The sequence below is a fragment of the Anolis sagrei genome, chromosome X (genome assembly GCF_037176765.1).
Source record: "Anolis sagrei isolate rAnoSag1 chromosome X, rAnoSag1.mat, whole genome shotgun sequence".
NCBI lineage: Eukaryota > Metazoa > Chordata > Lepidosauria > Squamata > Dactyloidae > Anolis > Anolis sagrei.
Genome location: NC_090034.1, coordinates 11,966,580 through 12,110,758, shown reverse-complemented (window position 1 = coordinate 12,110,758; position 144,179 = coordinate 11,966,580). Strand labels below are relative to the sequence as shown.

Below are 144,179 nucleotides of genomic sequence, written 5' to 3'. Positions count from 1 at the left end.
TAACCCTGTATATCTATCTATATGGATAAAGAGATATATCTAAATCTATACATGTATGTATATTTATATCTATGTGTATGTATAGAAATTAAAACAATATCAAACGATAAAACAATACACCAAAAACACAAGAAAACAGGGGTGGGCCAATGTAATGGGTACAGGTTAAAAGTGCTGATGTGACAGGTGGTGGATATGGATAGATATCTAGTATGTATACAATATCTGTATATAGATAGGTCTGTATATGGATATTTGTGTAGGGATAGATAGATATATATATTTATCAATATATCTATCTATAAATAGACATATAAAGATAGTGATGTTTATCTATAGATAGATAGATTGATATCTTTAGACAGGTAGATAGATATGCATATCTATATCTTTATATAGATAAATATGTATCTATATCTGTTTATGGATAGACTAGCTGTCCCCTGCTACGCGTTGCTATGGCCCAGTCTCTATATGTGTGTTTTGTGTGTGTATATATTTGTGTATATACGTGTGTTTGCATATATAAATGTGGTTTTGCGCATGCATTGTAATGTATTTTTTGGCTATTTAAGTCTCTTCTGCTGTGTTTTTCAGTGTTTTTATGAGTGATGGTTACTCTTTGGCCTGATAGATGTATTGTGTCCAAATTTTGTGTCAATTCGTCCGGTGGTTTTTGATTTATGTTAATCCCACAAATGAACATTACATTTTTATTTATATAGATATGTATATCAATAAATATGTGTGTTTATATTTGGATAGATCTGTATGTCTATTTGGATAGATCTGTATGTCTATTTTTATATTGATAGATATCCATAAATATCTATATATAGATATTATTATTATTTATACCCTGCTTTTTCTCTCTAAGAAACAGACTCAAAGCAGCTTACAGTAATCTATATATGATACATAAATGTGTGTTTGTATGGAGATATATATATATATATATATACACACACACATACACACACACACATACCTATATTTGTATAACATAGATAGATATGTGTATATCTCTATATAGGCATTAATATATATTTGTATACAGATATAGGTAGATATGTAATTATATATTTTGAGTGATTAGCACACAGAACTTAACTGAGTAAGTAGAAAGTTCCAGATACTGCCTTCTCCAGTTGCTCAAATTAAAAATGCATTGTCTCCAAGGGTGCATCTACACTGGAGAATGAATACAGTTTGACACCACTTGAACTGTCATGGCACTAATGTGATAGAATCCTGGCAGTTGTAGTTTTCCCTGCCAAAGAGTGCTAAATTTGATTAATTCTACAGTGTAAATGCACCCCCATATCTTGCCCCTACTTCCTCTGATAACAACAACAACAACAACAACAACAACAACAACAACAATAATGCCTTTTTGTCAATATGAAGTGCTGAAAAACAATGTTTGCCGTATTGACAAAAATGTCATTCTCTCCAGTTCAAGCTCCACGACTTGGGTCTAAATATCTTACATTTGGGAAAACATTTCTTATGCGTCTCCAACCATTTCTTGTCCATATCCATGTAGGTTTTGTAAGATTTACTTGGCTTACCATTAACAACAGCGATGGTTTATATTTCTTATTACTTATTACTTTGTTTTTATCCAGTCTTCCTCCAATATAAGGACTCAGGGCATTTGGAAACCATTTGCAGAATGACAGGATTTCCCCCCTTAAGAAGCCAGTTCTTTCTTGCAGGTCTTCCTTTAAGTCTGTGAAGTGGTCTGATGGTTGCAAAGCATGTGAAGAAAACGTATTGAGTAGTAGGCGAGAGAGTACTGAACTGTGTGGGCTGTGTAGAGGGGAGAGGTGATGCGAGAAAAAACTCTGGATAAAAATTGTTCATAGTGTCCTAGATTCTGAGGGGCCTTATGCAACTCGTGCAACCCTACAATAATCTGAATTAAGGTATCTGGAACTGCCAGGAAGGTTAAGAACCCTGGTTCCCAACGTGGGGCTCATGCACATGGGGTGGGGGTGGGGACCATTTGATTTTCAAGGGGGACAATTTGAGAATGAGTTCTTAATCATGTTTTTTGCATTCCTTATGGTTCTAGGGGCCTCATCTACTGCCTATAAATATGTATTGTAACATACACATTTTAAAAATTAAAATCCGAATGTCCAGGGCAGTCGGCTGGTGTTAGTGGAGCAGGGGAAAGAGAGGAGTGGAAAGAGCATAGAGCAGTGGTTCTCAACCTGGGGTCCCCAGATGTTTTTGGTTTACAACTCCTAGAAATCCAAGTCAGCTGTTAGGATTTCTGGGAGTTGAAGGCCAAAAAACATCTGGGGACCCCAGGTTGGGAACCACTGGCATAGAGTAAACTAGAGAGTCCATGAGCCCAGAAAAGGAAAGCCACTTTCATTCCACTCCTCTCAATATTCTTTTAACATGACATGCTATACAAAATAGATTAAAATGTATTTTTGTTCTGCGTATGAATGCAGCAAGACATCTGTGGAAAAATCCACAATTATTACGCCCATAAGTAAGTCCATATTTTTGTATGGACACAAGAAATAAAAAAGATGGATCAACCACAAGAAAATGTTTTTTTTATTTATTTATCGTGTCATCCGCAACCAGAACATTGTATTACATTTCTAACAGAACAAAACAAACAGATAAAAAAACCCCACAAATTTTGCAGACTTGGTAGCTGATTAAATGTCCTTTGACCAGTATCTGGCCACTTGGAATGCCTCTGGTGTTGCTGCAAGAAGGTCCTCCATCGTGCATGTGGCAGGACTCAGGTTGCATTGCAGCAGGTGGTCTGTAGTTTGCTCTTCTCCACACTCGTATGTCGTGGATTCCACTTTGTAGCCCCATTTCTTAAGATTGGCTCTGCATCTCGTGGTGCCAGAGCGCAGTCTGTTCAGCACCTTCCAAGTCGCCCAGTCTTCTGTGTGCCCAGGGGGGAGTCTCTCATCTGGTATCACCCACGGATTGAGGTGCTGGGTTTGAGCCTGCCACTTTTGAACTCTCGCTTGCTGAGGTGTTCCAGTGAGTGTCTCTGTAGATCTAAGAAAACTATTTCTTGATATAAGTCGTTGACGTGCTGGCTGATACCCAAACAAGGGATGAGCTGGAGATGCCTCTGCCTTGGTCCTTTCACTATTGGCTGCAACTTCCCGGCGGATGTCAGGTGGTGCGATACCGGCTAAGCAGTGTAATTTCTCCAGTGGTGTAGGGCGCAGACACCCTGTGATAATACGGCATGTCTCATTAAGAGCCACATTAAAGAAAATGTTGATCATCAGGTATCAGGATATTATTCTCGCGTCTTCTCACCAAAGACGCGCAATGAAGTTGGACACTTGAATGACCCTGAATTCAATGCACATTAATTCATTCATTTGTTTATTTTTCTCTTTCATGGAAACTATGTTTTTTTGGAAGCTGGTTTAGATCACGTTCGTGGCCTTTTAGGCTCCCTCAGTGTGAATAAATAGGAGTACACGTTAATAAGAATTATATGTCACGGTGAGAGTGGGGGGCATCAGTATTTTATAGAGGCTTAGTGGGGGCAGGGCCAAAAAAAAGTTTGGAGCCCCTGGTTTAGAGCAACTTTCTGATTGAGTCAGAGTTCAGAGGCTGTGGTTTTCTTGGCTTCCAAAAACAATGACTAAGGCGGAGTGTTAAGCACTGCAAAAAGCTTGTGTCAAGGCACAAGGGACATGATGACATTGATTTTTACGATCAACTGAATGTTCTTAAAAGAGGGGAGTGTTGCATAATTTAAGTCAGGAAATCTATAACTTTGGCCTGCTGCAGAGGACACTGACATTTTAAAACAACTAGGGAACAAGTGCAGTACATTCTTGATAGTGAATACAGTATAATCTGGAAATGGTTCTTTGTTTTCAGAGACTGGCAGCATATTCCTGTGGTTAACCAGTTTTTCAGGATAAATGTGGTTTCTGGGCAAAAGGGAAGGGAAATTCCTCCTCCTGGTCAGTATCCTGGTGGGATCTGTATGGAGGCTATGGAAATGTGATGCCCAGGAGAATGAATGCAGTTTGGCAGCACTTGAACTTCCATGGCTCAGAGAAGAGGCTTTTCTATGAATGCATTTGAGGTTGTTCTTGTTTTATTTTTTGAAGAGAACAATCTATTCTCTCATTCTTCCACTTGCACATGCCCCACTTCTGCAACCTTTCCTCATAGGTTTTGTTTTCCGTACCTCTTCTCTGATCTTGCTCCAGTTTGCCCATATCCTTCTTCAAAAACAGGAAGCAATACTCCATATAAGGCCCGACCGATGCAGAAAGCAGTGGGACTATTATTTATCTCGACTTGGAAAGTATACCTCTGTTAATGCAAGTCAAAATGGCATTCACTGTCATAGCTGCTGCATCACACTGCTGGCGCAGTGTCAGCTTACAATCAATAACCCTGAGGTCGTCTTTGCATGTGGTTATTGCTGAGCCATGTATCTCCCATCCCACATTAGATTATTGTGGCCTAAATGTAGAATTGTGCATTTGTCTCCTACAGAAATTAATTTTAGTCATTTCAGTTCTGTAATTTATCTCTGTCCTTTTGATTTCTCCTCTTATCTTTGTTGGTCCCTATTCCATCACAATTGATGGGGACACTCGATTACTTTGATTATTTTAACCATTTTAAGTGATTTTAATTGACTTGTACCTTGTGTTATTTTAAATTGTGTTGTTTTTGAGGGTTGTAAGCCGCTTTTCATCTCGATCAAGAGAAAAAAAAGCTGGAATAATAATAATAATAATAGGAGACAGGACCTTCTTGGCCTCTGTCCCCAGGCAATGGAATTCCCTTCCACAAAGGCTTGGTTGGGCCCCTCTTTGTTTTCTTTCTGACAGCAAAGACATTCTTACTTCCTGAAGTGTTTGATTGGCAGCTGCAGAAATTATTTAATTGGTGTTTATTTGCCGCAGCATTGTTATGTTGTGTTCATGTTTTAACTGTTTAAATTAGAGCTTTCCAAACCATGTTTTGCAACATGTTAAAGTACTGACTGTGGTCATAGATGTGTCACATGAACATAATGAGAGACTTCTGAGTATATGTGAAATAAGCAATAAATCACATATCCTAACTGAATTACTGTGTCGCGAAATGATGCACGTTAAATTGATGTTTTTAAGACAGCTGTTTATTCTATTGCTTTTGAGCCTCTGGGTGATTTATAGATCTAATGATATTTATAGGTATTGTATTTATAGATCTATATTTGGTGTGGAGTCCCCAGTGGTGCAGTGGGTTAAACCCCTGTGCTGGCAGGACTGAAGACCGGCAGGTCACAGGTTCGAATCTGGAGAGAGCGCGGATGAGCTCTCTCTATCAGCTCCAGCTCCTCATGCGGAGACATGAGAGAAGCCTCCCACAAGGATGGTAAAACATCAAAACATCCGAGCGTCCCCTGGGCAACATCCTTGCAGACGGCCAATTCTCTCACACCAGAAGTGACTTGCAGTTTCTCAAGTCACTTCTGACACGACCAAAAAAACCCCCAAAACAAATTATATTTGGTCTTGTTGTGAGCCATCTTAGATCCCATATCAGGAAGGCCACAAAATTCCCATCCCACAGAGGAGGGAGGTTGGAGAATAGGAAGTGAAAGGTATGGAGTATGTGGGTCCTTTGGGGCTTTTGCTGGAGCTTAGAAAGAAAAGAAGGCTTTCCTTGATAGCAAAAGATTTTCACCATCTTCTTTTTGTTGCTTTGATTCTCTTGCTCCCACTCTTCTCAGCATGGTCAGAATGGTGACATTTGTGGGTCTTGCCTCAGGTTGTGAGGGCGACAACATGTTTGGCAAAGCAGGCAAGGCTCCGACTATCGTTGCCCTTGTTTCCTTTGCCATACTTGTTGTGCTTTAGCAGGCTAGGAAACTAGATGGTTGTTATGCAAAGCCCCCCATCCGATTTGGCAAACAAAGAACGTATCCCAGTTTGGGGCACACAAGTTCCTGCCCCTTTGTCCTTGGGGTTAGCACAGGCTTTGACCTGTTTTGAATGAGGATACTGATGGTGAGGAGGAACACATGTCATGGGAATCCCATTTGAGTTTTGCTGCTGTCCTTTCCTTGCAACCCTGAACCAGTGACTCTGAGTATCTCTCTGTTTCAGCACAGACAGTTCCCACGAGTTGGAGGGTTTTTCTGAACAGTGCAAGCCCTGTTGCAGAGCTATAGGGTGCCTCTGTTCTGAAGCGGAAAGCCCCTAGGCCTGAAAAATCAGGCAGGATATCTCAAGAGCACCAGGCTTCAATCAAAGCAGAACATTGGTTCTATCGTGCTGGCTATTTCTGCACTTGCCTCCTTCAGCAAATGCTTTCTATAGGGCCTGTCTTTGAAGGAACCCCTCTACCTTTCCTTAATGTCTCTAATCAAGTATTAATATGTATGAAGGCATTTAATATTCCCCCCTGTGGGTACATGTTGTGACTGATACCATATAGTAATAAGTTGATGGTAGAGACCACCAGAGCTTGGAATTGTTTTTAATTCAAAAAGAAATATTGATTTTACTATTTTACATAATTATATTTTACTACGCCCAGTGTGGAACACATCTCACCATGCTAAATCAGTAGATGTGGCTCTTAATGAGACATGCCGCATTATCACGGGATGTCTGCGCCCTACACCACTGGAGAAATTACACTGTTTAGCTGGTATTGCACCACCTGACATCCACTGGGAAGTAGCAACCAATAGTGAAAGGACCAAGGCAGTGACATCTCCAGCTCATCCCCTGTTTGGGTATCAGCCAGCACGTCAACGACTTAAATCAAGAAATAGTTTTCTAAGATCTACAGAGACACTCGCTGGAACACCTCAGCAAGCAAGAGTCCAAAAGTGGCAGGCTCAAACCCAGAACCTCAATCAATGGCTGATACCAAATGAAAGACTCCCCCCTGGGTGACTTGGAAGGCGCTGAACAGACTGCGCTCTGGCACCACAAGATGCAGAGCCAACCTCAAGAAATGGGGCTACAAAGTGGAATCCACGACATGCGAGTGTGGAGAAGAGCAAACCACTGACCATCTGCTGCAATGCAACCTGAGCCCTGCTACATGCACAATGGAGGACCTTCTTGCAGCAACACCAGAGGCACTCCAAGGGGCCAGAGACTGGTCAAAGGACATTTAATCAACTACCAAGCTTGCAAACTTTGTGTTTTGTTTGTTTGTTAAAAATGCAATGCAACTGTTTGGTCTGCCGCTGACACGATAAATAAATACTACACCATTGTTTATAATGGGATCTGCAAAGGGTCTTAGAACTGAACTTCAGCGGATACCAAGGGCCCATTGTATTTTAAGCCGAACTTTCCAAGCTTTATCCTGAGAGGCAGCCCTTCTCATGCTGTTGGATTGCAGCTCCCAACATTCTTCATCATTGGCTGTGGTGGGTAGGGGCTGCTGGTTGATCTAGTTTTACAATATTATATGAATCTCAGACATGCTTTATCATTATTTCTAATCAGGAATAACACAGTTTTAAGTGTTTGAAAATATTTACTTTTCCAACAGTGGTTGCCTTTGAATAAACATCTTTTAAAAACACAACTTTGAGTCTGAGTGGGGCTTGGAACTCAAGGGCAGGTTCCTTTAGTCTCGGTTTGCTGTCTTGGTTGTGCCAGTTCTCCTCTTTCGTTGGGTTCTCTGTTTGGGAACGTAACAATCAAAGCAAGAGTAGTATTTTGATCTGATCCTGAGGTGTACTTCCTCTGAAATTGGAGGTTTATATTTAGGTACAGGATTGATGGGGGCTTGGAACTGATTTATTTATTTATTTATTTATCATGTCTAGAGCAACCAGATATTTGTATTACATTTTTAACAAAACAAACAAACAAACAGACAAAACATGAAGTTTGCAAGCTTGGTAGTTGATTAAATGTCCTTTGACCAGTATCTGGCCACTTGGAGTGCCTCTGGTGTTGCCGCAAGGAGGTCCTCCAGTGTGCATATGGCAGGGCTCAGGTTGCATTACAGCAGGTGGTCAATGGTTTGCTCTTCTCCGCACTCACATGTCGTGGATTCCACTTTGTAGTCCCATTTCTTAAGATTGGCTCCGCATCTCGTGGTGCCAGAGCGCAGTCTGTTCAGCGCCTTTCAAGTCACCCATTGGGGAGTCTCTCATTTGGTATCAGCCATTTATTGAGGTTCTGGGTTTGAGCCTGCCACTTTTGGACTCTCGCTTGCTGAGGTTCCAGCAAGTGTCTCTGTAGATCTTAGAAAACTATTTCTTGATTTAAGTCGTTGACGTGCTGGCTGATATCCAAACAGGGGATGAGCTGGAGATGTCACTGCCTTGGTCCTTTCACTATTGGCTGATACTTCCTGGCGGATGTCAGGTGGTGCAATACTGGCTTGACAGTGTAGTTTCTCCAGTGGTGTAGGGCACAGACACCCCTTGATAATGGAACTGATACAAGGAGGTTTAGGAGAGCATAGAGCTTGGAAAGACTTGAAGGGGAGACTGACTTCTCAGAGACATAAATTGTAGGCGATTCTGGGAGTTGTGATATAACCAGTGATTTCTTTTTCTCCCAGTCAGTGGAGAGAAACAGTTGGTTTTGGAAACAGTCCTTTCACAGGCCACATCTTAGGGCTGCAAACATCTCAAGATACACAAGGGAAGGTGAAGAGAAAGCCGCCCTAAAATCATGATGCTTATTAGGACCCACCCATGTTTGTCACAGTTGTTACGTTTCTATTCTACACCACTGCTGTCCCCGTTGGCGTTTGACACATTTTCCCTGCCTGGTCAAGGCTGACTCATAATTGTGGGCCTCTCCTTTGTGCAACCGGTGCTCCCAGTTTGTTTCCTACTGAAGAATAAAAAGCCAAGTTGCTGCAGTAGATTTAGGAGCAAAAGGATGCTGTTGGGGTTTTTGGGGAGGGTTATCTCCAGCACACCTCATTTGGGTGCTACCGTGTCACGCGGCAGGGTTGGAGAACCTTAGATCTGCAAGCTGTTATGGACTACAGTTCCCATAAACTATCCCCATGTTCCTGGGGGCTTCTTAAAGTGATGGCCAAGGCAAAGATTCCTCTATGTTACAGGTCAGCAGCAGGCCAATTTTACAGGTTTCGGGACCAGTTTTTCTGGCGTGTTGGAGGGAAGCAGAATCATGTCCTGCAAGTGATTGTGTCATTTCCAGCTGGTACAATTTCACACCATCTGGGTCATGCCTTTGTCTCTGAATTGGCCTTTAAATCCCTAGAAAGGTGACCAAATGTCTTGCCTTTATTTCCTTTTTCTGCTCTTTCAGAAAAGGCCACGGATGGATCGCTCCAGAGTGAAGACTGGACCTTGAACATGGAAATATGTGACATCATCAATGAGACAGAAGAAGGGTAGGTGCCTGCATCTGTTTGTAATGCTGTAAGGTCCCAGGTTTCAATCCCTCCACCGCCAAATGGATGAGGACTCTACCTGAAGACCTAGGGAAGCATTGCTGCTTACATAGACCAAGGCTCTAAGCGTTTCTCAACCTGGTGGTAGAGACCCCTGGGGGGGGGGGGGTCGCGAGCAGAGGCGGCCCTAGGTAATTTTCAATGGTAAGCAGACAGGATTTTGCCCCCCCCCCCAACCAATCACTGATATATTTTTTCTGTTTGTCGTCGGAGTTCTGTGTGCCATATTTGGTTCAATCCCATCATTGGTGGAGTTCCGAATGCTCTTTGATTGTAGGTGAACTATACATCCCAGTAACTACAACTCACATATGTCAAGGTCTGTTTTCCCCCAAGAGCGCCCCTGGGCAAAATCAACTATACTGCAAATGCTTACTTTGCGTAATGGGTTGAGCCGCCCCTGGTCGTGAGGGGGTGTCAGAGGGGTCGCCAAAGACCATCAGAAAACGCAGTATTTTCTGTTGATCATGGGGGTTCTGTGTGGGAAGTTTGGCCCAATTCTATCATTGGTGGGGGTTTGCAATGCTCTTTGATTGTAGGTGAACTATGAATCCCAGAAACTACAACTCCCAAATGTCATGGTCTATTGTCCCCAAACTCCACCAGTGTTCACATTTGTGCATACTGAGGATTCGTGCCAAGTTTGGTCCAGATCCATCATTGTTTGAGTCTACAGTGCTCTCTGGATATAGGTGAACTACAACTCCAAAACACAAGATCAATGCCCACCAAAGCCTCCGAGTATTTTCTGTTGGTTCTGTGTGCTAAATTTGGTTCAATTCCATCATTGGTGGAGTTCAGAATGATCTTTGATTGTAGATGAACTATAAATCCCAGCAACAACAACTCCCAAATGGCAAAAATCAATCCCCTCCCGACCCCAACAGTATTCAAATTTGGGCGAATTGAGTATTTGCGCCAAATTTGGTCCAGTGAATGAAAATATATCCTGTATATCAGATATTTACATTATGATACATAACAGTAGTAAAATTACAATTAGCAACTAAAACAATTTTATGGTTGGGGAGTCACCACAACATGAGGAACTATATTCGGGGGTCACGGCATTAGAAAGGTTGAGAAACACTACTCTAACTCAATAGAAAGCGAATTTCTCTTTCCTTAAACCAGATGTGGGCAAAATTCAGCCCTAGAGACTCCAAGAGAAAGCAGGAGTATAAACTAATCAATAATTGTCGAGGCTATCAAATTTTAATGAACTGGAGTTGAATCCTGCTCTTTCCCAGCATGAGTTTTAATGCATTGTTTACTAATAGACGTGTAGCTAAGTCCAACATTTTGTTTCTCTGGCCTTCCTTCACCATCTTCCAAAATGCTGACACAGCAAAAAAGCTTTTAGCTAGATAGTGGATGAGGATGAAAGAGGGAATTCCTTTGTCGGAGGCTTTGTTAACCGGAATGTTTTTACTCCTCTCTCCACTTTATTCTCACTACTTTCTGTAGCCCGAAGGATGCCATCAGAGCGCTTAAGAAGAGGCTGAATGGAAACAAAAACTACAGAGAAGTGATGCTAGCTTTAACGGTAAGAAGAGGTGGAAAAAACCAAAAACAACTCTGATTGGGAAGTCCTGATCTCCTAACATGCCAACCTACCAATGAATCTGATGTTGCGAAAGAGCAATCTGTCGTAATTAAGAAAGGGAAAATCCATCCATTTCTTCAATATGGTCCCTTTCACAGGAATAAGTCTATATCATCCAACTCCACATAGATATGATCATTCTTTTTTTTAAGTGCGTGGAAACGTATGTAAATTTTTCTCCGCGAGTGTCTACCAAAAACATTTTTGTATGAAAGAATCCCTAGTGCATGGGTCCCCAAACTAAGGGCTGTGGGTGTGTGGTGGAAGCAATGTTTACGTTAACGGCAGGTGTGCAGTGAGAGCGCATGAGTGATGGTGTGGCAGCAGTGGCAACAAGTGCGTGTGTGTGGGATGGCTGATGCACACACGGTGCCCGCATGCACACAGAATTAAAGTCTACCTCCCAACAGTGAACTGGCCCTCCTCTTTAAAAGTTTGGGGGCCCCTGCCCTAGTGCATGCACTCTGGTATGCCAATTTTAAGTTGAGATATCCATCACAAAATTCAGAGAGGTAAAATGAATGGTCTGATCAACATGTGTTGTAGAAGCCTTTCATGGCTGGAATCACTGGGTTGCTGTGAGTTTTGGGGCTGTATGGCTGTGTTCCAGAAGCATTCTCTCCTGATGTTTCACCCACATGTGTGGCAGGCATCCTCCAAGATTGTGAGGTCTGCTGGAAACTAGGCAAGTGAGGTTTATATATCTGTGGAATGTCCAGGGTGGGAGAAAGAACTCTTGTCTGTTGGAGGCAAGTGTGAATGCTGCAATTGGCCACCTTGATTTGCATTGAATGGCCTTGAACCTTCAAAGCATGGGTGCTTCCTGCCTGGGAGAATCCTTGGTTGGGAGGTGTTATCTGGCCATGATTGATTCTTGTCTGGAATTCCCCTGTTGTTTGAGTGTTGCTCTTTATTTACTGTCCTGATTGTGGAGTTTTTTTTAATACTGGAAACCAGATTTTGTTCATTTTCATGGTTTCCTCCTTTCTGTTGAAATTGTCCACATGCTTGTGGATTTCAGTGGCTTCTCTGTGTAGTCTGACATGGTGTTTGTCAGTGTGGTCCAGCATTTCTGTTTTCTCCAATAATATGCTGTGTCTAAGTTGGTTCATCAGGTTCTCTGCTATGGCTGACTTCTCTGGTTGAGAAGGAACACTCAAACAACAGATGAATTCCAGACAGGAATCAATCATGGCCAGCTAACATCTCCTAACAAAGTATTCCTCCAGGCAGGAATCAGTCAGTCTTTGAAGCTTCAAGGTCATTCAATGCAAATCAAGGTGGCCAGTTGCAACATTCACACCTGACTCAAGCATAAAAGGGTTCTTTCTCCCACTCTGGACATTCCACAGATATATAAACCCTATTTTCCTAGTTTCCAACAGACCGCACAACCTCTGAGGATGCCTACCATAGATGTGTGTGAAATGTCAGGAGAGAATGCTTCTGGAATATGGCCAGATAGCCCAGAAAACTCACAGCAATCCGGTCTGATCAACATATTATAGAGACTTAGGCAGGATAGGGTTGAACTGGATAACTTTTGGGATCCCTTCTAACTTTGTGATGCTGTGCATCACAAAAATCAGAAAAATAAACATATGTTCCGATCAACATACTAGGGAGGGGAAATTCAGAATTATACTGTATGCCTACATGGTAGAATAGGGTTGGCGTATAGGATTTTTGAGGTGCTATGATTCTTTGATAGGTGACTTAAAGGAGGGCTGACTCCTTCACTATGCGATACAGAATATTGCCCCCAAGAGACTTGTATTTGTATCTGTGCCTGCCATTTGTGACACAGTTCTTCCCTTGCCCAGGTCCTGGAGACCTGCGTGAAGAACTGCGGCCACCGCTTCCACGTCCTCGTCGCCAGCCGTGACTTTATCGATGGCGTCCTTGTCAAAATCATCTCCCCCAAGAACAACCCTCCGACCATCGTCCAGGACAAAGTGCTCGCGCTCATTCAGGTCTGCGGAACCATTCTTATTTTTAATTATGTCTTTTCCAAGAGAAGGATGCTTTTTGAGGTCTGTTCTACCCAGACTGCCCAAGTTATGTGAGCTTTCAATCTGATTAATGCCCTGCTGTTAGAATGGCCAACGGTTGAGTATCTACCTGTATTATAATCACATTATTATTATTATTACTAGCCATCCACTGCCAGGCGTTGCTGTGACCCAGTCTGGTGATCTGGAAAATAAAGGAATGACAAAGTGTTGGTTTCTAATATATGTTATTTTTTATGCTTGTGGGTAAACAGTATTTCTTGTTGTTTCTTTGTCAGTGTTGATGGGCAGATTGTCTGGTTTGCCTACTCTGGAACATGCAACATATCATTGTCCTTCTTTAGGTGTCCCTTTCAAATCTATGATACTATATCTCGCTGTGTGTGAATCATATTAATGGCTGGTTGGCTCTTTGTTGGGAGGGCTTTATTACGTTTTGTTGTCCTGGTGAAGGGAGTTGGACTGCATGGCCTTGAGTATTTTATGTTGGTCATGGGGGTTCTGTGTGGGAAGTTTGCCCCAGTTCTGTCATTGGTGGGGTTCAGAACGCTCTTTGATTGTAGGTGAACTATAAATCCTAGTAACTACAACTCCCAAATGTCAAGATCTATCTCCCCCCCCCCCCCCCAACTCCATCTGTGAATACATGGAGTATTCGTGCCAAGTTTGGTCTAGATCCTTCATTGTTTGAGTCCACAATGCTCTCTGGATGTAGGTGAACTACAGCTCCCAAACTCAAGGTCAATGCCCACCAAACCCTTGTGTTTTCTGTTGGTCATGGGAGTCCTGTGTGCCAAATTTGGTTCAGTTCTATTATTGGTGGGGTTCAGAGTGCTCTTTGATTGTAGGTGTACTATAAATCCCAGCAACTACAACTCCCAAATGACAAAATCTTTTTTTTTTTTAGTGAAGGACATACATTGGGTTAAGCGTCTTGTGTCCAAATTTGGTGTCAATTCGTCCAGTGGTTTTTGAGTTCTGTTAATCCCAAAAGCGAACATTACATTTTTATTTATAGAGATGATGATATAACAAGAACATGGGTATAATACAAGTGGATAGAGCAGGCATGGGCAAACTTTGGCCCTCCAGGTGTTTTGGACTACAACTCCCACAATTCCTAACAGCCTATGCGGCTGTTAGGAATTGTGGGAGTTGAAGCCCAAAACACCTGGAAGGCCAAAGTTTGCCCATGCCTGATATGAACAGTGGTGCAGGATCCAACCTCCACTGCTAAATGAAACATCTCAGCACTATGCATAATGGCCATCGTGTGGGAGGAAAGCTTAGTTGTGAAACCCCTGTTTTGTTTCTGTGTGCCAGGCTTGGGCCGACGCGTTCAGGAGCAGCCCCGACTTGACTGGAGTCGTTCACATCTACGAAGAGCTCAAAAGGAAAGGAGTGGAGTTTCCCATGGCAGATCTCGACGCTTTGTCTCCCATCCACACACCGCAGAGAGTAAGGACCTCATCCTTTGAAAGTTTAAAAATCCACATCTCACTATCACTATCGTTGGATAAATTGGATTTTTTGAATGGGATGTTTAACTTTATGAACATCCTATTAACCCTCAAAGTTTTTTTGTTTCTCTTTGGTCATATTCTTGGTTGGAACTGCAGTCTTACCCTTGTGAAATGTAAAGCCTGATAGTTCTCCATGTGGAGTTCTCCTAAACCAGTGTTTCTCAACCTGGGGGTCGGGACCCCTGTGGAGGTCGCGAGGGGGTGTCAGAGGGGTCGCCAAAGACCATTAGAAAACAGTATTTTCTGTTGGTCATGGGGGTTCTGTGTGGAAAGTTTGGCCCAATTCTATCGTTGGTGGGGTTCAGAATGCTATTTCATTGTGGGTGAACTATAAATCCCAATAACTACAACTCCCAAATGGCAAGGTCTATTTTCTCCAAACTCTACCAGTGTTCACATTTGGGAATATTGAGTATTTGTGCCAAGTTTGATCCAGATCCACCATTGCTTGAGTCCACAGTGTTCTCTGGATGTAGGTGAACTACAACTCCAAAAACTCAAGGTCAATGTCCATCAGACCTTCCCAGTATTTTCTCTTGGTCATGGGAATTCTGTGTGCCATGTTTGATTCAATTCCATCATTGATGGAGTTCAGAAGGCTCTTTGATTTAAGGTGAACTATAAATCCCAGCAACTTCAGCGTTACCAAATGACAAAATTGATCACCCCCAATTCCACCAGTATTCAAATTTTGGGTGTATCAGGTATTTGTGCTAAATTTGGTCCAGTGAATGAAAATACGCCCTGCATATTTACATTATGACTCTTAACAGTAGCAAAATTACAGTTATGAAGTAGCAACGAAAATAACGTTATGGTTGGGGGTCTCCACAACATGAGGACCTGTACTAAGGGGTTGCGGCATTAGGAAGGTTGAGAACCAAGTCATCAGAAAATGCGTTTACTTTATAACTTTGTCTCTTTAGAGGTGCCGTATATACTCGAGTATAAGCTGGCCTGCATATAAGCCGAGGCACCTAATTTTATCACAAATAATGGGGAAAACATGTTGACTCGAGTATAAACTGAGGGTGGGAAATGCAGCAACTATGGACACATTTCAATATAAAAATAGATACCAATAAAATTACATTAATTGAGGCATCAGTAGGTTTAATGTTTTGAATATTTACATACAACTGTAATTTAAGATAAGACTGTCTAACTCTGATTAAACCATAATTCTAACTTTCTTCAATGTAAATGTACTTACATATCCTTCCAATAATAGTAAAGAAAAGAAAATAATAAATGTAATAAAAATAATAACAGAGTAAATAACGGAAATGTAATAATACAATAATATTAGAGCAAAATAACAAATGTAGTAATAAAATAGGGTAAAATAATAAATGTAATAATAATAATAATAATGAGAGTAAAATAATGGAAATGTAATAATAACAGTAATAATGGAGTAAAATAATAAATGTAATTATAGCAATTATAATAGTAAAATAACAAATGTAATAAAATAGGGTAAAATAATAAATGTAATAATAATAATAAGAGTAAAATAACAAATGTAATAATAACAATGATAGAGTAAAATAATGGAAATGTAATAACAACAGGAATAATGAAATAAAATAATAAATATAATTATAAAAATAGAGTAAATAACTGAAATGTAATAATACAATAATATTAGAGCAAAATTACGAATGTAATAATAAAATAGGGTAAAATAATAAATGTAATAATAATAATAATGAGAGTAAAATAATGGAAATGTAATAATAATAATAATAGAGTAAAATAATGGAAATGTAATAATAGTAATAATGGAGTAAAATAATAAATGTAATAATAACAATTATAATAGTAAAATAACATCTGAAGTAATAAAATAGGGTAAAATAATAAATGTAATAATAATAATAAGAGTAAAATAACAAATGTAAAAATAACAGTCATAATGAAATAAAATAATAAATATAATTATAAAAATAGAGTAAAATAATAAATGTAATAATAATAATAGAGTACTATAATCAATGTAATAATATCAAGAATAAATAAAGGAAAATAATTATTTTCCTAGTTATTATTAACTAGAATATGTAGAGTAAAATAATAAATGTAATAAATATAATCAAATAAAATAATGTTAATGTAATAATATTAATAATAAATAGAGTAAAAAAATAAAAGTAATAATAATAACAGAGTAAAATAATAAATAACCTTGACTCGAGTATAAGCAGAGAAGGGCTTTTCTCATCCTCAAAAAATGACTGAAAACTTGATTTATACTCGTGTATATATGGTAGATTCTATAGGTTCTGTTTAATACCTCTATCCCTATTTAAATTGGACGGTGAAAGAGGACATCCCTATCTAGTGCGTTCCTGTATTTTGCATGGTTTAGTCAACTTGTGCTTCCAGTGTGTGGCTGTCCAAAAGGAATAGTAACTATGTCAAATGTCCATCTCTTTTTCTGATGGGCGTCCCCAGAGTGCTCTGCCTCATAATTTGTTCTTCATTTGTGTCCTTTTCCCCTCCTAGAGCGTTCCCGAGGTTGACCCAGCCACCAACATGAACCGGTCCCAATCCCATCAGAGGGTGGGCTCCGGTTCCTTCTCTCCCTCCCCGACCGCTTTCTCGGCGCCACAGGCTCCGGCTTTGAACATCGCCAGCCCAATCACTGCAAACACAGAGCAGGTACCTTGCCAGAGGGGCAGGACGAGGCCTCTTCCCCTCGTAGCTGGGAGGGAAAGCCCACGCGTGGCGCTAGAGTTCAACACAAACACTTTTCTCTCCTCTTTTCCTGCTTCTGCTGGAGATCGCACGGCTCCGCAGCGAGCTGGACGTGGTGCGTGGGAACGCGAAAGTCATGTCGGAGATGCTCACAGAAATGGTCCCCGGGCAGGAGGACTCGTCGGACCTTGAACTGCTGCAGGTCAGTTGGAATGTTGTCCTCCATCTTCTTTCCTTCTCTTTCGGCCTTGAATGCGTTTTCCATCTTTGTATTATTTTACAACCATGTAATGCACTTTAACTGCCGTGGCTCAATGTTATGGAATCCTGGGATTTGCAGTGTCCCCTCTTAACTTTCTCTTCTCCAAACTGAACGTCCCCAGCTTCTTACTGGATTACTGCAATGCACTCTACGTAGGGCTACCCTTAAAGACGGCTCGGAAATTACAATTTGTCCAACGGTCGGCAGCCAGATTAATAACCGGAGCAATTTACAGGGAGCGGTCAACCCCCCTGTTCAAGGAGCTCTGGTGGGGACGAGGGACAGGGCCTTCTCGGGGGTGACCCATCGGCTCTGGAACTCCCTCCCACTGGAGATTAGAACTGCTCCTTCTCTCCTGACTTTTAGAAAACAGGTGAAAACCTGGCTCTGGAAACTGGCATTTGACGAGTGAGTCAATAACTCATGGCTATATGGATGGATGGTGATGAACAACAATTTTATTGTGATGACTTGGCCATTGTAATTATATGATTGGATTTTTGGTATTTTAATGTGTTAGTGTATTACGGAATGTGATGTTTTTAAACGATTGCTTGTGATATTATTGACTCTAATTCCCTTTTTGATCTGCTGCATCACACTGTTGTCTCATGTTTAGTTTATTTATTTTATTTATTTACAATATTTATATACCACTTTTCTCACCCCTCAGGTTAGGGTCTTACTAAGGCACCTGGATCCTTTTCATTTCAAGCCAGGTGTCTGCTGTAGTTCAGCCTTTGATTATGCCTACACCAGGTCTCTCTGGGGATTCTGGGCCTACTAGTCATTCTGATGACACTGGAGATTCTGGGTGTGCAGTTCAGTAGAAGAGCCAGCAAGAGATTTTAAGCCCTGAAAATGAGGGTCTGTGTGTGAAGGCCACATTCCTGAAAGGTAGTTCACTAGGGAAGCAAGGTCAGACATAAATCGGAGTTCAGAGGATGAAAACGAAAGTCCAGGTGGACAGGCTAATGAGCAGTTAGATAGGAGATTTACGTTCCATACACATAGAGCTACTCAGGAGAGTTTACGAAGGTCAAAATGCTATTAGCCAAGAAATCCTTATTAGTTTCCCAGGGGCGAAGGCATGATTTTCTCTCTATATTAACTAGCCCAGCAGATGAGTCTGTCAGTCCAGGCAACATTGATGTTTGAGTATAGAGTAAAGTCAAGGGATTTCTAGTTTCATGTTCCACGTTTCCTTTTGTTCATGTCTCATGATTCCAAGTTTTGAGGACTGTTCCTGAATCCCATGTTTTGGATTTATTCTCCTTTTCTGTTCTTGGTTTTTGATGCTACTTGTGTACTATGATTTCTGTGGATTATTCCTGATACTTGGACTTCAGTTTTTTATACTTTTTTTCTGTGTCAGGAGAGACTTGAGAAACTGCAAGTCGCTTCTGGTGTGAAAGAATTGGCTTTCTGCAAGAACATTGCCCAGGGGACACCCAGATGTTTGATGCTTTACCATCCTTGTGGGAGGCTTCTCTCATGTCCCTGCATGGGGAGCTGGAGCTGACAGAGGGAGCTCAACCCGCTCTCCCTGGATTTGAACGGCTGACCTGTCGGTCAGCAGTCTTGCCAGCACAAAGGTTTAACCCATTGCACAACCGCAATGCTTTACTTCAGTAAACTGCTTTGCTCTTTTATCTTGGACTGGAGTGTGTGTTAAGTACAGAGGTGATTCCCAGACTTGGACTACAACAGTGCCACTCATCCATATCCTGTTTCATTTGCCTTTTTAGCTGCCGTATCACACTGTTGACTCATGTTCAGCTGGGGGTCCTAGATCCCTCTCAAAAAGTCTGTTTTCCACTGAGCTCTGTTCTTTGCATTCTCCCCAGGAGCTGAACCGGACTTGCCGAGCCATGCAGCAGCGGATTGTGGAACTGATCTCCCGCGTGTCCAATGAGGAAGTCACAGAAGAGCTACTCCATGTAAACGATGACTTGAACAATGTCTTCCTTCGATATGAGAGGTATGCCAGCCTTCTCTGCAAGTGCACATTTCCTCGGACTCCGATCATATGTCTGTTGCCTTCATTTCCCTACCAAACCTGGCTACTTAAATGTATCAATACATGTTTTAACAACAACATCAACAACAGTAATAATAACAATCCATATTTTAATAATAATAATAATAATAATAATAATAATAACAACTTTATTACCTGTCTCTTTAACTGCTTAGAACCAGGCATTGTGTCATTCCGATGTGGTTCTGCTCCAGAAGTGAATTGACACAGTTTCACCTTTTTGAATCCTGGGATTTTCAGGGGGGGGGGGGGGGGTGAGGCCATAGTGAGGACCCACCTTGGACTACAAGGCTCACCAAACTACCAAGCCAGGGATTGCTTAAGATGAAGCAGCGATCATTATCAAGGCCTGGCTAAATATGTTCCTTTCTACTTCTGACAGCTTTCATGATAAGGACTTGGAGGTTTTGGGTTATTATTATTATTATTATTATTATTTGTATCCTGCATTTTCTTTCATAAAAAGAACCCAGAGTGCATTAGAGTAGAGAGTACAGTTTCTAGCTGTGCTGAAAGGCACCTGACGGCCATAGTTGGTCTTTATATGATTTTGAATTGCCTTCTTTCACCTTCCACCTTTCTTGCTGAGTGCATGAAGACTCCTCTGTTTGCTCCTAGGTTTGAACGGTATCGGTTGGGGCGGTCTGCGCAGAATGCTAGCAACGGGGTAAGAAAATACGTTTTCATATGTGTATTTTTTGTTGATGATGTGTTTTTTGCTATGTCGTGACCCACCTTGGGACACCAGAAATAAAATAATAATGATAATAATAATAATAATAATAATAGTAGGCTGGAGGTTTAGCACAGCTGGTAAATCATCAGCAATTATAAGATCTATCAACCAAAATGTTGCAAGTTCGAAGCTCTGGTTTGGCGTGAGCTGCCAACTGTTAGCCTAGCTCATTGTTTACCTAACCAATTCGAAAACAGCTTTAGCTGTGATTAGAGAAATTAGGTACCGCTAAAAAGCAGGGGAGGTGTTTTACGACACTATAAAGAAAGAAGATCAGAAAATGCTGGGCAAACAAAAGGAAGGAAGAAGTCCTGATGGCTCTTTGTCATAGAGGATAGAGCAGCAGCACCCCCTGGACTCAAGCCCAGCCTTCCATGGTACCAAAAACAGCTGGACACTGAGTCGAAACAAACCACCCCCATCTGTTCTGTCTGTCTGTGTATTGTGTATACAAAAGCAGCACTGAATGTTTGCTGTGTATATGTACTGTGATCCTCCCTTCGGGGTGAGAAGGGCGGAATATAAAGTGTTGTTATTATTATTATTATTGTTATTAATAGTAGTAATAGTAGTAGTAATGTCTTGCCAGTTTCTGGCAAAACTGTGGAACTCACAGCCACTGGATAGAGTAACATTTCCACCATCCTTGCTATTTCAGGAAAGTAAAAAGTACAACACAAAACCCTGGAAAGCCATAGATGCCAGTATTGAGCCCAAGATCAGACCTCATAGAATGCAACTTCTTATAGTACCATAATACTAAAACTGACTAAAGGCCATTCAAATGTACATCAGTAAAGAGAATGCAGCATTTCACTCCTGATAGTGATACGGTTTGGGACCCGCCTACCTGCATGACTGCATTTCTGTGTATGAACCCACACGATCTCTTTGATCATCTGGAGAGGCCCTGCTTGTGCTCCCATCTGCTTCGCATGCACGATTGATGGGGATAAGGGAGAAGGCCTTCTCGGTGGTGCCCCCCCCCCGACTCTGGAACTTACTTCCCAAGGACATCAGTCAAGCCCCAACTCTGGCAACCTTTAGGAGGAGCCTGAAAACGTGGCTGTTCCAGTGTGCCTTCCCAGAATAAGGAAAATTCTCAGCAATATGCCCTCAGAATGCACTTTACTACTGGTTTCGGATTGGCTGTGTTCCCTCATCTCTCTTTGAAAACCCTATACCAGTTATATCCTACCTTGTTCATGCCCAGCATTTATTTTTTAATTTTTAAACTATTACATTTGGCCCGGCCATAGGTTTCTAAATTCTTGTGTGTTATTGTTTATTGATTATTGTTTATATGTGATTTATATTAATTGTATTGTATTTATTGTTTTTGTTTATTGCTTTTTTTTATTGATGTACTGTCGGGCTTGGCCTCATGTAAGCTGCTCCTCGTCACTTGGGAAGATGGTGGTGGGGTATAAATAAAGCTGTTATTATTATTATTATTATTATTATTATTATTATTATTATATCTTGGTTGCTGCTCAGAGGTCTGGAAAGCAATCCTTATGAGGGACGGTTTGGGGAGTTGGGTATGTTGAGATGGGCGGAGAGAAGACCAAGAGGTGACGTGGCAAATACCTATTTGGACCATGTTTTCTGCTGCTCCAGAAACTGCAACACAAATTACGTATAACAAAAGAAAGGGACCAGTTTGGCTTCCAGATCTTGTGCCAAACTTCTCTGCCTTGTGTGTGACCACTTTCTGTTGTCACGAATGACCCAATAGGTTCTCAGCGAGGTGACCGAAGACAACTTGATAGACCTGGGGCCCGGCTCTCCAGCAGTAGTCAGCCCCATGGTTGGGAACACAGCTCCTACTGCCACGCTTTCTTCCCAACTGGCTGGAATCGGTGAGTGACCATCGTGTACTTTAGACCAGCAGGTGTTTTGCAAATGGGGATGGCACAAAGTGGGTCCACAGGACAGGTTCTTGGGGCTCTTTTTTCTGAATGGGGAGTGGATAACCCTTTATTGCATCAGCTCCACTGGCTGCCAGTTGGTTTCTTTTCTTCCATATTTAAATTATAATTTCCAAGGTGTACGCATTACAACATAAGTAAAGATATACACCTAACTATTGGTATATAAAGCCACCAATTAAAAGTAGAAAATTTACACTTTCTAATAATTGTAAAACATATGTATCATATTTGAAAGAAAACTTCCCAACCTTACACCGAGATAATTTTACAATATTTTGTTCTATAAAAGCTCTTAACAAGCAATATGTGTGTATGTGTGTGTGTGTGTGTATGTAACATTTACATCAAATCTTCAAAAGTAACCTAATCTATATAAATAAAAATGTAATGTTTGTTTGTGGGATTAACAGAACTCAAAAACAACTGGGTGAATTGACACCAAATTTGGACACAAGTCACCTACTAGCCCAAGGAGTGATCATCACTCAAAAAAATTGATTTTGTCATTTGGGAGTTGTAGTTGCTGGGATTTATAGTTCACCTATAATCAAAGAGCATTCTGAACTCCACCAATGATGGAATTGAACTAAACATGGCACACAGGACTCTCATGACCAACAGAAAACACTAGAAAGGTCTTGGTGGGCATTGACCTTGAGCTTGGGAGTTGTAGTACAATGATGGATTTGGACCAAACTTGGCACGAATATTCCATATGCCCAACTAGGAATACAGATGGAGTTTTGGGGAAATAGACCTTGACATTTGGGAGTTGTAGTTACTGGGATTTACAGTTCACCTACAAACAGAGAGTATTCTGAACCCCATGAACTGTTTACCCACAAGCATAGAGAAAATACATATATTAGAAACCAACACTTTCTCATTACTTTATTTTTCTAGATCACCAGACTGGGCCACAGCAACGCGTGGCAGGGGACGGCTAGTTGTACAATATATATCATAATCTTGCTCTTCTTTCTGACAATGTATTTTTAATGTATTTTCGAAGGCTTTCATGGCCGGGATCACTGGGCTATTGTAGGTTTTTCCGGGCTATATGGCCATGTTCTGGAGGCAATTTTTCTCCTGACGTTTCGCCTGCATCTATGGCAAGTATCCTCACTACCTCTGAGGATGCTTGCTATAGATGCAGGCGAAACGTCAGGAGAAAAATTGCCTCCAGAACATGGCCATATAGCCCGGAAAAACCTACAACAACTCAATGTATTTTTAATCACTCCATGCTATTATGGACCATTCTTTAAATATTCTACCTACCGTATATACTTGAGTATAAGCTGACCCGAATATAAGCCAAGGCACCTAATTTTACCACAAAAAACTGAGAAAATGTATTGACGCGAGTATAAGCTGAGTGTGGAAATGCTGCAGCTAATGGTAAATTTCAAAATAAAAATAGGTAGCAATACAATTACATTGATTGAGGCATCAGTAGATTAAATGTTTTTGAATATTTACAAAAAAAGTGTAATTTAAGATAGACTGTCCAACTCTGATTAAATCATAATTATTTATTTATTTACTTCATTTGTATACTGCTCTCTCTCAGCCTGTAGGCGACTCAAAGCAGTTTACAGCCAAGTCAGTATACAAAGTGCACAACATTAGCATTTAAAACAGTAACCAAGGCAACTACATCAATATAACAATACATCAATACATCAATATAACATCAATACATCAATACATAATTCTAAACTTCTTCGATGTCAGTGTGTTTACGTATCCTTCCAATAATAATAAAGTGAGTAAAATAATAAATGTAATAATAATGATGATGATGATTATTATGATGATGATGACAATAATGTTTAAAAGTTTTTGTCGACCTTACATGACACGGTGCAACATAGGAAAATGCCGCTTTGAGTCTCCTTTTTTAGAGTTAAAAAACAGGGTAGTAGTAGTAGTAATAATAATAATAATAATAATAATAATAATAATAATCTAAAAATCAGAAGAGGATGGCAATCAACATTGAATTAAAATTCACAAGTTAGTATGAGAGAGGATGAGGTTGTCTCTCAGATGATGAAGAGAACACAAGTAGCAAATAGATCAGGAAAAGAAAGGAGATTAAAATCATTGCTTCCAGTTTACCAATCATGGGTTTTTCTTGGCCTTTATTTCTCACAGGCAGCTTTCTTTTTCCTCCCTCTGAGGCAGAGAGAGCCTGACTTGGCCAGGAATACCCAATAGGTTTTCCATGGCCAAAGGGGGATTTGAACCCTAGGCAGTGTGAATGGGCTTCACTTACTTTGTGCCATTTCCATCTTGATTCTATGTGTTTTTTACTGGTGGGTGGCTCCACGGCTTTTGTCATGTTCTCAAAGGTGCCTGAGACCCCTCCAGACCGAGAATGCCTTTCCCACCGTGTTCTTATTCCCCTTTTCCTGCGTCTTTGCAGATTTGGGCGCAAACAGTGTCAGCGGGACACTCAGCTCCCTCCCGCAGCCCAATCCCCGTGACGACTTCGACATGTTTGCACAGACGAGGGGTGGCGGCACCTTAGCGGATCAGCGCAAGACGTACGTATTGATTGATTGATTGATTGATTGAAAATATTTATATTCTTCCCTTCTCACTCCAAAGGGGACTCAAGGCGGGGCACATACACGGCAAACCTTCAATGCTGGGACACAAATTCACATATACATACATAAACATTAAAAAACATTTATCAAAATATTACAGTACACCATTTAAAACCTTCCTAGTCATCCACGTCAAATCTAATTGGCCTGGTAATCTTTCCTATTGTTCCTTTATTGCCTTGTCCCGAAAGTTTGGTCCCACAGCCAAGTTTCTATCATCCTTCTAAAGGACAGGAGGGAGGGGGCCAACCTGATCTCACCAGGAAGGGAGTTCCATAGCTGGGGAGCAATCACTGAGAAGGCTCTGTCTCTCGTCCCCACCAATTGTGCCTGTGACAGTGGCGGGATGGAAAGCAGGGCCTCTCTGGAGGATCTTAATCTCCGCGATGGTTCATAGAGGAAGATGTGTTCAGACAGGTAATTTGGGCCGGGGCTGTTTAGGTCTTTATAGGCCCAAGCCGCACTTTGAATTGTGCCCGGAAGCAAACTGGCAGCCGGTGGAGCTGGCGTAACATGAGAATTGTATGCTTCCTGTATGCCGCCCCAGTTATTAACCTGGCTGCCTCTCGTTGGACTATTTGAAGCTTAGAATCATAGAATCATAGAATCAAAGAGTTGGAAGAGACCTCATGGGCCATCCAGTCCAACCCCCTGCCAAGAAGCAGGAATATTGCATTCAAATCACCCCTGACAGATGGCCATCCAGCCTCTGTTTAAAAGCTTCCAAAGAAGGAGCCTCCACCACACTCCGGGGCAGAGAGTTCCACGGCTGAACGGCTCTCACAGTCAGGAAGTTCTTCCTCATGTTCAGATGGAATCTCCTCTCTTGTAGTTTGAAGCCATTATTCCGCGTCCTAGTCTCCAGGGAAGCAGAAAACAAGCTTGCTCCCTCCTCTCTGTGGCTTCCCCTCACATATTTATACATGGCTATCATATCCCCTCTCAGCCTTCTCTTCTTCAGGCTAAACATGCCCAGTTCCCTAAGCCGCTCCTCATAGGGCTTGTTCTCCAGACCTTTTATCATTTTAGTTGCTCTCCTCTGGACACATTCCAGCTTGTCAATATCTCTCTTGAATTGTGGTGCCCAGAATTGGACACAATATTCCAGGTGTGGTCTAACCAAAGCAGAATAGAGGGGTAGCATGACTTCCCTAGATCTAGACACTATGCTCCTATTGATGCAGGCCAAAATCCCATTGGCTTTTTTGCCGCCACATCACATTGTTGGCTCATGCTCACCTTCCTCCCCACGAGGACTCCAAGATCTTTTTCACACGTACTGCTCTCGAGCCAGGCACCCCCCATTCTGTATCTTTGCATTTCGTTTTTCCTGCCACAGTGGAGTATCTTGCATTTGTTACTGTTTCCCAAAGTGGAGTAGCTTCCGAGCAGTCTTCAAAGGCAGCTCCGCGTAGAGTGTGTTGCAGTAGTCTACCCTAGATGTAATGAGAGCATGGACCACCGTGGCTCTGTTTCAAAGGAGCTCGCTTTGGGGTACCAGATGCTCCGTGGCCTTCAAGTCCTTCACTTGCCAGGACAGCTGGTTGATCTCTTGCTGATGTCTGGTTTGACCCAGAATGCTGTTGAAGTCCAACTCCCAGCATTCTCCACCATTAGCTTTGCTGGGAATGGCAGTTCTGCAACTTTTTGGAAACTATCCTCTGCCTTCTTTTTTCCATTGCTGTCTCCAGTCAGTGACAGAGCAGGCAATTAGACCTGATGCTGAACAGATTTTCCTTGTTTAGTAAAGAGGAAGAGGAGAGGATAGTCTTCCTGTCTGCAAGAAGACTCATGGGTCTGATTAATCATCCTCAGCATCTGAACCCTCATTCCTCCTTAAAGCAATCCCTGTAAAGTGATGTTTTAGAAGTCTCTCCTAGCTAGGAGATGTTTGCAAATTTCCCAGCACACCTGTGTCAAACTCAAGGCCTTTGGGCTGAATCCATCCTTCTATGTCAGTATTTCTCAACCTTCCTAATGCCGCGACCCCTTAATACAGTTCCTCATGTTGTGGTGACACCCAACCATAACATTATTTTCATTGTTACTTCTTAACTGTAATTTTGCTACTGTAGTCATTTTTTTTTTTTTGTCGTGTGAGGAGCGACCTGAGAAACTGCAAGTCGCTTCTGGTGTGAGAAAATTGGCCGTCTGCAAGGACATTGCCCAGGGGACGCCCGGATTATTTGATGTTTTTATCATCCTTGTGGGAGGCTTCTCTTATGTCCCCGCATGAGGAGCTGGAGCTGATAGAGGGAGCTCATCCGCACTCTCCCCGGATTCGAACCTGCGACCTGTCGGTCTTCAGTCCTGCCGGCACAAGGGTTTAATCCACTCCACCACCAGGGGCTCCATATTGTAGTCATAATGTAAATATCTGATATGTGGGATGTTTAACCCTTTCAGTGACTCACATTTTTGTAATTAAAAATATTTACCGTATATACTCGAGTATAAACCGACCCGAATATAAGCCGTGGCACCTAATTTTACCCCAAAAAACTGGAAAAATTTATTTGCTCGAGTATAAGCTGAGGGTGAGAAATGTAGCTGCTACTGGTAATCATCAAGAGGTTAAATGTTTTTGAGTATTTAAACTGTAATTTAAGATAAGACTGCCCAACTTTTATTCAACCATTATTCTAACCTCCTTCAATGTAAATGTGCTTACCTATTACCTATAAAAGGTAAAGGTAGTCCCCTGACATTAAGTCCAGTCATGTCTGACTCTGGGTGTGGTGCTCATCTCCATTTCTAAGCCGAAGAGCCAGCGTTGTCCAAAGACACCTCCAAGGTCATGTGGCCAGCATGACTGCATAGAGCACCGTTACCTTCCCACCAGAGTGGTACCTATTGATCTACTCACATTTGCATGTTTTCGAACTGCTAGGTTGGCAGAAGCTAGGGCTGACAGCGGAAGCTCACGTCGCTCCCCGGAATCGAACCTGTGACCTTTTGATCAACAAGCTCAGCAGCTCAGTGCTTTAACCCACTGCGCCACCGGGGGCTCCATATTACTTATAATGATAGAATAAAATAATAAATGTAATAACATGTAAAAAAATAATAGAGTAAATAATGGAATTTTAATAATAATAGTAGTAATAATAAAGTAATGTAATAACAACAATAGAATAAAATAAGAAATGTATTAAAAGTAATAATACAGTAAATGTAATAATAATAGAGTAAAATAATAAATGTAATAAAAGTAATAATAGAGTAATGATAAAGTAACATAATGATAGAATAAAATAATATAGAATAAAATCGATAAAATAATGATGGAATAAAATAATAACATGTAATAACATGTAATAAAAATAATAAATAATGGAAAATTAATAATAGTAGTAATAATAATAAAGCAATGTAATAACAATAATAGAGTAAAATAATAAATGTAATAAAAATAATACTAATAGCAGAGTAAAATAATAAATAAGCTTGACTCGAGTATAAGCCGAGGGGAATTTTTTCAGCCTAAAAAGGGGCTGAAAAACTAGGCTTATACTTGAGTATATACAGTAGTTAATATTTAATATTTCTAACAGTTTCTGAAGTAGAACAACTATTTTCAAAGTAAGTATGGCACAGGGTTGTTGTGAGTTTTCCGGGATGTATGACCATGTTCCAGAAGCATTTTCTCCTGACGTTTTGCCTGCATCTATGGCAGGTATCCTCAAGAGTACTACACAATTAAACAGCAATAACACTTTCAAACCAGGAACATATTTTTTTTTGTCAAATGTTGTTCCATAGTGTAGTAGGCTACTGAATTGATGCACATAACATTAAAGGACTTCTGGCTTCTCCTGTGACCCCTGCTGTTGAACAGGGGTCCTCAAACTTTTTAAACAGAGGGCCAGGTCACAGTCCCTTAAACTGTTGGAGGGCTGGATTATACCCATATATACTCGAGTATAAGCCGACCCGAATATAAGCTGAGGCACCTGATTTTACCACAAAAAACTGGGAAAACTTATTGACTCGAGTATAAGCCGAGGATGGGAAATGCAGCAGCTATGGGTCAGTTTCAAAATAAAAATAAAAACTAATAAAATTACATTAATTGAGGCATCAGTAGGTTGACTGTTTATTAATATTTACATAAAACTGTAAGATAAGACTTTCCAACTCTGTCTAAACCATTATTCTAACCTTCTTCAATGTACATGTGTTTACATATCCAAATAATAATAGAGTAAAATAAATGTTGTAATAATAAAAATAAAGCTAACCTATAAATGTAATAATAATAATAATAATAATAATAATAATAATAATAATAGAGTAAAATAATAAATAACCTTGACTCGAGTATAAGCCGAGGGGAGCTTTTTCAGCCTAAAAAAAGGGCTGAAAAACTAGGTTTATACTCGAGTATATACAGTAATTTGAAAAAAAATGAATGAATTCCTATGCACACTGCACATATCTTATTAGTATTCCAAAAACACTTTAAAACAATACAATAATTAAAATGAAGAACAATTTTAACAAATATAAATGTGTTAGTATTTCAAAGGGGAGTGTGGGCCTACTTTTGGCTGATGAGATAGGATTGTTGTTGTTGTTGTTTTGTGCTTTCAAGTCGTTACAGACTTAGGTTGACCCTGAGCGAGGGCCGGGTAAATGACCTTGGAGGGCCACATCCGGCCCCCTGGGCCTTAGTTTGGTGACCCCTGCTGTTGAATCTTAACCATCCTCATTTTCTTTTTGTTTCAGGGTGACCTACGAAGACCCCAAGGCCGTCAAAGGGTTGGCGTCTGCCCTGGATGTCCGGAAACAGACTACGGCAGGGGTAGGTCGCTTCTCTACTCTCTTTCATTTTGAATGGAGGAAATCCAGTCTCTGGCCTTCCTGGCGGCACCGATAGGCTCTCTTACATACTATTCTACAGCTTTGAATTCCTGAAGGTTGGGAAGGCCTTGCAAAAGGTGGCACTGAATATTTCTTAAAAATGGTTTCAGGATCTACTCCTCAGTGGTGACTTCCAGAATGAACGGGAAGGCATTTAGTGGGGAAATTTCTGTATTATATCACTTTCTTGCACCGAGTCAGGCAGGGGGCAATCTTTCTTGAAAAGCAGGTATTTCCCCCTAGGACCCTTTCTCTCTTTTGGTTGAAGGTGGGATTTTTAGACCTGGAGCCTGGGCTGGATTTGAGACACAAAGATCCCTCTTGGTCTTATTCACTGAATATATAGAAGGACCTTTTTTTAGATCAAAAAATACACTCCTCACCTGCAGTTCCAGCCATGTTTACTTTCTGATAGCAGAAGTAATATGGAGTCCTTCCTTCCATTCTGCATTGTGTCCTCCTGGGGGTGCAAGGGAGCCATGGGATAGTCTTTGTGGACTTCCTAAGGAAGTTATGGGTCTGAACGTATCTGGCATTAAGAGAAGCAGAGCATGAGAAAAGGAGAGAAACCACTCGGAGACAAGGGCCAGGGTTTGGGGGATTACCATTCTTAGCATACCCCAGACCAGCATGACCAGTTGGGAGTTGCAGTCCAATTTCCAATGAAGGCAATAGAAGCTGGAGAGCAAGTGCATTGCTTCCATTGGATGAACATAAGTTTTGCTCTTTGCCTCCAAGCAAAGACAAGCTTTTCTGTATCCCTGCTAGAAAAGAGATGTGGCTTTGCAATGGGGCCAACTGGCATGACAACAAGTAGTCAGAAACAAGAATTTTCTTTGTTTCTGACTACTAAAAAAAGAAGGTAGAGGATCTTATTGTAGAGATATCAGTATCTATAGTGAAGTGTAGCTTAGCCAGTACCATATATGAGCTCATAATAATAATAATAATAATAAACTTTATCTATACCCCGCCATATCCCCAACGGGGACTCAGAGCGGCTTACATGGGGCCAAGCCCGAACAACAAACTACAAAATCATAGTAGGAAACAGGAGAGGAAATGTGTTGTCAAAGGTTTTCATGGCCAGAATCACTGAGTTGCTGTGAGTTTTCCAGGCTGTATGGCCATGTTCCAGAAGCATTCTCTCCTGACGTTTCACCCACATCTATGGCAGGCATCCTCAGAGATTATGAGGTTTAATGTGTTGTCGAAGGCTTTCATAGCTGGAATCACAGGGTTGCTGTGAGTTTTCCGGGCTGTATGTTCATGTTCCAGAATCATTCTCTCCTGATGTTTCACCCACATCTATAGCAGGCATCCTCAGACGTTGTGAGGTTTAATGTGTTGTCGAAGGCTTTCATAGCTGGAATCACCGGGTTACTGTGTTTTCCGGGCTGTAAGGTCATGTTCCAGAAGCATTCTCTCCTGACATTTTACCCACATCTATGGCAGGCATCCTCAGAGGTTGTGAGGCCTGTTGGAAACTAGGAAAGTGAGGTTTGAATATCCGTGGAATGTCCAGAGTGGGAGAAAGAACTCTTATATGCTGAAGGCAGGTGTAAATATTGCAGTTGGCCACCTTGATTCGTGTTTAATTTTATTTATTTATTTATTTACAGTATTTCTATACTGCTTTTCTCACCCCTAGGGGGACTCAAAGCGGTTAATGGCCTTGCAACTTCAAGGTCTGGCTGGTTGCTACCTGGGAGGATCTTTTGTTGGGAGGTTTTAGTTGGCCCTGATGGTTTCCTGTCTGGAATTCCCCTGCTTTTTTTAGTATTGCTCTTTATTTACTGTCCTGATTTTAGAGGGTTTTTTTCTAATACTGGTAGCCAGATTTTGTTCATTTTCATAGTTTCCTCATGGTTTATATATCTGTGGACATTCCACAGATAGATAAACCCCACTTGTCTAGTTTCCGACAGACCGTTCAACCTCTGAGGATGCCTGCCATGGATGTAGGTGAAACGTAAGGAGAGAATGCTTCTGGAACATGGCCATACAGCCCAGAATACTTGCAGAAAGCCAGAACCAGAAATGTCAAAAAGTTAGAAAAGTGGTTAGTGCAGAGGGGCGATGGCAGTGTGCTTAGAGCATTGTGTTTCTACTCAAAAAACGCTTCCAAGAAAAGAAATTTGCCCTCTCCTTTTGGGGCCAGGGAAAGGGAGCCTTTGAAGGGCTGCACTCAGCCTCAGGGTGTCCTTTGACTGATCTAAGCCTTGCTTCAGATCTAGAAATTGCTGCCCGGCTCCTTTTGTCAGCAGAGTCCTTATCAGCCCAGATCCAAAGGGCCCTGCCTGAGCCAACACAACGGGTCAAAGTGTAGGAAGAAGGCCACCTCCTTCTAAGACCTTGCCTCCCTGCAGAGATGCCCCCAGGAATTTGTGGCAGTATGTAAAGAGCAATACCCAGCAAGTTATTGGAGTAGTCTGTTTCCTCCTTGCTTAACTGTTTGTGACCATAATGCCGTTATTGTGCCGTTATTGGCGTATTCGAGGTTTAACAAATGCAAATAGGAAACAGATTTCCCAAGAAGAGCCATGGGTTTTCGTTGTAGGGTAAGGGCAAAAGCGCTCCACAAGCTTCCCTTGCATCTCGGTTTCAATGACAGGGATATAAGAAGCACTGAGCTGCTGAGCTTGTTGATCGAAAGGTCGCAGGTTCGATTCCGGGGAGCGGCGTGAGCTTCCGCTGTCAGCCCTAGCTTCTGCCAACCTAGCAGTTCGAAAACATGCAAATGTGAGTAGATCAATAGGTACTGCTCCGGCGGGAAGGTAACGGCGCTCCATGCAGTCATGCCGGCCACATGACCTTGGAGGTGTCTACGGACAACACTGGCTCTTCGGCTTAGAAACGGAGATGAGCACCACACCCCAGAGTCAGACATGACTGGACTTAATGTCAGGGGACTACCTTTACCTTTTTATGCCAGAGATGGTCACACAAAATTTCAGCCCATACCTGAGAATACTTTTAAATGCAGAATGATTCCCTAGGGAACATGACTTGGCTTGGCTTATGTTTGCACAACAGTGACGGTGCTCCAGATGTTGTTGGGTGGCATTTTCTATCAGCCTCAACCAACAAAGCCTATTGTGAAGGATGATGAGAAGTATGGTCTCTGATGGACCTCACATTGACCATCTGAAGACCTCTTTGTGAGACTATCAAGCCTTGCATTTTGGCTACAGCCTTCCATATACTTTCCTGGAAGGGAGCCCCACCGAACACAGTGAGATTTATCTCTGGACAGCTCACTTCAAAAGTGAATTGAGTTAAAGTCGATGTCCTTATGTGTATGTGTGTGTGTGTGTGTGTACATACACTCATACAGATATACAAATACATACATACACACACACACACATATATATATATATAAAATGATATTATAATTATATATTTTATATTACATGTAATATTAGTAGTAATACTATAATATAATGGTATAGTACAATGTAGTAATAATATAATACTAATATTGTGGTATGGTAATAATATAATATATTGTATTTACATATTACTTGTAAGCCGCTCTGAGAAGGCATATAAATGTTGTAAATAATTAAATAAATATACACGCATACACACACACACACACATACATACATATACATACACACACATACACATACTAGCTTGGGTACCCGACATTGCCCGGGTTCTTTGAAAAAGTCAATTTTTAATTATACCAAATGCATAAGATTGTGGGTGAACTACAACTCACATCATGGCAGGTCAAGCCCGAAAAACTCCATCAGTACTTAAAGTTTGTTATGTTTGGCAAGTTTGCTCTAGTTGCATCATTGGTGGGATTCAGTGTTCTGTCTGTCTGTAGGGTGAACTACAACTCTTAGTATGGCGAGTCAGTCCCCTCAATAGCCTCCAGTAGGTTGAGTTAGTCATGGGAGTTCTGTGTGCCAAGTTTGGTCCAGGTCCATCATCACTGGAGGTCACAGTTTCCCTGGTTCTGGGCGAACTAAAACTCCCAGAAAGTAAGGTCAGTTTTCCCCAAACCCCTCCAATAATCAAATTTCAGCATATCAGGTATGTGTGCCAAGTTTGGTTCAGATCCATCGGTGTTTGGGTTCACTACAACTCCCCCAAATCAAAGTGAATTTCACCCAAAGACCTTCAGTATTTTTTTGCTGGTCATGGGGGCTCTGTATGCCAAGTTTGGTCCAGGTCCATCATTGGTGGAGTTCAGAGTGCTCTTAGATTGCAGGTGAGCTATAAATCCCAAGACCTACAACTTCTCCCCAAACCTCTCTGGTATGTTCAGTCACTGATCAATTCCTCTCTTTGCTGTGTGCCATAAAAAAGAATAAGGTTAAGGGAGAGGCAGTGGGTGGGGTCATGCAAATTCCACACCAATGGAGAGAGTCAGAAACACTGAGATGTCTGTGGTGGAGGAAAAACAGAAAATCTAGGATGAAATTGTCCCCATAAGACAGCCTTTACTTGGGTGGTGGGCAGTCTGGTGTTTGTGGAGGACATTGGCAGGGCTCTTGGGCATGTTTACGGTGCTCACTATAACCTTCAATGTCACTGGAGGGAGGACCTTTGGTGTCTCCTGCGTAGTGGGAGCTATAGCTCAAATCAAATCATTTATTTCGGTCATTGACCAGCACAGGAAATGGGAGCTATAGCTGTTTGTGGAGCTTCTCTGTGTAAGCGGACACCCCGGCCACATACACACACACATATTTTCACGTTTATAGCAAATCTCAGGATGTTAAGCTACATGAAAGAGGTGAGTTGAGAGATCCTAGAGACTCAGACAAATGGATCTGCTCTGGGTTTCTTGGTGTGAGGAACCCCATTCCACTACAGCTTTGCACATGATACTTAGGCTTAGTTGCAGGATTGAAGTGGGAAAATGGAAGACGTCTACTTTGTCCCCCAGTAAAATATGGTTTTGACTCTGTCTCATTGTCGGCTGTCGCCGCGTTCTTTGCGTGTCCCCTCCTTCCTTATTCTTAATGGGACTTTCTGTTCTCAACACACAGAGGAGAGGTAAAGGTGGGAGCTCAGACATGGAGCCCATAGACAAGTGGCTAATGACCCAAGGAATGGTGAGGTGTCCTGTGACCCCCAAAAAACCCTCCCCGGTCCCCTGTTGTCCTCCCCTTCCGTCTCCTTTAAATAGCATATAACTGTCCTGTTTGTTTGACCTGTCACTCCAAAGACCCTCGCAATGAACAGTTCGAGGAGCTGGATCCCCCATCTTGGACCAGAAAGAGAGGAGAAAGTTGAGATTGGGAGAGATGGGGGGAATCTATAGATGTTCGAAAGTTGCTTTGTTCGTTTTCAAAACGAGGATGGATCCCTCCAGCTCCTTTGACTGTCCCATTGCTTTTAACATCTGCAGTATCGCCTCTTTTTCCCCTTCAGGGTAAACACAAGTTCTGCTCGTTTCCTAAAAATGGGTCAAAGTTGGATCCTGCCAGACTGGACAACCCAGACTCAGGCTCGAGAAGCTTGGATACGGAAGAACGTTAGGGTCGGGGAATCTTTTTTTTTTTTTGGACTCCGGCTTCCAGAAACCATTGGACACCCCGGCTGCGGGATTCTGGGAGTTGTAGTCCCAAAATATTTCCCCTGTTATTAATATTATTAGGACATGTAGTGGACGAAGAGGGACCTCAAAAGATAACAGGACTATCTTGAGCGTCCATTACAACACAGGAAAAACAATTCACCTCTAAATAGGACTGAATGTAATGTTGAATTGCCATGGCTTCTTCCTAAAGGATTTTGGGAGCTGTAGTTCTCCGAGAGCAGATTAAAATCATTAAACTATTTCACTCTTAAGACACACCACAGTTCTTAAGCTTCTTGTGGGATCAAAACAGACACGACCTTTAATTGGTTTTAAGGGTCCTCATGGTTTATTTTTAATACTGTTGATATTTAATTCTATTGTAATGTTTGTTTATTTTTTAGGCTTTTAATTGTATCCTATTGGTTTTATTGTGAACCGCTTTGTGTGTCTCATTAGAGAGAAAAAAGTGCAATATAAACAATAATAGGAGCACAGTGGGTTAAACTGCTGAGCTGCTGAACTTGCAAACCGAAAGGTTGCAGGTTCGAATCCGGAGAGCGGTGTGAGCTTCCACTGTTAGCCCCAGCTTTAGTGGGTGGCACAGTGGGTTAAACCGCTGAACTCTGAACTTTCAAACCAAAAGGTTGCAGGTTCGAATCCGGAGAGCGGTGTGAGCTTCCACTGTTAGCCCCAGCTTTAGTGGGTGGCACAGTGGGTTAAACCGCTGAGCTGCTGAACTTGCAAACGAAAGATTGCAGGTTCAAATCCAGAGAGCGGTGTGGGCTTCTGCTGTTAGCCCCAGCTTTAGTGAGTGACACAGTGGGTTAAACAGCTGAGCTGCTGAACTTGCTAACTGGAACGTCTCAGGTTCAAATCTGGGGAGCAGCGTGAGCTTCTGCTTTTAGTCCCAGCTTCAGCCAAACTAGCAGTTCAGAAACATGCAAATGTGAGTAGATCAATAGGTACCACTTCTTTGGGAAGGTAACGGCACTCCATGCAGTCCTGCCAGCCACATGACCTTGGAGGTGTCTAGGGACAATCCTGGCTCTTCGGCACCAACCTCCAGAGTCGGACACGACTGGACTTAATGTCAGGGGAAAACCTTTACCTAAACAACATCAACATCAACAATAATAATTATATAATAAATAACAACAACAACAAATCTAAAGTCCAATAATTCCACTTCAACAATGATTGTTTCCTAGAGCTCCTAAACTGCAGATCCCAAACTCTATCTCTCTTCCTCAACCACAGTTTTTGCTCTTGGCTTGTGTTTGTTCGTCTTGGAAAAAGGATACTGCTGCCGGCTATAACAGCGTCCGTTCGTCCATGCGTAGGAGACTGGCCAGGTTGACCTCCCTCCTCTGCCAGTTTTCTCCCTTCTCCTCCATTGTAGGCCACTCACTCTTGTCTGTTTCTTAATACATACATCTTTGGCGTCCGCTAGACCCCCAACTAATCCTTAATCTGGTTCCTGTCTGAACTAGCGGTAGCTCTTAACCGTGTCCATTAACAGAAGCAAACGCGCCAAAGGTGTCGCAAACGGCGCAGCTCAGAAGGGATGGGGATACAGGTTGTAATGGCACCAAATTTGGGGGTTTTCTACTTGTAAACAAAAAGGGAAACTAAGGGCCCTTCCACACAGCCCTATATCCCAGAATATCAAGGCAGAAAATCCCACAGTATCTGAGTGTGGACTCAGATATCCCAGTTCAAAGCAGATATTGTGGGATTTTCTGCCTTAATATTTTGGAATATAGGGCTGTGTGGAAGGATCCTAAGGGAGCATTGCACACTGTCCCTCAAAAACAAAGGCACTGCTTGAAACTTCACGAATAAGTGGCTGAAATTAGTAAGTCGAGGAAATCCACACTGTCTCTCTGAATTCTTATTTTTCATGCTTCTCTTTTCCTCAAAGTGATGCCATACTTCTCTAGGTCATGTTGAACTGCAAGTCACAGCTAGCAAAGCCTCAAATAAAGGATTTTGGGAGTTCTAGTCCATCAGTGATGGCGCAGCGGGTTATACCGCTGAGCTGCTGAACTTGCTAACCAAAAGGTTGGCAGTTCAAATCTGGGGAGTAGGGTGAGCTCCCACTGTTAGCCCCAGCTTCTGCCAACCTAGCAGTTCAAAAATATGCAAATGTGAGTAGATCAATAGGTAATGCTTTGGCGGGAAGGTAAGGGTACTCCATGCAGTCATGCCGGCCACATGATCTTGGAGGTGTCTACAGACGACGCTGGCTCTTCAGCTTAGACATGGAGATGAGCACCAACCTCCAGAGTCGGACACGACTAGACTTAATGTCAGGGAAAACCTTTACCTTTAGTCCATCAGCACCTTTAAAATTCTCACCTCACTCAATAGGGATGGCTCCAGTTTCAGGCTTTCGTACCACTACAGGCTTTCACTATAATTCTAATAGTTCTGCAGTTGAGTTAGAAACGTGGTTTATTTATTTATTCATTTGCTATACTTATATACCATCCGTCACAGCCCTCAGGTGACTCGAGGTGGTTCACAGTAGGTACCAAGACCATAAAATACAATTTAAAACATTGAAATAATATAAAACCATAGCAAAATCGATAACAAACGGGACCCATGGTTTGTGCTGAGCTCAGGACCCATGGTTTGTGCCAACTACGGTTTGGAGCGAGGTCTGAACTGACAAAACCACGTCTGCAGTTGTTGCTGTTCCAGCATTCTTTACTGCTATCAACTAAATCTGTTGGGTGTTCAGATAATAGTGTTTGCAAACATATATATTTATGGCAAACACCCTGTCATGTCTCCTTCCCAACCTGAAAGACTAACATAGCTTTGCTTTTCTAAATTGCAGAGCCCGTAAGGTGGAAGGAAGTACATATTGTACAAGGGAGGACAGAGAGAGACTGGGGAAAAAAACAAAACAAAACAGGGAGATCAAAAAAATTCAACAAACTTCTTTTAACATCATCTCGTTCCTCAAATTTTGAGAGAGATTTTGCTAGTTCTGGTAAAGCAGTGGTTCCCAACCTTTGGGCCTCCAGGTGTTTTGGACTTCAGCTCCCACAGTTCCTAAAAGCTGGTAAACTGGCTGGGATTTCTGGGAGTTGAAGTCCAAAATACCCAAAGCCCCAAAGGTTGGGAACGACCCTTCTAAAGTAAGCTCTTTTGGATGAAGTTTGTAATCTCCAACTTGTGGTATTTTTATTAAGGGGAAAAAGTTGAAATATTTAAAATTCTGCAGAAGGAGGATGGTTGCAGAAATGCAGACGTTCCCCTCTTCCCAATCTGGTTTGCCCTCAGATGTTTAAATGCTCCTTGGAATTTCTTTTGGGGGTTCAATGGCTAGGAAAAGCAGGGTGGCAGCACAATTGAATGGCAGGGAAAGGGGGCTGGCATGATACTCTATGCTCAGAAATGCATCCTATTAAGTACAGTGTTGCTCACACCCAGGTAAGTGTTTATAGGACTGAGCCTACCATTGGTGGACTAACAGGGGGCACCCTCCTGCCTTTAAATCAACCTTTTTTTGACCAGAGACCACTTGACCAGGGACCACTTTGACCAGGGACCACTCTCCAACATTAGTACCGAAAGCATTACGAATCAGTTTTTGGTCAACTGCAGATTTGGTTTGGGGTGTTGATTCAGAAATTTCATTGGATAGACCACATCAGCTCTAGTTTCTGATACAGAACATATAACACGGTCAGTGACAGGGAAGGAGTAGCAGGCGGTGTGAAAGGAACGGAAATAAATGAATTAGAATAAATAAAGAGGAAGGAGGCTTGCAGGCCAGATTTTCGTCCTCATGGCCCACTGGTGGTCCGCGGCCCACACATTAAGAATCACTGCTTTAAATTATGCTCTGCTTCCTTTCACACCGCCTGCTACTCCTTCCCCTCTCCTTTTGCACTCCTTTTATTTTTGTAAGGGAAGGGAAATGACAACATACACGGAAACCGCTTTGAACTGTGGTCAGTAGCTTTTGCAAACAGTGAACCAATGTGGCAGCATTTAGTGAAAGCAGAGGGACCTGTCAGCTCTGTTAAAGACACAGTTGGTTCCCATCTATCCATCTGTCCATCTGTTTCTGTTTTGTCCCATTGGGATGGGAGTGTAGCCCTAAACTCCCCAACTCTCTAAGGACTTGGGACTTCAGTGATTACTCCTCTCTTTTCCTCAGAGCCACCAGTGGCACAGTGGATTAAACCACTGAGCTGCTGAACTTGCTGACCAAAAGGTTGCCGAATTCAGGTAGTGGAGTGAGCTCCCACTGTTAGGCCCAGCTTCTGCCAACTTAGCAATTCGAAAACATTCAAATGTGAGTAGATCAATAGGTACCGCTCCGCGGGAAGGTAATGGCACTCCATCCAGTCATGCTGGCCACATGACCCTGGAGGTGTCTCTATGGACAACGCTGGCTCTTCGGCTTAGAAATGGAGATGAGCACTAACCTCCAGAGTCAGGCACGACTGGACTTAATGTCAGTGGAAAATCTTTACCTTTTTATGTACCTCCTTGTTGGTGCTTACATTTTGCCCCCAAAGTTCAAGCCTCGACTTCTAAAAAGATCCCACCAACAACAGCCACAATTGGAGCATCTGATAGTCTTGTTATTTCAATTTACAGGACATCTTATTGGTCTTGTGGAGCCCTTGGTAGCACAGTGGGTTAAACCTTGTGCTGGCAGGACTGCTGACCGAAGGGTCAACGGTTCAAATTTGTGAGATGGGGTGAACTCCTGTCCGTCAGCTCCAGCTTCTCATGTGGGGACATGAGAAAAGCCTCCTACAGGAGGGTAAAACATCCTGCCGTCCCTTGGGCAATGTCCTTGCAAATGGCCAATTCTCTCACACCAGAAGCGACTTGCAGATTCCCAAGTTGCTCCTGACACACACATACAAAAGTGATCTTGTGATGTCTTTAAGATGGGTTTAAGTCCTGAGTGCCTCCTAACTATAATAGACTCACGGAATCCACATAAAAGTGTTGATTTACAGAATTCCTACAGTTTGGAGTGTCTGATATGGTTTAAATATATTGGAGCTCTTTTCAGTGTTAGGAAGTTCTGAAGCAGAAGACAAGAACAGGGGCATACGGAACACAAAGCAGAGTTTGGGCTGTTTTGGGATATCATTTCCAGAATTGTTAGGGGGTTGGACTAGATAGCCTTTGTGATCCCATCCAATTCTTAATGTCTGGTGATTTGATGCACCCTCTGCCTCCAGATTGACTTGTAGGTTAGTCCCATTCCATCATCCTAAGCCATGCTTGGTGCTGCCTTCAAACCAGACCCAAGACTTGAAACCCTATCGTTCCCTTTCTTTAAAAGTGGTTCAGCTACAAAGCCGAGGCCACCGTTTTGTCGTGGTCATTCAGACATGTGCTTTCTTCCTCGAGGCATTGCTCCGATTCCACATATCCATCATTCCAGCCTTAAGAAGAACGGGATATCTTCAAAGAGAGACTCCTCCTTGATTTTTTGGGGGGCCCGGTCGGACCTCCTTTGGCGCGTGCCTCCAGCCATTTTCGCTCACGACTTCATTTCCATTGTCTTCAGCCATATTGGGTTCCCCATCCCTCGCTTCGCGTCGCTTTTACTTGTGTGCCTCGTTTGTGTTTTGTTGTATTTTTTTGTTGCAGTTTTTTTTTCCTATTCAGACGATGTAAACAACGCATCTCACACGGCATATGTGTTCTCCCTTCTCTCTCTCCCTCCTCCTTCCTTTTTATTTCGTGGCTTTCCCTTCTCATTTCCGTGGCCATTTCTCTGGCTGTGTGTTGGGTTTATTATTTTATGTTTTTGGCCTGCCTTGCTGTACCTCTTACTGCGCTTCCTAGATTCCAGTCGCGCAATCCTCTGTCATGGATGACATTGAGGAGTGGCTCAGTACCGACGTGGTAAGACTTCTCTTGGTTTGTTTGTTTATTTCTTTCCTGCATTATATACATATATATATGTGTGTGCATTTTATATTTCAAATATTATCTTTGCCATCAGAGGGAAATGAGAGACTTCCATATTTGTATAGAGAATTAATCTTTCCATTATGAATCTCAGTTCTAACCAATAATGGATAAATAGAGATTTCAGTTCAACCAGGGGATGTATCACGTGGGGTACTCCTCAAGTTGTACCACTTGAATGACGCTATTTACGGAAAAAAACCCGGTGGTGCAGCGGGTTAAACTGCTGAGCTGCTGACCGAAAGGTCAGAGGTTCGAATCCGAGGAGTGGGGTGAGCTCCTGCTGTTAGTTCCAGCTTCTGCCAACCTAGCAGTTCAAAAACATACCAATGTGAGTAGATCAGTAGGTACCGCTTCAGCGGGAAGGTAACGGCTCCACCTAAGCATTAGGATGAATGTATTGTCGAAGGCTTTCATGGCCAGAATCACAGGGTTGTTGTAAGTTATTCGGGCTGTATGGACATGTTCCAGAAGCATTCTCTCCTGATGTTTTACCTGAATCTATGGCAGGCATCTGGTAGCCAGATTTTGTTCATTTTCATGTTTTTTTTCATGGTTTTCAGTATTAAAAATTATTAAATCATAGCAGTAAACAAAGAACAACATTCAAAAAACAGGGGAACTCCAGACAAGAAACAATCAGGGATAGCTAATCACCTCTCAAAAAAGGATTCCCCCAGGCAGTAAGAAGCCACAACTTGAAACTGCCTCTTTAGTGGGAAGGTAACGGCGCTCCATGCAGTCATGCTGGCCACATGACCTTGGAGGTGTCTAAGGACAATGCCAGCTCTTCGGCTTAGAAATGGAGATGAGCACCACACCCCAGAGTCAGACATGACTGGACTTAATGTCAGGGGACAACCTTTACCTTTACCTAACAGCTCTCCATGCAGTCATGCTGGCTGCATGACCTAGAAGATGTCTATGGACAACGCTGGCTCTTTGACTTAGACATGGAGATGAGCACCACCTCCCAGAGTTGGATACGGCTAGACTTAATGTCAAGGGAAAAACCTTTACCTTTATAATGCCTGCCATTGGAAGGGGTTGGTTGAAATGTTCAGGGCTTTTAGTATATTTAGATCTCTTCCAAGAGTTGCAGGGCTGCTGTCGATATTTCTCATCTGGGTACAAGGAGTTACATCATGAGATAGGCTTCACAGGTTTAATTTGTTTAATGATCTGCAAGTTTGATTTTCTCGATTACATCAGATAAGATGCAAGCGCTTCCTTGACTGTAAAAAAAAAAGGATCAACACAAAATCAGTAATCCAGTTCGATGGAGGGAAGGCTCATGACAACATAGGCTTCAGGAGTTTTCTGTTGGGGTGCTTTGAGCTCTGTGGAAGGAGGAAGCCAAAGCTCACCGCTTTAATTCACCTATATAAGAGAAATGTATACGTGTGTACGAAAAGTCAGCCTCAAAGGCTTGTCTCCTTCCTCTCCCGGCGCTTCTTTTCCTGGCATGAACTGGGGACACATTGTGATCATAGGAGTCCTTCAACTACATACACAGAACCCCCAAAACTGGTGCCCTTGTGCTCAAGAAACAGGACAGTGTAGGCCCTGATAGTGTTGGGAATCAGAGCTGTTAGGCTCAAAATTATTTATTTATTATTTATTTATTTAGAGCTTTTATAACCCGGTCTTCTCGACCTCCGAGGAGGGACTCAGGCCGGCTAACAACAGAGAATCAATATACAAATAAACTAAAACATAATAACATCATAGTACATTAATACATCAAAACACATTAAAATACAGATCAAGAATTACATGAAGCCAATTCGTCAAGGTAAATCACAAATTCACCACCATCCGCGTTGTGTTCAACAGTTATTGATTCGATCATCAATCTGAGAATGCTAAGTTCCAGAGCCAAGATTTTACCATCTTTCTGAAAGTCAGGAGGGAGGGGGCAGATCTGATCTCTATCGGGAGAGAGTTCCACAGCCGAGGGGCCACCACCATGAAGGCCCTGTCTCTCGTCCCCACCAGACACGATTGCGAAGGTGGTGGGACCGAGAGCAGGGCCCCTCCAGAAGATCTTAACAACCTTGATGGTTCGTAGGGGAGAATCCGTTTGGACAGGTAAACTGGGCCGGAGTCGTTTAGGGCATGTCCCCCTGCTTAAGCCAGTATATGTCCGGGGCCAATCCTGGACATATACTGGCTTTGGACTGAGCATCCAACTGAGCATTTGGATGATCCAGAAGTGCATTGGGAGAAGGTTATATGGTCAGATAAAACCCAAGTAGAACTGATTAGCAGAAACACAATTCATCCTGTTCGGAGGAGAAAGAATGCGGGGTTGCATCCACAGAACACCATTCCTTGGGGTGATTCTGCCTTAAATATAGCAGAGAACTAGAAGTAAACTTGATAATTAGCAGAAACTCATGTGTGGTGAGCTAGGATAAGCTTCCATTCAACAGGATTGCAGAGACAGGATTGCGGAGACAGAACTTTAGGTTCAAAATATCTATTCAAGAAAGAAATACATTCTAGATAGAAAAGGTTTGCAGCTAACAAGCTTGCTAAAATTCATATTCTAAGGAAGATAAAAGGGTAAAAAGTCAAAATATCCGTGCAGTTACATTTTTCCTGGAAAGAGGCAAAATGCATCCTCACTGGAAGGAAGACAAAAGCAGAGAGAGTGGGCCAATAATGGAGAAAAAAACCAGATAAAAGGGTAAAAAGTCAAAATATCCATGCAGTTACTTTTTGCCTGGAGAGAGGCAAAATGCGTCCTCACTGGAAGGAAGACAAAGGCAGAGAGCTCCTGGAGCTCCTGGTACAGCCAATGGAGAAAAAAACCACATGGTCAAACCCAGGGCAGTAAAAATACCTTTAAAGGGGAAGTTATCTCATACCTCAAAGAGATTCCATTGCTACATCTTCAAAGGGGGAGAAGATAGTGGCAAGCAAGAAGAGTAAAGGCAAAGGCCACTTCTGGGATAAGCATGCATAGGAATGTGGGGAGAGGAATACTGCCCTCTAATCCTGTCTCTAGCTACTCATTGAGGACTGGAGACTTGATGACACAATAAATTTGTTCAGTCCAGGGATGAAACCCAATAGAGATGATGGCCACAGAAATCCAAGGTATCCCGCAGGCATCAGGCTGGCAAAGCCTTCCTATGATTCATGGAAGATGTATAGCTTCTATTGTTGGAAGCGACTCCACGCTGCAGTGTACTTGGAGATCCTTTGAACTGTGCGTTGATCTGTTCTTTCTCCTCTTCTCTTCCCTCCTTGCAGAAAGGCGACGAGCTGGAAGAAGGGGTGACGAGCGAAGGTAATGGCGGAGGCGCTGGGACAGAGGCCCCCGCTAATGGTCTGGCCAGGGACAAAGCACCTGCAGGGCTCTGTGTGTATTATGAGTTGGTTCTTCCAGAGCATGGGGCCCCGGGGGAAGGGGGTCTGGCCCTTGGAGGAGCCCCGTCATCCCTTGAGGAAGGAGGGCTACGTCCCGGTCTTCACAGCAGCAAACGGGGTGCTGTAGGGGCTGGAAGAGGTGTGAGGTTTAAGGACCACAGGCCTAAATTTGGACCACTTGAGGTCCCACAGGCAACCATGCTTGTAGAAGTCCCTAACTTTTTGGTGATAGTTGTGGACACCACAATCCAAGAAGAATATGTACGAAATGGATGTGGTCCAGAGAAGGGTCACCAAAATGGTCAGCCATGCTTGTGGGAGTCCCTACCTAACTTTGTGGTGCTAGCTGTGGACACCACAATCCAAGAAGGATATGGATGACACCAAAGGGGTCCAGAGAAGGGTCACCAAAATGGTCAGCCATGCTTGTGGGAGTCCCTACCTAACTTTGTGGTGCTAGCTGTGGACACCACAATCCAAGAAGGATATGGATGACACCAAAGGGGTCCAGAGAAGGGTCACCAAAATGGTCAGCCATGCTTGTGGGAGTCCTTTCTTAACTTTTTGGTGCTAGCTGTGGACACCACAATCCAAGAAGGATATGGATGAGACCAAAGGGGTCCAGAGAAGGGTCACCAAAATGGTCAGCCATGCTTGTGGGAGTCCCTACCTAACTTTGTGGTGCTGGCTGTGGACACCACAATCCAAGAAAGATATGGATGAGACCAAAGGGGTCCAGAGAAAGGTCATCAAAATGGTCAGCCATGCTTGTGGGAGTCCCTTCCTAACTTTTTGGTGCTAGCTGTGAACACCACAAACCAAGAAGGATATGGATGAGCCCAAAGGGGTCCAGAGAAAGGTCATCAAAATGGTCAGCCATGCTTGTGGGAGTCCCTACCTAACTTTGTGGTGCTAGCTGTGGACACCACAATCCAAGAAGGATATGGATGAGACCAAAGGAGTCCAGAGAAGGGTCACCAAAATGATCAGCCATGCTTGTGGGAGTTCTTTCTTAACTTTTTGGTGATAGATGTGGACACCACAATCCAAGAAGGATATGGACGAAATGATAGGGGTCCAGAGAAGGGTCACCAAAATGGTTAAAGGTCTGCAAGCCATGAATTCATATGAGGAGTGGCTTAGGGAGCTGGGTATGTTTATCTTGAAGAAGAGAAAGCTAAGAAAAGGGGAAAATGATAGCCCTGTTTAGATATTTTATTGAGGAATCATAGAATTAAAGAGTTGGAAGAGACCTCATGGGCCATCCAGTCCAACCCCCTGCCAAGAAGCAGGAATATTACAATATTACAGGAGGAGGGAAGCTTGTTTTCTGCTGCTCCCCGGTTTGAATCCAGAAGCAGGGTGATCTCCCGCTGTTAGCCCTAGCTTCTGCCAACTTAGCAGTTCGAAAACATGCAAATGAGAGTAGATGAATAGGTACCACTTTTGCGGGAAAGTAATGGCACTCCATGCAGTCATGCCAACCACATGACCTTGGAGGTGTCTGTGGACAACACCGACTCTTTGGCTTAGAAATGCAGACGCGCACCACCCCCAAGAGTCAGACATGACTGGACTTAATGTCAAGGGGAAACCTTTATCTTTACATTTTGTTTTCCTATTCCTGACCTGGACAGTGTGATTGATGCACCCCAAGGCATACCTTTCGAAAGATCACAAACGATTTCCGAAAACTGTCTTTCTGTAATGCAGTATGAGGCATTGCTTCAAAAGCCTGTTGAACCAACATGAAATGTTCGGAAAGCTCTGCTATAGATTATTTCCTTAGTTGATTTGAGCTTTTTTAAGGGGGGAAATAAGAGCTGTATGCGACGGCAGGTGGGACATCTATCGGGAGGGATTGTATGGTGGCAGAACAGGGTTCTAAGATGAATGAGCATCTGGTGTTGGCGGCTGCATCGTCCCTGAATCATCCCGTTCGTCTCTTTCAGAGTTCGACAAGTTTTTGGAGGAGCGGGCCAAGGCTGCCGAAAGAGTCCCCGACTTGCCCTCGCCGCCCCAGGAGGAGCCCGCGGTCCTCACGACGAACCCCAACAAGAAGAAACCGGAACGTTCGGAAGACGCCCTTTTCGCTCTTTGAAGCTCCTTTGAAGGGCGCAGAGCTTGCTTTGCGTCGTTCGGCTTCACGGCAAGCTCCCCGGTCTCCCAGGTGCCCAAATAAGCTAACTTTTTGTACGAGACCGACGTCCCGGTTCGGCCTCGTCCCTCCTGCGGCTGCTTCCAATCCCTTCTTCGCCTCCAGGTCAACAAATATTGGGGTTTTCCCTGGTCCTGTCTTTGATTTCCTTTGAAATGCATGAGTGCTATCGCCTCCTAGATACTTGTCACTAGGTTCGGAGTGGATTTTGGAGTTTTCCGTTCTGGCGTTTCTCGGGAGCTGATCCGAAGCACACAGTCTTTGCGCATAGTGTTGATCTTATGAAAAAGAAAAAGATACCCTTCACACTACTATTCCCCCCACTTCCAGCACTGAAAAAAATGCATTGCACATCTCACCTGCTTCTTTCACTTCCCTACTTTAGGCAAATCAAGGTTTCCTTTGGCGTTCACATTCGTAGGTTTCGTAGGTGACCCATTGAGTTTTTGAGGGCCACCTTTGCTCCTCCTCCTCCTCAAGCAGGAAGTCCATCTTGGAGGAAAGCCACAATTATTATCAGCCAGGTTTGCCAATATCAACATGGTTTGTCTGGCTTACCGATGAGTTGGCCGGGTTTGGAGTGGATTCTCCAATCTTGTCTTCCATTGAGTCTTAGCAAATTTTTGGCAGTCAAAATGAAGTATTTGTTCGGAGTTGAATTTTTGCAGACTGAAAAGGTATCCCCTCTTAGAGCCCTATATCAAAACAATCCTTTCCTCCTCTTCGCTATTGAAAATATGAAATGGAAACGCCTCCCGTTCTGGTTGCAGCTCGGGTCTCGTTCGGCTTTTGGGGTTTTTCCAACCGTTTTTACAGAGCGAGGAATCAGGAGTTGTGCTACGAAGCAATGGCTGCATCTACACCAGACATGGGGCAACTTGGCTTCCTAGTTTCCAGACTTGGGCCCTCCCATGTGTTTTGGACTTCAACTCCCACCATTCCTAACAGCCTCAGGCCCTTTCCTTTTCCCCCTCAGCCGCTTAAGCGGCTGAGGGGGAAAAGGAAGGGGCCTGAGGCTGTTAGGAATGGTGGGAGTTGAAGTCCAAAACACCTGAAGGGCCCAAGTTGGCCTATGTCTGATCTAAACTAGAATGAATGCTGCTTGGCACTGCTTTGGATCCATGCGATGGGATCCAGGGAGTTGTAGTCCACCCTCTTGTGAAAACTACAACTCCCAGGACTCCATATAGCACTGAGCAATTGAGGAGGTATCAAATTGCATCAGTTTTACAGTGCAGATGCAATGCGTGCAAAAGGCGTTGCGTCGGAAACACTTCGGGATTGATATTTTCGAGGTGGAAGGAATTTTGGCATTGGTTATTAAAAAATAATAGTAATTCCAAAGGCTTTCAGGGCCGGAATCATTGGGTTGTTGTAGGTTCTTTCGGGCTATATGGCCATGGTCTTGAGGCATTCTCTCCTGACGTTTCGCCTGCATCTATGGCAAGCATCCTCACTACCTCTGAGGATGCTTGCCATAGATGCAGGCGAAACGTCAGGAGAGAATGCCTCTAGACCATGGCCATATAGCCCGAAAAAACCTACAACAGCCCAACAGTAATTCCCCAGGTAACGTAGTGTGGGAATCCATAATTCTACAAAATACTGTAGTAGGAATAGTTAATGACACTAAATTAAGGCACTAATGAGACCTTTTCCTTGAGGTTTGTGTGGTTTGCAAGTATCGGGTCGCATTTGGTTCCTGCGCTCAAAAGGAAATGTCTTCCGTATTGTCGAAAGCTTCCATGGTCGGAATCACTGGGTTGCTGTGAGTTTTCGAGGCTGCACGGCCATGTTCCAGAAGCATTCTCTCCTGATGTTTCGCCTGCATCCATGGCAGGCATCTTCATAATCTCTGAAGATGGCTGTCATAGATGCAGGCGAAACGTCAGGAGGGAATGCTTCTGGAACATGGCCATATAGCCCGGAAAACTCACAGCAACCTATAAAAATGTCCTCCATTTTTCTCCTTTCTTCCTTTTGCTTCCTTTTAATGCCGGTCCAAATCGGGGCAGAAAACATTGAATTCTTTCTCTTTTTGGAATAGAATTCCTATTGTGTTAACAGGTCAATCTTCTGCCTTTTCTTTCCTGATCTTGTATCGGCTGCAGTGGCGAAATCTGTTACGAATCCTGACTGTTTGCACTACTTTCTGAGCGAAAAGAGAAAAAAAAAGAGCGCATTGAATTAAAGTCAAATCACTTGGAAGCAGAGAAGGAAACCCCTGCCTTGTCCTTCCAGGGCATTGGACTGCAACTCCCATGATGTGTTTTTAGTCCAGCCTGTGTCCTGGTTCAAGGAAGATGTGCTTGGTTTGCAATTTTCCTCCTTTTAGGAGGAAAAAAAAAACGTTTTAGTTGTGAATTACAACTTCCAAAATACTGGCCTTTAGCCAAGAATGGTGGGAGTTGTAGTCCAACCACATTAAAAAGGGCCCCAATTGGCTTCAGAGGTCGGTTGAGGTTTGGGCAACATTTGGAAAACTTTTCAAAAAGTTCCTAATATTATAAATCTTATGTATTTCAATCTGAAAATATCTTTCCAAATAGTTTGTGGTACTTCCCTGTGAGCTTTAGGAAGACTTTGCAAAATAGCAAAATACCTTCTCTTTGGGTTGCTGTGAGTTTGCCATATTCCAGAAGCATTCTCTCCTGACATTTCGCCTACATGTATGTTAGGCATCCTCAGAGGTTGTGAGGTCTGTTGGAAAATAGGCAAGTGAGATTTAAATATCTTGAATAATGTTAGCATTTAATGGCCTTGCAGCTTCAAAACCTGGCTGCTTCCTGCCTGGAGGAATCCTTTGTTGAGAGGTGTTAGCTGGCCCTGATTGTTTCCTCTCTGGAATTCCTTTTCCAGTTCTAAGAAGTGATCCCCCTGCAGGAAGCAGCCAGGCTTTGAAGCTGCAGCACCATTCAGTGCTAATCAAGCTGGCCAATTGCAACATTTGCACTTGCCTCAAGCAGACAAGAGTTATTTCTCCTACCGTAGACATTATTCCATAAATAAACCCCACTTGCCTACTTTCCAAGAGACATCACAACCTCTGAGGGTGCCTGCCATAGATATGGGCGAAACGTCAGGAGAGAATGCTTCTGGAACAAGGCCGGATAGCCCGGAAAACTTGCAGCAATCCATTGATTCTGTCCATGAAAATCTTCGATGACATACTTTATTTTTATTGTTCTGATATAGAGTCCACACAATTTTTAATTATATTTATTAAATTTTACACCCCCTATTTACAACTTAAATCCTCTTCCGGCATAATCACCTGCTTCCCAAATAGATTCTTAATTAATTTAATTTTAATTATTTTTTAAAAACAATTACCATTTATATCCTCCAACTTGAAACTATCCACTTCCCAAATAATTTTTAAATACATTTTAAAATCAGCTTAAGTCCCCCGATTCCTTCTCTAGATTAGGGTGTACTACAAATCCCAGCATCTCTCACCACTGGCTGATGGGACTTGGAGTCCAAAATCAAGTGAAGTCTTATGCATAAAAAAAGAGAGAGGGGGAGAGAATTGCAAAAACCGGGCACAGCTTCCATGAACCAGGAATGGAAAAATAACACATTATGGGAGTTGTAGTCCTTAAATGGGATTTATAGTTATCTAATAGATATCCCTTCTGTATTATGGTACTTACAACCATGCACTGGCATTCCTAATCCGTTAAAAAAAAGTAAACCTTCCTATAGGATATCTTATTTTAAATATATAAATATATATACATTTTAAAACATCACAATATGCTCTTTTTTCCCCCCTTCTGCTGTTACATCCCCTTGACCCCGCGTCTTCGAATATCCCTCTGTATATTTAAGTGAGAAGTGGAGAATATTTATTTCCTGAAAATGTGTGTTTTTTGGGGTGCCGGGAAAGGGAATTAACTTCTTTTTTTAATGTAAAGACCGCTCTGTATAAATAATAATAATAATAATAATAATAATAATAATAATAATAATAATTGTTCAATGCCTTCACAACTGTCCTGGGTCTCTCTCTCCATCTCTCTCTTTCTCTCTTTTAGATGTTCTTCAATGTATGGAGAAAAAGGAAGTCCCTTTGGTGTGTGGTTTTCCCTTTTTATTATTATTATTATGTGTTAACAAACCTTGCCGTCGTTTTAACTCTTCATCCTTCTCTGTGTGTCTTTCTCTGTACATTTTTTTCCTGTTCTTGCATGTGGAAATAAAAAACACACACTAAGAATATTCCAATAATAAAACAAACGTTAGTTGCAAGCTGTCAAAACGACTCCCATTTGCCTCTCGGGGACTGAAATGGTTTGTAGGACTGTCGAGCATCCCTTCTGGCAAAGATTTTTCAGCCCAAAAGGGAATCTCTATTTATTTATTATTTATGAGGGGCAGGCATGTAGCCGGGGGGGGGGGGGGGGGGGGCTTGGGGGGCTTCAGCCCCCCCCCCCCCGAAATTCTGATGGTGGTTCGCGAAAAGGCCTTACTGGTGCATTATTTAAACTGTTATGTTTATTCATATCATGATCTGATCACCATAATCAATATATCCCATATGCATGGGGGTATTGGGGTAATAATACAAAAGGTTTGCTAGGCTAGACCCTCTTTCACTCAGTCTCAGCCCGCCCCGAAACTCAGCCCCCCCCCCCGAAACTCCCCCGAAATTTTTTTAGCCCCCCCCCCCCCCGAAACGAAATCCTGGCTACGGGCCTGATGAGGGGTGCTTATTGAAGTTTCCCCCTGACCCACTTCTATTTATCACAGGATGCTGAAACTGCACATGTGTTCTGTCGCGCACTGGGCCTGTAACAGCTGTATTTTTCTATAGGACGTATACTTTAAGCCCAGTGGGAAGCCAGGGGTGCCTCAAAGAGAGATTCTCAAGGATTTTTCTGAAGTGATGGTCTTTAGAGTCTCTAATGATACAACAAAGTCTTTATTATGGAACAAACAACAAATCTTTTTTCGATAGAGTTACAAGCTGGGTAGATGCGGGGAATGCCGTGGATGTAGCGTACCTGGATTTCAGTAAAGCCTTCGACAAGGTCCCCCATGACCTTCTGGCAAGGAAACTAGTCCAATGTGGGCTAGGCAAAACTACAGTGAGGTGGATCTGTAATTGGTTAAATGGACGAACCCAGAGGGTGATTCTCCCCAATGCTTCCTCTTCATCCTGGAAAGAAGTGACGAGTGGAGTGCCGCAGGGTTCTGTCCTGGGCCCGGTCCTGTTCAACATCTTTATTAATGACTTAGATGAAGGGTTAGAAGGCAGGATCATCAAGTTTGCAGACGACACCAAATTGGGAGGGAGAGCCAATACTCCAGAGGACAGGAGCAGAATTCAAAACGATCTTGACAGATTAGAGAGATGGGCCAAAACTAACAAAATGAAGTTCAACAGTGACAAATGCAAAATACTCCACTTTGGCAGGAAAAACGAAATGCAGAGATACAGAATGGGGGACAATGCCTGGCTTGAGAGCAGTACGTGTGAAAAAGATCTTGGAGTCCTCGTGGACAACAAGTTAAACATGAGCCAACAATGTGATGTGGCGGCAAAAAAAGCCAATGGGATTTTGGCCTGCATTAATAGGAGCATAGTGTCTAGATCTAGGGAAGTAATGCTACCCCTCTATTCTGCTTTGGTTAGACCACACCTGGAATATTGTGTCCAATTCTGGGCACCACAATTCAAGAGAGATATTGACAAGCTGGAATGTGTCTAGAGGAGGACGACTAAAATGATCAAGGGTCTGGAGAACAAGCCCTATGAGGAGCGGCTTAAAGAGCTGGGCATGTTTAGCCTGAAGAAGAGAAGGCTGAGAGGAGATATGATAGCCATGTATAAATATGTGAGAGGAAGCCACAGGGAGGAGGGAGCAAGCTTGTTTTCTGCTTCCTTGAACAATGGCTTCAAACTACAAGAAAGGAGATTCCATCTAAACATGAGGAAAAACTTCCTGACTGTGAGAGCCGTTCAGCAGTGGAACTCTCTGCCCCGGAGTGTGGTGGAGGCTCCTTCTTTGGAAGCTTTTAAACAGGGGCTGGATGGCCATCTGTCAGGGGTGCTTTGAATGCAACATTCCTGCTTCTTGGCAGGGGGTTGGACTGGATGACCCATGAGGTCTCTTCCAACTCTTTGATTCTATGATTCAATGGTTCAAACAACACTTCAAGGCTTTCTTAGTCTAGTCCTCAGTGGGCTGATACCTGACTTTGATTAACTGTACTTTCTCTGTAAGAAAAAACCCTATTTAACCCCTCCCAAGCTGCTTTCTATCTATGCCTCATCGGTGTGGGTCCTACTACCGATTCCAAATGCATCTGGGTATCGAGTAGACCTACCAGCCAGGCTTGTAGATATTTCAGCTGGAGTTCAGTGGATCTGTAATGCTGTCCTCCCTCTGAGAATTCTTTGAAACTTGGTGCTGTTTTCCCTCTGAATGCTGTGAGGCTGTGAGCTCTCAGCCAGAGCCTTGAGACCTTTCCCCTGGAATTTCTGGATGTTCTTGAGAAAAGAAGCTTTTCTACGGGACGAGCTGGTCTACGTCCTATAGTTTAGCTTCCTTATGTGAGACTGCCCAAAAATGGCTCCTTTCCTTCCCAGAGCCCTGAACAAGGGGCAGAACCAAAGCTTAATTATGATGGACAGGTGGCCTGCCCTATGACTGCAAACAGATAACAGAAAGAAAATAAAGTTGGAGCTCCTGGTACAGCCATACCAGCACAACATGTGTAATGATATAAGTCTCTATAGATTACGTGCCAATTTACAACCCAGAACTGAGAACAGTCTTGATTGTACAGGTCGTGAAGTGGTGTGAGGTTTGAGAATGGACCCAGTGGAATACAGAGCAGTCCTCAAGTTCCTTTACTCGAAAGGCTGCACAGCAAAGGAGACATTCGATGAGATTAAAGAGGTTCATGGTGAGGACTTCCCATCATAGGATGGAGTCAAGAACTGGCATTGTCAATCCAAATGACCTCACAACCTCTGAGGATACCTGCCATAGATGCAGGCGATACATCAGGATGCTTCTGGAACATGACCATACAGCCCAGATAGGTGAACTATAAATCCCTACAGCTACAACTCCCAAATGTCAAGGTCTATTTCCCACAAACTCCACCAGGGTTCACATTTGGGTATATTGAGTGTATCTGTCAATTTTGGTCCAGATCCATCATTGTTTGAGTCCACAGTGCTCTCTGGATACAAGTGAACGACAACTCCCAAACTCAAGGTCACTGCCCACCATATCCTTCCAGTACTTTGTTGGTCATGGGAGTTCTGTGTGCCAAGATTGGTTCAGTTCCATCGTTGTGGGATTTCAGAATGCTCTTTGATTGTAGGTGAACTATAAATCCCAACTACTACAACTCCCAAGTGACTAAATCAATCTCCCCAACTCCACCAGTGTTTTAGGTATATCGGGTATTTGTGCCAAATTTGGTCCAGTAAATGAAAATACATCCTGAAAATACATCAGATATTTACATTATGATTAATAATAGTAGCAAAATTACCATTATGAAGTAGTAATGAAAATAATGTTATGGTTGGGGGTCACCACAACATGAGGAACTGTATTAAGGGGTCGCGGCATTAGGAAGGTTGAGAAACGCTGGTCTACAAAGTTGGAACGTATCCCCAGAGATCATCAAGACTAAACCTCCTTCTGCTGTGCACAATCTAACCTCTCTGGACAGATGGCCAATCCAGGCTGTTTGCAAAGGACTCTACCAGACTCCCAAACAGCAATATATTTTCCTCCTTTGGAGTCTTTTTAGGAAGTCTTTTTGCCAACAGCCAATCTCCCCTAGAAGCAGTAATGAAGAATTTGGCACCAGTGAAGCCAGGACAAAAAACCTGGAGTGGATGCACTACTCCTCTGACCTGAAAGCCATCGCTTCGGCCTTCTCCAATGACTATCAATCATGATGTGTAAGATGACTACGACTCCCATCATTCCGATCCTCCAAAGCCAACATATGCTTGAAATAATAAGAGTAATAATAATTATTTAATAATAGTAGTAATAATGTAATAATGACAATAATTTAAATTAGCTTAGAGAAGACATTGATGCTGGGGAAAATGGAAGGAAAAAGGAAGGGGGTCCGACCAAGGGCAAGATGGATGGATGGCATCCTTGAAGTGACTGGACTGACCTTGAAGGAGCTGGGGGTGGTGACGGCCAGCAGGGAGCTCTGGCGTGGACTGGTCCAGGAGGTCACGAAGAGTCGCAGACGACTGAACGAATGAACAACAACAACAAGTTATATTATTTAGTAATAATAATAATTTAGATATTGGGTTGTTATAGGTTTTTTCGGGCTATATGGCCATGGTCTAGAGGCATTCTCTCCTGATGTTTCGCCTGCATCTATAAGCATCCTCAGAAGTAGTGAAGTCTGTTGGAACGAGGAAAAACGGTTTATATATCTGTGGAATGACCAGGGTGGGACAAAGTACTCTTGTCTGCTGGAGCTCTCTGTTGTTGTGCAAACAAACAAGGACATCTAATTACCTCTCAACAAAAGTTTGCTCCAGGCACTGTCAGGCCATCAAATGCTAATCAAGGTGGTCAGCTGAAACATTCACACCTAACTCCAGCAGACAAGAGTCCTTTGTCCCACCCTTGTCATTCCACAGATATATAAACCCTTTTTCCTAGTTCCAACAGACCTCACTACCTCTGAGGATGGTTGCCATAGATGCAGGCGAAGCGTCAGGAGAAAATGCCTCTAGAACATGGCCATATAGCCCGAAAAAACCTACAACAACCCAGTGATTCCGGCCGCGAAAACCTTTGACAATTTAGATATTATGTAATAATATTATTATTTAAATATTATTTAATAATATTATTAAATATTATTTAAGAATAATATTGTTTACATATTATTTAATATGATTTGATAATAATAAAATAATAATATTTAAATATATTATTTAATAATATTAATATTTAAATATTATTAATAATATTTAAAGAATATTATTTAATAAAGTATTTAAATATTATTATTTAATAAAATATTTAAATATTATTATTTAATAATATCATTATTTTAATATTATTTAAGAATAATGTGGTTTACATATTATTTAATAACATTAATATTTAAATAGTATTATTAATAATATTTAAATAATATTATTTAATAAAATATTTAAATAATATTATTTGATAATAATATTTAAATATTATTATTTAATTATAATATTTAAATATTATTATTTAATTATAATATTTAAATAATATTATTTGATAATAATATTTAAATAGTATTATTTAATAATATTTAAATATTATTTAAGTCAGAGGAATACAACAGAGCACCTAACCATAGTTCTGTATGGCTCTCAGAAATAGGAATATGAAGAGGTTCTGGTTCACAGCAAAGGCTGGAGGAAGCCTGAGCTAGGACTACAATTCCCAGAATCCCCTTACTTCCTTTGTGTAAAAATACATACACAATTCCAAGCATCTCCTGGCTTGCCTTTTCAGACTACACATCCCAGAATGGACTTCAACTCCCACCATTCCTAACAGCCTCAGGCCCTTTCCTTTTGCCCCTCAGCCGCTTAAGCTATAGTCCCCCAAAAGTAACTTTTTGCAAACTTGGGGATGAAAAAAAATCCAGTAATTAATTTCTGTTCTAAACCCTCCCTAACCTTCTGCGCGGCCCCTTTAAATCTTAGCCCCGCCCCTTGCCTCCACGTGGAGGCGGAGGAGGGAATCCCCGCCCCTATGATGTAACCTCCCAACGCCTGGGCCGTGACGTAAAATCACTCCACTGCGGAGCCGCGCTCCCATTGGTCAATCCGCCTGGTACTACGGGAGGTGTTTCCCCGCCGCTCAACCAAGCTTCCCCAGAGGGGGCTTCCCTGCTGAAGTCGAAGCTCATTGGCTGCTCTGGCGGAGTGGCCACGCCCACGCAAACTTGGCCAACTATTAACCCTTTCCTTGCCTCTGCCTGGCTGCTTTTAGGGACTTGCAGGGAAAAAACAGCCTTGCAAGGCAGTCCAAAGAATATTAAAGTTAAATATGTGATATAATATTAAATATTATATTACATATTTTGTACCTGTATTATATATAGCTAATATATGAATGGAACATATATTATATTATATTATGTTACATTACCTTAATAATAAAATAAATTTATATTATATTATAATATTATTATATTATATTATATTATATTATTATATTATATTATATTATATTATATTATATTATATTATATTATATTATATTATTATATGGTTCCATTCATATATTAGCTATATATTATGCAGGTATAAAATATATTTATATATTTTAGACCTGTATTTATTTATATATCTATATTTATATAGAAACATATTTACTTTTCTACATATGATACAGATATAATATAGATAATATAAAATATTATATATGTTTATACCTGCATTATATATAACTAATGTATTCAAATATTAGCTATATATAATTCAGATATAAAATATAATTATATATTTTAGACCTGCATTTATTTATATATCTATATTTATAAAGAAACATATTTACTTATCTACATATGATGCAGATATAATATAAATAATATAAAATATTATATATGTTTATACCTGCATTATATATAACTAATATATAAATGGAACAATATAATATAATATATTCCATTCAAATATTAGCTATATATAATTCATATATATATATATATATATATATATATATTAGACCTGCATTTATTTATATATCTATATTTACATACAAACATATTTCCTTATCTACATATAATATAGATATAATATAAATAATATAAAATATTATATATTTTTATACCTACATTATATATAACTAATATTTAAATGGAACAATATAATATAATATATATTGTTCAATTTATATATAAGCTATATATAATGCAAATATATATAAAATATAAAATATTTTATATTATCTATATTATATCTGCTTTAGAGGTAGATATAAGGAAATATATTTATGTAAATATATTAACAGGGCAATACTATATTTTATATAGAGATGAATCAATTTCAATATAAATATATAAATAGGAATACATATATATATGTATGCATGTGTGTGTGTATTATACCTGTTTAATTTCCTAATATATAGGAATATAATATATATAGAGACACACACACATATCTGTAGGTATATATATATCAGTTTAATTTCCTAATATGTATGGATATATATATATAGAGAGAGAGATACCTGTTTAATTTCCCAATTCTTATATATATATATATATATATCCTGTTAAATTTCCTAATATAGGTTGATATAGGTATGTATATATATATACACAAACACACACACACACATATATTCACACACACCTGTTTACTTTCCGAGTTCTTATATATATATATATATATATATATATATCCTGTTTAATTTCCTAATATAGGTATGATATAGGTATGTGTATATATATATACACACAGACATATATTCACACACACCTGTTTAATTTCCCAATTGTTATATTTATATATTTTTGAGAAGTATATATATATATATATATATATATATACATATATACATATACACACACACACATATATATACATACACACACGTATACATATACACACACACACATATATATACACACACATATATATATAACCTGTTTAATTTCCTAATATAGGTATGTGTATATATATACACACACACACATATTCACACACACCTCTTTAATTTCCCAATTGTTATATTTATATATTTTTGAGATATACACACACACACACATATATAACACCTGTTTAATTTCCTAATATAGGTATGTGTATATACACACACACACACATATTCACACACACCTGTTTAGTTTCCCAGTGGTTATATTTATATATTTTAGAGAAAGAGATTAATTGCATATATATATAGGAAACTTTATATATATATATATATATATATATATATATATAAAGGAAACTTTATATATATATATTCACACACACCTGCTTAGTTTCCCTATATATATATATATATATATATATATAGGGAAACTAAACAGGTGTGTGTGAATATATATATATAAAGTTTCCTTTTATATATATATATATATATATAAAGTTTGCATATATATATAGGAAACTTTATATATATATATATATATATATATATATAAGGAAACTTTATATATATATATTCACACACACCTGTTTAATTTCCCTATATATATATATATATATATATATATATATATAGGGAAACTAAACAGGTGTGTGTGAATATATATATAAAGTTTCCTTTTATATATATATATCAAGTTTCCTATATATATATGCAATTAATCTCTTTCTCTAAAATATATAAATATCACAACTATATATATAAAGTTCCCTTTTGCCTGGGCACATAATCCCAGTGCCTTCCCCTTTAAGAGCCAGGAGAGTCCCATATGGCTCAATGTTGCAATGCCTAGCTTGCCTTGACCTGTCTCTTTTGCTATTTTTCTGGCACTCAAGGCCCATTCCCTTCCAACTCCCAGGGTCTTGCTTTTAACCCTCTCTTTGCTCTCTGTTTGCAGGAACTGGGGAGCTGTCAATCAACCCAGGCAAGGGCTCAAGCAGGGAGCTGTCAATCAAACCCCTCAAGGGGCGGGGCTTAATGGCTGTGGCTCCGCCCCCAACTCCTTCAGTCCCAGATGGGGAGCTCCAGGGCAGGCATGAGGAGCCACTCTCCTTCCTCGCCTTCCTGCCCAGGCATGCATCCAGCTGCATTTGCAAAGCCTAGACCCAGCTGAAGGAGGACTACAAATCCCATCCGCCTGCAGGGTTGCCTCTCCTTGGACTCTGCTGCTACTGCTGCTGTCACTTTAAGAAGGGGATCCCCCTCCATCCTCCCCTCCCCAGGTCTGTTCTTGCTCTGGGATCAATATAGAGGGATTAGCTCCATAAATATGTATTGGGACAGGGATAGTAAGAAAAGGGGGCTTGCAACAGAGCCAATTGATCTTATAATGTATTAAATATATTATATTATTATATTGCATATTTATATTATTATAATATAATACAAAATCAATTGTATTATGTTATAATATAAGTATGTAATATTATATTATATATAATAGTATAATAATATAATATAACATCAATTGACTCCATTGAAATATAATAGTATAATTATATTAAATATATTATATTATTATATTGCGTATTTATATTATTATAATACAAAACCAATTGTATTATATTATAGTAATATACATATGCAATATAATAATATAATATGAGATCAATTGACTATTGAAAGCCCCCTCTCCAAATATAATCGTATAATTATATTAAATATATTATATTATTATATTGCGTATTTATGTTATTATAATATAATACAAAATCAATTATAGTATATTATAATAATATAAATATGTAATATAATAATTTAATATAATAATATAATATGAGATCAATTGGCTCTGTTGAAAGCCCCCTCTCCAAATATAATCGTATAATTATATTAAATATATATTATTATATTGCGTATTTATGTTATTAGAATGCAAAACCAATTGTATTATATTATAATAATATATATATGTAATATAATAATATACTAATATAATAATATAATATAAGATCAATTGTATATTGAAAGCTCCCTCTCCAAATATAATAGTATAATTATATTAAATATAATATTATATTGTGTATTTATGTTATTACAATATAATACAATATAATATAATACAATATAATATAATATAATGCAAAATCAATTATGTATATTATAATAATATAAATATGTAATATAATAATTTAATATAGACACCCCCACTCCAAATATAATAGTATAATTATATTAAATATATTATTATATTGCGTATTTATGTTATTATAATATAATACAATATAATATAATATAATACAATGTAATATAATAATTTAATATAATAATATAATATAAGATCAATTGACTATTGAAAGCCCCCTCTCCAAATATAATAGTATCATTATATTAAATATATTATATTATTATATTGCGTATTTATATTGCGTTATAATACAAAATCAATTTTATTATATTATAATAATATATGTAATATAATAATTTAATATAATAATATAATATGAGATCAATTGACTATTGAAAGCCCCCTCTCCAAATATAATAGTATCATTATATTAAATATATTATATTATTATATTGCGTATTTATATTGCGTTATAATACAAAATCAATTTTATTATATTATAATAATATATGTAATATAATAATTTAATATAATAATATAATATGAGATCAATTGGCTCTATTGAAAGCCCCCTCTCCAAATATAATCGTATAATTATATTAAATATATTGTTATTATATTGCTTATTTATATTATTATAATATAATACAAAATAAATTGTAGTATATTATAATAATATAAATATGTAATATAATAACTTAATATAATAATATAATATAAGATCAATTGGCTCTGTTGAAAGCCCTCTCTCCAAATATAATAGTGTAATTATATTATATTATTATATTAAATTCCTTCATTATAAGATATTATATTATTATATTCGGAGGGGGGCTTTCAATAGAGCCAACTGGTCTTATATAGAAGGAATATAATATAGTAATAATAATATAATATAATATAATATATATAGAAGGAATATAATATAATATATTAATATAATATAATTATATTATAATATATAATATAGTAATATTATTATATTATATTCCTTCTATATAATATATTATATTACTATATTCGGTGGGGGGCTTTCAATAGAGCCAATTGATCTTATATTATAGTAAATACATGTTATTATTATATTACATTATTAAATTATTATATTAAGCATTTATATTACTATAATATAATATAATATGTAATATTATTATAATATAAGATATTATTATATTTGGGGGGGGGCTTCCTTTCGAAACGGATCCTATATGTTCTGTTATGTAATTTTATATTACCGTATATCTTTGGAGAGAGGGTCTTTATGTGTGTGTCTAGATACATAAATGTGTATGTGTATATATGTATATCTCATGCTTCTGGAGAGGGGACTTGAACCAACTGATCATAGAATTATACACACACACACACACACACAAAGATACAAATACACAAAGGGTCAAATGCTGCTAAAAATCACAATACATAAATAAATTATACGATATATACACACACACATACATACACACACACTATTAAGATGCAAATAACAAATACACAAGGGGTCAGACACTGCTTAAAAAATCACAATAAATGAATAAATATACGGTATATATATATACATACACTCACACACAAAGATACATATAACAAATACACAAGGGGTTAAACGCTGCTAAAATCACAATAAATAAATAAATTATACGATATACACACACACACTATTAAGATACATATAACAAATAAACAAGGGGTCAAACTCTACTAAAAATAACAATAAATAAATATACGATATATATATATATACACACACACACACACACACATACACACACAAACATGCACACACACACACACTATTAAGATGCATATAACAAATACACAAGGGGTCAGATGCTGTTTAAAAAATCACAATACATGAATAAATATACGGTGTGTGTGCATATATATAGAGACACACACACACACAATTAAGGTATATATAACAAATACACAAGGGGGTCAGATGCTGCTTAAAAATTAAAATAAATAAATATATGGCGCATACACACACACACACACACTATTAAGATATATATAACAAATACACAAGGGGTCGGACGCTGCTTAAAAATTACAATATATATATATATATATACACACACACACACACATGCTCACTATTAAGATATATTTAACAAATATACAAGGGGTCAGACGCTGCTTAAAAATTACAATATATATATATATATATATATATACACACACACACACACACACACATGCTCACTATTATGATATATATAACAAATACACAAGGGGTCAGATGCTGCTTAAAATTACAATATATATATATACACACACACACACACACACACATGCTCACTATTAAGATATATTTAACAAATATACAAGGGGTCAGACGCTACTTAAAAATTACAATATATATATACACACACACACACACACATGCACACTGAGAGTGGCGGTTAACAAGTGCAAATAATAAATAAATAAATAATAATAAATAAATTTAACTAATACACAAGGGGTCAGATGCTGCTTAAAAATTACTATAAATAAATAAATAATAAATGGCATATACACAGACACACACATACATACATACATACATACATACATACATACACACACACTATTAAGATACATATAACAAATACACAAAGGGTCCGATGTTGCTTAAAAATTGCAATAAATAAATATATGGCACACACACACTATTAAGATACATATAACAAATACACAAGGGGTCAAACGCTACTTAAGAAATCACTATATATATATGCATATATGTATATGTCTAAAACATTATATATATTTTTTTGCACAGAGGGGCCTTTCTCTGTCCAGAAAGGGGCCCCGTGGCCCCAAGTGGAAGGGCCCCACCATGATGAACAACCTCCCTTTCGAGGAGGCCTCTCTGGACGGGCTGGACCCCTCCTTGACGCTCCACGGATCCAGCGACATCGACACCGCGCTCCTCAGCGACATTGACGGTGGGTCTCCCTTTGTGTACCCCACTTTCTCATGCCTTGGGCTTCCTTTCCATGTGCATTGTGTCATGTGCGGAATCTGAGCTTTAGGTGCTTGCCCAATGCAGGATGGATTATAAATAAGAGGAGTGGATGATGGTTTTGGGGTCGGGGCAGAAGCACCCCAACAATTCCCAAAGTTGGATAGGAAAAGGCGTGTTGGGGCAACCTTTGGTGTGTTTTTTGCTCTTTCAAAGGAGCCCTTCTTGCATGGAAACGTGGTTTGAGCCTCCTTTAAAGAAAGAGAAGAAAGTGATGATGGGGACAATTTAATCCTCTCTCTTCATGCTGTTTAAGAAAGTAGTCCTATGATTAATATTAATATTATAATTATCATTGTCATTAGAAACCTCCTCCCTGCTGGGAAGAAAGGGAGATATATATCATTGTTGTTATTATTAGAGTGTATATCATTATTATCATCATTATTAGTCCTCCAGTTCCATGCTGTTTATGAGAAGTAAGTGAGCTATTCTATAATAATAATAATAATAATAATAACAACAACAACAATAGATGTGGGCAAAACGTCAGGAGAGAATGCTTCTGGAACATGGCCACACAGCCTGAAAACTTACAGCAACCCAATAATAATAATAATAATAATAATAATAATAATAATAATAATGGGATGCTATGAGTTTTCCGGGCTGTATGGCCATGTTCCGGAAGCATTCTCTCCTGACGTTTTGCCCACATCTCTGAGGATGCCTGCCATAGATGTGGGCAAAACGTCAGGAGAGAATGCTTCCGGGACATGGCCATACAGCCCGGAAAACTCATAGCATCCCACTATTATTATTATTATTGTTATTGTTATTATTATTATTACATTTGGGTTGCTGTGAGTTTTCCAGGCTCTATGGCCATGTTCCTGAAGCATTCTCTCCTAACGTTTTGCCCACATCTATATTATTATTATTATTATTATTATTATTATTATTATTGGGTTGCTGTGGGTTTTCCAGGCTGTCTGGGCCATGTTCCAGAAGCATTCTCTCCTGATGTTTTGCCCACATCTATTATTATTATTATTATTATTATTATTATTATTATTACATTTGGGTTGCTGTGAGTTTTCCAGGCTCTATGGGCCATGTTCCAGAAGCAATTTCTCCTGATGTTTTGCCCACATCTATTATTATTATTATTATTATTATTATTATTATTATTATTGGATTGCTGTAAGTTTTCAGGCTGTGTAGCCATGTTCCAGAAGCATTCTCTCCTGATGTTTTGCCCACATCTATTATTATTATTATTATTATTATTATTATTATTATTGGGTTGCTGTAAGTTTTTCTGGCTGTATGGGCCATGTTCCAGAAGCAATCTCTCCTGATGTTTTGCCCACATCTATTATTATTATTATTATTTGGTTGCTGTAAATCTTTCGGGCTGTTATGGCCATGTTCCAGAAGCATTCTCTCCTGATGTTTCAACTGCATCAATGGCAGAGATTGTGAGGTCTGATGTAATATAACAGCTCACTTACTTCTCACAACCTCTGAGGATGCCTGCCATAGATGTGGGCGAAATGTCAGGAGAGAATGCTTCTGGAACATGGCCATACAGCCCGAAAAATTTGCAGCAACCCAGTGATTCCAGCTATGAAATCCTTCGACAACACATTATTTTATTGTGGAGAAGCAGCAGCTTGAAAACTTGCTGGTGGCAAGGAGTGTTTCTCTGCCCCCACTCCACACACACACATGCACAGACACACACACACACATATTGTGATTGGTTGCCAGCCTCTTGCACCCGCCTCCTCTTCCTGGTGTGTTTGTGGGAAGGGGCTGACGTCACACGGTCGGGTTACTATCGGTCATTCCTTTCTCCGGTGACAAATGTTCCAGTGCTTTTTGCTGAAGCAGACGGCAGGGGCAATGTTTCATCATGGGGTTGCGCCATGCGCTGCAATGGGACTGCTAATGGCTAATAATAATAGCTTGGGTATGCCTCGTCTTGAATCCCCAAATCCTCCAAAACCATCCTCAAGAGGAGCACTTTTGCCTTCCAATGGTTCAGTGTGCACAAAATTATGCTACTACTACTACTACTAATAGTGCAGCTTGCCATACGCCTCAACCTGAAATTCGAAATAATGGATGGCTGAGACAGTGATGCTTTTGCTTTCCAATGGCTCCACGTGCACAAAATTATACTAGTACTACTACTAGTAGTACTACTAATAATAATGGTGCAGCTTGCCGTATGCCTCATCCTGAAATCCGAAATAATGGGTGGCCGAGAGAGTGATGCTTTTGCTTTCCAATGGTTCCATATGCGCCAAATTATACTACTACTAGTAGTAGTAGTAGTAATAATAATAATAGTGCAGCTAGCTGTATGCGTCACCCTGAAATCCGAAATAATGGGTGGCTGAGACAGTGGTGCTTTTGCTTTCCAATGGTTCCATGTGCACAAAATTGTACTGCTATTACTAGTATTACTACTACTAATAACAATAGTGCAGCTTGCCATATTCCTCATCCTGAAATCCAAAATAATGGGTGGCTGAGATAATGATGCTTTTGCTTTCCAATGGTTCCATGTGCACAAAATTATACTACTAGTACTACTACTACTACTACTACTACTAATAATAATAATAATAATGCTGCTTGCCATATGCCTCATCCTGAAATCCAAAATAATGGGGGGCTGAGGCAGTGATGCTTTTGCTTTCCAGTGGTTCCAAGTGCACAAAATTATACTAGTACTACTACTACTAATAATAATAGGGCAGCGTGCCGTATGCCTCATCCTGAAATCCGAAATTATGGGTGGCTGAGACAGTGATGCTTTTACTTTCCGATGGTTCCATGTGCACAAAATAATACTAATAGTAGTAGTACTACTAATAATAATAATAATAATAGTGCAGCTAGCTGTATGTATAATCCTGAAATCCAAAATAATGGGTGGCTGAGACAGTGATGCTTTTGCTTTCCAATGGTTCCACATGCACAAAATTATACTATTACTACTAGTAGTACTGCTATTAATAATAGTGCAGCTTGCCATATGCCTCATCCTGAAATCCAAAATAATGGGTGGCTGAGACAGTGGTGCTTTTGCTTTCCAATGGTTCCATGTGCACAAAATTATATTATTACTACTGCTACTGCTACTAATACTACTACTAATAATAATACTAATAATAATAATAATAGTGCAGCTTGCCTAATGCCTCATCCTGAAATCCAAAATAATGGGTGGCTGAGACAATGACGCTTTTGCTTTCTAATTGTTCGACGTGCACAAAATTATACTATTACTACTAGTAGTACTGCTATTGATAATAGTGCAGCTTGCCGTATGCCTCATCCTGACATATGGAAGGGACATTGATAAATGGAACAGAAGGTAGATGGATAGAACATAAGATAGGTAGGTAGGTAGGTAGGTAGATGCATGGATGGCCAGACAGACACACACCTTTAAGGGGCCAAAGGGGGTTGGACTGGATGGCCTTTGGGGCTCCCTTCCAACTGGTTGGCCATCTGTCAGGTAGGCTTTGATGGTATCTTCCTTTACTGCCCAATGAGGTTGGACTGGATGGCATTTGGGGCTCCTTTCCAACTGGATGGCCATCTTTCGGGAGGGCTTTGATGGTGTATTCCTTTACTGCAAATAGTGGTAGGGCTGGATGGCCTATGGGGCCCTTTTAACTACCATGTGGAATAATTTCACGGTGTAGACCAGGTAGGGGCAGACTCCTGGGGTTTTGGACTCCAACTCCCACAATTCCTAACAGTCTTTTGGTATTTGAGTTGTTTTTGTCACTGTGTTTTTCAGTGTTTTCATGAGTGATGGTCACTTGTTGGCCTGATAGATGTATTGTGTCCAAATTTGGTATCAATTCGTCCAGTGGTTTTTGAGTTCCGTTAATCCCACAAACGAACATTACATTTTTATTGATATAGACTAGCTATACCCGCCACACGTTGCTGTGGCAAACTTTCCCTCCCTTTTCCCCCTCCTTCTTTCTTTCACTCCTTCCTTCCCTCCTTCTTTCCTTCCTCTTTTTTCCCTTTTTCTTTCTTCCTTCTCTACCTGTTTCTTTTCTCGCTTCCTATGCTCTTTGGTTCCATCCTTCCTTGTCCCCTTCCTTCCTTCCTTCCTTCCTTCCTTCCTTCCTTCCTTCCTTCCTTCCCTCTTTCACTTTTTTATTTCCTTCTCTCCTTCCTTCCTTCTCTACCTTTCTTTCTTTCCTTCTCTCCTTCCCTCCTTCTTTCCCTATTTCTCTCCCTCCTTCTCTCTTTCCTTCCTTCTCCATCTTTTTTCTCTCCTTTTTTCCCTCTTTCTCTCCCTCCTTCTCTCTTTGACTCCCTTTCCCTTTCTCTCCTACCTTCTCTCCTTCCTTCTCTATCCTTTCTTTCCTTCTTTCTCTTCTTCCCTCCTTCTTTCCCTCTTTCTCTCCCTCCTTCTCTCCTTATTTCCCTTTCTCTCCCACCTTCTCTCCTTCCTTCCTTCTCTATCTTTCTTACTTTCCTTCTTTCTCTCCTTCCCTCCTTCTTTCCTCTTTCTCTCCCTCGTCTCCCACCTTCTCTCCTTCCTTCCCTTTCTCTCCCACCTTCTCTCCTTCCTTCCTTCTCGTATCTTTCTTTCTTTCCTTCTTTCTCTCCTTCCCTCCTTCTTTCCTCTTTCTCTCCCTCGTCTCCCACCTTCTCTCCTTCCTTCCCTTTCTCTCCCACCTTCTCTCCTTCCTTCCTTCTCGTATCTTTCTTTCTTTCCTTCTTTCTCTCCTTCCCTCCTTCTTTCCCTCTTTCTCTCCTTCCTTCTCTCCTTCTTTCCTTCTTTCCCTTTCTCTCCCACCTTCTCTCCTTCCTTCCTTCTCTAGCTTTCTTTCCTTCTTTCTCTCCTTACCTTCTTCTTTCCCTCTTTCTCTCCCTCCTCTCCCACGTTCTCTCCTTCCTTCTCTACCCTTCTTTCTTTCCTTCCCTCCTTCCCTCCTTCCTTCCTTCCTTCCCTATCTTTCTTTCTTTCCTCCTTTCTCTCCTTCCCTCTTTCTCTCCCTCCTTCTCTCCTTCTTTCCCTTTCTCTCCCACCTTCCTTCCTTCTCTATTTTTCTTTCTTTCCTTCTTCTTTTCCTTCTTTCTCTCCTTCCCTCCATCTCTCCTTCCTTCCTTCCTTCCTTCCTTCCTTCCTTCCTTCCTTCCTTCCCTCCTTCCCTATCTTTCTTTCTTTCCTCCTTTCTCTCCTTCCCTCTTTCTTTCCCTCTTTCTCTCCCTCCTTCTTTCCTTCTCTCCTTCTCTCCCTTCCTCTCCCACCTTCCTTCCTTCTCTATTTTCTTTTCTTTCTTTCCTTCTTTCTTTCCTTCTTTCTCTCCTTACATCCTTCTTTCCCTCTTTCTCTCCCTCCTCTCCCATGTTCTCTCCTTCCTTCCTTCTCTACCCTTCTTTCTCTCCCACCTTCTCTCCTTCCTTCCTTCTCTATCTTTCTTTCTTTCCTTCTTTCTCTCCTTCCCTCCTTCTTTCCCTCTTTCTCTCCCTCCTTCTCTCTTTCTTTCCCTTTCTCTCCTACCTTCTCTCCTTCCTTCCTTCTCTATCTTTCTTTCTTTCCTTCTTTCTTTCCTTCTTTCTCTCCTTATCTCCTTCTTTCCCTCTTTCTCTCCCTCCACTCCCGTTCTCTCCTTCCTTCCTTCTCTGCCCTTCTTCCTTTCCTTCCTTCTCTCCTTCCCTCCTTCTCTCCTTCCTTCTCTATCTTCCTTCCTTTCTTTCTTTCTTTCTTTCTCTCCTTCCCTCCTCCTTTCCCTCTTTCTCTCCTTCCTTCTCTCCTTCTTTCCCTTTCTCTCCCACTTTCTCTCCTTCCTTCCTTCTCTATCTTTCTTTCCTTCTTTCTTTCCCTCTTTCCCTCCTCTCCCACCTTCTCTCCTTCCTTCTCTACCCTTCTTTCTTTCCTTCCTTCTCTCCTTTCCTCCTTTCCCCCCTCCTTCTCTCCTTCCTTCCCCCTTTCTGTGTATGTGTTTTGTGTGTGTGTATGCATATATGTGTATATATGTGTGTGTTTGTGTATATATATGTGATTTTGCACATGCGTAGTAATTATTTGGGGTTTTGGGGGGTTTTAAGTCCCTTCTGTTGTGTTTTTCTGTGTTTGTATGAGTGATGGTCACTCGCTGGCCTGAGAGGTGCATTGTGTCCAAATTTGGTGTCAATTCGTTCAGTGGTTTTCGAGTTATGCTAATCCCACAAACGAACATTACATTTTTATTTACATAGATAATGATAGTTAATAATAATTGCCTGCCTCTGCTTACGACTCGAGGCAGAGCGCAGCAGGATTAAAACAGAGAGCTAATGCAAAACACTATTAAAATGCATAGAAGAAATGCACACGGGCGAAAATGCAGATTTAAATTATGCAAATACTAATATTAATAATGCTAATTATATGCTGCTTGGACCTGTATCTGAGACACGCCAAAATGGGTTCCATCTCTGCTTTCCATTGATGTAACGCACACACAAAAAGTGTGCAAAACCATTCCAAATAGGGAGTGTGCAATAAAGGGTTTGGACGCAGTGACACTCCGTGTATCCCTTTACTTTCTGGATGGACTCCCACCCAAATCCCAACCAAGGCCAGCCCTGCTTAGCATCGGAGATCAAGAGTCAGCCATATGGCCTTGATTTGTCGCCCAAGGGAAGCCTGCCCAAAGTTGTCATCCGAAAGACAAACACACCTTTGAATATATTTATCTTCTGGGATAACTTGGAGTCAGACTCCAGGCGGAGACGTTGACCCGGGGCAAAGGGCCAATCCTGATTTGGAAAATGGGGCAGAGGAGAAAGGGACATAGGGCAGACACTCGGTGACTGGCAGACGCCATGTTTGGGTGCCGTTGCGTCTCTTTCGTGTCTGAGTTAGTCCAGGGTTGTATTTTTATCCCCTTTCATTTGGGTCATTATTTTCCAGTTCCTTCAAATTATTATTATTATTATTATTATTATTATTATTATTGTTATTATTATTATATACAACAAGATCACTATGCTGGTTTTTGTATTCGATCACACCTCGGACCCTTCCCGAGTGTCTATGACTGTATGATATATGTGTGAACAATGCGTGCAGATCCCAGTAGGGTGGCCTTTTGCAGCTGACAATTTGTCAGCGCAGATTGTTTTTAAGTCCAGGCCAAGGTCTTTAGGCACTGCGCCCAGTGTGCCAGTCACCATTGGCTTGTCACAGAGTCTTTGCAGTTCGATCTTTAAATCCTCGTATCATGTAAGCTTTTCGAGTTGCTTCTTGTCAATTCTGCTGAGATTGCAACATCAACAATCCATACTTTGTGTTGTTGTTGTTGTTGTTGTTGTTATTCTGTTTCTACCCTGCGTCCATCTCTTAATCAATATCTGAGAATTAGAGTGCATCGACACTGTAGCATCAATGCAGTTTGGCACCGCCTGAACGGCCCTGGCTCCATGTTATGGGATCCTGGGTGTTTTAGTTTGCCCTACAGAGAAGGCTGCAGACCTTATTATTATTATTATTATTATTATTATTATTATTATAATATACAAGAAGATCACTATGCTGGTTTTTGTATTGGATCACACCTCGGACCCTTCCCAAGTGTCTACGACTGTATGATGTATGTGTGAACAATGCGTGCAGATCCAAGTAGGGTGGCCTTTTGCAGCTGTCAATTTGTCAGCGTCGATTGTTTTTAAGTCCAGGCCAAGGTCTTTAGGCACTGCGCCCAGTGTGCCAATCACCATTGGCTTGTCACAGAGTCTTTGCAGTTCGATCTTTAAATCCTCGTATCATGTAAGCCTTTCAAGTTGCTTCTCATCAATTCTGCTGTCGCCTGGGATTGCAACATTGACAATCCATACTTTGTGTTGTTGTTGTTATTCTGTTTCTACCCTGCGTCCATCTCTTAATCAATATCTGAGAATTAGAGTCCATTGACACTTTAGCATTGATGCAGTTTCATTTGGGTCATTTTATTCCAGTTTCTTCAAATTATTATTATTATTATTATTATTATTATTATTATTATATACAACAAGATCACTATGCTGGTTTTTGTATTCAATCTCACCTCAGACCCTTCCTGAGTGTCTACGACTGTATGATATATGTGTGAACAAGTAGGGTGGCCTTTTGCAGCTGTCAGATGGCAATTTGTCAGTGCCAATTGTTTTTAAGTCCAGGCCAAGGTCTTTAGGCACTGCGCCCAGTGTGCCAATCACCATTGGGACCCCCTTGACTGGCTTGTGCGAGAGTCTTTGCAGTTCAATCTTTAAACCCTCATATCATGCTTCTTGTCAATTTTGCTGTCGCCTGGAATTGCAACATCAACAATCCATACTTTGTGTTGTTGTTGTTGTTATTCTGTTTCTACCCTGCGTCCATCTCTTAATCAATATCTGAGAATTAGCGTGCATTGACACTGTAGCTTCGATGCAGTTTGGCACCGCTTGAACGGCCCTGGCTCCCTATTATGGGATCCTGGGTGTTGTAGTTTGCCCTACAGAGAAGGCTGCAGACCTTGCAAAACTACAACTCCCAGGATATGATCCCATTAAGCTATGGCAGTTCGAAGTGGTGTCAAATTGCATTCTTTCTACAATGTAAATGAACCAAAGATGTCATAAAAGGTTAATAAGGAATCCAAGTAGGGTGGCCTTTTGCAGCTGACAGATGGCAATTTGTCAGTGCCAATTGTTTTTAAGTCCAGGCCAAGGTCTTTAGGCACTGCGCCCAGTGTGCCAATCACCATTGGCTTGTCACAGAGTGTTTGCAGTTCGATCTTTAAATCCTCGTATCATGTCAGCTTTTCGAGTTGCTTCTTGTCAATTCTGCTGGGATTGCAACATCGACAATCCATACTTTGTGTTGTTGTTGTTGTTATTCCGTTTCTACCCTGCGTCCATCTCTTAATCAATATCTGAGAATTAGAGTCCATTGACACTTTAACATTGATGCAGTTTCATTTGGGTCATTTTATTCCAGTTTCTTCAAATTATTATTATTATTATTATTATTATTATTATTATTATTATTATTATTTAAAACAAGATCACTATGCTGGTTTTTGTATTCGATCACACCTCGGACCCTTCCCAAGTGTCTACGACTGTATGATATATGTGTGAACAAGTAGGGTGGCCTTTTGCAGCTGTCAGATGGCAATTTGTCAGTGCCGATTGTTTTTAAGTCCAGGCCAAGGTCTTTAGGCACTGCGCCCAGTGTGCCAATCACCATTGGGACCCCCTTGACTGGCTTGTGCGAGAGTCTTCGCAGTTCAATCTTTAAACCCTCATATCATGCTTCTTGTCAATTTTGCTGTCACCTGGGATTGCAGCATCGACAATCCATACTTTGTGTTGTTGTTGTTGTTGTTCTGTTTCTACCCTGCGTCCATCTCTTAATCAATATCTGAGAATTAGCGTGCATTGACACTGTAGCTTCGATGCAGTTTGGCACCGCTTGAACGGCCCTGGCTCCCTATTATGGGATCCTGGGTGTTGTAGTTTGCCCTACAGAGAAGGCTGCAGACCTTGCAAAACTACAACTCTCAGGATATGATCGCATTAAGCTATGGCAGTTCGAAGTGGTGTCAAATTGCATTCTTTCTACAATGTAAATGAACCAAAGATGTCATAAAAGTTTAATAAGGAAGAGGTTAGGCTGTTTGATTTTGCCTAATCCAACTGGGAAGTGAAATAGCAATAATAATAATAATAATAATAATAATAATAATAATAATAATAATAATATCCTTCCCCATCTGCAGCCTGCAAGGTCAGGATAGATTTAGCATAATGTGTGTGACATGTTGTGTATTTCCAATTGCTTTCAATGCTTTTAATAGTCTGTTTGTGTTAGCTTTAATACTATTTTAATATTCACAGTCAAAAACTTTTAAGTTGTATATTCTGTTGCTTTTTCACCTGTTTACTATTTTTGAGTCTCTTTTGGAGGAAAAAGCGATATATCATATACTATATATTATATAATATTATTAATATTATATTGTAATACATATAATATTGGTAATAATATTATAGTGTAATACAATATAATAATATATAATACAATATAATAATATACAATAATATTGTAATATGGTAATACTAATATATTAAATATGTTTACCGATAATATGTAATACTATATAAATATTATATTGTAATACATATAATATTGATAATAATATTATAGTGTAATACAATATAATACTAATAATACAATATAATAATATATAATAATATTGTAATATGGTAATACTAATATATTACATATGTTTACAGATAATATATAATAATAATAATATAATTGTATTTTATATATTATATGTAATATTACCAATAATAGTGCAATATAGTGGCACAATACAATATAGTAATATATTATACTAATCCTGTGCTATGCTAATAATATAATATATTGTATATACATATAATAGATTATATGTATATATACAATATACATATAATATATTGTATATATATATAGATTGCAGTGGGTTAAACCACTTAGCTGGTGAGGTTGCTGATCGAAAGGTCGCAGGTTCGAATCCAGGGAGCGGGGTGAGCTCCTGCTGTTAGCCCCAGCTTCTGCCAATGTAGCCATTCGAAAACATGCAATGTGAGTAGATCAATAGGTACTGCTCCAATGGGAAGGTAAGGTGCTCCATGCAATCATGCTGGCCACGAGACCTTGGAGCTGTCTACGGACAACGCCGGCTCTTCGGCTTAGAAATGGAGATGAGCACCAACCTCCAGAGTTGAACATGACTACATGTAATGTCAAGGGGAAACCTTTACTTTTACCTTACAATATAATAATATAATAATTGTATATTGTATATTACATGCAATATTACTAATAATATTGCAGTATAGTGGCATAGTACAATATAGTAATATATAATCCTAATATATTCATCCTAATATTGTGATACATATAATATTGATAATAATATTATAGTCTAATACAATATAATACTAATAATACAATATAATAATATATAATAATAATGTAGTATGGTAATACTAATATATTAAATATGTTTACCGATGATATATAATACTATATAACGATGTACTGTTTTATTATTGTATATTTACATATCATATATAATAATATTTAACAATATACTGTTTTGTTATTGTATATTTGCATATCATATATAATAATATTTAATGATATACAGTGTTATTATTGTAAATTTGCATATCATAGATAATAATATTTAACATTATACTGTTTTATTATTGTATATTTGCATATCATAGATAATACTATTTAACGATATACTGTCGAAGGCTTTCATGGCTGGAATCACTAGGTTCTTGTGGGTTTTTTCGGGCTATATGGCCATGTTCTAGAGGCATTTTCTCCTGACATTTTGCCTGCATCTATGGCAAGCATCCTCAGAGGTAGTGAGGTCTGTTGGAACTAGGAAAAAGGGTTTATATATCCGTGGAATGACAAGAGTGGGACAAAGGACTCTTGTCTGCTGGAGCTAGGTGTGAATGTTTCAACTGACCACATTCATTAGCATTGAAAGGCCTGGCTGAGCCTGGGGGAATCTTTTGTTGAGAGGTGTTAAGATGTGCCTGGTTGTTTCCTCTCTGCTGTTTTGCTGTTGTAATTTTAACGATATACTGTTTAACGGCGGAGCCCCCGGTGGCGCCGTGGGTTAAAGCACTGAGCTGCTGAGCTTGTTGATTGAAAGGTCGCAGGTTCGATTCCGGGGAGCGGCGTGAGCTTCCGCTGTCAGCCCTAGCTTCTGCCAACCTAGCAGTTCAAAAACATGCAAATGTGAGTAGATCAATAGGTACCGCTCCGGCGGGAAGGTAACGGCGTTCCATGCAGTCATGCCGGCCACATGACCTTGGAGGTGTCTACGGACAACGCTGGCTCCTCGGCTTAGAAATGGAGATGAGCACCACACCTCAGAGTCAGACATGACTGGACTTAATGTCAGGGGACTACCTTTTACCTTTACCTTTTACTGTTTAACGATATACTGTTATTTTAACAATATACTGTTTATTATTGTATTTTGCATATCATATATAATAATATTTAACAATATACTGTTTTATTCTATATTTGCATATCATAGATAATAATATTTGACGATATAATGTTTTATTATTGTATATTTGCCTATCATAGATAATAATATTTAACATTATACTGTTTTAATATTGTATATTTGCATATCATATATAATAATATTTAACGATATACTGTTTTATTATTGTATATTTGAAGTTGTAATATTTTTGATGGTGAGCTGCTTTGAGTCTCCATATGGTGTGATAAAGGGGGATATAAAAAAATAAATCAATAACATTATTATTATTATTATTATTAATAAGATAATGATGATGGTGATAATGATGTTGATGAAAATGTCCTTCCCCATCTACAGTCTGCCAGGCCTGAATAGATTAGAGCAGTGAAACTGTCTATATGGAGAGATAAAGTGGGATATAAATCAATAAATCAATAAATAATGATAATAATAAGCCAATGGGATTTTGGCCTGCATCAATAGGAGCATAGTGTCTAGATCTAGGGAGGTAATGCTACCCCTCTATTCTCTTTTGGTTAGACCACACCTGGAATATTGTGTCCAATTCTGGGCACCACAATTCAAGAGAGATATTGACAAGCTGGAATGTGTCCAGAGGAGGGCAACTAAAATGATCAAGGGTCTGGAGAACAAGCCCTATGAGGAGCGGCTTAAGGAGCTGGGCATGTTTAGCCTGAAGAAGAGAAGGCTGAGAGGAGACATGATAGCCATCTATAAATATGTGAGAGGAAGCCACAGGGAGGAGGGAGCAAGCTTGTTTTCTGCTTCCTTGGAGACTAGGACGCGGAACAATGGCTTCAAACTACAAGAGAGGAGATTCCATCTGAACATGAGGAAGAACTTCCTGACTGTGAGAGCCGTTCAGCAGTGGAACTCTCTGCCCCGGAGTGTGGTGGAGGCTCCTTCTTTGGAAGCTTTTAAGCAGAGGCTGGATGGCCATCTGTCAGGGGTGATTTGAATGCAATATTCCTGCTTCTTGGCAGAAAGGGGTTGGACTGGATGGCCCAGGAGGTCTCTTCCAACTCTTTGATTCTATGATTCTATGATTTGAAGTTGTAATGTTTTCGATGGGGAGCCGCTTTGAGTCTCCATATGGTGAGATAAAGCAGGATATAAGTAAGTAACTAAGTAAATAATAATAATAATAATAATAATAATAATAATAATAATAATAATGGTGGTGATAATGATGATGATGAAAATGTCCTTCCCCATCTGCCGTCTGCCAGGCCTGAATAGATTGGAGCAGGCATGGGCAAACTTGGGCCCTCCAGGTGTTTTGGACTTCAACTCCCACAATTCCTAACAGCCTACCGGCTGTTAGGAATTGTGGGAGTTGAAGTCCAAAACACCTGGAGGGCCCAAGTTTGCCAATGCCTGGATTGGAGTAATCAAAATGTCCCCACAAGTTCAGCTGCAGCAACAAAGGCCAATGCCATTCTGGGCAAAAAAAAATAAATTGAAATTGAAAATAAACCTTCCAATTCTGTGCTGATACAGGTTGAGTATCCCTGATCATTAAATAATCATAGAATCATAGATCAAAGAGTTGGAAGAGACCTCCTGGGCCATCCAGTCCAACCCCATTCTGCCAAGAAGCAGGAATATTGCATTCAAATCACCCCTGACAGATGACCATCCAGCCTCTGTTTAAAAGCTTCCAAAGAAGGAGCCTCCACCACACTCCGGGGCAGAGAGTTCCACTGCTGAACGGCTCTCACAGTCAGGAAATTCTTCCTCATGTTCAGATGGAATCTCCTCTCTTGTAGTTTGAATAATAATAATAAATAATAATAATATATTGTCGAAGGCTTTCATGGCCGGAATCACTGGGTTGTTGTAGGGTTTTTTTGGGCTATATGGCCATGGTCTAGAGGCATTCTCTCCTGACATTTCGCCTGCATCTATGGCAAGTGTCCTCACTACCTCTGAGGATGTTTGCCATAGATGCAGGCGAAACGTCAGGAGAGAATGCCTCTAGACCATGGCCATATAGCCCGAAAAAACCTACAACAACCCAGTCATGGGATTGGAAAGGTAACCCTTTCTTCCAGGCCTGAAGGAGCAAAGCTCTTGCATTTGACCTGGAGTAACCCCGCCTGGCTTCTGGAGGTGAGGAAAGGGTTAACCCGGGATGCCCTATAGTAACCCCAGCGCCATTCATTCACCTTGGAGGCCGAGCGGCGGCTCCTGATTGGCCGGCGGGGATCACCTCATGCTAAATCCAGTGATTCACAATTCCACCCTCATTCCGGAGGGAGGGGAGAGTCCTCCAAGTAAGCATAGACACATATTGATTGCACAATGGAGCCCCAGCTTGTCCAAAGACACACACTCAGGATATCAGAGCCAGGTTCTGCATGCTCTTAAGGCATCTCCAGAAGGCCTTGGCTGCTTTTCTATGTAGCCGGGTGTCGAAACACACACGGATTTGCTTTTGTGAGATGGGAATTCAGTTGCATTTTAGGACAGGACGTCGATTGCAAATCCCAGCATCCACTAGCCAATGCTGACACATGCTGGGAGTTGTAGTCCACCCACAATTGGAGGATGCACACAATTCCTGCTGTCAACAAATAATAATAATCTATATAAATAAAAATGTAATGTTCGTTTGTGGGATTAACAGAACTCAAAAACCACTGGACGAATTGGCACCAAATTTGGACACAAGACGCCTAACAACCCAATGTATGTCCTTCACTCAAAAAAATTGATTTTGTCATTTGGGAGTTGTAGTTGCTGGGATTTATAGTTCACCTACAATCAAAGAGCATTCTGAACACCACCAATGATGGAATTGAACCAAACTTGGCACACAGGACACCCCTGACCAACAGAAAACACTAGAAGGGTTTGGTGGACATTGACCTTGAATTTGGGAGTTATAGTTCACCTCCATCCAGAGAGCACTGTGGACACAATGATGGATCTGGACCAAACTTGGCACAGAAACTTAATATGCCCAAATGTGGACACTGGTGGAGTTTGGGGAAGATAAACATTGACACTTGTGAGTTGTAGTTACTGGGATGTATAGTTCACCTACAATCAAAGAGCATTCTCAACCCCACCAAGGACATAATTGGGCCAAACTTTCCACACAGAAACCCCATGACCAACAGAAAATACTGTGTTTTCTGATGGTCTTTGGCGACCCCTCTGACACCCCCTCATGACCCCTCCAGGGGTCCCGACCCCCAGGTTGAGAAACACTGTCTTAAGGCATATATATCCAGAAGGCCTTGGCTGCTTTTCTATGTAGCTGGGTGTCGAAACACACCACTTTGCTTTTGTGAGATGGGAAATGCAGGACTTTGATTGCAAAGCTGGGATTGCAAATCCCAGCATCCCCTAGCCAGTGCTGACAGATGCTGGGAGTTGTAGTCCACCCACATTTGGAGGATGCACACAATTCCTGCTGTCAACAAATAATAATAATAATAATAATAATAATAATAATCACCATCATAATTTAGCAGTTTGATAGCAGTTTAATTGCTATAACTCCTTTTTGGGATTTGTAGTTTGGGGAAAAGTACTGTATATACTCGAGTATAAGCCTAGTTTTTCAGCCCCTTTTTTAGGCTGAAAAAGCTCCCCTCGACTTATTATTATATTTACATTATTTTGCTCTATTATTCTATTTATTATTTTGCTCTATTATTATTATTATTATTATTATTATTATTATTATTATTATTACATTTACAGTATTTTACCCTATTATTATTATTATTACATTTATTATTTTAATATATTTCTTATTACTATTATTATTATTACTACATTTATTATTATATTTACATTATTTTGCTCTATTATTCTATTTATTATTTTGCTCTATTATTATTACATTTACAGTATTTTACCCTATTATTATTATAACATTTATTATTTTAATATATTTCTTATTACTATTATTATTACTACATTTACAGTATTTTAACCTATTATTATTATTACATTCACTATTTTAATCCATTTAATATTATTATTATGATTCTGATTATTACATTTACAGTATTTTAACCTATTATTATTATTACATTTATTATTTTAATCTATTGATTATTATTATTATGATTCTGATTATTACATTTACAGTATTTTAACCTATAATTATTTTTATCTATTTATTATTATTATTATTATTATTATTATTATTACATTTACAGTATTTTACCCTATTATTACTACATTTATTATTTTACAAAAGCACAGTATGTCACAGCAAACGAGATCTATATGCTGGATTTTGTATCACAAAATCACAAGTTGAACACTTCCCAAGCATCTAGGACTGTATGATTTATTATTATTATTATTATTATTATTATTATTATTAAGATTATTATTTTAATTATTATTTTTTATTATTTTTATTAATAACAATTAAAAATAATTAAAAATAATCACTGGAACTCAGAGTTCTGGCAGAAATAAAAGTAGGATGATGATGATGATGATAGAATTGTAGAATCATAGGGTTGGAAGAGACCACGTGGGCAATCCATAATGATTTAATACAGTAGACTCTCTGTTACTGGAATTGGCAGAGATAAAAGCAGTATTATTATTATTATTATTATTATTATTATTATTATTTGAAACACAACAAAACTGGTACACAACAAAGATCGTCATTGAAAAACTAGAGCTGCAGGATGTCCATCCCACAAAAACAAAGTTTTCACATATTAATAAACCTTTTCCATGTTTTCGTGATAAGAACCAATTAGGACCTAACATTCATAACCCAGGAACAGGCGCGTCTGGTGGGGACGAGGGACAGGGCCTTCTCAGTGGTGGCCCCTCGACTCTGGAACTCTCTCCCACTGGAGATCAGAGCTGCCCCCTCCATTCTGTCGTTCAGAAAACGGGTGAAAACCTGGCTATGGGGTTTGGCTTTCGACGAGTTAATCAATATTTCTGTGATCGGATAGATGACGATGAACGATGGACAACGAATTCACTATGACGACTGACCATTGTTATTATGTGATTGCATTTTGCTGTTTCAACGTTTTAATTGAATATGTTATATGATGTTTTTAATGATTGTTTTGTGATTTTATTGTTGGAAACCGGTCCGAGTCCCCCGATAGAGGGGAGAAGACCAGTATACAAAATTGCTAAATAAATAAACAAACATCAAGTTGCATAGTGTAGTTATTCAACCAGTCAATTAATCCTTCCATAATGGGCTCAACTCGAAGCCTCATAGGAACAAGATATAATGGGATTCTTTGCCCTTTCCCCCAGATATGCTGCAATTGATCACCACGGAAGATGGGGATTTTCCTGGTTTGTTCGATGGTCCGTTCTGCAGAAACGCCCCTCCGGAACCGAACCCCCACGGGCCCAGCCTCTTCAGCACTTATCCAGGGTCAAGCAACCCACCTTCCGCCAGCTTGTTCCCTCTTCCATCGCAGGCCCCAGGGAGCTTTCCTCTGGCCCCAAACGTTGGGCCAAACGCTGACCAGGCTCCGATGGACATCAAGGAGGAACCCGCGGCTCCGGCGCCCGCTCCGCCCCTGGCCCAGCTCCCTACAGTCAGGAGTGCAGCCCCACATTTGGTTCCGGCCCCCCAGGACCACTTCGTCGGGCAACCCTTGACGGGCTTCCCAAGGCAGAAAGGTATCTCGGAAGATCGTTTATATGGACACTTCTCTGGTCAAACTTTGGCCCTCCAGGTGTTTTGGACTTCAACAATTCCCAACAGCCTAGGTATTGTGGGAGTTGAAGTCCAAAACACTTGGAGGGCCAAAGTTGGCCCATGTCTGGTGTAGACGCATTGCAGTACCTCTCTTACGCTCTTCTTGGTCTCTTTCAGCCCCACAGCCAGGAGGGCCTCCTCCGCCCCCTCCGGCCTCTGTTCCGGCTCCTGCTCGCCCGCCCCCTACCGTGGCCGTGCAAACGCCGCTCCAGAACATCGCCCCCCAACAACTCCTGGCCCCTACCACCTCCCAAGTTATCCAGCCTCAGATCCAGCAAGTCCCGGTGAGTGAGGCCAGCTGGGAGAGGACAACATGGTTTGCTGTTACACCCCAGGCCAGGAAGAAGCCCTCTGACTTAAAAACACCACACAGCTGAGTCAAAATGCAAGCAGTTTAGTGTAGGTAATTTAAAAAGCATTAGCAGTAAAAACACTCCAAAGAAATAGGTAAATCCAAGTTATCCAGCCTCAGATCCAGCAAGTCCCGGTGAGTGAGGCCAGCTGGGAGAGGACAACATTGTTTGACCAGTGTTGCACTCCAAGAAGCCCTCTGACTTAAAAACACCACACAGCTGAGTCAAAATGCAAGCAGTTTATTGTAGGTAATTTAAAAAGCATTAGCAGTAAAAACACTCCAAAGAAATAGGTAAATCCAAGCTTTCCAGCCTCAGATCCAGCAAGTCCCGGTGAGTGAGGCCAGCTGGGAAAGGACAACATGGTTTGCTGGTCAACATGGTCAGTGTTACACTCCAGGCCAGGAAGAAGCCTCTGGCTTAAAAACACCACACAGCGGAGTAAAATGCAAGCAGTTTATTGTATGTGATTTAAAAAGCATTAGCACTAGAAACACTCCAAAGAAATAGGTAAATCCAAGTAGGTAGAAAGATAAGCAGGAACAAATAATCCAGGAAATAAATCTATCAAAGTACATGAAAAACCCACACAGAAACTTCCAAGGTAAAACTCCAGGTCATGAAATCTAACAAGGTATAGCTTGATCTTTCTAAGACAAGACTACAAGGTTCGTCATTACGTCTTGATCCAGTTCCAACATTGCTTCGTCTGACCACAGATTCTGTACTTGGCACTTTTATCCCCTAATCTACTCTAAATCCCTGCCAGAAACTTGTTTCTTGTCAGCCTAGACTCTGTTAACAATTTCTCTCTCAACCTGGCTGAGCACCAGAGAGATTGTTGAACTGTTCTGTTCTGTCTGAAAACATGCCTTCTATCTTCTGGCTCTTTAATTTCTGCCACTGGTCCCAGTGCCAAGCTTTTCCCAGGCTCAAAGGCCTGGGAATTCTCTGGTAGTAATTCAGGCCCTCCTCCAGAGACCATCCCATCATCCCCCAACTCTTCAGGAACATTCTCATCGGCAAAGACACTTTCAACAGGAATGCCATTGTCATTCTCTGCATCTAAAGCACCCTCATCATTAGAAACAGCATTGTCATTGTCATTCCCAACATCATCAGAACCAGCATTGTCATTCCCAACATCAGGAGTGCCCTGATCACAGGCTGAACTCCAACAGTCAGTCAATGAGTGGTGTTGACCCCCCATCTTCTCTTTGCACAGGTCCTCCTGCAGCCACACTTCATCAAGGCCGACTCCCTGCTGCTGACCACCGTCTCTGGAGCCAAGGCTGGACCTGGAATCACCTCTTTGGCCACCACCACTGCCGTCCAGCCCACCTCTCTCCAGGTGAGCCCTGTTGGCATCTTCCAGTGAACAACCATTGGAGGACCTAGAGTTTGCTAGAGAGAAAATAGTGGTTATATGCCGGATTTAAATCCATACTTTAAAGCATTGGTTCCCAACCTTTTTGTGACCTGGGACCCCTTTGACCAGGGGCCACATTGACCGGGGACCACATTGACCAGGGACCCCTTTGACCAGGGACCCCATAGACCAGGGACCCCATTGACCAGGAGCACCATTGATCAGGGACCCCTTTGACCAGGGACCCCTTTGACCAGGAGCACCATTGACCAGGAGCACCATTGATCAGGGACCCCTTTGACCAGGGACCCCTTTGACCAGGAGCACCATTGATCAGGGACCCCTTTGACCAGGGACCCCATAGACCAGGGACCCCATTGACCAGGAGCACCATTGATCAGGGACCCCTTTGACCAGGGACCCCTTTGACCACGAGCACCATTGATCAGGGACCCCTTTGACCAGGGACCCCATAGACCAGGGACCCCATTGACCAGGAGCACCATTGATCAGGGACCCCTTTGACCAGGGACCCCTTTGACCAGGAGCACCATTGATCAGGGACCCCTTTGACAAGGGACCCCTTTGACCAGGGACCCCATAGACCAGGGACCCCATTGACCAGGAGCACCATTGATCAGGGACCCCTTTGACCAGGGACCCCTTTGACCAGGAGCACCATTGATCAGGGACCCCTTTGACCAGGGACCCCATAGACCAGGGACCCCATTGACCAGGAGCACCATTGATCAGGGACCCCTTTGACCAGGGACCCCTTTGACCAGGGACCCCTTTGACCAGGAGCACCATTGATCAGGGACCCCTTTGACCAGGGACCCCATAGACCAGGGACCCCATTGACCAGGAGCACCATTGATCAGGGACCCCTTTGACCAGGGACCCCTTTGACCAGGGACCCCATTGACCAGGAGCACCATTGATCAGGGACCCCTTTGACCAGGGACCCCATAGACCAGGGACCCCATTGACCAGGAGCACCATTAATCAGGGACCCCTTTGACCAGGGACCCCTTTGACCAGGGACCCCATTGACCAGGAGCACCATTGATCAGGGACCCCTTTGACCAGGGACCCCATAGACCAGGGACCCCATTGACCAGGAGCACCATTGATCAGGGACCCCTTTGACCAGGGACCCCTTTGACCACGAGCACCATTGATCAGGGACCCCTTTGACCAGGGACCCCATAGACCAGGGACCCCATTGACCAGGAGCACCATTGATCAGGGACCCCTTTGACCAGGGACCCCTTTGACCAGGGACCCCTTTGACCAGGAGCACCATTGATCAGGGACCCCTTTGACCAGGGACCCCATAGACCAGGGACCCCATTGACCAGGAGCACCATTGATCAGGGACCCCTTTGACCAGGGACCCCTTTGACCAGGGACCCCTTTGACCAGGGACCCCATTGACCAGGAGCACCATTGATCAGGGACCCCTTTGACCAGGGACCCCATAGACCAGGGACCCCATTGACCAGGAGCACCATTGATCAGGGACCCCTTTGACCAGGGACCCCTTTGACCAGGAGCACCATTGATCAGGGACCCCTTTGACAAGGGACCCCTTTGACCAGGGACCCCATAGACCAGGGACCCCATTGACCAGGAGCACCATTGATCAGGGACCCCTTTGACCAGGGACCCCTTTGACCAGGAGCACCATTGATCAGGGACCCCTTTGACCAGGGACCCCATAGACCAGGGACCCCATTGACCAGGAGCACCATTGATCAGGGACCCCTTTGACCAGGGACCCCTTTGACCAGGGACCCCTTTGACCAGGAGCACCATTGATCAGGGACCCCTTTGACCAGGGACCCCATAGACCAGGGACCCCATTGACCAGGAGCACCATTGATCAGGGACCCCTTTGACCAGGGACCCCTTTGACCAGGGACCCCATTGACCAGGAGCACCATTGATCAGGGACCCCTTTGACCAGGGACCCCATAGACCAGGGACCCCATTGACCAGGAGCACCATTAATCAGGGACCCCTTTGACCAGGGACCCCTTTGACCAGGGACCCCATTGACCAGGAGCACCATTGATCAGGGACCCCTTTGACCAGGGACCCCATAGACCAGGGACCCCATTGACCAGGAGCACCATTGATCAGGGACCCCTTTGACCAGGGACCCCTTTGACCACGAGCACCATTGATCAGGGACCCCTTTGACCAGGGACCCCATAGACCAGGGACCCCATTGACCAGGAGCACCATTGATCAGGGACCCCTTTGACCAGGGACCCCTTTGACCAGGAGCACCATTGATCAGGGACCCCTTTGACAAGGGACCCCTTTGACCAGGGACCCCATAGACCAGGGACCCCATTGACCAGGAGCACCATTGATCAGGGACCCCTTTGACCAGGGACCCCTTTGACCAGGAGCACCATTGATCAGGGACCCCTTTGACCAGGGACCCCATAGACCAGGGACCCCATTGACCAGGAGCACCATTGATCAGGGACCCCTTTGACCAGGGACCCCTTTGACCAGGGACCCCTTTGACCAGGAGCACCATTGATCAGGGACCCCTTTGACCAGGGACCCCATAGACCAGGGACCCCATTGACCAGGAGCACCATTGATCAGGGACCCCTTTGACCAGGGACCCCTTTGACCAGGGACCCCATTGACCAGGAGCACCATTGATCAGGGACCCCTTTGACCAGGGACCCCATAGACCAGGGACCCCATTGACCAGGAGCACCATTGATCAGGGACCCCTTTGACCAGGGACCCCTTTGACCACGAGCACCATTGATCAGGGACCCCTTTGACCAGGGACCCCATAGACCAGGGACCCCATTGACCAGGAGCACCATTGATCAGGGACCCCTTTGACCAGGGACCCCTTTGACCAGGGACCCCTTTGACCAGGAGCACCATTGATCAGGGACCCCTTTGACCAGGGACCCCATAGACCAGGGACCCCATTGACCAGGAGCACCATTGATCAGGGACCCCTTTGACCAGGGACCCCTTTGACCAGGGACCCCTTTGACCAGGGACCCCATTGACCAGGAGCACCATTGATCAGGGACCCCTTTGACCAGGGACCCCATAGACCAGGGACCCCATTGACCAGGAGCACCATTGATCAGGGACCCCTTTGACCAGGGACCCCTTTGACCAGGAGCACCATTGATCAGGGACCCCTTTGACAAGGGACCCCTTTGACCAGGGACCCCATAGACCAGGGACCCCATTGACCAGGAGCACCATTGATCAGGGACCCCTTTGACCAGGGACCCCTTTGACCAGGAGCACCATTGATCAGGGACCCCTTTGACCAGGGACCCCATAGACCAGGGACCCCATTGACCAGGAGCACCATTGATCAGGGACCCCTTTGACCAGGGACCCCTTTGACCAGGAGCACCATTGATCAGGGACCCCTTTGACCAGGGACCCCATAGACCAGGGACCCCATTGACCAGGAGCACCATTGATCAGGGACCCCTTTGACCAGGGACCCCTTTGACCAGGGACCCCTTTGACCAGGAGCACCATTGATCAGGGACCCCTTTGACCAGGGACCCCATAGACCAGGGACCCCATTGACCAGGAGCACCATTGATCAGGGACCCCTTTGACCAGGGACCCCTTTGACCAGGGACCCCATTGACCAGGAGCACCATTGATCAGGGACCCCTTTGACCAGGGACCCCATAGACCAGGGACCCCATTGACCAGGAGCACCATTAATCAGGGACCCCTTTGACCAGGGACCCCTTTGACCAGGGACCCCATTGACCAGGAGCACCATTGATCAGGGACCCCTTTGACCAGGGACCCCATAGACCAGGGACCCCATTGACCAGGAGCACCATTGATCAGGGACCCCTTTGACCAGGGACCCCTTTGACCACGAGCACCATTGATCAGGGACCCCTTTGACCAGGGACCCCATAGACCAGGGACCCCATTGACCAGGAGCACCATTGATCAGGGACCCCTTTGACCAGGGACCCCTTTGACCAGGAGCACCATTGATCAGGGACCCCTTTGACAAGGGACCCCTTTGACCAGGGACCCCATAGACCAGGGACCCCATTGACCAGGAGCACCATTGATCAGGGACCCCTTTGACCAGGGACCCCTTTGACCAGGAGCACCATTGATCAGGGACCCCTTTGACCAGGGACCCCATAGACCAGGGACCCCATTGACCAGGAGCACCATTGATCAGGGACCCCTTTGACCAGGGACCCCTTTGACCAGGGACCCCTTTGACCAGGGACCCCATTGACCAGGAGCACCATTGATCAGGGACCCCTTTGACCAGGGACCCCTTTGACCAGGGACCCCTTTGACCAGGAGCACCATTGATCAGGGACCCCTTTGACCAGGGACCCCATAGACCAGGGACCCCATTGACCAGGAGCACCATTGATCAGGGACCCCTTTGACCAGGGACCCCTTTGACCAGGGACCCCATTGACCAGGAGCACCATTGATCAGGGACCCCTTTGACCAGGGACCCCATAGACCAGGGACCCCATTGACCAGGAGCACCATTGATCAGGGACCCCTTTGACCAGGGACCCCTTTGACCACGAGCACCATTGATCAGGGACCCCTTTGACCAGGGACCCCATAGACCAGGGACCCCATTGACCAGGAGCACCATTGATCAGGGACCCCTTTGACCAGGGACCCCTTTGACCAGGAGCACCATTGATCAGGGACCCCTTTGACAAGGGACCCCTTTGACCAGGGACCCCATAGACCAGGGACCCCATTGACCAGGAGCACCATTGATCAGGGACCCCTTTGACCAGGGACCCCTTTGACCAGGAGCACCATTGATCAGGGACCCCTTTGACCAGGGACCCCATAGACCAGGGACCCCATTGACCAGGAGCACCATTGATCAGGGACCCCTTTGACCAGGGACCCCTTTGACCAGGGACCCCTTTGACCAGGGACCCCATTGACCAGGAGCACCATTGATCAGGGACCCCTTTGACCAGGGACCCCTTTGACCAGGGACCCCTTTGACCAGGAGCACCATTGATCAGGGACCCCTTTGACCAGGGACCCCATAGACCAGGGACCCCATTGACCAGGAGCACCATTGATCAGGGACCCCTTTGACCAGGGACCCCTTTGACCAGGGACCCCATTGACCAGGAGCACCATTGATCAGGGACCCCTTTGACCAGGGACCCCATAGACCAGGGACCCCATTGACCAGGAGCACCATTGATCAGGGACCCCTTTGACCAGGGACCCCTTTGACCACGAGCACCATTGATCAGGGACCCCTTTGACCAGGGACCCCATAGACCAGGGACCCCATTGACCAGGAGCACCATTGATCAGGGACCCCTTTGACCAGGGACCCCTTTGACCAGGAGCACCATTGATCAGGGACCCCTTTGACAAGGGACCCCTTTGACCAGGGACCCCATAGACCAGGGACCCCATTGACCAGGAGCACCATTGATCAGGGACCCCTTTGACCAGGGACCCCTTTGACCAGGAGCACCATTGATCAGGGACCCCTTTGACCAGGGACCCCATAGACCAGGGACCCCATTGACCAGGAGCACCATTGATCAGGGACCCCTTTGACCAGGGACCCCTTTGACCAGGGACCCCTTTGACCAGGAGCACCATTGATCAGGGACCCCTTTGACCAGGGACCCCATAGACCAGGGACCCCATTGACCAGGAGCACCATTGATCAGGGACCCCTTTGACCAGGGACCCCTTTGACCAGGGACCCCATTGACCAGGAGCACCATTGATCAGGGACCCCTTTGACCAGGGACCCCATAGACCAGGGACCCCATTGACCAGGAGCACCATTAATCAGGGACCCCTTTGACCAGGGACCCCTTTGACCAGGGACCCCATTGACCAGGAGCACCATTGATCAGGGACCCCTTTGACCAGGGACCCCATAGACCAGGGACCCCATTGACCAGGAGCACCATTGATCAGGGACCCCTTTGACCAGGGACCCCTTTGACCACGAGCACCATTGATCAGGGACCCCTTTGACCAGGGACCCCATAGACCAGGGACCCCATTGACCAGGAGCACCATTGATCAGGGACCCCTTTGACCAGGGACCCCTTTGACCAGGAGCACCATTGATCAGGGACCCCTTTGACAAGGGACCCCTTTGACCAGGGACCCCATAGACCAGGGACCCCATTGACCAGGAGCACCATTGATCAGGGACCCCTTTGACCAGGGACCCCTTTGACCAGGAGCACCATTGATCAGGGACCCCTTTGACCAGGGACCCCATAGACCAGGGACCCCATTGACCAGGAGCACCATTGATCAGGGACCCCTTTGACCAGGGACCCCTTTGACCAGGGACCCCTTTGACCAGGAGCACCATTGATCAGGGACCCCTTTGACCAGGGACCCCATAGACCAGGGACCCCATTGACCAGGAGCACCATTGATCAGGGACCCCTTTGACCAGGGACCCCTTTGACCAGGGACCCCATTGACCAGGAGCACCATTGATCAGGGACCCCTTTGACCAGGGACCCCATAGACCAGGGACCCCATTGACCAGGAGCACCATTGATCAGGGACCCCTTTGACCAGGGACCCCTTTGACCAGGGACCCCATTGACCAGGAGCACCATTGATCAGGGACCCCTTTGACCAGGGACCCCATAGACCAGGGACCCCATTGACCAGGAGCACCATTGATCAGGGACCCCTTTGACCAGGGACCCCTTTGACCAGGGACCCCATTGACCAGAGACGTCTCTCCAACATTAGTACCAAGAGGGTTACGAATCCTTTTTTTGGTTAGCTTAGATTCGGTTGCTCATATGCATCCACTGATATTGAGTGACGACTCCAAAATAATTAAGTGGGATTTTGGGATCCTTAGTTTTAAAAAGTAACTTTTCTGAGTTTGGATGTTGTTGTCCACCCTCCACATTTCTGGTTTTGACTTTGAGGGATGCAATGAATATGTTCCTTGTCGGAATCTCGAGGTATTCCAGGGCAACTGTGGTCAGCGTTTGCCAATGTTGACCCTGTAGTTTTCCTGGAGGACCTAGAGCAGTGGTTCTCAACCTGTGGGTTCCCAGATGTTTTGGCCTTCAACTGGCTGGGATTTCTGGGAGTTGTAGGCCAAAACACCTGGGGACCCACAGGTTGAGAACTACTGACCTAGAGATTCCTAATCAGGACACCTCTCTAGGGTCTCCAGCATGACTCTGTGGTCCACATCCTTCCTCTGTTTACGTTTTCTGGCTCCGAAGGCTTATAGGGCAGGCTAACCCTTCTCCGTTTGCCCTCCTCTTTCAGACCCTGGTGAGTGGTGGCACCATCCTGGCTACGGTGCCCCTCGTGATGGATACGGACAAGCTGCCCATCAACCGCTTGACCGCGGGGAAGCCCTTGTCCGGCCATAACAAAGGCGAGAAGCGCACGGCGCACAACGCCATCGAGAAGCGCTACCGCTGCTCCATCAACGACAAGATCTGTGAGCTCAAGGACTTGGTGGTCGGCACAGAAGCCAAGGTAGGGAGGCTAGCGTGTGCTATTTCCAATTTCAAGGAGTTTGTGTTTGGATTGCATCGATGTCCCCCAGGTATTTGACAAGATTGAAAGAGCGGACCTGAAAGAGTGGGTCGTCGACAAGCACGGTCTCCTGTGCCGTTTGATCTCTTTGCTCCTCCTTTTGCTTCATTTCCACCGTCTTTCTCTCTTCTCTGTTCTTCCTATAACTGGACTTTCTTGTTTTTTGTCTTGCTGGGCAGCTGAACAAGTCGGCCATTTTGCGCAAGGCGATTGACCACATCCGGTTCTTGAAGCAGGCCAACCAGAAGTTGAAGGCAGAGAACATGGCCCTCAAGATGGCTTCCCAGAAGAACCGTAAGTTTCGTAACTCTTTGGCCAAACATGCCAGATTCGGTTTGAGGGGAAAAAATAGTTTCTAAGCTCAAAAGCAAAATTTGGGCCATTGGGGAAGAAAATAATAATAATAATAATAATAATAATAATAATAATAATAACAATAACAACAACAACAACAACAACAAAAAACAACAAAACAACAACAACAAATAATAATAATAATAATAATAGGATTATAATAATAATAATAATAATAATTGGATTATAATAATAATAATAATAATTGGATAATAATAATAATAATAATAACAACAACAACAAAACAACAACAACATATTATTATTATTATTATTATTATTATTATTATTATTATCTTCCCCAATGGCCCAAATTTTGCTTTTGAGCTTGGAAACTATTATAATAATAACAACAACAACAACAAAACAACAACAACATCATATTATTATTATTAATAATAATATTACAATATTATATTATAATATTATATTCTGTTCTATTATATATTATATTAGACTCTGGCACAAGCCAGTCAAGGTGGTCCCAGTGGTGATCGGCACACTGGGTGTAGTGCCTAAAGACCTTGGCCTGCACTTAAACACAATCAGTGCTGACAAGATTACCATCTGCCAGCTGCAGAAGGCCACCTTATTGGGAACTGTACGCATTATTCGCTGATACATCACACAGTTTTAGACACTTGGGAAGGGTCCGACGTGTGATCCAATTCAATGGCCAGCAGAGTGTCTGCTGTGGACTCATCTTGTTGTGTTTCAAATAATAATAATAATAAGTAGAGAAACAACTGGAAAAGCTGACACGATATGAGGATTTAAAGATCAAACTGCAAAGACTCTGGCACAAGCCAGTAAAGGTGGTCCCAGTGGTGATCGGCACACTGGGTGTAGTGCCTAAAGACCTTGGCCTGCACTTAAACACAATCGGCGCTGACAAAATTACCATCTGCCAGCTGCAAATGGCCACCTTACTGGGATCTGCACACATTATTCGCTGATACATCACACAGTTTTAGACACTTGGGAAGTGTCTGATGTGTGATCCAATACGACAGCCAGCAGAATGATCTTGTCTGCTGTGGACTCATCTTGTTGCCTTTCTAATAATAATAATAATAATAATAATAATAATAATAATAATAATAAGCAGAGAAACAACTGGAAACTTAACATGATATGAGGATGTAAAGATCAAACTGCAAAGACTCTGGCACAAGCCAGTAAAGGTGGTCCCAGTAGTGATTGGCACACTGGGTGCAGTGCCTAAAGACCTTGGCCTGCACTTAAACACAATCGGTGCTGACAATATTACCATCTGCCAGCTGCAGAAGGCCACCTTACTGGAATCTGCTACACATTATTCGCCGATACATCACACAGTCCTAGACACTTGGGAAGTGTCTGATGTGTGATCCAATACAACAGCCAGCAGAGTGTCTGCTGTGGACTCATCTTGTTGTGTTTCAAATAATAATAATAATACAAGGATTTAAAGAGCGAACTGCAAAGACTCTGCCACAAGCCAGTAAAGGTGGTCCCAGTGATGATCAGCACACTGGGTGCAGTGCCTAAAAACCTTGGCCTGCACTTAAACACAATCAGTGCTGACAAGATTACCATCTGCCAGCTGCAAATGGCTACCTTACTGGGATCTGCACACATTGTTTGCTGATACATCACACAGTCCTAGAAACTTGGGAAGTGTCCAACGTGTGATCCAATACGACAGCCAGCAGAGTGATCTTGTTGCCTTTCTAATAATAATAATAATAATAATAATAATAATAATAATAATAATAATCAGAGAAACAACTGGAAAAGCTGACACGATATGAGGATGTAAAGATCGAACTGCAAAGACTCTGGCACAAGCCAGTAAAGGTGGTCCCAGTGGTGATCGGCACATGGGTGTAGTGCCTAAAGACCTTGGCCTGCACTTAAACACAATCAGTGCTGACAAGATTACCATCTGCCAGCTGCAAATGGCTACCTTACTGGGATCTGCACACATTGTTTGCTGATACATCACACAGTCCTAGACACTTGGAAAGTGTCTGATGTGTGAATCAATATGACAGCCAGCAGAATAATCTTGTCTGCTGTGGACTCATCTTGTTGCCTTTCTAATAATAATAATAATAATAATAATAATAATAATAATAATAATAATAAGTAGAGAAACAACTGGAAAAGCTGACATGATATGAGGATTTAAAGATCGAACTGCAAAGACTCTGGCACAAGACAGTAAAGGTGGTCCCAGTGATGATCAGCACACTGGGTGCAGTGCCTAAAGACCTTGGCCTGCACTTAAACACAATCGGTGCTGACAAAATTACCATCTGACAGCTGCAGAAGGCCACCCTACTGGGATCTGCACGCATTATACGCCAATACATCACAGTCCTAGACACTTGGGAAGTGTCCAACGTGTGATCCAATACAACAGCCAGCAGAGTGATCTTGTCTGCTGTGGACTCATCTTGTTGCGTTTCTAATAATAATAATAGTAGTAGTAATAATAATAATAATAATAAGTAGAGAAACAACTGGAAACTTGACATGATATGTGATCTTGTTTGCTGTGTACTAATTTTGTTGTATATGTAATAATAATAATAATAATAATAATAACAACAACAACAACAACAACAATAATAATAATAATAATACCCTTCTGGAAGCGGTGTGTGTGATAGTTTTGAGATATTGCCAGGGTCTTATGCCTTTGGGCATCGTTCTCTCTTGCCGCCACAGAGTCACTAAAAGACCTGGTAGCCCCAGGGAAGATGGATGACTCGTCCGAGGGAGTGAAGCTGATGGACGCCCTGACGCCACCACCCTCCGATGCGGGCTCCCCGTCCCACAGCAGCCCACTCTCCTTTGGAGGCACCAGCGGAAGCGATTCGGAGCCTGAAAGTCCCTTCTGCGTGGAGGCCAAGGTGGGAACAGAGTCTCCTCTCAGTCTTCTCTTCTTCAGGCTAAACATGCTCAGCTCTTTAAGCCGCTCCTCATAGGGCTTGTTCTCCAGACCCTTGATTATTTGAGTTGCCCTCCTCTGGACGCATTCCAGCTTGTCAACATCTCCCTTCAGTTGTGGTGCCCAGAATTGGACAAAGTATTCAAGATGTAGTCTAACCAAGGCAGAATAGAGCATGGGGAGCATGACTTCCTGGATCTAGACCAGTGGTTCTCAACCTTCGTAATGCCGTGACCCCTTAATACAGTCCCTCACGTTGTGGTGACCCCCAACCATAACATTGTTTTCGTGGCTACTTCATAACAGCCATTTTACTACTGTTATATATCATAATGTAAATATCAGATATGCAAGATGTATTTTCATTCACTGGACCAAACTGGGCACAAATACCCAATGCACCCACATGTAAATGCTAGTTGGGTTGTGGGAGGATTGATTTTGTAATTTGGGAGTTGTAGTTGCTGGGATTTATAGTTCACCTATAGTCAAAGAGCATTCTGAACTCCACTGGCGATGGGTTTGAACCTAATTTGCCACACAGAACTCCCATGACCAACAGAAAACACTGGAAAGGTTTGGTGGGTATTGCCCTTGAGCTTGGGAGTTGTAGTTCACCTATATCCAGAGAGCAGTGTGGACTCACACAATGGTGGATCTGGACCAAACTTGGCACAAATACTCAATATGCGCAAATGTGAACACTGGTGGAGCCTGGGGAAAATAGACCTTGACTTTTGGGAGTTGTAGTTGCTGGGATTTTTAGTTCATTACAATCAAACAACATTCTGAACTCCACCAATGATAGAATTGGCTCAAACTTCCCACATGGAATCCCCATGACCATCAGAAAATGCTGTGTTTTCTGATGGTCTTTGGCGACCCCTCTGACACCCCTTCGCGACCCCCTCAGGGGTCCCAACCCCCAGGTTGACAAACAGTGATCTAGACACTATATACTCCTATTTATGCAGGCCAAAATCCGAACAACATTGGACGGTGTTGCCCGTGCTAGGACTAAGTTTTTATGGGTCAATCATCGAGCCTTTCTGGTTCAGCTGGGATCCAAACATGGCTGGACCAAAGTTTTAGTCTTCTTCATCTGTTGTTGTTGTTATTTTGTAGGTGAAGCAGGAAAGCCAAGCATCGTCTCCAGGCAGCCTGGGGATGCTGGATCGATCGCGGATGGCCCTCTGCGCTTTCGTCTTCCTCTGCCTCTCTTTCAACCCTCTCTCCTCGCTTCTGGGAGGAACCGGCTCCACAACGTCCACCGACGTCTCAGGCAGCAGCGGTCCTGGGCGCAGTATTATGGCTGAGAAAGGGACGACAGGTGAGTTTTTGGACTTGAAAGACTACTTCCTCCCTTGTGAGCACGACCCAAATCAGGACATACCCTTTTCCTGTCCTGTCACCCCATAAGACTAATTTGACTGTTACATGGGGCAGAGCCTCCTCTGTGTTGACACCCTGACAGAAGTAATTTTAGTAATTTTCTTCTTCCGGCAAATTTGGTTATCTAAACCAAAAAAACCAAGATTATGGCAACAAGAATGATTGACAACTGGAAAATAGAGGGAGAAACCGTGGAGGCCGTGACAGACTTTGTATTTCTAGGTGCAAAGATTACTGCAGATGCAGTCATCTTTGCTGTAGCCAGGAAATCAGAAGACGCTTACTTCTTGGGAGGAGAGCAATGTCCAGTCTCGATAAAATAGTGAAGAGTAGAGACATCAGACTGGCAACAAAGATCCATTGCCTAGTCAAAGCCATGGTATTCCCTGTAGTCACCTACGGATGTGAGAGCTGGACCTTAGGGAAGGCTGAGCGAAGGAAGAGAGATGCTTTTGAGCTGTGGTGTTGGAGGAAAGTGCTGAGAGTGCCTTGGACTGCGAGAAGATCCAACCGGTCCATCCTCCAGGAAAGAAAACACGACTGCTCACTGGAGGGAAGGATACTGGAGACAAAGTTGAAGTCCTTTGGCCACATCATGAGGAGACAGCAAAGCCTAGAGAAGACAATGATGCTGGGGAAAGTGGAAGGCAAAAGGAAGAGGGGCCAACCAAGGGCAAGATGGATGGATGGCATCCTTGAAGTGACTGGACTGACCTTGAAGGAGCTGGGGGTGGTAACGGCCAACAGGGAGCTCTGGCGTGGGCTGGTCCATGAGGTCACGAAGAGTCGGAGACGACTGAACGAATGAACAACAACAAAACCTATTTGCAATTCAGTACTTATTCTGTGCAAAATTTGCTCAGGGGTTTTTTTTTTCTCCATATGTTAGGAGCCTCTGAAATCCACAAGCATTTGCACAATGTCAACAGAAAGGGAGAAATGATGAAAATGAACAAAATCTGGCTACCACTACTAAAATACAGGAAATAAAGAGCAACACTAAAAAAAAACAGGGGAATTCCAGACAAGAATTAATCAGAACCAGCTAATCACCCGCCAACAAAGAATTCCCCAGGCAGGAAGCAGCCAAGCCTTGAAGCTGCAAGGCTATTCAATGCTAATCAAGCTGGCCAATTGCAACATTCACACTTGCTCTAAGCAGGCAAGAGTTTTTTCTCCCACCCTGGACATTATTCCACAGATATATAAACCTCACTTGCCTAGTTTCCAAGAGACCTCACAACCTCTGAGGATGCATGCCACAGGTGTGGGTGAAACGTCAACAAATGATTCCCACCGGCAATTCATATTTTGCTTGGTTTCTGAAGGACGTTACAGTGTTGGTGCCCAGTGGGCATCACATAGGAGAGCATGGAGCGGACATATTGTATGGACCTCATGGAGGAGACCCAGGTTATTCCCCAAAATTTCGGGGTAGAATTGTCATCCAGTTTCACCGTCCTCACATCCATGGCACTCCCTTCTCTCACTGTCTCCATCTGTCCCTAGATGTTTCCGTTACTTGGTCCCAATGGCTCCTCCCCACACTGTTCTTCTGGCTCATCAATGTGGTTGTCGTCCTCGGCGCCTTCATCCGGCTCTTCATTTACGGTGAACCGGTGACGCGGCTCCACTCTGAGCCCTCCGTCCTTTTTTGGAGGCACCGCAAGCAAGCCGACCTGGACCTGGCCCGAGTAAGTTGATTGTGTGCGTCCATCATTCCTACTTCCCATATTTACCGTATATACTCGAGTATAAGCTGGGTTTTTAGCCCTTTTTTAAGGCTGAAAAACCCCTCCCTCTATTGAGTCAAAGTTACCATATATACTCAAGTATAAGCCAACCCAAATATAAGACGAGGCACCTAATTTTACCACAAAAAAAATGGAAAAACGTATTGATTCGACTATAAGCCAAGGGTGGGAAATGCAGCAGCAACTGATAAAATTTCAAAATAAAAATAGATACCAATAAAATTACATTAATTGGGGCATCATTATTTTTTTACACTATTATTATTACATTTATTATTTTACTCTATTATTATTGTTATTACATTTACTATTTAATTCTGTAATAATAACAACAATAAATAAAGTAAAATAGTAAATGTAATAACAATAATAATAGAGTAAAATAATAAATGTAATTAAAAATAGAGTAAAATAATAAATATTGAATATTTACATACAACTGCAATTTAAGATAAGACTGTCCAACTCTGATTAAACCACAATTCTAATCTTCTTCAATGTAAATGTGCTTACGTATCCTTCCAATAATAAGGAAGAGGGTAAAATGATAAATGTAATGAAACTAATAAATAAAATAATAAATGTAATAATAAAAATAGAGTAAGATAATGTAAATGTAATGAAATTAATAATAGACTAAAATAATGAATGTAATAATAATAGAGCAAAATAATGTAAATGTAACAATAACAATAGAGTAAAAATAAATATAATAATAATTATTTAGTAAAATAATAAATGTAATAAAAATAATACAGTGAAATAATAATTGTAATATTAAAATTAGAATAAAATAATGTAAATATATATTATTGTTATTATTACATTTACATTATTTTACTCTATTTTATTATTACATTTATTAGTTTACTTTATTATTATATTCATTATTTTACTCTGTTATTCTTATTATCATTTTTTATTTTACTCTATTATTATTATATTTATTATTTTACTCTATTTTTATTATTACATTTATTATTTTACTCTATTATTATTGTTATTACATTTGCTATTTACTTTATTTATTGTTATTATTATAGAGTTAAATAGTAAATGTAATAACAATAATAATAGAGTAAAAAATAAATGTAATAATAACAATAATAAATAGAGTAAAATAATAAATATAATGATAATAGTAGAGTAAAATAATAAATGTAATAAAATAATAACAGTAAAATAATAATTGTAATAATAAAAATAGAGTAAAATAATGTAAAAATTATGATTATTATTCCATTTACATTATTTTACTCTATTTTTGGTTATTACATTTGTTATTTTACTCTATTGATTATTTTACTCTATTTATTGTGGTGTTATTATTAAGTGTATTATTTTACTCTATTATTATTGTTATTATATTTACTATTTTACTCTATTTATTATTTTGATTATTACAGAGTAAAATAGTAAATGTAATTAAAATAACAATAGAGTAAAATAATAAATGTAATCATAAAAATAATAAAGTAAAATAATAAATGTAATAATAATAATAGAGAAAAATATTGTAAACGAATAATAACAATAATATATGATGTTCAACTTGTCCATGAACACTCTTAAGTTTTCATGCGTGTTTGTCGTTTTGCCTCCACAGGGAGACTTTGCCCAGGCGTCGCAGAACCTGTGGATGGCGCTCAAAGCCCTCGGCCGCCCGCTGCCCACCTCCAACCTGGACTTGACCTGCAGCCTCTTGTGGAACCTGATTCGACACGTCCTGCAGCGCCTTTGGGTGGGCCGGTGGCTGGCCGGACGTGCTGGGGGCTTCTTCCGCGACCGGGAGCTCAAGGCCGACGTGCGCAAGAGCGCCTGCGATGCCGCCTTGGTCTACCACAAGCTGCACCAGCTGCACATGACAGGTGATCAAACATGAGCACCCTTTGAGCATGAGCAGAGCACTTTGCCCCAAATGCAGGGGCCTTGAGCTCTCATCATTGAAGTAGGGTCAAGGTATTGTAATTGTGTAGTTCGAAACTGTTATGTGCACCAAACATGATGTGAAATTTTCTGAGATTCTGGGATGCAACTGCAATTTTGTACCCCCATCTCAGACTTGTCGGATTTCTTCTCTTTGTCCTGCAGGGAAACACGTGGCCGGTCACATGTCCGCCATCAACATGGCACTGAGCGCTGTGAATTTGGCCGAATGCGCCGGGAACACCATCTCGGTGGCCACCTTGGCGGAGGTCTACGTGGCGGCCGCCTTGCGTGTCAAAGCCAGCCTCCATCGCTGCTGCCACTTCCTAGCGGTGAGTTCTTACACAATTTATTTGTTTACAGTATTTATACTCCGCCCTTCTCACCCCGCAGGGGATTCAGGGCGGATTACAATCCACATATACATGGCAAACATTCATATATAGACAGACACAGAGGGAGACAGGAAAGCCTAGAGAAGACAATTATGCTGGGGAAAGTGGAAGGCAAAAGGAAGAGGGGCCGACCAAGGGCAAGATGGATGGATGGCATCCTTGAAGGGACTGGACTGACCTTGAAGGAGCTGGGGGTGGTGACGGCCGACAGGGAGCTCTGGCGTGGGCTGGTCCATGAGGTCACGAAGAGTCGGAGACGACTGAACGAATGAACAACAACAACAGAGGCCATTTAACATTCCAGCTTTCCGGCTTCATGAGGGCACACTCGATTCTGGCCACAGGGGGAGCTCCCGCTTCACCGTCCACTTGTGACTCCGAATCCTTGATGGAGTACTTCCTCATTCTTATGCACGCTGCTGGAAGATTTTATGACGTCGCAAATTAGTTAAATTAGCATCCCCACATAAAGCAGTACCTAAAATCCACAAGCATGTGGACAATTTCAACAGAAAGGAAGAAACCATGAAAGTGAACAAAATCTGGCTACCAGTATTTAAAAACTCAAAAATTATAGCAGCAAAACAACAGAGGGGAAACAAACAGGCACATGAAATCACCCTCAACAAAAGATTCCCCCCAGGCACTACCAAGCCATTGAATGCTAATCAAGGTGATCAGCTGAAACATCCACAGCTAGCCCCAGCAAACAAAAGTCCTTTGTCTCACCCTGGTCATTCCACAGATATATAAACCCATTTTTCCTAGTTCCAACAGACCTCATTACCTCTGAGGATGCTTGCCATAGATGCAGGCGAAACGTCAGGAGAAAAATTGCCTCCAGAACATGGCCATATAGCCCGGAAAAACCTACAACAACCCATGGATTCCGGCCATGAAAGCCTTCGACAATACAGTACCTAAATTTCCTACTTAACAGACGCAACTGTCTTTCAGGCTGCATAGGTCAACAGCAAGCTAGACTATTAATGGTTGGGAGCTCACTCCTACCCGGGCTGGCTTCGAAATCATGACTTCTTGGTTAGTAGTGATTTAAAGCAGCTGGCTACTAACTAGCCGCACCACACCTTGGTCCAATGAGCCCTCCTCTTTTATCTCGCCCGACTTTTTAATTAGTTTTAATCAGTTGGTCTTCTTGATTACTACATGTTGCCCGCCCATTATTATAGTGCCTGTGCATATTTTTTATTCTTCATATTGTTATGTATTCATAGAATCATAGAATCAAAGAGTTGGAAGAGACCTCATGGGTCATCCAGTCCAACCCCATTCTGCCAAGAAGCAGGAATATTGCATTCAAATCACCCCTGACAGATGGCCATCCAGCCTCTGTTTAAAAGCTTCCAAAGAAGGAGCCTCCACCACACTCCCTCCGGGGCAGAGAGTTCCACTGCTGAACGGCTCTCACAGTCAGGAAGTTCTTCCTCATGTTCAGATGGAATCTCCTTTTATTTAACTATGATGTTGTTTATTGTTTTCGGTTTGTGTTTTTGGTTTTCCTTTATTGTAATTGTCGTTTGGGCTTGGCCTCATGTAAGCCGCTCCGAGTCCCCATTGGGGAGATGGTGGCGGGGTAGCAAATAAAGTTTATTACTATTTATTTATGACAAGACAGACAACAGATAGAGGTGTATTTTGGCTTTTTTTCACAATTCGGCATTTTTTGGAGGTTGTGCTCAGTTCCGGCCACAGGGGGTGCTGTTGCTCCATCTTGGAAAGTTTATAAACTTTCCTCCCAAACGCCGTGCCTAAAATACCTCCCCGCTTAATGCGGTTCCTATTTATCTACTCACATTCCTGTTTTTAATCAACTAAGTGAGCGAGGGAGCTGGGATGAAGGTCAGGAGCTCACCCTGACCTGGATTTGAACTGTCAACCCTTCGGTTGGCAAAATTTACTGCATCTGCAGCAGGTGATTAACCTGCTGTGCTAAAGCCGGGATCCTGGGAGTTGCTGACGGACTCATCCTCTTCCTCCCTTCTCCACAGCGCTTCTTCCTGAGCAGCGCCCGCCAGGTCCTGCTTTCCCACAGTGGGACCGTCCCTCCAGCGCTGCAGTGGCTCTGCCATCCGGTCGGCCACCGTTTCTTCGTGGACGGGGACTGGGCCGTGAAGAGCTCCCCCCGGGAGAGCATCTACAGCTCCACCAGCAACCCAGGTACTCGGATCCGGGCCAGAAGAAAGCCAACATCAGCCATGGCTTCTTATAGAATGCTAGAAGGGACCCCCAAGGGCCATCCAGTCCAATCCCCTTCTGCCAGGAAGAAAGACACAATCAAAGCCCTCCCGACAGCAGATGGCTATCCAGTTTGTATAATAATAATAATAATAATAATAATAATAATAATAATAGAATCCTACAGTTGGACAGGACCCCAAGGGCCACCCAGTCTGCCCGGAAGAAAGACACAATCAAACCCCTCCCGACAGATGGCTATCCAGTTTGTATAATAATAATAATAATAATAATAATAATAATAATAATAATAATAGAATTCTAGAGTTGGAAGAGACTCTAAGGGCCATGCAGTCCAATCCACTTCTGCCAGGAAGAAAGACACAATCAAAGCCCTCCTGACAGATGGCTATCCAGTTTGCATAATAATAATAATAATAATAATAATAATAGTAATAATAATAATAATAGTAATAATAATAGAATCCTAGAGTTGGAAGAGACTCTAAGGGCCATCCAGTCCAATCCTCTTCTGCCAGGAAGAAAGACACAATCAAAGCCCTCCCGACAGATGGCTATCCAGTTTGTATAATAATAATAATAATAATAGAATCCTAGAGTTGGAAGAGATTGTAAGGGCCATCCAGTCCAGTCCCCTTCTGCCCAGCAGAAATACACAATCAAAGCCCTCCCAACCGATGCCCATTCAGTCTCACAGAATCCTGGAATCCTAGAGTTCAAGGAGATGCCAAGTGTCCCTCACTCCAGCCCCCTTTCTGCAAGGCAGGAGGGCACAATCTAAGCCCTCCCAAGAGATGTCCATCCAGCCCCTGTTTAAAATCCCCCAAAGAAGGAGAAAGTGCCATACTTTGAGGCAGATTCTATTGTACAGCTCTAAGTATCAGGAAGTTCTCCCCAACCTTCATCCATTGCTCGCTCCTCAATGTGTTATCCTTTCAATGTGAAAGGTCCTGGGGCTATTAGGAATTGTGGAAGTTGAAGTCCTACTACTCCAGTGGTGTCGTGTGTAAGAGCACCTAAAGCTCCAGAGAGCTTCTGTGCAACCATTTCAAAGCTCCCTGCTTGAGTGGTGATGGCACGATCGTCAGCATAGATGAAACACTTTGTCACTTCTTGGATAGGAATATGTAGCTTAAGCGGCTGGAAGGGGGGGGGGGAGGAAAGTTCCTGAGGCTGTTAGGAATTGTGGGGGTTGAAGTCCAATTAGTCCAGTGGTGTCATGTGTAAGAGCACCTAAAGCTCCAGAGAGCTCTGTAAACATTTCAAAGCTCCCTGCTTGAGCGGTAATGGCATGATCGTCAGCATAGATGAAACTCTTTGTCACTTCTGGCAGTGGCTGGCCATTTGCGCAAATGATTAGTATTGGATACGAATATGTAGCTTGAGCGGCTGAGGAGGGAAAGGAAAATTCCTGGAAAGGAAAAGTCAGGCCTGTAGCCAGGATTTTGATTGGGGGGGGGGGGCTGAGTTTGATTCGGGGGGGGGGGGGCTGAGTGAAAGAGGGTCTACCCTAGCAAACCTTTTGTATCGTTACCCCAATACCCCCATGCATATGGGATATATTGAGCATGGTGATCAGATCATGATATGAATAAACATAACAGTTTAAATAATGTACCAGTAAGGCCTTCTCGTGGACCACCATGAGAATTTGGGGGGGGGGGGGGGGCTGAAGCCCCTCAAGACCCCCCCTCCAGTACATGTCTGAGTCCGGTGGTGTCATGTGTAAGAGCACCTAAAGCTCCAGAGAGTTTCTGTGCAACCATTTCAAAGCTCCCTGTTTGAGTGGTGATGACACGATCGTCAGCATAGATGAAACTCTTTGTCACTTCTAGCAATGGCTAGTCATTTGCGTAAATGATCAGCTCTGGGTAGGAATATGTAGCTTAAGAGAGAGAATATTTTGAGTTGAGTTTGCAAACATCAAATCCCCCAATCCGATTTCCGTTCCTTCCCCAGCCGACCCTTTGGCTCAAGTGACCCAACTTTTCCGGGAACATTTGCTGGAGAAGGCGCTTTCTTGCGTCTCAAGGCTGGAGAGCCAGGCGCCCGTCAGCCACAGCGAAGGGTAAGCAATGCTTTCTGTCCTTTCCTCCACCATTGACAACCTGGGATCCTGGAATTGTTGGAAAGTGGAGCATTTTTTGCATATCTCTCTCTCTCCATCTTGCAGGGAATTTTCCGATGCTCTGGAGTACCTGCACTTCCTTAACAGCTGTGCGGATGCGGTCCCCAGTCCGTCCCCTTCCATCGGCACAAACATGGATGCTGCAATAGGTGAGGTTTGCTGAATGGAGACGAGATTGGAAGGAGAAAATTACAGATAGGGAAAGGAGGAAACAAAGGGAATAAAAACAATCCAGGAAAACAGCCTCAAAGCCGTCCTACCATCCAGTTTTGATCCGAAATTGTCATTGCACGAATTTATTGTTCATTTATTGCACTGCAGATATATTTAAAAAGCATACCCAGAAAATGTTAATAAAAATATTCACAGGAAAATTTCTGCAAAAAAAATACATTAAAATATTCTGAAATATATTAGCATAAATATTTGCAGAAAAATATTCATAAAAATATTCACAAAAATATGTGTAAATGTATTCACAAAATATATTCATACAAATATTAGCAGAAAATATTCAGTAAAATATTCGTAAAAATATTCACAAAATATGTGTAAATATATTCACAAAATATATTCATACAGATATTAGCAGAAAATATTCAGTAAAATACTCGTTAAAATATTTGCAAAATATGTGTAAATATATTTGCAAAATATATTCATACAAATATTAGCAGAAAATAATCAGTAAAATATTCACAAAAATATGTGTAAATGTATTCGCAAAATATATTCATACAAATATTATTAGAAAATATTCAGTAAAATATTCGTAAAAATATTCACAAAAATATGTGAAAATGTATTCGCAAAATATATTCCTACAAATATTAGCAGAAAATATTCCCTAAAATATTCGTAAAAATATTCACAAAAATATGTGTAAATGTATTCACAAAATATATTCCTACAAATATTAGCAGAAAATATTCAGTAAAATATTCATAAAAATATTTGCAGAAACATATTCCATTTTCTTTGTTCCTAGGCACTGACCCCATTGCACACTGGTGGGCCTCAGTGGTGGCCATGGCCATCCATGGGCTTCAAGGGGACGATGAAGCGATGGAGAACCTGTATCCGCTGGTGGAGTCCATGCCCAAAGCCCTCCAGGCCTCTGAGTAAGTACAAGAGACACATCTGGGTCATGGGATCCTATAATAAACTAATAATAAACTTTATTTTTAACTCAAGGTGGCTATAAGGAGCAAGTCCAATGACTGAACCTTCCTAAAATGACTGGAAACTAGTGAATATGTAGGCAGCCATTCATAGAATCACAATATTGGAAGAGAACGCATGAGCCATCCAGTCCAACCACCTTCTGCCTTTATGCAGGAAAAGCACAATCAAAGCAGCCCCAATAGGTGGCCATCCAGCCTCTGGAGTAGTAGTAGTAGTAGCAGTAGTAGTAGAAACCCCAGAGGCCATCCAGTCCAACCCCCCTTTGCTTTCATGCAAGAAAAGCACAATCAAAGCAGCCCCAATATATGGCAATTCAACCTCTGGAGGAGGAGTACTAGTAGTAGTAGTAGAAGAAGAAACCCCAGGGGCCTTCCAGTCCATTCTCCTTCTGCCTTCATGCAGGAAAAGCACAATCAAAGCATCGCCAACAGATAACCATCCAGCCTCTGGAGCAGTAGTAGTAGTAGAAACCCCAGGAGCCATCCAGTCCAATCCCCTTTTGCCTTCATACAGGAAAAGCACAATCAAAGCATCCCCAACAGATGGCCGTCCAGCCACTGGAATAATGACAGTAGTAGTAGTAACCCCAGGGGCCATCCAGTCCAACTCCCTTCTGCCTTCATGTAGGAAAAGCTCAATCAAAGTGCCTCTAACAGATGGCCATCCAGCCTCTGGAACAATTGTAGTAGTACTACTAATACTAGTAGAAGAAGAAGAAGCCCGAGAGGCCATCCAGTCCAACCCCCTTCTGCCTTCATGTAGGAAAAGCACAATTAAAGCATCCCCAACAGATGGCTGTCCAGCCTCTGGAATAATGACAGTAGCAGTAGTAGTAGTAACCCAGGTGCCATTCAGTCCAACCCCCTTCTGCCTTCATATAGGACAAGCTCAATCAAAGTGCCTCTAACAGATGGCCATCCAGCCTCTGGAACAATCATAGTAGTAGTACTAATACTACTAGTAGAAGAAGAAGCCTGAGGGGCCATCCAGTCCAACCCCCTTCTGCCTTCATGTGGGAAAAGCACAATCAGAGCAGCCCCAATAGATGGCAATTCAGCCTCTGGAATACTAGTAGTAGTAGTGGAAACCCTAGGGGCCTTCCAGTCCAATCCCCTTCTGTCTTCATGCAGGAAAAGCACAATCAGAGCATCCCCAAGAAATGACCATCCAGCCTCTGGAGCAGTAGTAGTAGTAATAGCAGTAGCAGTAGAAACCCCGTGATGATGATGATGAAGAATCTTATGGATTTAGGAAGAGAGGAGTCTGGGCCCTAATTCTGTGGGCTATTTAATGCCTTTTCTTCCCTTTCTCCCTGATTATCACGACCAGAAGTGTGAAATGAATGGTTGCACCTTGGAGAGCTCCTTTAGCCCTCGAAATGATGGGGTGTCTCTTTGCGCAGCTTGCCAGAACCATCCGATTCTTCTCTCCCCGTTGCAGGAACCCGCTTCCCTGGGCGGCGCTGCACACATTCAAGGCGGCCCGCATGCTGCTGGGCAAACTGGACTGCAGCCTGGGCCAGTGTGACGCCGCGGGCGACTACTTGCGCGAGAGTCTGGGCAGCAACGCTCCCACCAGCACCATCGACAGAGTGAGTCCTCGTAGAGTTGAATGGAAACGATCGGGGGGGGGGGGGGGGGGAGCCGAGAGGAGCCTAACACCCAAATTAGGAGGTTCTGGGTTTGGGTTGAGACCCAGGGCCAAAGCTGTGGGAGGAAAACCACTTTGAGTCTCCTTATGAGGAGAAATTGCAGGGTATAAATCAAGCCTGGGCAAAATTTGGCCCTCCAGGTGTTCTGGACTCCAACTCCCACAATTCCTAACAGCCTCAGGCCCCTTCCTTTTCCCCTTCAGCTGCTTAAGCGGTTGGGAAATGTGGGAGTTGAAGTTCAAAACACCTGGCCTGGTATAAATAAACATAAACATGATTATGATGATGGGGGCCTGAAGCTGTTAGGAATGATGGGAGTTGGAGTCAAAACACCTGCAGTAAAGGCCGAACTTTGCCTAGACCTGGTATAAATAAACATAAACATGATGATGAAGGCCTAAGGTTGTTAGGAATGATGGGAGTTGAAGTCCAAATGGCTGGAGGAAGGGCTGAAATTTGCCCATGCTTGGTATAAATAAACATAAACATGATGATGATGATGAGGGCCTGAAGCTTTTAGGAATGATGGGAGTTGAAGTCCAAAACAGCTGGAGGGAGGGCTGAACTTTGCCCAGGCCTGGTATAAATAAACAGAAACATAAACATGATGACGATTATGATGATGAGGGCCTGAGGCTTTTAGGAATGATGGGAATTGAAGTCCAAACCACCTGGAGGGAGGGCCGAACTTTGCCCAAGCTTGGTATAAATAAACAGAAACAGAAACATAAACATGAGGAGGAGGAGGAGGAGGAGGGAGTTGAGGGCCTGAGGCTGTTAGGAATGATGGGAGTTGAAGTCCAAAACACCTGGAAGGAGGGCCGAACTTTGCCCAGGCCTGGTATAAATAAACAGAACCATAAACATGATGATGATGGCAAAATGAAGTTGGGAACACCCTGAAATAAGAAATCCTCCCCATTTTTTTTGTTTACGTCTTGAATTTTACACCCGTTTTTGGGGTTCTTTGGGGCACCGATTCAGAAATTGGCATTGCATAGATGGCATCACTTAGATAAGGTCATTGTGGTTTTCTATGGGCAAACGGCGCATGTTTATCTCAAAAGCTAGAGCTGATAGGGAGAAACTGCTGTTGTGTTTGGAATCAGCAGGCCAAAGATACCCAAAAGCAAGCTGGCTCCAAAAGTGCAATTTTTTAGTCCCAGGAACTTTAGGATGGAGCTAAACATATGGATGCATATACATATAGATTAGGAATCCAAAGGAAAGCAGCAAGTCGTGTGGCCAAGGCGATGGGAACCATTTCCAAGCTTCTCCCTCGTTACAACATGATGCATCGGAGCTGAAGTGGCGGTTTCGGGGGTGCATTGTAGTTGCATTGCATGTGTGGCCAGAGCTGTGCAATGCCCCTCCAGTGCAGCCCTGAGGCCGTCCTCTACCAGCAGATGACCATTGAGATAGTGTTTAGGACGCGGGGTAGACTCATAGAACTGGAAGAGAGACCCCAAGGATTATCTATTCCAACCCTCTTCTGCCACAAAGGAAGGCACAATCAAAGCACTCCTGACAGATGGCCAGAGGAGGAGACTCTACCGTGTGTTGAGGCCGCGTATTGGAGTTAATTGTGCGGTCAAATAAAGGTACCCACAGAGCCAAACTTATTGAGAGATCTCTTTATCTCTGTAGCACAGCTGGTTAATCAACAGGTGACAGTAGGAGTTGAAGTCCAAAACAGAGGTATATGGGAGTTGTAGTTCACCCTTATCCAGAACCCAGCCAGCGACAGATCTGGACCAAACTTGGCACACACACTCAACATGGCCAACTGTGCATATAGGCTTGGATTGACCCACGATTTTGGGAATTGTAGTTCACCCACGTTGTTATTCATTTTCTAATGGGAGCATTCAAAACAAACAATCACATTCTGGCTTTTTCCTAAATGACATTACCTAAACACCCCAAAACAATGCCTTTTTCAAATAACCCGGCCACCGCTGGGTACCCAAGCTAGATATATATATATATATATATATATATATATATATATATAGGTCATGTCAGGAGCAACTTGAGAAACTCCAAGTCGCTTCTGGTGTGAGAGAATTGGCCGTCTGCAAGGACGTTGCCCAGGGGATGCCCAGATGATTTGATGTTTTTATCATCCTTGTGGGAGGCTTCTCTCATGTCCCCGCATGAGGAGCTGGAGCTGATAGAGGGAGCTCATCCGCCTCTCCCCGGATTCGAACCTGTGACCTGTCGGTCTTCAGTCCTGCCAACACAGGGGTTTAACCCACTGCGCCACCGGGGGCTCCTTAGTAATAAATAAATCTCACAAAACAGGGGTCCCTTGTCATGGCGGTGAATTGAGCTAAATTCTGCAACTGATCCTTTTACACTCGCCAGTCTGCTTTCATCTTGTAATTTAATCTCACCTTGCCAAACTTATTATTTAACTAGCTGTCCCCTGCCACGCGTTGCTGTGGCCCACATGGGGGTGCTGTGTGGGAGGTTTGGCCCAATTCTATCATTGGTGGGGTTCGGTATGCTCTGTGATTGTAGGTGAACTATAAATCCCAGCAACTACAACTCCCAAATGTCAAGATTCTATTTTTCCCCAAACTCCACCAGTGTTCACATTTGGGCATATTGAGTATTCGTGTAGAGTTTGGTCCAGATCCATCATGGTTGGAGTCCACAGTGATCTCTGGATGTAGGTGAACTACAACTCCAAAACCAAAGGACACTGCCCACCAAACCCTTCCAGTATTTTCTGTTGGTCATGGGAGAACCGTGTGCCAAGTTTGGTTCAATTCCATTGTTGGTGGGGTTCAGAATGCTCTTTGATTGTAGGTGAACTATAAATCCCAGCAACTACAACTCCCAAATGACAAAATTATTATTATTATTAGTGAAGGACATACATTGGGTTGTTAGGTGTCTTGTGTCCAAATTTGGTGTCAATTCACCCAGTGGTTTTTGAGTTCTGTTAATCCCACAAGCGAACATTACATTTTTATTTATATAGACTAGCTGTACCAACCATGCGTTGCTGTGGCCAACCTTCCCTCCCTCTTTTTCTTTCCCTTCTTCTTCCTTCCTTCTCTACCTGTTTCTTTTCTCGCTTCCTTTGCTCTTTGGTTCCATCCTTCCTTGTCTCTTTCCTTCCTTCCCTCTTTCTCTCTTTTGTTCCTTCTCTCCTTCCCTCTTTCACTTTTTTATTTCATTCTTTCCCTCCTTCTCTCCTTCCTTCCTTTTCTACCCTTCTTTCTTTCCTTCTTTCTCTCCTTCCCTCCTTCTTTCCCTCATTTCCCTCTTTCTCTTCTTCCTTCCTTCCTTCCTTCCTTCCTTCCTTCCTTCCTTCCTTCCTTCCTTCTTTACCCTTCTTTCTTTCCTTATCTCCTTCCCTCCTTCCTTCTCTACCCTTCTTTCCTTCCTTCTCTCCTTCCCTCTTTCTCTCCTTCCTTCCTCCTCTACCCTTTTTTCCTTCCTTTCTCTCCTTCTTTCCCTTCTTCTTGCCCTCTTTCTCTCCCTCCTTCCTTCTCTACCTTTCCTTCTTCCTTTCAATCCCCTTCTTTCTCTCCTTTCCCTTCTCTCCTTCCTTCTCTACCATTCTTTCCTTCCTTCTCTCCTTCCCTCTTTCTCTCCTTCCTTCCTTCTCTACCCTTTTTTCCTTCCTTCTCTCCTTCTCTCCCTTCTTCTTGCCCTCTTTCTCTCCCTCCTTCCTTCTCTACCTTTCTTTCCTTCTTCCTCTCAATCCCCTTCTTTCTCTCCTTTCCCTTCTTCTCTCCTTCCTTCTCTACTCTTCTTTCCTTCCTTCCTTCACTCCTTCCTTCTCTCTTTCTGTGTATGTGTTTTGTGTATATGCATATATGTTTGTGTATGCGTGTTTGTAATATTTTGGGTTTTTTGGCTTTTTAAGTCCCTTCTGCTGTGTTTTTCAGTGTTTTATGAGTGATGGTCACTCGTTGGCCTGAGAGATGTCCTGTGTCCAAATTTGGTGTCAATTCACCCAGTGGTTTTTGAGTTCTGTTAATCCCACAAACAAACATTACATTTTTATTTATATAGATAAAGTTTTATTATGCTTTAATGTATTTTAGTTAACTATTGCAGGAGTTTTAGGATTGCGATTAGCTTTGCAGTCAAGAGAGCCCTCCTCTGCCCTCCGCATCCTTTTAGAATCATAGAATCATAGAATCAAAGAGTTGGAAGAGACCTCCTGGGCCATCCAGTCCAACCCCATTCTGCCAAGAAGCAGGAATACTGCATTCAAATCACCCCTGACAAATGGCCATCCAGCCTCTGCTTAAAAGCTTCCAAAGAAGGAGCCTCCACCACACTCTGGGGCAGAGAGTTCCACTGCTGAACGGCTCTCACAGTCAGGAAGTTCTTCCTCATGTTCAGATGGAATCTCCTCTCTTGTAGTTTGAAGCCATTGTTCCGTGTCCTAGTCTCCAGGGAAGCAGAAAACAAGTTTGCTCCCTCCTCCCTGTGGCTTCCTCTCACATATTTATACATGGCTATCATATCTCCTCTCGGTCTTCTCTTCTTCAGGCTAAACATGCCCAGCTCCTTAAGCCACTCCTCATAGGGCTTGTTCTCCAGACCCTTGATCATTTTAGTCGCCCTCCTCTGGACACATTCCAGCTTGTCAATATCTCTCTTGAATTGTGGTGCCCAGAATTGGACACAATATTCCAGGTGTGGTGTAACCAAAGCGGAATAGAGGGGTAGCATTACTTCCCTAGATCTAGACACTAGGCTCCTCTTGATGCAGGCCAAAATCCCATTGGCTTTTTTTGCCGCCACATCACATTGTTGGCTCATGTTTAACTTGTTGTCCACGAGGACTCCCAAGATCTTTTTCACACGTACTGCTCTCGGCTGACGGCTGTCCATTTCCCAACGTTCTTTCTATCCCTCCTTCTTCAGGCCGTCCAGTTCCTCTTGTGCGACCTTCTGCTCATCACTCGCACTCGGCTCTGGCAGCAGCAGATGCAAGCGGCCCAGCCCCGCGGCGGACCCTACCAAGCCTCGGCCCACGAACTGCGCGGCTTTCAGCAGGAGCTCAGCAGCCTCCGACGCCTGGCGCAAGCGGACAGACCCGCCATGCACAGGGTGAGCAAGACTTATTATTATTATTTATTTATTATTAACTTTATTTGTACCCCGCTAGCATCTCCCGAAGGACTCGATGCGGCTTACAAAGGCCAAGGCCTCAACACACAACATAACAATACAAACCTAAAGCAAATTAAAAACAATTAAAGCAATATTAAACAGCAAAACAACAAGCAATAAACAATACACCAAAACATAATAAAACTGGGCCGGGCCAGAGTAAAGGGTACAGGATTAAAAGTGCTGATGTGACAGGTGATATGTAAGGATTATAGGGCAAGTGCAGTGTGCAGTGTGCGGCAATCTTACTTCTAATAAAGTGCTTCTGGGACGTGGTATTGGAGATTTCCTATTCTGGGAAGGCGCATCGGAACAGCCAGGTCTTTAAGTTCTTTCTGAAAACTGCCAATGTAGGGGACTGTCTAAGATCTTTGGGGAGGGTGTTCCAGAGTCTGGGGCCTCCACGGAAAAGGCCCTGTCCCGTGTCCCCACCAAATGCGCTTGCGACGCAGGCGGGATCACGAGCAGGGCCTCTCCAGATGAATGAAGTGAACGTGTGGGTTCGTAGACGGAGATGCGGTCACGCAGGTAGGCTGGTCCCAAACCGTTCAGGGCTTTGTAGGTAACCACCTGCACCTTAAATTGGGCTCGGAAGATAAACGGCAGCCAGTGGAGCTCCTTGAACAGGAGGGTTGACCTCTCTCTGTAAGGAGCACCAGTTAGCATCCTGGCCGCTGGTCGTTGGACCAGTTGAAATTTCCGAGCCGTTTTCAAGGGCAGCCCCACGTAGAGCGCATTGCAGTAGTCCAATCTAGAGGTGACCAAGGCATGGACCTCCCCGGCCAGATCAGCCTTCGTGAGGTACGGTCGCAGTTGGCGCACGAGTCTCAATTGTGCAAAAGCCACTGACGCCTGAGCCTCAAGCGTAAGCGATGACTCCAAGAGGACTCCCAAACTGCGGACCTGTGGTTTCAGGGGGAGTGTAACCCTGTCCAGCACAGGTTGCCACCCTATACCCCGGTTGGGTTTACGATCGACCAGGAAGACCTCTGTCTTGTCGGGATTGATCTTCAGCTTGTTCCTCCTTATCCAGATAGACACAGCGGCCAGGTACTCGTCCAGCACCCGAAAGGCCTCCTTGGAATTGGGTGGAAAAGAGTAGTAGAGTTGTGTGTCATCTTCCTGGGAGTCATTGTTCCCCTCCTTCTCCGAAGGTCCATTTTGCATTATAGTTCTTGCGGGGTGGAGTTAGGAGTGTACAGCTCTCCCAATGGTTTCTGAACATCAAATCCTGCAGCCGACACGTCCAGTGCTTGAGCTGATGGGGGAATCCTGGTAGCTCTGGTGCCAAAAAAGGACTTTTTCTGAGCTCTGATGACATGATATCCTGAGTTTCCTCTAGAGCAGTGGTTCTCAACCTGGGGTCCCCAGATGTTTTTGGCCTACGACTCCCAGAAATCCTAACAGCTGGTAAACTACCTGGGATTTCTGGGAGTTGTAGGCCAAAAACATCTGGGGACCCCAGGTTGAGAACCACTGCTCTAGAGCAAGCACGGGGCAACTTGGGCCCTCTGTTAGGGAAAACTACCCTAAGATAAACAGCAGAGCACCCAAAAACAAACAGGATACAAAAGTTACACATCAGCTCATTAGCTTGAAGGCCATGTGATGTGACTGTAAAGAATTCAGGAGACAACAATGCAGAGTCCAATCTGGTTACACCCCGCATAGACTACTGCAACGCACTCTACGTGGGGTTGCCATTGAAGACTGTCCGGAAGCTTCAACTAGTCCAACTAACAGCAGCCATGTTGCTAACAGGAGCGGTGCTCAGGGAGCATACAATCCCCTTGTTGCGCCCGCTCCACTGGCTGCTGGTTTGCTACCAGGCCCAATTCAAAGTGCTGGCTTTGGCTTATAAAGCCCTAAATGGTTCTGGCCCAGCTTACCTGTCCGAACATGTCTCCCTTTACGAATCATTGATCGTCTGGGGAGGCCCTGCTCTCGGTCCCGCCTTTGTCTCAAGTACGTTTGGCGGGGACGAGAGACAGGGTCTTCTCAGTGGTGGCCCCTCGGCTATGGAACACCCTCCCTAGGGAGATTAGATCTGCTCCCTCCCTCTTAACGTTTTGGAGGCAAGTTAAAACATGGCTGTTTGAGCAAGCGTTTAAGCAGCTGAGGGGGAAAAGGAAGGGGCCTGGGGCTGTTAGGAATTGTGGGAGTTGAAGTCCAAAACACCTGGAGGGCCAAATTTGCCCAAGCCTGCTCTAGACCTAGGAGTCCCCAGATGCAGCCCTCTACGGACTTGACCTGACCCTCGCCCTAAACTTAGCGAAATGCCTTTGTTGGATTCCCTTTCAGGTTTTCCTCCACGAGGCCACGGCCCGGCTGATGGCCCGTGCCAGCCCCACTCGGACCCACCAACTATTGGACCGGAGCCTGCGCCGAAGAGGGGCCTCGAACCTGAACAAAGGAGGTGAGCGAGCCAGGAAGGGAGAGTTGGTTGGGCAGGTGGTTTTCTATACTCTGATGGTTGTGTGTCTTGCTGTCCTCCACCTTGGACATTGTGGGTTGCTGTGACCACCGAAATTTCGTAGATGCCAACCAGGAGATGTGTAGCTGAGCATCAACAACACAGTGTGACCGGATGAGGGAGCAAACATTGCTAAGGAGGAAGAAACCCAAGTTACAAGCAAGATATTTATTATTATCATTTATTTACTTCATTTATATACCGCTTTTCTCAGCCCTCAGGCGACTCAAAGCGGTTAACAACAGCAAAATTCAATGCAAAAATATCAGATAGGTTCTGTAGGTTTGTTCTGAAGTTGAATTTGTATGTAAGTTGGAATATACATACATCTATGAACCTATTCCACTTTGAATTTGTATGTAAGTTGGAATAGGTAAAGGTTTTCCCCTAACTCCTGTCATATCTGACTTTGGGGGGTGGTGCTCATCTCCATTTCCAAGCCAAAGAGCTGGTGTTGTACGTAGACACCTCCAAGGTCATGTGGCCTGCATGACTGCATGGAGCGCTGTTACCTTCCCACTAGAGCGGTACCTATTGATCTACTCACATTTGCATGTTTTCGAACTGCTAAGTTGGCAGAAGCTGGGGCTGACAGTGGAAGCTCACGTTGCTCCCCAGATTCAACCTGTGACCTTTCGGTCAACAAGTTTAGCAGCTCAGCGGTTTAACCCACTGCGCCACAGGGAGCTCCAAGTTGGAGTAGGTGTGTGTGTATCTATGTGTGTGTATATATGTGTGAATATATGTGTGTGTTTGTGTGTGCGCGCGTGTATATATATATATATGGAGCCCCCTAGTAAACCACTGAGCTGCAGAACTTGCTGACCAAAAGGTCGATGGTTTGAATCTGGGGAGTGGGGTGAGCTCCTGCTGTTAGCCCCAGCTTCTGCCAACCTAGCAGTTCAAAAATATGGAATTTTGAGTAGATCAATAGGTACCCCTTCTGTGGGAAAGTAATGGCGCTCCATGCAGTAATGCTGGCTACATGACCTTGGAGGCGTCGATGGACAATGCCGGCTCTTTGGTTTAGAAATTGAGATAAGCACCAACCCCCCCAGAGTCGGACACGACTAGACTTAATGACAAGGGAAAACCTTTACCACAGTGTTTCTCAACCTGGGGGTCGGGACCCCTGGGTGGGTCGCGAGGGGATGGCAGAGGGGTCGCCAAAGACCACCAGAAAACACAATATTTTCTGTTGGTCATGGGGGTTCTGTGTGGGAAGTTTGGCCCAATTCTATCGTTGGTGTTTCAGAATGCTCTTTGAATGTAGGTGAACTATAAATCCCAGCAACAACAACTCTCAAACGTCAAGGTCTATTTCCCCCCAAACTCCACCAGGGTTCACATTTGGGCATATTGAGTATTTGTGCCAAGTTTGGTCCAGATTCATCATTATTTGAATCTACCGTGAGTTCTGGAGATAGGTGAACTACAACTCCAAAACTCAAGGTCTATGTCCACCAAACCCTTCCAGTCATTTTCTGTTGGTCGTGGGAGTTATGTGTGCCAAGTTTGTTTCAATGCCATCGTTGGTGGAGTTCGGAAAGCTCTTTGATTGTAGGTGAACTATAAATCCCAACAACTACAACTCCCAAATGACAAAATCAACCCCCCCCCCCAAAAAAAAAACGCCAGTATTCACATTTGGGTGCATCAGATATTTCTGCCATATTTGGTCCAGTGAATGAAAATACATCCTTCATATCAGATATTTACATTATGATTCATAACAGGAGCAAAATTACAGTTGTGTAGTTGTCATGAAAATTATTTTTCTGGTTGGGTGTCACCACAACATGAGGAACTGCATTAAGGGGTTGCAGCATTAGGAAGGTTGAGAACCACTGCTTTACCATATATATATATATATATATAGAGAGAGAGAGAGAGAGAGAGAGAGATAGCTTTGGATCACATAGGGAGGGGTTAACACCCCTGTAGTGTTTCCTTTGCTGTCTGTGCCCCTGTTCAGAAGATCTCACTTACTTTCCGTCCCTGTGAGAATTGGGCTCGTACATGGTCTGCGTCTTTACCTTCTCCTGCTGTGGACCTGGAGTATTATGGTCCTACCACCCTCCCTCCCTTTCCCAACCTGACTAATACTGGGTTGTTGTAGGTTTTTCGGAATAGAACAATGCCATACAGCCCCAAAACCTACCACAACCCAGTGATTCCGGCCATGAAAGCCTTCGACAAGACACTGACCAATCCTGTCTCTCTTCCAGCCAGCGAACAAGACAGCCGCCCAACGGCGAGGGAGCATGCCGAAGCCCTCCTCCTCGCCTGCTCCTACTTGCCCCCCGCCTTCCTCTTGGGGCCCGGTCAGCGGGTGGGCATGTTGGCCGAAGCGGCCCGTTCCCTGGAGAAGCTGGGCGACAAACGGACACTCCACGAATGCCAGCAGATGATCATCCGGCTCAGCAGCGGCTCCACCGTCACCTCCAGCTAGAGACGACATTGGGGTCCAGGACTTCAGAACGGGTGGGATGGAGACCCCTTCCTCTGAGAGCAGAAGGGAAGCTAAGACCTAGCAGAGGACTTCCTCCTTTCTCTCCAGGTAACTGTGACTCTTGAGGGGTTGCTCTCCTACCTCCCGTAAACGTCTCCGGGAAGCCCCTCTCGAAGCTGTTGCTGAGCAAGGACACAGCGAAGAAGCCGTGGTGGTGGGCTTAAGTCAGGAGGGGATATATTTTCACTTATGGCAAAATCAGCGGAGATTGACTCAGGTTTTAAGAGTCTTACGGGGTTAGGCACAACCATACTTCAATCCTCCCGGAAACCAACACAGACACGGTTTCCGCCGGTTCTCTCACCTCCGTATCTATGTCTTTCCAATAATCTTCTATTGCAATGACATCTTTTCCTATGCGTCCTGCAATGTCCCCTACTTCCTCCGGGAATGTCCTTGCGTCTCCCGGATGCTGGAAATCCATACGACAAGGGAGACCCCTGGTGGCAGCTCCCAGCATTGCAGGATGTCCACAGACCAGGTCTGGATAAGCTTTGGCTGTATGTTCTTTTTTCCGCAACTGACTCTTATTGGCTGTTGCATCCCTTATGTGAGCCTTATGGCCTCCATCTGAGGCCTCTCTTTGTTTTGCAAGCAGAGGGCAAAATTATCCAGCTTTGAGAAGAAGGTATCACACAGCTTGGAGAAGCCCGGGGTTCAAAATGCAAGAAGCAAAAGGCACCATTTTGCATCATTTATAGACTGCCACTTGGTGGGCTTTGGGGCCGAAAACAACCAACGGAGAGTGCGGATTCCCATAATTTCCAACAATTGCATTGCTGGGGAAAGTTTTTCACACAACACCATCGCTCCCTTTTGAGATTTGCAGTTCGGGGAGGGATACAGACAGTACTCATCGAAAGCTTTCATGGCCAGAATCACTGGGTTGCTGTGATTTTTTCCTGGCCATGTTCCAGAAGCATTCTCTCCTGACGTTTCACCCACCTCTATGCCAAGCATCCTTAGAGGTTGTAAGGTCTGTTGGAAACTAGGCAAGTGAAGTTTATATATCTGTGGGATAATGTCCAGGGTTAGAGTCCAGTGGGTTAAAGCACTGAGCTGCTGAACTTGTTGACCGAAAGGTCGCAGGTTCAAATCCGGGGAGCGGCATGAGCTCCCGCTGTCAGCCCCAGCTTCTGCCAACCTAGCAGTTCAAAAACGTCCACATGTGAGTAGATCAATAGGTACTGCTCCTGCAGGAAGGTGACAGTGCTCCATGCAGTCATGCTGGCCACATGACCTTGGTGGTGTCTACGGACAACACTGGCTCTTTGGCTTAGAAATGGAGATGAGCACCAACCCCCAGAGTCGGACACGACTGGACTTAATGTCAGGGGAAAACTTTTACTTAATGTCCAGGGTGGGAGAAAGAACTCTTGTCTGCTTGAGGCAGGTGTGAATGTTGCAAATGACCATCTTGATTAGCACTAAGTGGCTTTCTAGCTTCAGTACCTGACTGGTTGCTGCCTGGCAGAATCCTTTGTTGGGAAGTGTTAGCTGGCCCTGATTCATTCTTGTATGGAAGAGCAACACCCAAAAAAGCAGGGGAATGCCATATAAGACTGAATCACGTCCAGCTATCACCTCCCAACAAAAGATTCCCCCAGGCAGGAAGTAGCCAAGCTTCGAAGCTGCACGGCCATTTAGTGCTACTCAACTTGGCCATTTGCAATAGACACACCTCCCTCAAGCGGACAAGAGTTCAGGACAGTAAATAAAGAGCAACACTAAAAAAAACAGAAGACATGAAACAATCAGACATGAAACAATCAGGGCCAGCTAACACCTCCCAACAAAGAATTCCCCAAGGCAGGAAGCAGCCAAGCTTCGAAGCTGCACTGCCATTTAGTGCTACTCAACATGGCCATTTGCAATAGTCACACCTGCCTCAAGCAGGCAAGAGTTCAGGACAGTAAATAAAGAGCAACAATAAAAAAGAAATCTAGACATGAAACAATCAGGGCCAGCTAACACCTCCCAACAAAGGATTCCCCCAGGCAGGAAGCAGCTGGGCTTTGAAGCTACAAGGCTATTCAGTGCTAATCAAGCTGGCCAATTGCAACATTCACACTTGCTCCAAGCAGACAAGAGTTCTTCCTCCCACCCTGGACATCATTCCACAGATATATAAACCTCACTTGCCTAGTTTCCAACAGACCTCACAACCTCTGAGGATGCCTGCCATAGATGTGGACGAAACGTCAGGAGAGAATGCTTCTGGAACATGGCCATACCGTTTGGAAAAGGACAGCCTTCGTTTTGTTTTGGTACGACACTATACAGTATTGGCATACTTCTTTGTTTACATAATGCTGGAAGGAAGCAATTCGGAACCCAAAACAGCAGCTCAGTGGACTCCGAGAAATGCGATAACTACCATCATCTTGTACTTCCTTTGGGAGCCCAGAGCGTCCTTGTGGTTTAATTTCCCTCCTTTCCCACAACAACAACAGTCCAAATCGTAAATTTAGGGACAAAGCACAGGCACCCCATCCGGAAAGGAATATAGGCACACGTAAGGTGCGTACTGCATACACAAATATATATATCCTATATCCCTCTCTGCTCCAATCTGAACCGCTCAGCCACCGTTCTTCCATGAAAACATATTTTCGTAGCGTTGAGGATTTTTTTGTACATACGATAAAATTTGGAAAGAAACAAAACACGTATGTCTCTGTTTTCAATGCTTGATTAAAGGGATGGGGAGGGTCTGGATGATTTTGGAGAAAGGGGTCAGCTCTTTATTAGGTCTGCAGCGTGAAAATTATTTCCCCTTCACATTAAGTCTAGTCAAGTCCAACACTAGGGGTGGTACTTATCTCCATTTCTAAGCCGAAGAGCCGGTGTTGTCCATAGACACCTCCAAGATCATGTGGCCAGCATGACTGCATGGAACGCCATTACCTTTCCGCCAGAGTGGTATCTATTGATCTAGTCACATTTGCATGTTTTCGAACTTCTAGGTTGGCAGAAGCTGGGGCTAACAGCAGGAACTCATCCCGCTCCCCAGATTTGAACCGCTGACCTTTTGGTCAGCAAGTTCAGCAGCTCAGCAGTTTAACCTTGCTGCAGCTCCGGATGAACAAATATGCACATATATTTTTTTGTGGAAAAAAACCCATTTGTGAAAGAGCGATAATACATTTAAAATGAAGCACAATTTTAACCAAAAGGAAGTTTTTCAATGGGAAATGTGAGCCTGATGAGATAGTTAAGTGAATTAGGATGTTTGGACTTCCTCCTTCCTTTTCTTTCCCTTTTCTTTCTCTTTCTTTCCCTTTTCCTCCTTTTCTTTCTTTCTTTCTTTCTTTCTTTCTTTCTTTCTTTCTTTCCCGTTCCCTCTTTGGCTGTCCTTCCATTCCTCTTTCTCCCTCATTCCCTTTTTCTTCCTCCCTCCCTCCCTTTTCCCTTCCTTTCTCTTTCTTTCTTTCTTTCTTTCCCTTTTCCTCCCTCTCTTTCTTTTCTCCTCCCTTCCTTTCATTCTTTCTTTCTTTCATTCATTCATTCTTTCTCTCTTTTGCCATCCCTCCGTTCCAGTCTTTCTCCCTCATTCCCTTTTTCTTCCTCCCTTTGTTTTCCTTTTCTCTTTCTTTCCTTCCTCATTCTCTTTCTTTCCTTCCTCATTTTCTTTCTTTCTTTCTTTCTTTTCTTTCTCTTTCCCTCTTTCACCATCCCTCTGTTCCCATCTTTCTCCCTCGTTCACTTTTTCTTCCTCTCTCCCTTTCTTTTCCTTTTCTTTCTTTCCTTGTTCTTTCTTTCTTTCTTTCCTTCCTTTCCCTCTTTGCCATCCCTCCATTCCTGTCTTTCTCCCTCATTCCCTTTTTCTTCCTCCCTCCCTTTCTTTTCCTTTTCTTTCTTTCTCTTTCCCTTTTTCGCCGACCCTCCGTTCCCTTCTTTCTCCCTCATTCCCTATTTTTCCTCCCTTTCTTTTCCTTTTCTTTCTTTCCTCATTCTCTTCTTTCTTTCTCTTTCTTTCCCTCTTTTGCCATCCCTCCGTTCCCGTCTTTCTCCCTCATTCACTTTTTCTTCCTCCCTCCCTTTCTTTTCTTCTTCTTTCTCTTTCTTTCTTTCCTCATTCTCTTCTTTCTTTCTTTCTTTCTTTCTTTCTTTCTTTCTTTCTCTCTCTCTTTCCCTCTTTCGCTGTCCCTCCATTCCTGTCTTTCTCCCTCATTCCCTTTTTCTTCCTCCTTCCACTTCTTTTCCTTTTCTTTCTTCTCATGGGAGTATCACTCTGTTTGATCGATTGGGGACATTATCCAACAAAACACACCAGAGTCCTATAAACATCTAAAATTATGGTGCTTGCAATACCCTATGAGAACATAGCCACGTCATAGTCTGAAGCATCCATAGGACTTTTGACTATGGGATCATAGCCAGACATGTATTAATGACATCATCTGGCCATGGGAACATAGCCAAGTGTGTATTTTTGACATCACCTTTGACATCCGTAGGATTTTGGCTATGAGAACATATCCAGTCGTGCATTGATGACATCATTGCCCAAGGTGTCCACTAGGCTCTGGTTATGAGGATGTACCCAGTGTGTACAGATGACATCATTCGTGGCTTCCAGAAGTCACTGGCTATGAGAACAGAGCTGGATGTGTGTTGATGAACATTAGCACCCATAGAGCTCTGGCTATGAGAATGTATCCAAGCATGCACTGGTGACATCAATGGAGGTGTCCATATTATTTTGACCATGAGACCATAGCCAGGCATGAATTGACAACACCAATGGAGGTTTCCAAAGGACTTTGAGGGCATACTCTGGTGTGTATAGATGACATCATCAACCCAACCTTCTATAAGACTCTGGCTATGAGAACATAGGCATGTATTGATGGCATCAATGGAAGTGTCTATAGGATTTTGACCAGGGTGGCATACCCAAGCATGTATTGATGACATCAATGGGGGTGTCTATTGGACTTCAAGGGTATTCTCTGGCATGTATAGATGACATCATCAACCGAAGCTTCCTTAAGACTGGAATTAATTAAAGTATCTATAGGATTTTGACTATGAGGACATACCCAGGCATGTATTGATGACATCAACTGCAGCGTCTCTTGGACTTCGAGGGCATACTCTGGTGTGTATAGATGACATCATCAACCCAACCTTCCATAAGACTCTGGCTATGAGAACATAGTCATATATTGATGGCATCAATGGAAGTGTCTATAGGATTTTGACCATGGGGACATACCCAGGTATGTATTGATGACATCAATTGCGGTGTCTATTGGACTTTGAGGGCATACTCTGGAATGTATAGATGACATCATCAACCTAGGCTTCCAGAAGACTGGTTATGAGAACATAGCCATGTATTGATGGCATCAATGAAATTGTCTGTAGAATTTTGATCATGAGGACATACCCTGGTATTGATGATATCATTGGGGGTGTCTATAGGACTTTGAGGATATATAGCCAAGCATGGATTGATGACACCAATGGAGGTGACCAAAGGGCTTTGAGGACATATTCAGGTATGTATTGACGACATCATCAACTAAGCCTTCCATAAGACTCTGGCTATGAGAACATAGGCATGCATTGATGGCATCAATGGAATTGTCTAGAGGATTTTGACCACAGGGACATACCCAGCCATGTATTAATGGGAGTGTCTATAGGACTTTGAGGACATATAGCCAGGCATGGATTGATGACACCAATGGAGGTGTCCAAAGGACTTTGAGGACATGTTCAGCTGTGTACAGATGACATCATCAACCAAGGCTTCCATAAGACTCTGGCTATGAGAACATAGGCATGTATTGATGGCATCAATGGAAGTGTCTAGAGGATTTTGACCACAGGGACATACCCAGCCATGTATTAATGGGGGTGTCTATAGGATTTGAGGACATATAGCCAGGCATGGATTGATGACGCCAACGGAGGTGTCCAAAGGACTTTGAGGATATGTTCAGGTGTGTACATCAACCAAGGCTTCCATAAAACTCTGGCTATGAGAACATAGGCATGTATTGATGACATCAATGGAAGTGTCTAGAGGATTTTGACCACAGGGACATACCCAGCCATGTATTAATGGGGGTGCCTATAGGATATTGAGGACATATAGCCAGGCATGGATTGATGACACCAATGAAGGTGACCAAAGGGCTTTGAGGACATATTCAGGTGTGTATTGATGACATCATCAACTAAGCCTTCCATAAGACTCTGGCTATGAGAACATAGGCATGTATTGATGGCATCAGTGGAAGTGTCTAGAGGATTTTGACCACGGACATACCCAGCCATGTATTAATGGGGGTGTCTGAGGACATATAGTCAGGCATGGATTGATGACACCAATGGAGGTGTCCAAAGGACTTTGAGGACATGTTCAGCTGTGTACAGATGACATCATCAACCAAGGCTTCCATAAGACTCTGGCTATGAGAACATAGGCATGTATTGATGGCATCAATGGAAGTGTCTAGAGGATTTTGACCACAGGGACATACCCAGCCATGTATTAATGGGTGTGTCTATAGGATATTGAGGACATATAGCCAGGCATGGATTGATGACGCCAACAGAGGTGTCCAAAGGACTTTGAGGATATGTTCAGGTGTGTACATCAACCAAGGCTTCCATAATGCTCTGGCTATGAGGACGTAGGCATGTATTGATGACATCAACAGAGGTGTCCATAAGACTTTGACTAGGAGAACATATCCAGGCGTGTATTGAAGACATCATCAATGGAGTTGTCCATGGGAGTCTGGCTATGAGAATGTACTCGGGTGTCTACTGATGATATCATCAAAGGAGGTATCCTTAGGAGTCGGGCTATGAGAACATAACCAAGTGTAAATGAAGTGTCCATAGGACATGGCAGAGCAGGGATTCGAATCCTGATCCCCAGAGTTTCCATCCTAGTTTATAGAGGCCACCTTGGAACCCAGTTAGGGAGAATGGTGGCATATAAACAAATATATTATATAGTCCAGTGCTCAAACCACTGCACCATATTGTCTTACGAGCCCCTATTTTATCACATACTAAATGTAAACATGTCCATCTATCCTGATAGTTACTCCCCATTGGGAATAAAATAGGTTACTAGGGGACTCTATAGACATCCAAAACAATTGTTGAATCTTTATTGATGTTTTGAATTCAAGGTCCTCATTATTTTTTTTTAACTTTCTTTCTTTTTTTTGTAACTCTTAAGGAAAATAAATTTCTTTTAGAAAGCTCGTTACACACAAGTCTTCAGTGTGAAGCAATATACTAAATAAGAACACTAGGGTTTTTTTTAACATTTACATCTCTCATATATATTATATATATGTATATGTATACATATATATACACTATAGAATGAGGCAAGATATAATACACAACGGTTTCGCCATTTTACAGTCATTATGTACAAGATGCCATTCAAAAGACAGCCGGGGCAGGTGGGTTGGGTCGCCAGCAAACCTTGACGGGAAAGCGGCGAACGCCGGTGCGGGGATGATGGGATACGGGGCACATGGGGAGGGAGAGTACCATGGAAAGATGGGGAGATGGACCCGAGCAATGGGACGCAACCCAATGGAGAAACCGTGAGAGCAAACGCTGGAGCAGAAAAGGGCCAAAGTGTTAGGGCGTTTGGAGAATTGGTTAAGATGTTTGCCAATGAATCACATAATCGGAAGGGACCCCCAAGGGTCATCTAGTCCAACCCCCTGGGAAAGCACAATCAAAGCCCCCCTGACAGATGGTCATCCAGCCTCTGTTTATGCAAAATGCAAATTGTTTCATAAAGATCAAGTAGACAGAACATATTGTAAAGAACAAAAATAACTTTCTGGCCGTACACTGCACATTTTAGTGCAAATATTAAGACACAAATAGTGTTCAAAGGAGCCTCCATCTGATTTCGAGGCAGAGAGTTCCATTGTTGAACAGCTCTTACAGTCAGGAATTCCTCATGTTCAGTGGAATCTCCTTGCCTACCATTTGGACCCATGGCTCCATTGAGTCCTAGTCTCCAGAAAACAAGCCTGTTCCCTCTTCCGTATGACATCCTTTCCAATATTTATACATGGCTCTCATGTCTCAATCTTCTCTTCTGGAGGCGAAACAGATTCAGCTTTTTAGGAAAGAATTATCTTCGTTTGTCATGGAGAGAAGTAACTTTTGGAGAGCCAATTAGGGTTCAGTCCTGGGCTTGATGCTCTTCAACATCATGATCAATGACTTAGGTGATGACGGAACAGAAGGCATTGCGACCAAACTTGCAAAAAAACCCAAATTGTGTTGTCGAAGTCTTTAATGACTGAAACCACTGGGTTGTTGTGAGTTTTCTGGGCTGTATGGCCATGTTCCACGTCACGGGAGAATGCTTCTGGAAGATGGCCATACAGCCCGGAAAATTCACAGCAACACAAATCTCAAATCCTCCAGAGGACAGGATCAGGATCCAAGATGATACTGAGAGATTAAAGAGCTGGGCCAAAACTAACGTAATGAGAAGGAGAGGACTACACTTTGGTAGTAAACATGAACGGGGGGATACCGACTTGAAACCATGACAGGGATTTAGGAGTATTAGTAGAGTGCAAATGAGTCAACAGTGTGATGCAGCAGCGAAAAAAGCCAATGCGATTCTGTTGTCTAAAAAGAGGGAAGTCATAATCTCACTCTATTCTCCTTTTGGTCAACTGGAACAATCATGTGTCCAGTTCTGGGCAAAGCAATCAGATATGGACAAGATGGAAGGTCACCCAAATGACCAACTGTTTGGGAACCAAGAAGGGGACACAACAGCCATGTTTAAACATTCGAAAGGATATCCCATTGAGGAGGAAGTAAGTAGTGAAAGCTATTCAACCATAGAGTTCCTTTCTCTGCAGAGGATGGATGGCTGGATGGCCATCTGTTGGGAGGGCTTAGATGGTGTCTTCCTGCCTGGCAGGAGGAGGCTGGACTGGATGGCTCTTGGGGATCTCTTCCAACTCTAGGATTCCAGACACATCTTGTAAGATTATTTGCATGGACCTGGTCAACTTTTTCATGTCTGAACTGATTTTGAACTTCGGAGCAAAGTATGGAACCAATTATAATGCAATTTCGTCCTGATAGTGATTGCTGAGATAGGAAGAATCCTATGGGACATTTGCTTCCATTTAGGGGAATTTCCAACATTTTATGAGCTTCGAAGTGGATGGGTTGGGAATTTATTTGCTCCCTGTTTCCTTGCAAATACATTTGGCCACGTCCAATCCTTCCATGTCCCCTAATGGTTTCATGAATGTGTCCTTCGTTGATGCAAGCTTGAAGGAGACGTAGAAAATAGTTGGAGGAGAGAAGAGCAAAGATGCCTTCAAGGGCCTCTTTTCCTCTCAATGGAGTGACAAAGAAGCCCGTGACTGTAGGCTAAAATTTCTCCTTTCCCTCTGCTCATTTCCACTTCTTCCCCAAAGCAGCACTGACAAAGGGCACCTTCATGAAAACTACACAAAGAAGGATATCACACCACTTTTTCTTTGGGATTTCGGTCAGTAACTTGAGACCAGTGGGGTTTCCCATTCGTCCCACCATGAAGACCTGCAAGGATTGGCGGATGGCAGAGATAAGGAAACTTCTCAGCTATCAAAGGTTTGTTGTCGAAAGCTTTCGAAGCCAGAATCACTGGGTTGCTGTGAGTTTTCTGAGGTGTATGGCCATGTTCCAGAAGTATTCTCTCCTGACATTTCACCCACATCTATGGCACGCACCCTCAAAGGTTGTGAGGTCTTCAATGTATTGTCGAAGGCTTTCATGGCCAGAATCACTGGGTTGTTGTAGGTTTTTCCGGGCTATATGGCCATTTTCTAGAGGCATTTTCTCCTGACGTTTTGCCTGCATCACTACCTCTGAGGATGCTTGCCATAGATGCAGGTGAAACATCAGGAGAAAATGCCTCTAGAACATGGCCATATAGCCCAGAAAATCCTACAACAACCCAGTTGTGCGGTCTGTTGTAAACCAGGCAAGTGGTGTTTATATATCTGTGGAATAATGTCCAAGGTGGGAGAAAGAACTGTGGTCTGCTTGAGGCAAGTGTGAATGTTGCCATTGGACATCTTGATTAGCACTGAATGGCCTTGCAGCTTCAAAGCTTGGCTGCTCTCTGCCTGGGGGAATCCTTTGTTGGCATTGCAGACTAACTCAACCAGAGGAGTCCGCCATAGGAGAGCACCCGATGCATCAACGTGGACACAGCATATTATTTGAGAACACAGAAAATGCTGGACCACTTTAACAACCACCATGTCAGGCTACACAGAGAAGCCACTGAAATCCACAAGCATGTGGACAATTTCAACAGAAAGGAGGAGACCATGAAAATGAACAATATCTGGCTACCAGTATTAAAAAAAACTCCAAAATCAGGACAGTAAATAAATCAAGAGCAAAACTTAAAAAACAGGAGAATTCTGGACATGAAACAATCGGGACCAGTTAATACCTCCCAACAAAGGATTCCCCCAGGCAGGAAGCAGAAAGGTTTTGAAGCTGCAAGGCCATTCAATGCTAATCAAGGTGGCCAATTGCAACATTCACACCTGCCTCAAGCAGACAGGAGTTCTTTCTCCCACCCTGGACATTCAACAGAGATATTTGCCTAGTTTCCAACAGACCTCACAATTCTCTGAGGATTTCTGACATAGATGTGGGCGAACCATCAGAAGAGAATGCTTCTGGAACATGGCAAGACAGCCCAGAAAACTCACAGCAACTCATCAAAAGGGTGTTTCCCAGTACATTTCAACTTCAAACACTCAGGGAAGCTTAAAACTCTGTGGTTCATTTGCAGTCACTGAAATGTCTCATTCTGTGTACCATTTTGATGATGATTATTAGTAGTATTAAAACTAATAATAATAATATTCCAGTTTTATCTCAATTGAGATGCAATCAAGATTCCTAGCTGCAAACAGGAATTACTTTCCAACCCTCAAAGAGTAGCTTTAGGTGCATCTACACCTGGCACGGGCAAACTTGGTCTCTCCAGATGTTTTGGACTTCAACTTCCACAATTCCTAACAGCAGGTAGGAGTCCAAAACACCTGGTTGGGCTTAAAGGCAACCTTAAAAACTGTGACATAGACACTGAGAATTGTGAAGCCCTAGCCCTTGAGCGCTCTAACTGGAGGTCAGCTGTGACCATCAGTGCTGCAGAACTCAAAGAAGCACAAATGGAAGGCAAAAGGGAGAAATGTGCTAACCCTTCCACCTGGAAACCGATGCCCTCACTGCGGGAGAACATGCGGATCAAGAATAGGGTTCCACCACCACCGCCAAGACACTGCACTTGGAGGACCATCATCCTCAAGCTACGAGGGACCACCTAACAGTAACAGCAACTGGGTTGTTGTAGGTTTTTTGGGCTGTATGGCCATGTTCTAGAAGCATTCTCTCCTGACATTTTGCCTCCATCTTTGGCAAGCATCCTCAGAGCTTATGACCTCACAACCTCTGAGGATGCCTGCCATAGATGCAGGCGAAACATCAGGAGAGAATGCTCCTAGAACATGGCCATGCAGCCCGAAAAACCCAGTAATTCAAGCCATGAAAGCCTTTGACAGTACATAGTAACAGTATCAAAACATCTGGAGGGCCCAAGTTTGCCCATGCACAATCTACACCATGGCATTAACACAGTTTGATATCACTCTAAATGCCATGGGTACAATGCTATGGAAACCTGGGAGCTGTAGCTTTGCAAGGCTTTGAGCCTTCTCTATCAAAGAGGGCTGGTGCCTCAGCAAACTACAACTCCCAGCATTCCATAGCATTGAGCCACAGGGATTTAAGTGGTATCAAGCTGAATTCATTCAACAGATATTCCCCTTGGAGACATTCTCATCAAGGCTGACTAGAAGAAATTAATTTACTGACATAAAAATTCGAAGAAAACATTTCACACAAAACGACAACAATGGATCGGTCCCTTCCGTGCAGTGAAAATTTCATCCTGAAATTCTAAACTTAACCAGCAATGAATTCAAACAAGTTTGGGCAACCTGGGTAGATTCAAGGGCACTGAGATGCACAAAATAAGGACCCACTGGGTTGCTTCAACAGCACATAAGGACCCACTATTTCCTCACTTTGTTCTCAAAGGAGGAATTTTGTGCGATTTTTCTTCTCGCGGCACGAAAAATCTTCAAAAGCGGAATTCACGACTGCAGATTATATCTTATGGTCCATTTCACTGAAAACACAATTTCCTGCGGAAGAAGCAACGTTTCCCCCCCAAGAAAATATCATTTACAGTGGAAGCCCTGGCCCTTGAGTGCTCTAACTGGAGGTCAGCTGTGACCAGCAGTGCTGCAGAATTCAAAGAAGCACGAATTGAGGCTGAAAGGGAGAAGTGTGCCAACACTGACTGGGAGCACCTTCCACCTGAAAACCGTGGGAGAACAAGTGGATCAAGAATAGGGCTCCACAGCCACCTACAGACACACCGCCAAGACACGTTCCAGGACCACCCGCGATAAGTGAAATTCCGCAAAGTAGGGACGCCCCATCCCTTTCCCTCCTCGCCCTCTTTACCTTCCTCTTTTTCCTCGTCACTGTCTGGGGCTCTTGCTGCCACTTGGGCCCCACGACGGTTCAATTGCCTCCTCCATCGCGGGGCCCAAGTGGCAGCAAGAGACCCACGCGGCGATGAGGAGGAGGAAGAGGAAGGTAAAGAGGGTGAGAGGCTCTTCTTCCATCCTCGCTCTCTTTACCTTCCTCTTCTTCCTCCTCATCGCTGCCTGGGACTCTTGCTGCTACTTGGACCCCGCGACGCCTCCACTGCCTCCTCAATTGTGGGGCCCAAGTGGCAGCAAGAGGCTCAGGAGGCGGCGAGGAGGAAGGTAAAGAGGACGAGGGGGTGACTCTTCTTCCTTGCCCTCTTTACCTTCCTCTTCCTCCTCCTCATTGGTGCCTGGGACTCTTGCTGCCACTTGGGCTGCCTCCTCAATTGCGGGGTCCAAGTGGCAGCAAGAGGCTCAGGCAGCAAGGAGGAGGAAGAGGAAGGTAAAGAGGGTGAGAGGTTGACTCTTCTTCCATCCTCACCCTCTTTACCTTCCTCTTCCTCCTCCTCATCACTGCCTGAGACTCTTGCTGCCACTTGGGCCCCGCAACGCCTCCGCTGCCTCCTCAATTGTGGGGCCCGAGTGGCAGCAAGAGCCCCAGGCAGCGACGAGGAGGAGGAAGAGGAAGGTAAAGAGGACGAGGGGATGGTTCTTCTTCTCTCCTTGCCTCCAGAGGGAAGAAGAAGCTTCAGGAAGAGGCACAAGTGGTGACGAGGTGCCCCTCTCTCTTTCATTCACTGTTCCCTCGCTAATTTAATTCTTTTAAAAAAAAAAACTCACAAAATAGCGAGTCCGCGATAAGCGAACTGCGAAGTAGCGAGGGACCACAGTATAGGCAGAGATATGATTTTCTGTGCAAAAGCACTACTTCCTGTACAAAAAATGTTGGATGGCCCATCTCACTCTAGGATTCTATGCCCGTGGACAGAAAGGAGAAGCTACAGAATGGTCAATAAATACAAATAAATGGCTGCAAAGGGTGTTGTGGACGGAGGTGCTGCACACACCAACCAGGAAAGTGACCAACGCCGGAGTGATTTCCAATTGTGTGTTTGCAGGTACAGTAGAGTCTCGCTTATCCGACACAAACAGGCCAGCAGAACGATGGATAAACGAAAATGTCGGATAATATGGAGTCTCCTACTGTTACCCATCTGATGCGCAGTTACACACCTAGAATACTAACAACAGGGACTCAAAAGGTTAAGGCAAGGCAATGCCTCGGGACTAGAGAGGCCCAGAAGGAAGTGCCTGGATGCGGAAGAGGAGCGTGGAAATCACAGAGGGAAGGAGGGAGGATGCTTCCACTTGCCTCTTTTCTCTCTTTCCTCCCTCCTCCTCCTCTTCCTTGTTTTGCCTTTTTCAATTATTGGGAATGGAGAGAGGGAATGGGGAGCACTTCTTTAATTGGAGGGGAAATGCTGGAGGAAAAGGGAGGCATCGGATAAGAGCGTCGGATAAGCGAAGGTCGGAAAAGCGAGACTCTACTGTATCTTCAGGTCGTCGACTTACAGCAAACCATGGATTCCGTAAGGCTTTCTTCGGCAAGGTACACTGAATAATAAAACCTATGGTAACTGAGATGCATTGGTGGTCTCCCATCCAAGGATGAACCAGGGTTGACCCTACTTAGCTTCACGTTTCGGCCGGGATTGGGTGCCTTTACAGAACTTACTCACGTAATGATGTTACCAATGGGATTCGTACCTAATAGCTATAGGGTTGCATTGGGATGTGTATAGCGCTTCCTCCATACTTTTAGCAACTCTCCCAAAAATGGGTTTCTATTCCTGTTTAGAAGGGGAACGACTCGCCTTGTTACTGCTCACAACAAATCAAAGCATGGTTACAAATGATGTGGAAAGGCCTTTTTCTGCTCTCGGCCTTTGCCTCGACATCCGCGGCGTCCGTCCCGTCAATTCCGTATTCTGCATTTCCTTTGTTTTTCCCTTTTGAAGCCAGAGGCGAAAGTGAGCGTTGGATCCCGAGGAAGAGAAATGGCAAACGATACAGCGGGAAAGGAGGCGAGGGAGATGGAGCGGATGGGGAGCAGTTCGGGCAGACAGGGACGGAAAGCAAAAAAAAAAACCAAAACCAAACGAGCGAACGAACCAAAGCGACGCGGCATTTGTTTCCCAAAAAACGTCGGGGTGCTTTTTTGTTTCCGTTTTTTTTGTTTGTTTGTTTTACACGCGGATCACATATATATACAGAAAAAACACACATACACGCACACGCACCATGAGGTCTGCTGAAGGCAAAAATAGATCAGATCGGCAAAAAACGACGACGCGAGACGTGAGCGAGGACAGCGGCCCACGGCTGCGCTTCTACCGGGCTCCGGCCCTGGGCCCCACTCCTCTCTGGGGCCCGGAAAGAGAGTCTGGTATTGGGTCCTGTGAGATTGGTATTGATGGGGGACTCGGGCTCTGTCATGTGCCTAAAATTTGGCCACAGGATGTCAAGTTTCCAAACTAAGGGCCTTTAGGAATCCGCAGATCTTCAGGATTCGCTCCAGGAAAAAAACAACAATAAATTCCAGGCCAGGTTTTGCCAGCAGCCGTAGACGATCTGAGCTTCTCAGTATTGGTTTACAGCTCCTAAGTGAAGGAAGGGAGAAGGGAGGAGTCAAAACTCGGAATTGGAGTTTCTTCTTCTCGTTGCCACTGGACCCGGGTTGCATCCAGAGAAGGCGGAAAAACCTGGATCTGGACGGGTTCGCACCAACCTGGGAGGAGGAGGGCTTTTTGGAGCCAAAGTCCTGTGCCGGATTGAGTAGGGTTTCCGGGATCCGGTTCAGGATCCGATGGGATGGCAGCAGAGTGGCCTCAGCAAAGGCAGATTCCGGAGGCCAGGGCCAGGTCTTTTCACAGTAGAAGTACTATTGCAAAATTAAAAAAAAATAATGGGGAGGGGAAGCGTAGTTTTCGGAGAGCAAGACGGCTGGGTTACATTCTCTTTGCCGCTCCCATAGAGGAGTCCTTTTGGGTGGCAGCCGCTGCCCGTTGACAGGGTTTGGGGTTCGAAATGCCCCCCGCTTCCCTTCTCCCCGGAGCTGAGACTTTGGCGGAGATGACGGTGTTCCCCTTCGTACTCGGTGCATTATAAGGGCTGCTTCTGCAAAAGAAGGAAAGGAAAATTAATATCAAAATATTAATTTTGAGAACACAGAAATTATTATTATTTGAGAACCCAGAAATGCTGGACCACTCCAACAACCACCATGTCAGACTACACAGAGAAGCCACTGAAATCCACAAGCATGTGGACAATTTCAACAGAAAGGAAGAGACCATGAAAATGAACAAAATCTGGCTACCAGTATTAAAAAACTCTAAAATTATAACAGCAAAACAACAGAGAGGAAACAACCAGGCACAGATTAACACCTCCCAGCAAGAGATTTTCCCAGGCTCAGGCAGGCCTTCAAATGCTAATGAAGGTGATCAGCTAAACATTCACACCTAACTGCAGCAGGGAAGAGCTCCTTGCCCCACCCCAGCCATTCCACAGATATATAAACCCATTGTCCTAATTCCAACAGACCTCACTACCTCTGAGGATGCTTGCCATAGATGCAGGCGAAACGTCAGGAGAAATGCCTCTAGAACATGGCTCTATAGCCCGAAAAAACCCACAAGAACCTAATATCAAAATAGTAGAAGAGGACATCAAGGCATTTTTGGAGGGTGCCCATTCTGCTGTATGAAAGGTTTGCCAAGGGAAAGGTCTCTCCTAGCTGACATTCAGATCGCATTGGAAGTAATTGCTTTGTTTTAAAAGCAAAGGGAAGTCAATATCAAGCAGCAAACACATTTCAACACATCAATATCCTAGCCTTTTGTATTCTCCAGCCCGCCACCTGAAAATACCTGGATTAAAATAATTTTTTAAAGAACATTTAAAGGCGTGCTGTGTTGTGTTTAATAACAACAACAACAACAACAATAATAATAATAATAGAAGAAGAAGAAGAAGAAGATTGTGCAGACAGACTACAAGCAGAGGCACAACACCGTTGCTCAGATGATCCATTGGAACCTGTGCCACAAATACCATCTGCCAGTGACAAAGAACTGGTGGGATCACAAGCCAGAAAAAATTACAGAAGATGAACATGTCAAACTACTCTGAGACTTCCGAATTCAGACAACTTTGGAGCACAATACTCCTGACCTCACAATTGTGTTGAAAAACCAAGTATGGTTCATTCATGTTGCAATCCCAGGCGACAGCAGGATTGAAGAGAAACAACTGGAAAAGCTGACACGATATGAGGATTTAAAGATCGAACTGCAAAGACTCTGCCACAAACCAGTCAAGGTGGTCCCAGTGGTGATCGGCATCCTGGGTGCAGTGCCTAAAGACCTTGGCCTGCACTTAAACACAATCGGCGCTGAAAAAGTTACCATCTGCCAGCTGTAAAAGGCCACCCTACTTGGATGTGCATGCATTATTCGCCTTACACAGTCCTAGACACTTGGGAAGTGTCCGTCGTGTGATCCAATACAAGAGCCAGCAGAGTGACCTTGTTTGCTGTGTACTAATCTTGTTATGTTTCAAATAATAATAATAATAATAATAATAATAATAATAATAATAATAATGGTTGCTGTAAGTATTTTTGGGCTGTGTGGCCATGTTTGAGAAGTATTCTCTCCTGACATTTTGTCCACATGTATGGCAGGCATCCTCTGAGCATTTTTTGATATTGTCACGTGTCTTGTATGTATTTTATTTTGCTTTATTGTAATTGCTTGCGCTTGGCCCCATGTTTGCCGCCCCAAATCCCTTCAGGAAGATGAAGGCGGGGTCCAAAAAAGTTATTTATTATTATTATTATTATTATAATTATAATTATCTGAAACACAACAAGATGAGTCCACGGCAGACACTCTGCTGGCTGTTGAATTGGTTCACATGTTGGACACTTCCCAAGTATTGGCGAATAATGCGTGCAGATCCCAGTAAGGTGGCCTTCTGCAGCTGGCAGATGGTAATTTTGTCAGCGCCGATTGTGTTTAAGCGCAGGCCAAGGTCTTTAGGCACTGCACCCAGTGTGCCAATCACCATTGGGACCACCTTGACTGGCAAAATCTGTGTGTGTGTGTGTGTGTTTTTCTTTCTTTTTCTTATTAATCTGTGTGTTTGTTTTGTTCTGTTAGAATTGTAACACAATGGTATGGTTGCTGATGACACGATAAATAAATACCTTGACTGGCTTGTGCCAGAGTCTTTACAGTTTGAGGATTCATATCGTGTCAGCTTTTCCTGTTGTTTCTCTGCAATCCTGCTGTCACCTGGGATTGTGACATCGACGATCCATACCTTGTTTTTTTAACACAATTTTGAGGTCAGGAGTGTTGTGCAGCTGTGGACAACTTATTATTATTATTATTATTATTATTATTATTATTATTATTATTATTGAGGATTTGAGACTTAGGCAGTGTGGGGTTGAATCCCAGCAATTGCCACCAAGCTCTTCTATGGCCCAACGAATAATGGCACACATCCTATATGTTCACCAGATAGAACCAGGATTGGACGTGCGAGTTTGACTATAATATGATGTTGTTGTTGTTCATTCGTTCAGTCGTCTCCGACTCTTCGTGACCTCATGGACCAGCCCACGCCAGAGCTCCCTGTCGGCCGTCATCACCCCCAGCTCCTTCAAGGTCAGCCCAGTCACTTCAAGGATGCCATCCATCCATCTTGCCCTTGGTCGGCCCCTCTTCCTTTTACCTTCCACTTTCCCCAGCATCATTGTCTTCTCTAGGCTTTGCTGTCTCCTCATGATGTGGCCAAAGGAATTCAACTTTGTCTCTAGTATCCTTCCCTCCAATGAGCAGCCGGGCTTTATTTCCTGGAGGATGGACTGGTTGGATCTTCTCGCAGTCCAAGGCACTCTCAGAACTTTCCTCCAACACCACAGCTCAAAAGCCTCTCTCTTCCTTCGCTCAGCCTTCCCTAAGGTCCAGCTCTCACATCCGTAGGTTACTACAGGGAATACCATGGCTTTGACTAGGCGGATCTTTGTTGCCAGTGTGATGTCTCGACTCTTTACTATTTTATCGAGACTGGACATTGCTCTCCTCCCAAGAAGGAAGCGTCTTCTGATTTCCTGGCCACAGTCTGCATCTGCAGTCATCTTTGCGCCTAGAAATACAAAGTCTGTCACGGCCTCCACGTTTTCTCCCTCTATTTTCCAGTTGTCAATCATTCTTGTTGCCATAATCTTGGTTTTTTTGACGTTTAGCTGCAACCCGGCTTTTGCGCTTTCTTCTTTCACCTTGATTAGAAGGCTCCTCAGCTCCTCCTCGCTTTCGGCCATCAGAGTGGTGTCATCTGCATATCTGAGGTTGTTAATGCTTCTTTCTTCCAGCAATTTTCACCCCAGCTTTGCATTCATCAAGCCCCGCACATCCTTGCATGATGTGTTCTACATACAAGTTAAAGAGGTTGGGTGAGAGGAGGCAGCCTTGCCGTACGCCTTTCCCAATCTTGAACCAGTCTGTTGTTCCGTGGTCAGTTCTGACTGTTGCTACTTGGTCCTTGTACAGATTCCTCAGGAGAGAGACAAGGTGGCTTGGGATGCCCATCCCTCCAAGAACTTGCCACAATTTATTATGATCCACACAGTCAAAGGCTTATAATATGATGCTACAATAAATTGTTCATTTGGCAGAGAAGCAAGCCATTGTTTCCAGGACTGCGTTCCTGGATTCCGGTCCTGGATTTGGTGAAAGCCGACCCACCGCAGAGCTCGTTGTGCCGGGGCTGCGGCTGACAACTAGAGGACTCCCTTGCTTCATTCATTGGGCATTAATTCACGTTGCTAATGCCGCTGTGCGCCTCCACCAACCCCAGATTAAAAAAAAATATCAGAAAGAAAGGAAGGAATAGGCTCTTGACAGGCTGCAGAGATGCGTTTCAGGCCCCTTCCCTCTCCTCTCCTCCTCCTTTTCTTCCTTTCTTTGATTTCTTTCAAAGGCATCCAGGCTTTGCGTGGAGGCACAACAAGGGGGCGGCAGAAAGCCCATTTACGGCCACAATGGCAACGGGGCTCCCGGCGTCTCCTTGCCCTCTCCTTCTTCCGTTTGGCCTCCATTAATTGGAAGCGGAGGAGGGCCTCCCGGGTCCGGATTTTCAGCCCCCCAAACCACAAGAGGTTCTCGCTTTGTGCTATTTGTGTCCCCGCCTCCATGTTCAAGAGGCAGGGACGGGGAAATAAATAGACGGTGCAGAATAGAAGAAAGGGCCTCTTTTCGGGGGAACGTAAACAAATGAAAAACGGAACAAATTTTCCATGCAAAAAGCTTGAGTTGCCGAAACAGGCTCTTTTTTGGACATAGCCTAGTGGAAAACCATACATTATTTCCTACAGATGATCTGATGTTTGCAGGCTACAATTTTCCAAGGTGAAAATTCGATTTCCAAGTCAAAAAAACTAAAACCTATACAATTTTCAAGCAAAACATAAAACCTATGCAATTTGTATTTGCTCTGTGATCCGCCCTGAGTCCCCTTCGGGGTGAGAAGGGTAGACTAAATAACGTAAATAAATAAACCTATACAATTTTCAAGCAAGACATAGAACCTATAGAATTTCCAATGGTAAGACCTATACAATTTCCAAAAGTAAAACCTATACAATTTTCAAGCAAAACCTAAAACCTATGCAATTTGTATTTGCTCTGTGATCCGCCCTGAGTCCCCTTCGGGGTGAGAAGGGTAGACTATAAATAACGTACATAAATAAACCTATACAATTTCCAATGGTAAATCCTATACAATTTCCAAAAGTAAAACCTATACAATTTTCAAGCAAAACCTAAAACCTATGCAATTTGTATATGTTCTGCGATCCGCCCTGAGTCCCCTTTGGGGTGAGAAGGGTACACTATAAATGCTGTAAATAAATAAATAAACCTATACAATTTTCAAGTAAGACATAGAACCTATATAGTTTCCAATGGAAACAGTAATTCCTATACAATTTTCAAGTAAAACGTAAAACCTATGCAATTTGTATATGTTCTGTGATCCGCCCTGAGTCCCCTTCGGGGTGAGAAGGACCAAATATAAATGCTGTAAATAAATAAATAAACCTATACAATTTTCAAGCAAGACATGGAACCTATATAGTTTCCAATGGAAAAAGTAAAACCTATACAGTTTTCAAGCAAAACGTAAAACCTATGCAATTTGTATATATTCTGTGATCTGCCCTGAGTCCCCTTCGGGGTGAGAAGGACCAAATATAAATGCTGTAAATAAATAAATAAACCTACACAATTTTCAAGCAAGATGTAGAACCTATATAACTTCCAATGGAAAAAAGTAAAACCTATACAATTTTCAAGGCCAACTAATCACCTCCCAACAAAGGATTCCACTTTGCAGTAAGAAGCCACATCTTGAAACTTCTAGGCCATTAAATGCTAATCAAGGTCGCCAATTGTTACATTCACACCTACCTCCAACAGACAAGAGTTATATCTCCCACCCTGACATTCCACAGATATATAAACCCTATTTTCCTAGTTTCCAACAGACCTCACCATAGATGTGGGTGAAACGTCAGGAGAGAATGCTTCTGGAATATGGCCAGACAGCACGGAAAACACACAACAATCCACTGAATTTTAACTGTCCAAAGGCGTTGAATAGTTGCCATATGTAATGCCACCTTGGGTTCCCTTTGGGGTAGAGAAAGATGGGATACAAATAGATGTACCATTAAACAAATAATGGTACGTCTTTAAAATTTGTTTTCAGGCAGTCCTGATGTAAACAAAGGCAGAGCAAAATTGCATCCTGTATATTTAAACATAGCAAAAAAAAAAAAAAGCTTCCTTTTTTGAATTTTAAAAATTATTGCGAAGTCATAGATGGAAAATCTGTGGATACAGAGAGCTGTATGTACAGTAGAGTCTCGCTTAACCAACATAAATGGGCCAGCAGAATACTGGATAAGCAAAAATGTTGGATAATAAGGAGGGATTAAGGAAAAGCTTATTAAACGTCAAATTACGTTATGATTTTACAAATTAAGTACCAAAACATGTTTTTACAACAAATTGACAGGAAAAGCAGTTCAATATATGACAACGTTCTATAGTAATTACTGTATTTACGAATTTAGCACCAAAACATCGCAATGTATTGAAACAGCTGTGGATCTGGGCGGGAGGCAGACTGCACTGGATAATAAAGAACGTTGGATGAGTGAAGATTGGATAAGTGAGACTCTACTACTGTATACATTTTGGGGGAGGAAATCTCTCCATTTCCTCCAGAATTGGTACGATGGAAAGCAAACAGGTCCAGCAGGTCCAGAGAGGAGGGGAAATGGTTAAGGAAGGACCACTGTTTTCTATGTACACTAGCCGTCCCTTGGCACGTGTTGCTGTGGCCCAGTGTGTGTATATGTGTAGATATTTGTGTATATATATATGTGTTTGCGTATATATGTGTGGTTTTGCGCATGCGTTGGTGTCAATTCGTCCAGTGGTTTTTGCATTATGTTAATCCCACAAATGAACATTACATTTTTATTTATATAGACTAGCCGTCCCCTGCCACGCGTTGTTGTGGCCCAGTCTGTGTATATGTGTTTTGTGTGTGTATATATTTAGTATATGTGTATATATGTGTGTTTGCGTATGTATGTATGTATGTGTGTGTGTGTGGTTTTGCGAATTTATTGTAATGTTATTTTGTTTTTTGGCTTTTAAGTCTCTTCTGCTGTGTTTTTCAGTGTTTTTGTGAGTGATGGTCACTTGTTGGCCTGAGAGGTGTCTTGTGTCCAAATTTGGTGTCAATTCGTCCGGTGGTTTTTGAGTTACGCTAATCCCACAAACTGACATTATATTTTTATTTATATAGACTAGCCGTCCCCTGCCACATGTTGCTGTGGCCCAGTCTGTGTATGTGTGTTTTGTGTGTGTATATATTTGTGTATATATGTGTGTTTGCATATATATATATGTGGTTTTGAGCATGTGTTGTTGTTTTTGTTTTTTGGCCTTTTAAGTCCCTTCTGCTGTGATTTTAGTGCTTTTATGAGTGATGGTCACTTGTTGGCCTGATAGGTGTATTGTGTCCAAATTTGGTGTCAATTTGTGGTTTTCCAGTGGTTTTTGCATTATGTTAATCCCACAAACGAAAATTACATTTTTATTTATATAGACTTGCCATCCCCTGCTATGCGTTGCTATGACCCAGTCTGTGTATATGTTTTGTGTGTATATATATATTTGTGTATATGTGTATATATGTGTGTTTGCATATATATATGTGCTTTTGTGCATGTGTTGTAATGTTTTTGTTTTTTATGCTTTTTATGCCCCTTCCGCTGTGCTTTTCAGTGTTTTTATGAGTGATAGTCACTTGTTGGCCTGATAGGTGTATTGTGTGCAAATTTGGTGTCAATTCATCCAGTGGTTTTTGCGTTATGTTAATCCCACAAACGAAAATTACATTTTTATTTATATAGACTAGCTGTCCCCTGCCACCTGTTGCTGTGGCCCAGTCTGTGTATGTGTCTTTTGTGTGTGTGTATATATTTGTGTATATATGTGTGTTTGCATGTATATATATGTGGTTTTGTGCATGTGTTTTTTTGGCTTTTTAACTCCCTTCTGCTGTGTTTTTCAGTGCTTTTGTGAGTGATGGTCAATTGTTGGCCTGATAGGTGTATTGTGTCCAAATTTTGTGTCAATTCGTCCAGTGGTTTTTGAGTTATGTTAATCCCACAAATGAACATTACATTTTTATTTATATAGACTAGCCATCCCCTCTCATTCGTTGCTTTGACCCAGTCTGTGTATATGTCTTTTGTGTGTGCATATGTGTATATATGTGTGTCTGCATATATATATGTGGTTTTGCACATGTGTTGTAATGTTGTTTTTGTTGTTTTGGCTTTTCATGTCCCTTCTGCTGTGCTTTTCAGTGTTTTTATGAGTGATAGTCACTTGTTTGCCTGATAGGTGTGTTGTGTCCAAATTTTGTGTCAATTCGTCCAGTGGTTTTTGCATTATGTTAACCCCACAAATAAAAATTACATATAGACTAGCCGTCCCCTGCCATGCGTTGCTGTGGCCCAGTCTGTGTATATGTTTTGTGTATGTATATATTTGTGTATATGTGTATATATGTGTGTTTGCATATATATGTGTGCTTTTGTGCATGTGTTGTAATATTTTTATTTTTTATGCTCTTTATGCCCCTTCCGCTGTGCTTTTTAGTGTTTTTATGAGTGATAGTCACTTGTTTGCCTGATAGGTGTATTGTGTCCAAATTTGGTGTCAATTCATCCAGTGGTTTTTGAGTTCTGTTAATCCCACAAATGAACATTACACTTTTATTTATATAGATGTAGTGGAAAGTCTTTAAAAGTGTTTACATGGCTCCAGAATTTCAAATGGGTGCTGCATGGCAAAGGGACAAGACCAGGCTATTAAAAGCCGGACTGGCTGGAGAGCATCATCCCTTTTTCTGGCTGGATTGACGGAGGATCTCCCTCTCGGCTTGGTTCAGGAATGCCTCTCCATCCTCCTCCAGGTCTCTCCATCTGGACATCCTTTCCCTCTCCCCTCCCTTGCGGTCTGCTTTCAATTGCCAATAACCAGGTGCAACCTTGGCTTGGAAACCGGGAGAAGGCGGGCAGGAAGCAACCCGCCAGGATGATTAAATTATACGGGGGCCTGGTCAGCGCAAGACAAAGGCCTTTGCTCCAGCAAAAGGTCTCCTGTTTCCTTGCAGTGGATGAGAGAGAAACCCAGGAAACAAAACCTCAGTCAGAAGGGACCCCAACAGACCATCCAGTCCAATCCTTTTTTGCCAGGCAGGACGACACAATCAAAAACCCCCCTACTCACTCTCCTCAGGACAACACTAGCTTTGGGCATGACTCTAAAGGCTTCAGCCTACTCACTCTCCTCAGGACGACACCCACTCTCCTCAGGACGAGACTAGTTTTGGCCCACTAACTCTGACAGGCTTCAGCCTACTCACTCTCCTCAGGACGACACTCACTCTCCTCAGGACGAGACTAGCTTTGGCCCACTGACTCTGACAGGCTTCGGCCTACTCACTCTCCTCAGGATGACACTCACTCTCCTCAGGACGACACTAGCTTTGGCCCACTGACTCTGACAGGCTTCAGCCTACTCACTCTCCTCAGGACGACACTCACTCTCCTCAAGACGGGACTAGCTTTGGCCCATTGACTCTGACAGGCTTCGGCCTACTCACTCTCCTCAGGACGACACACTCTCCTCAGGATGGGACTAGCTTTGGCCCACTGACTCTGACAGGCTTCAGCCTACTCACTCTCCTCAGGACAACACTCACTCTCCTCAGGATGACACTAGCTATGGCCCACTGACTCTAACAGGCTAATAGTCTCACACTGGGCCAAAGGTAGTGTTGCCCTGAGGAGAGTGAGTAGGCCAAAGCCTGTTAGAGTCAGTGGGCCAAAGCTAGTGTCATCTTGAGAAGAATGAATAGGCCGAAGCCTATCAGAGTCAATGAGCCAAAGCTAGTGTCGTTCTGAAGAGAGTGAGTAGGCCGAAGCCTGTCAGAGTCAGTAGGCCAAAGCTAGTGTCGTCCTGAGGAGAGTGAGTAGGCCGAAGCCTATTAGAGTCAGTGGGCCAATGCTAGTGTCGTCCTGAGGAGAGAGAGTAGGCCAAAGCCTGTTAGAGTCAGTGGGCCAAAGCTAGTGTCATCTTGAGAAGAATGAATAGACCGAAACCTGTTAGAGTCAGTGGGCCAAAGCCAGTGTCATCCTGAGGGGAGTGAGTAGGCCGAAGCCTGTTAGAGTCAGTGGGCCAAAGCTAGTGTTGTCCTGAGGAGAGTGAATAGGCCGAAGCCTGTTGGAGTCAGTTGGCCAAAGCTAGTGTTGTCCTGAGGAGCGTGAGTAGGCCAAAGCCTGTCAGAGTCAGTGGACCAAAGCTAATTTTATCCTAAGGAGAGTGAGTAGGCCGAAGCCTTCCAGAGTAATTGAGCCAAAGCTAGTGTCGTCCTGAGGAGAGTGAATAGGCCGAAGCCTGTTAAAGTTGTCAGTGGGCCAAAGCCAAGTGTCGTCCTGAGAAGATTGAGTAGGCCAAAAGCTGTCAGAGTCAGTGGGCTAATGCTACTGTTGTACTCAGAAGAGTGAGCAGGCCGAAGCCTGTCAGAGTCAATGGGCCAAAGATAGTGTCATCTTGAGAAGAATGAATAGGCCGAAGCCTGTTAGAGTCAGTGGGCCAATGCTAGTGTCGTCCTGAGGGGAGTGAGTAGGCCAAAGCCTATCGGAGTAAGTGGGCCAAAGCTAGGGTCGTCCTGAGGAGAGTGAGTAGGCCGAAGCATATCAGAGTCAGTAGGCCAAAGCTAGGGTCGTCCTGAGGAGAGTGAGTAGGCCGAAGCCTGTTAAGAGTCAGTGGGCCAATGCTAGTGTTGTCCTGAGGAGAACGAGTAGGCCAATGCCTGTCAGAGTCAGTGGGCCAAAGCTAGTGTCGTCCTGAGGAGAGTGAGTAGGCCGAAGCCTGTTAAGAGTCAGTGGGCCAATGCTAGTGTTGTCCTGAGGAGAACGAGTAGGCCAATGCCTGTCAGAGTCAGTGGGCCAAAGCTAGTGTCGTCCTGAGGAGAGTGCGTAGGCCAATGCCTGTTAGGGCCAGTGGGCCAAAGCTAGTGTCGTCCTGAGGAGAGAGAGAAGCCTGTTAGAGTTGTCAGTGGGCCAAAGTTAGTGTCATCTTGAGAAGAATGAATAGACCGAAGCCTGTTAGAGTCAGTGGGCCAAAGCTAGTGTCGTCCTGAGGGGAGTGAGTAGGCTGAAGCCTATCAGAGTCAGTGGGCCAAAGCTGGTGTCATCCTGAGGAGAGTGAGTAAGCCAAAGCCTGCCAGAGTCAGTGGGCCAAAGCTAGTGTCGTCCTGAGGAGAATGAATAGGCCGAAGCCTGTCAGAGTCAGTTGGCCAAAGCTAGTGTTGTCCTGAGGAGAGTGAGTAGGCCAAAGCCTGTTAGAGTCAGTGGGCCAAAGCTAGTGTCATCTTGAGAAGAATGAATAGGCCGAAGCCTATCAGAGTCAATGAGCCAAAGCTAGTGTCATTCTGAGGAGAGTGAGTAGGCCGAAGCCTGTCAGAGTCAGTAGGCCAAAGCTAGTGTCGTCCTGAGGAGAGTGAGTAGGCCGAAGCCTATCAGAGTCAACGGGCCAAAGCTAGTGTCGTCCTGAGGAGAGTGAGTAGGCCGAAGCCTGTTAGTCAGTGGGCCAATGCTAGTGTCGTCCTGAGGAGAGTGAGTAGGCCGAAGCCTGTTAGTCAGAGGGCCAAAGCTAGTGTTGTCCTGAGAAGAGTGAGTAGGCCAATGCCTGTCAGAGTCAGAGAGCCAAATCTAGTGTCATCCTGAGGAGAGTGAGTAGGCCGAAACCTGTTAGAGTTGTCAGTAGGCCAAAGCTAGGGTCATCCTGAGCAGAGTGAGTAGGCCGAAGCCTGTCAGAGTCAGTGGGCCAAAGCTAGTGTCGTCCTGAGGAGAGTGAGTAGGCCGAAGCCTGTCAGAGTCAGTAGGCCAAAGCTAGTGTCGTTCTGAGGAGAGTGAGTAGGCCGAAGCCTGTCAGAGTCAGTGGGCCAAAGCTAGTGTCGTCCTGAGGAGAGTGAGTAGGCCGAAGCCTGTCAGAGTCAGTAGGCCAAACCTAGTGTCGTTCTGAGGAGAGTGAGTAGGCCAAAGCCTGTCAGAGTCAGTGAGCCAAAGCTAGTGTCGTCCTGAGGGGAGTGAGCAGGCCGAAGCCTGTCAGAGTCAGTAGGCCAAAGCTAGTGTCATCCTGAGGAGAGTGAGTAGGCCGAAGCCTGTCAGAGTCAGTAGGCCAAAGCTAGTGTGGTCCTGAGGAGAGTGAGTAGGCCGAAGCCTATCAGAGTCAGTGAGCCAAAGCTAGTCTCGTCCTGAGGAGAG

General features: G+C 43.0%; 3 protein-coding genes across 10 annotated transcripts in view; 2 read left to right on the top strand and 1 right to left on the bottom strand.

Annotated features, from left to right (window-relative positions):
* The window catches only part of LOC137095013 (TOM1-like protein 2), a 49,693-nt gene extending 1,964 nt beyond the window's left edge, over positions 1-47,729 (top strand). The window contains exons 2-16 of one of the 5 annotated variants that reach the window (XM_067461160.1): positions 9,282-9,366; positions 10,894-10,972; positions 12,856-13,005; positions 14,368-14,502; positions 17,076-17,231; positions 17,353-17,469; positions 19,377-19,510; positions 20,189-20,237; positions 22,045-22,168; positions 24,672-24,792; positions 29,587-29,662; positions 34,734-34,799; positions 41,105-41,164; positions 44,492-44,528; positions 46,561-47,729. In XM_067461160.1, coding sequence (XP_067317261.1) covers positions 9,282-9,366; positions 10,894-10,972; positions 12,856-13,005; positions 14,368-14,502; positions 17,076-17,231; positions 17,353-17,469; positions 19,377-19,510; positions 20,189-20,237; positions 22,045-22,168; positions 24,672-24,792; positions 29,587-29,662; positions 34,734-34,799; positions 41,105-41,164; positions 44,492-44,528; positions 46,561-46,709 — 1,538 coding nt within the window. In that variant the 3' untranslated portion in view covers positions 46,710-47,729. Of the gene's footprint in view, positions 1-9,281; positions 9,367-10,893; positions 10,973-12,855; positions 13,006-14,367; positions 14,503-17,075; positions 17,232-17,352; positions 17,470-19,376; positions 19,511-20,188; positions 20,238-22,044; positions 22,169-24,671; positions 24,793-29,586; positions 29,663-34,733; positions 34,800-41,104; positions 41,165-44,491; positions 44,601-46,560 lie in introns of all 5 variants that reach the window. The other 4 variants (XM_067461162.1, XM_067461161.1, XM_067461163.1 and 1 more) reach the window with 4 other exon arrangements.
* An 11,515-nt stretch (positions 47,730-59,244) lies between these two features.
* On the top strand, positions 59,245-119,314 carry LOC132781564 (sterol regulatory element-binding protein 1-like). The gene is made up of 20 exons (XM_067473150.1): positions 59,245-59,649; positions 63,262-63,427; positions 80,802-81,176; positions 81,373-81,539; positions 82,834-82,959; positions 90,304-90,519; positions 90,759-90,873; positions 93,648-93,832; positions 94,996-95,200; positions 96,772-96,956; positions 98,623-98,884; positions 99,108-99,274; positions 101,347-101,515; positions 103,514-103,622; positions 103,728-103,831; positions 104,671-104,803; positions 106,308-106,458; positions 111,415-111,600; positions 113,965-114,079; positions 116,365-119,314. Exons 2-20 carry the CDS (start codon positions 63,319-63,321, stop codon positions 116,586-116,588), a joined length of 3,303 nt encoding a protein of 1,100 aa, XP_067329251.1. The 5' UTR covers positions 59,245-59,649; positions 63,262-63,318; the 3' UTR covers positions 116,589-119,314.
* A 12,060-nt stretch (positions 119,315-131,374) lies between these two features.
* Positions 131,375-144,179, bottom strand: part of LOC132782121 (retinoic acid-induced protein 1) — a 228,786-nt gene continuing 215,981 nt past the window's right edge. For 3 of the 4 annotated variants that reach the window (XM_060786810.2, XM_067473029.1, XM_060786811.2), the window contains one exon: positions 131,375-132,364. In XM_060786810.2, the coding sequence (XP_060642793.2) occupies positions 132,350-132,364 (15 nt within the window). In that variant the 3' untranslated portion in view covers positions 131,375-132,349. The remainder of the gene's footprint in view (positions 132,365-144,179) is intronic. The other variant, XR_009632022.2, reaches the window with a different exon arrangement.

Bases quoted from the DNA above. Each gene is read 5' to 3' on its own strand.
- LOC132781564 (XM_067473150.1), top strand. From the start codon at position 63,319: ATGATGAACAACCTCCCTTTCGAGGAGGCCTCTCTGGACGGGCTGGAC. The intron at 98,885-99,107 runs GTGATCAAACAT...TTTGTCCTGCAG, and splicing joins GCACCAGCTGCACATGACAG to GGAAACACGTGGCCGGTCAC. The intron at 99,275-101,346 runs GTGAGTTCTTAC...CCTTCTCCACAG, and splicing joins GCTGCTGCCACTTCCTAGCG to CGCTTCTTCCTGAGCAGCGC.